General features: G+C 38.0%; 1 protein-coding gene across 1 annotated transcript; it reads left to right on the forward strand.

The window, feature by feature from the left end:
• The first annotated feature begins 22,285 nt into the window (after positions 1-22,285).
• On the forward strand, positions 22,286-90,470 carry LOC128660693 (ovalbumin-related protein X). The gene is made up of 9 exons (XM_053714649.1): positions 22,286-22,364; positions 23,750-23,928; positions 46,564-46,611; positions 59,900-59,938; positions 61,263-61,391; positions 69,172-69,289; positions 80,310-80,452; positions 82,310-82,462; positions 89,443-90,470. Exons 2-9 carry the CDS (start codon positions 23,764-23,766, stop codon positions 89,842-89,844), a joined length of 1,197 nt encoding a protein of 398 aa, XP_053570624.1. The 5' UTR covers positions 22,286-22,364; positions 23,750-23,763; the 3' UTR covers positions 89,845-90,470.
• Positions 90,471-144,179: the final 53,709 nt, after the last annotated feature.

Genomic DNA, 144,179 nt, shown 5'->3' on the forward strand with positions numbered 1-144,179 from the left:
TCCTTAAGCATTGAGAAATCCCTCCTAATAATGTTGCAGATTTGGTAAAATTGGTTACTATATTGGGTAACAAATGTAATACCAATATATTCTTACTCTCCTCTTTTCTGACTTTTATACTTAAGGAAATCTGACCTATCCTTATCATCTATATTGGCTCTGATTAAGTCAATATCCCTTTCTTTATATCCTCTTTCAAACAGTCTTTTTGTAAGATCTGTAGCATGTTTAACATAACTGTCTTTATTCGTACAGTTTCTTTTTAGCCGTATAAACTGGACTCTCATTACTGATTTAAATACTCTTCTAGGATGGTTGCTTTGGGCATGTAGTAGGGTCTTGCCTGAGATAGGCTTTCGAAATACTTCTATATCCACTTTCCCTATATTATCCCCTTTCAAAGTCACATCCAGGTAGTTTATACTTTCAGTGCTAAATTCAAAAGTAAATTTGATCCCAATATCATTTCTATTGAGACCATCCACAAATCTCTCTGCCTCAGAAGGACCCCAATGCCAGATAAAAAAAAGATTGTCTATATACCTTTGGTAATAGATTATATGTTCTTTATCGGGGAAATTACCTCCAAAGATGTGAGATAATTATAGAGAAAATATATTGGCACTGTGAATAATATGCTTAGGAAATAGAGATCTATGATCTCGGTGCTTCCCTTTGTATAACAATATAGAACAACTGGGATAGGGGGAAAGAGGGGACAAGAAATGGATTAACTAGCACTCATTCCTATTACCAAAATAACTAGGCTGAATAAATCAGCTCATAACTTGTATAGATTAAGTTCCTAAATATTAAACTTTAATATTAAAAATGTGATAATGGGTGAAAAAGAAAAGAACTACCCTTTAAGGCCACATACACCACTACCCATTACCTATAAAAATGATGATAATACTAGACTAGAACTGCTGCATACTATCTCCCTGTATTCCTGTCCGATAGCTGGAAACTTCGGCTTCAGTTGCCAGGGATAGTAAAGTCAGTGGTCTAGTTAAATATAAACACAAACGCGTTTCGGCCTTTGCTCAGGCCTTTCTCAATATGTATCAAGTGATAGTAAACAGACAAACCGATTACCAAAGACTTTGGGACTTATAATTTATGTATTGCTGAAATTAAACCAATCAAAAAGCAGGATTCAATTACGCCCCTCAAATTAACCTATCAGATTTCCTCTACCTACATGAGTCAGAGGTGTACTCGGTGTGAGGTTGATTGTATCCAATATAACGTGTTAAGCTATTTGGCCAGTCAATGCAAGCTAAAAAGACACGCCTATATGCTTCTTACCTTTCATTGGAAGCAATATTTATGGGCGGTTATTTTTATAGAATACAAGGTTTACTGGCAATATTGCTAATACAGCACATAACATTCATAATAAGTGCTTTGTGCATATGGTAAAATATGACATGCACTGTATATTGTATACGACTTGCCATGTATTTAGTCAGTCTATATTTAGATCACGTACCGATTTGCTTATGACAACTAGTAATTACTAAGGCAAGTTACATAATACAGAGACTGATTCTTATTATTGTAAGTCGTAACTATAGTGACATATTATCCTACTAGTAGGTCCACTTCATTCATGCAAAATTATAACATACTGAGTTAAGACTCATTATTTTGTTACTAATCATGCTTAGATATAGGTCATTGGACTATATATATATATATATATATATTGCACTATATTCCGGGTGCATATCATATTTTAAACTTGCCTGTAGTTTAACAGTATTATCTGACTGATCCAATGATCAATAAGGAGCACCAGGTATATACAATATAATAAAACATAACCTTTATTTAGCTTGTTGGCTTCCATAAAATAATACGATAGGACAGCACATTACATTACAGATTCATGCCTCTGTTAATTTAACAACATAACTTAAAGTAAGTATGATCAACTCTGGGGATTAATGATAACCAAGCCACATATCCGTTTGGGAAAAATAACATTTCTATTACTGGATTTGTACGGTCAGTACAGGGATTGCTCCAATTTCATTTATTATTCTACAGAAAGACCCAAAAATTGTTATTTTCGTTCATTCCATAAGGCATGACGGATTGTAGTTTGAAGATCCATCTCACTTCTTTCTTGAGATGTACTTGCTCAGTATTGCCCCCTCTAATTCCTGGTTTATAAGATTCTAGACCCCAGCATTTGAATGAACTTGTGTTGCCATTGTGTTTCAAAAGAAAATGTGTAGCTACACTAGTAATCTTTTTCTTAGATTCCACATCTTTTCGTGCAGTCCTGATATTACTTAAATGTTCTGTTATTCTAGTTCCCATACATCTGGTGGTCATGCCCACATAACATAGATTGCAACTGCATGATAAGCAGTATATTACATTAGCTGTTTTGCATGTGATATGACTATTTATTGTCCGTTTATGCGCAAATCTATCAATGATTGTCTTTTTCTTTACCATGTACTGGTATACCTTACAATTTCCACACCCTATGGAGCCTTTATATAAAGGTGGTCTTTTAGCGTTTCTATCAAAATGACTGGTCGTTAGACAATCGTTGAGATTATTAGCTTGTCTGTATGTGAATAGAGGCTTAATGAGAATCACTGATTGCAATTGTTCATCAGCTTGTAATACATGCCAATGTGTACGTAATATGTGGTTAATTTTTCACTCTGACTTGAAAATGAAGACATAAACCTGAGGGGGTTAGTATTAGTTGCTTGTTTAGGGGTTAGAAGCTCAGCTCTATTTTTGTTCAAAGCCTTGTGATATGCTCTAGCAAGTGATTCCTTAGAATAACCTCTTTGAAGAAGCCTATTTCTAAGTTCAAGTGCTGCTGCATTAAATGATTCCAAAGTCGTACAGTTTCTATGTAGCCTAAGATATTCAACTACTGGTAAACCTTTAATAGTATTAGGATGATGAAAGCTGCTAGCACATAGAATGTTGTTCGTGGCCGTGGGCTTTCTATATCTGTCAGTTACTAGGTGATTATCTTTTGTCTGAATGACTAGATCCAGAAATTCTATTTTGTGTTCATTAGTTGCCATTGTAAGAAATAGACCAAATCGGTTCACATTTTGCACTTTAATATATTCATGCAGAAGGTCAATGGGGCCATCCCAGACAAAGAAGATATCATCTATATATCTGGACCAGTAGGAGATACACTGAGTATAGTGCTTGAGGGTCTCATGAAACACAATTGTTTCCTCCCACCAGCCCAGATATATATTTGCATACGTTGGGGCACACAAAGTCCCCATGGCCGTACCACACCAAACGTGTGGTACGGCCATGGGGACTTTGTGTGCCCCAACGTATGCAAGTCTTCCATTATGAATATTCAAAGTTCTTTGTATTTTGAATATTACTGGACTAGGTAGGCCTCCAGTACACAACCCCAAAAATACATCTCCAAAGGAGGAGGACAAACATGTGGCTAGATACCCTTGTACACAGCAGCTAATAGTATGCTACAATTTTGACTTTAACTGAGTATGACCACAATAGAGCAGGAGTGGCAGGAGCAGCAGGCAGCAGACTTATTAAACTAGGTAGACCTCACAGTACATGAACCTCAAAAATATGCACTTTATAAATAAACAGTATATACATTTAAAAATAATTACACTTTATTTAACAACTATGCAACAAATCACACATTTAAAAATCAAAACAGGCTTCAGGCTCACCGGAAACACAAGTTATGAAGCAGCGGTCTAAAGACCGCTATGGTTGCTATGGTAACTCTATTTGTTTCGGCGGAAGTGTCTAATCGCCAGGCGTTTGTCTCATGATTGGAGTTAGTGTCAGGCAATAGTTTGTCACGGTGATATATCTTGATCCGATATACCTGAGTATATGTAGAAAAGCTTTATACTATGTTAGTGATTTTAGGTTACACAATGCTATCAAATATTGTTGTATATGTTTAGGGGGTCAAAGCATGCCCCTTCGTCATCTCATTATCATTTAAGCCGTGCTAGATTTCACCCCTTCGTATTGTTTAGTTATCACTTGAGCATTGTATTATACCCCTTTTGTGAGTATCCTCTACTTATGAGTTCAAGCATCTTCATGCCTTTATCTTTTATATTAAAAGTGCATTTTGCATATCGCTTATTCATGAAATCCTTGTATCTTTTTAATTTATTCGGAGGGATAATTTCCACATTCATTTTGTTCATTGCTAGTGATAATCTCTTATCATTGTGTCCTTATTGCAGAAATTATCATCATTTATTTGTATAGCACCACAAAATTCCGTTACACTGGGTACAAAGATAAAGGAATACAATGACAAGGATTTGTAATAAAATACAAAAAAAAAATAAACAAATCTAGTACAGGAGGAAGAGGGCCCTGCTCTGGAGAGCTCGCAGTCTATAGGTTGAGGGTGCAGACACAAAGTTTGTGGTAGCTTGTCACATGCATTGTAGTTGCAGCATTAATTCAGGCAGTTCAATCATTATTTTGGTTAGGATGAGAGATGGAGGAGAGATGGTAAGCCTCTCTTAATGGTTTTGTTTTCAAGGAGAGTCTGGAGTGGGGTAGAGAGTTCCAGAGGACAGGAGCAGCATGTGAGAAGTCTTGGTGATCGGAGTGGGACATAGAGATAACAGTAGTGGAGAGACATAGGTCAGATGTTGATCAAAGAGTATGGAATGGGGAATATTTGCAGATGAGAGAAGAAATATAGGGAAGAATTCTGGAAATGTTGCTTAGGTGTGCATGGCAGAATTTGGTGCTTATATATGTAGGTTGAATGTGAGTTCTGTGTCAAGTGTGACCTAAAGACAGCGGACCTGGGGGTGACGTGTTAAGAATAGAATCTCCAACCATCAGAAAAATGTCAGGTTTCAGATGCCTAAAGAGGGGGGAAATAAGAAGCATCTCAATTTTGGACAGATTGAGTTGGAGGTAGTGTGAAGACATCCAAGAGGAAATTGCAGAGAGGCAGTTGGAAATCTGGTTGAGTAAAGAGGGAGAGATATCAGGATAGGAAATATAGATTTGGTTATCATCAGCATATAAGTGGTACTGGAAGCCAAAGGAAACTGAAATAAGCAGTTTGAGAGATATGAAGCAAACCAGGAGAGGGCTGTGTCTCAGATGCAAAATGAATATAGGATTTTTAGGAGAAGAGGATGGTCAACTGTGTCAAAAGCAGCAGATAGGTCAAGAAGAATTAGTAAGGAGTAGTGGTCCTTTGCTTTAGCTGATAACAGGTCATTTGTTACTTTAGTAAGAGCCATTTCTGTTGAGTGTTTAGGACAGAAACCAGATTGTAGTGGATCAAGTAAAGAGTTAGTTGTGATAAAATGAGTTAGCCGATTATAGACCAGTCATTCCAATAATTTTTAAGCAAAGGGAAGTAAGGAGCCTGGTCGATAGTTAGAAGGGGTGGAGGGGTCAAAAGGGGGGCTTTTTTTAGAATTGGTGTGATTGACGCATGCTTGAATGTATCAGGAAATGTGCCAGCGGTGAGAGACTGGTTAAAGAGGTGAGTTAGGGTAGTGGTTAGTGAAGCAGAGAGAGAGAGAGAGGGAAGAAATTGTGAAGTAATAGGATCAACTGGGCAGGTTATGAGATGAGCCGAAGATAGGAGTACAGAGACTTCTTCCTCTGTTACAGGAGGAAAGTAGAAGAGAGTTTTGTTAATAGAAGGGGTGGCTAGGAGGGCTGGGTTTGAAGGGTGTGAGGTGTAGATATCTTCTCTAATGGTGTCAATATTATTTTTGAAGTGATCATCCATAATTGGAGCAGTGAGTTTGGTAGAGGGTGTAGATGCAGGTGGACGTAGAAGGGAGTTAAAGGTTGAGAACAGCTTTCAAGAGTTGGATGCGTGAAATGACACAAGGGAGGAGAAATACATTTTTTTTGGCCAGGCTGAGGGCAAAGTTGTATAACATAAGGATGAATTTATAATGCAGGAAATCAATATAGGTGTGTGATTTCCTCCACTGCCGTTCAGCAGGCTGTGAACATCGCTGAAGATATCTGGTCTGTTTGGTGTGCCATTGTTGTCACCGACTGATTGATGTACGGCGAACAGTGGAAGGTGCATCTTTGTCAAGTGTTTATTTTAGTGCCGAATCATACTGTAAGGCCACAAGGTTTGGGTAAGAAAGGGATGAAATGTTGGAGAGCAGAGGATTCAGTTAAGTGGAAAAGTCTGTGAGATCCCAGTCATTTAAGTTCCTGTAAGGTAGAAGTTTTTTGAGGGCTTGCAAAAATGCAGCAGTTAGAGTAAGAAAGTTAGTTGATAGTGGTCAGAGAGAGGAAAGGGGAAGTTACAGAAGTTGGAAATGGCACAGAGATTAGTGGAGACTAGGTCGATGGAGTTGCCTTCACAGAGGGTTGGAGATGTTGTCCACTGAGATAGGTCAAAAGAGGTAGTAAGGGATATAAGTTTAGAGGCAACAGGCATGTTAGCATTGTAAATAAGTATGTTGAAGTCCCCTAAGATGAGAGAAGGGACATTACAAGAGAGAAAGTGTGGAATCCAGGCTTCAAAGTGGTCCAGAAATTGTGATGCTGGGTCAGGGGGGCAATAGATAACAGCAATACGAAGAGCTACAGAGGAGAAGAAGCAGATAGCATGAAATTCAAAAGTTGAGGAAGAAAGAGGGGGGTGAATTAATGCAGTCTAATAATCAATTAGATGAGGGATACACCTTACTATAATATATGTAATACTTACAGTATACTAGTGACAGTATAGGTAACAGTTGTTCACTGTGTGCAATATATCCAGCCACTGAGAAATGATTCTTAGTTATTGTTAAATTGCAAAACAACAGATAAATGTATAAATGGCATTGTTACAACCACTTAACAAGTCATCCGTATTCCCAGTACAATAGAGCAGCTTCAAGGTGATATAATCACAATACACGTAATGGCATTCTGCTTGACTCCGTAGGGGGACCCACACGTATCACACTTTTAATAATAATATACCTCAAGAATAAAGCACTTCAGTAGACACTGCATATATTCGATAGCAGGATATACCCCATGTCAGACAGGGGCTGCAAACAGCAAAATACAAAATGTGAAGAGGTAGCACTATACAAGGAGATAACGTGTGTCCCAAAGTATATCAGTAGGATGAGGAAACAATCCAAGAGCTATCAGCTCATCACTCACCCAGTACCTGGAATAGGAGACCGTAGCATGCAGCTGATGTCTGTAAACAGGTAGCCTGGATACAGATTCAGAGTGTGAGGCGGATTTCCCTTGACTCAAAATCTCTGACGTATGGTCCGTGGCATACCACGTGGTTCAGCAGCATCCATCAAAAGGAAGAGCCGTCTCCTTTGCTCTATATGTTAGAAGAGGGCATCACCATACTTGCTGATGTGCCATTAGCTACAAACATGCTGCACATCACAGGGGTTGGCGTCCTCCAATCAGAATCAGAGCTTGAAATGGCTGTTAATTCGATTGATGTTGGTGGCTTAGCGTGAAAAACACTTGATTAGTGATAAATAAGTAATCCCAAACAGGCATAAAGCAACGTGTAAAGGAGTAGATGCCCCTCCATCCACGAATTTAAGCAAGAAAATATAAAGATATTCCAAACAAAGCTTTGTATAAACAAAATATTCTTCCACTTTATTCCATTTTAAAACCACACAGGATGCATGTAGGGTAGATTAAAGGTAACACACTGTCTGACTGGTTTCGGTCGTATTGACCGTAATCATAGACAGTATTTTTTTATTAGTTATTGTTATTGTTAAATATTTTACACCCAAAGCAAAGGTATGCTGCATAACTACTATGGTGCCATAGAGAACCTGTAGAAAATTTCCATGTACTCACGGTGCCCCCACTGCAATAACAAACATGGTTTCAATTAGACGAGCGGTACACCATACTAATGGCAATGTGTTTTGCGTAAAAAATGGCCTTGGAAATGTGCCAATAATTATAAAGCATTTGGATTTCGATTACCCAAAACAGGACTGAGTATTGTGCTACTTTTTAGCAAACGAATAATGAAGAAAAGAGCTTCCAATAACCAATTAATATATCTGATTGTTATCTTTTCAGCATCGAAAAGGGCTCATCTGTAGATTGTAACAGTCATATACCAAAAATAAGATAATTAAAAACTTAAATACCAATTTAAAATGCTTTAAATATCAATTAACAAGCATAAGAGTCAGAATTTCTTGTGAGCACCCTTACATGATAGAATTAGAGACAGTCGAGTCCAAAAAAAAAGTAATGATTCAAATAGGACATGTAATCTTAAAGTGATGGTAAACTCTCCCCTTTTAAAAATCAGATCTGGAATGTAAGCGCTATTTTAGATGGGGTTTTATTCATCATGTGCAATGAAGATGCGTTATAACTTAGTTATTAATATAGATATGAAATTCAAATCCCCCACGTTACACCATCCACTTCAAAAGTCAATTTTCCTGTCAGCTAAATGATTGAATTACTCTCCAATCAATGCTCTAGCTACAACAAAAGTGCCATATGGGGAGAGCACTGATTGGACAACAATTCAATCTGTTAGCTCACAGAAAAGTTTACTTTTGAAGTGGGCGGAGGAGCATGCAGTATTTGAATTTCATATCTATATTAATAACTAAGTTATACTGCATCTTCATTACAGCTAATGAATTAAACTTCATCTAAAATAGCGCTTACATTCCAGATCTGATTTTATAAAGGGGAGAGTTTACCATCACTTTAAACAACTTTCCAGTTTACTTTTATCACCAATTTTGCATTGTTGTCTTGGTATCTTTAGTTGAAAGCTAAACCTAGGTAGGCTCATATGCTAATTTCTTAGACCTGGAAGGCTGCCTCTAATCTGAATGCATTTGAACAGTTTTTCACCACTAGAGGGCGTTAGTTCATGTGAGTCATATAGATAACATTGAGCTCACACAAGTGAAGTTACCAAGGAGTCAGCACTGATTGGCTAAAATGCAAGTCTGTCAAAAGAACTGAAATAAGGGGGCAGTTTGCAGAGGCTTAGATACAAGGTAATTACAGAGGTAAAACAGATATTATTATAACTGTGTTGGTTATGCAAAACTGAGGAATGGGTAATAATGGGATTATCTATCTTTTTAAAAAACAAAAATTCTGGTGTTGACTATGCCTTTAAGGGATTTTAGTGGAACATTTCTGAAACATTTCAAATAAATTTTGATAGCTTTATTAAACTATGCTACATTGTTGTGAGTTCTTTACAAAATACTACTTTTAATAAGCCCAAAAATATATTTTTGATTTCTTTAACTTGAATCCACACCCTGTGAAGCAATAACTATGTTATCTTATAATGCAATTTAACTGTATGCACATGTACCTGCATGCAGCCAAACCTCTATAACTACATTCTTAAATTTCTTAATAAGATAACTTTATGCAAAATATAACCAAATACCTGTTAATACCTGTTAAAGAGCTGTATTGGAGTTGTAGGTGCTGCTCATATTTCAGCCCCACTGTTGGTAATTTTTAGTGAGAAACCCACATAATTTATATATATTGGGTTTTTTTCCAACTGACCCAGCTGATTAAAACTATATGTATATATCATAATGTGAAAAATTATACAACAAAAAGTGTGGAGAATGCATATTTTGTATTCATATTTTATTAGACAAGTTTGTAAGCAATAGTGTGTATGTTTTTTAAACTCAATTGCAAAAAGAGGAAGGGTTATGAAGAAATATAAAAGGCCCTTTGGGCATTTTTGTATAACTTTGGTCTACGCATAGGGGTGCCCATAAGCCTCAAATAAATGCACAATTATTCATGCCAGGTAATCATTATTACCTCAGTCATTAAGTAGATTGTAAAAGCTATATGGGGCAGTGCTTCCGAGCTTCAAATCTAGGGGTATTGTGGGTTTCTAGGCCTTTTTGATTTGTTGTTACATGGCCATAAAACTTCCCTTCCTACAAAATGTATGTTTTTCAATTTTGTTAAAAAATTTGCTTTAACTCTATGGGGCCCATTTATCAAAGGGCTTGCGGACCTGATCCGACACTGCGGATCAGGTCCGCAAAACCTCGCTAAATGCGGAGAGCAATACGCTCTCTGCATTTTACATTGCACCAGCAGCTCACAAGAGCTGCTGGTGCAACGCCGCCCCCTGCTGACTCGCAGCCAATTGGCCGCCAGCAGGGAGGTGTCAATCAACCCAATCGTATTCGATCGGGTTGAATTCCGGCGATTCCTGTCCGCCTGCTCAGAGCAGGCGGACAGGGTTATGAAGCAGCGGTCTTTAGACCGCTGCTTCATAAGTTGTGTTTCTGGCGAGTCTGAAGACTCGCCAGAAACACGGCCCTTCAAGCTCCGTACGGAGCTTGATAAATGGGCCTGTATACCTAAACATTACACACTGTTTAAATGACCAGGCAATTACCTTTCAAAAGATGGGTCTTTGGGGTTTTTAAGACTTAAAGGGACATAAGAGAATGGAGAAAACAAGAGGGGCGTCTCATGTGCATATAAGTATGCTATATAATTATAGAATGATAGTAAGTCAAATGGGTACTCACAATCAAATGAGTACACTTATGTTACTGGTAGGTGCAGGCTGGAAACTATGGTGTACCAGCTAACCCTTAGCAGTGTAGCAGAGTGTTCCCAAAATGGTGAAGTGGATCAGGCTGCTCTCCTCCTCATAGATAAATCCAGAGCTGTATAGAAATATAAGGAACAAGAGGGGCGCCTCATGTGTGCATCAGTATATCTATATATATACAAAAATAAAAAGAGCCAAGTGGGTACTCACAATAGACCCTAGTACACTTATGTACTAGTAGGAGCTGGCTGGAATATTCAGGTGTACCAGCAAAACCTTTCCAAATGCAGAGTGGATGGTGCAGGGGAATCCTGTCACAAACGATTGTTAATGGATGGTCAGAAGCAGTATATATAACTGCTATAGAAGGTAATGAACCAAATCTTGCATAAAACAAGTTCAGTTTATTAAAACAAATATTTGAATGTTAAAACCATAATAAAATATATTAAAATATTGCAATGCGTTTCTCAACCCAGCATAGGTTGCTTCATCAGTCATAATGGACCTTCTAACTGACAATCCATTTAAACAAAACTTGGACCAATAGCAAACAGGGGCACACCCTTAATGGGCATTCCTAGATACATTGTTAATTGGTATGCATTAACAACAAAGTTACTAACAATTTAATAGTATATATATATATATATATATATATATATATATATATATATATATATATATAAATATATATATATATATATACACACACACAGAGTGTATTAAGTAAATAATATCAATACCTATTGGTATTCACAAAATATATAATGTACAATTAATACACTTAGATAGATTGAAAAGTTGATTCTCATTTTAACCCAAAGCAAAGTGTAGTATTTAGTAATTGCACAGTACATGTGACAAAAAATGTCTATAAATTTCTACAGTTTCTAAAAACAATTCATATATAGTACAAGTGATCTGCTAATACAAATGGTCTAATCCATGCATAATTTCCATATAACAATTCATAATATCCAACTTCCGGTGTGCGGCGTTCTAAGATGGCCACTGATTCCTGAGGCTCAGCACAGCTTGCGGGAAAAAGTGTCTATATATCTCGCCATCCTACTATCCCTTGGCAATATCTGTGCCCGGGAACTCTCCTGGATCAAGGCAGAACACCCCTTGGCCGCCGAGAAGCAATTAAAATTGTCAAAGCCTTCTGGCACTGTGGCGCGTCTCCTACTGCCACGTTGTATATAGTTATACAAGTTAACTGGCGCTTCCTCCTGACCTGCTACAATGGATATACCAAGCACTAAAAGGTCTTTGTATGGATAATTATATTCTAGCTGAAATAAGGGACATATTCTTGCCTCGGCTAGATCAACTCCTTTCCTCCTGCACGGAGATAAGCGCAATATTGAAGCTAGCAGAGCAACCTCTCCGATTGCAGAAATCTGTCTCCAGTCCACGTGGCCTTGCTCTACATAGTACATTGTACTTACGGGAAGCAGATAACGGCTCCACTGATCCAGGTCCCGTAGCGACGAGAGGGGTAACATCGATGTGGCTGTCTAGAAAAATATCCCCCTGCTCATGCATGTCAGAGTCTGCCAGGGATATACTTTCAGAAACCCCTAACTCAGATGCGGACCTTGTAACAAGTGTTGGGGAGAAGACTGCCTACCATACCTTTAGTCTCGAGAAAACTGCAGGGGAATTTCTTGGCTTGCAATCTCTGCCTTACTTTACAGGCGGGGACCAGCAGGATCATTGTACAACGGGTGTGTTAGCTTCTGATCTTTCTGGCTTGCACCGCTACTTGCTAGGTTTGTCAGTGCCTGTGTCCGCGCCATGCGAAAGGAACTTTATGTACATCCAGGCTCATTTGTCTACTGGAGTGGGCTGAATTATATTGCACGTTTCTGGGCTGTGGACTGCTAGTTACCCTTTTGAGATGCGGGTATTGTAGATCTCCATATTGAAAGTGTATTAGCGCTTAACTTTGGCCCCGTTGGTCATCTGTTTTGTTTTAAAATTGTTTAGCACTGTTTTAGTTTGCCTACTTAATTTTACAGTTTTATTTTTATTATTATGACACTTGTCTGCAAAGCATGGAAGATACTCAGATATTCTCAACTCCCTTTACACAAGAATTTCCCAAGCAGGAGAAACTCTCAACAGAACTTTTGAATAATAGTATGCCGTTCTGAATAATATCGGCAACTGCCATGTTGAGCTGATCATTGTCGTTCCTGTGGCTCTGACAATGTTGTTCTGTTGACAAATTTGAATATATTTGTTATCTATGCCCATGTTGTTATAGGATTGCTTCTTTAGGTTACACAGGTAACTTACTACCATGTGTCCTCTTCACATGTACACTTTGGTCTAAACCTTTGCCACGCATGTTATCTAAGTGCTATATTTGAAGTGTATGCTACTAAACTTTGATCATTTTACTCCATAATCTATCCACAGGCTCCTGAGAACGCACTCATTTTTATTAGACTCTGTGACTCAGACCACTTTTTATTTGCCCTAACTGAAATTGATAATTCCTACTACCCCGTGGCCTGAGCTGGCTGAGCATCCCTATCACTATTCTCAAATGACCTAGCCGTTGTGTACAGTAATACTCCTGTAGTTTTCTCAACTTTGTTGTTTGCCTGCTTGTTCTTTTTAAAAAGGGGAAGGAAAACAAAAGGGGAAAAAGAAAAAAAAGAATTTGTGGAGTATCTAAAATTCAACTTCGTTAGCTACGACACTAGTTATACACCTTCAGACATGCTTAATGTTGGTATCAACCGGCAGTATTCTGACCCTACTGATAGATATAAACTGAAGGACTATGATCTATGGAATCAATGAAGCTGACGGTTGTTCCGCTCTTTTATAACATATCATGCTAATAAGTTGTGAGACTACTTTTACAAATACTCACCTAGACATACACACTAACTATTGGCTACTCTATGTGGCATTTTATCCTTAGGTATATTCCCTATTTCTCTTTAATTTACTGCAGGATAGAATCTTAAGCCTCAGACTGATAGTATTTTTCTTTCACGACTCTAACACTGCATTGAGGGCTAACTGTCAGAGCTTGGATTTGGTTGTTCTCCCGCTTTTTATGTGTTTTTTTTTTTCTGTTTTGTGTGTGTATTTGTTTGTTAATCTGATTAAATAGAAAATTAAGGAGCTCAGGTGACCCCACTATGGAATATATATGAACTTTAACTTGTTCTTACTCACTGAATATGTCCCATATCTACGTCTGCTTTTAGATTGCAAAATAATTTGTATGTGCTCTCTGTACTTTACTAATGTATACCCGACAGATTGGCTGTGTTATGCTATATCTTGTGATATTACCTATTTTGTCATGTACCTGAGTTCCTTGAATAAAAAAATAATTTAATTTAAATTAATTTAATTCATAATATCCATCTAGCAATTCATTAGTATTGGTGACAATAGTATACACGATTCCCAATTCATATATAGTTCAACTGTTCTGCTGATACAAATGGTCTAAACCATGCATAGTTCACATTTAGCAATTCATTAATGTTGGTAACACTAATACACACCTCCAAACAAATTTAGCTGAGGTGTTCAATGAATAGTTGGTTAGGATCACTCTCAGGTAGTTAGCAACCGTCTTTTCTTCTAATAGTTTATCCCACATTAGGAGTGACTTTTCTGAGTAAACTAATAAGCTATCAACAAACGTTTTTGGCATGTTGTGAACGAGTGATTAAGTGTTGTTCAAACTATGTGTATTATGTATTTAGCCCATATTGGACCAATCAGCTAGTGTGGATTCAGACACACCTTCTGTTGAGTCTATCAGTAGAGTTTGAACACTCCACACTAGCTGATTGGTCCAATATCGGCTAAATACATAATACACATAAGATGTAGGACTATTAGCATGAGGGTCTAATGACAAAGTTCAGCACATTAAGGAAAATATATGTTGAAAGCCCAATATCTATTGGGAAGGGATAACACTCTCAAGCAATTACCAAATGCTGCTGCGAATATAATATAAAAAAAACAGTGATAGAGTAGGGCCAAAATTCCCTCATGCATCAACATTAGTAAGGGTTAACCTGTCTATAAGACTGAGAGGCTCCTACTTCAAACAAGTTTATGTAGTTTAGTCCTAAGGTATAAACTCTCTATGCAAGAACCCCCGCGCAATAACATAAATTCTTCACCTCTTTCTTCTCATACTAGATTAAGTAACGATATGACCCATAAGAGAATTACAAAACTCAAATACAAATTGCAGTACATATATCACGCAGCCAAGCTCTGACAGCATACCACATTGTGCAGAGCAAGGAAGCATGTATAACAAGTGCTGATAGCAGCACAGTATCCCAGACATAGTGCAAAGTCGGCTCTTCTTAAATGTAAAAAATCTGTACTCCCAGCCATGCATGGCCATCTCACTGGAACGGCTAGGATTAATACATTTTTGTGTATGCATGTAGATGCCTGCACACTGAGAATCCCCATGTAGTACAGTCACTCCGTGTGCGACCAATTTTCTGGCGAAGAAGCCCCAGCATGTCATCCATGGTACCAGCGTCACCTGCATGGGAGCCGGCCGCACTCCCAAACACAGAGACCCGGTCAGCAGGGCAGGTGCCGGCACTATCTGTGGGTGCATAACACCCCTCACATCTGCATCTGTTCCCTCTGTAGTTAGGCTCTGCAGTGCGTTTCGGGTCAAGCCATCTCTCGACCGTGCAGCAGCAACAATTCTGTCTATTCTTGCACAAAACTGTCTCTCAAATTGTTCCATAAGCTCTTGGAATACTTTCCCCAACTCCTCCATAATTGCAAGAGTGAAACTAAAGGGATATTCCGCTTATATTCGGCTGCATCTACAAGGCCTACATTCACCGCTACCTTGTGGTTGTTGCAAACAGTTTAGGTCCGGATAAATGTCGTAGCAGATATGTAAAGTCTCATCGAATGGGTCTTTAGATAGGTTGCTCTTCCCATATGTGGGTATATATCAGAAACGTTGGTGAAATGTATTATTTATACCCCCAAATCAATTCGTTTTGCAGGAGCCCTTGAACTATACGTCTTGTCTCTTCTGCAGCTGGCTCTGCCCCCCAAAGGAAGATATTTTACCTCACAACTTCCTCAGCTCACCAGAGTAAGTTCTGTGTAAAAAGTTATACTTCAGCTGCTGTCCAGATACAGGTAAAAAAAAGAAAGAAAGAAATGAACAGCAGCCAATCAGCATCAACAGTGCTGAGGTCATGAACTCTTTTACTGTGATCTCATGAGATTTCACTTAACTCTCATGAGATTTCATAGTAAACTTCCTTAAACTGAATAAGGAAATAACATGAGTGTGCACGAGGCTCACTCCCTTGCCTGTCCCGGGACAGGCATACTGATTTGCTGCTTAAAGTCCTTTACAATGGGGTGTGAATACTTAGAACATTTTGAGGTAAAATATCTTTCTTTATTACATAGAGATGTTCAGGTGATATTTTCTAGTCAGCTTTTTACAGCTTTGCTGCATCACTTTCAAGTGCTTCAACATTTGTGTATCATGTCCCTTTAAGTGAGCTGAGAGGAGATTGAATACTTACCTCCTCCATACAACTCACTGAAGCCCTCTGTAGCAGCCTGGAACTTCTGGGTTTCTGAAAGTGCTTCCCTACCTATAGGATGATGACACATGTTTATTATCTGCACTAACATTGTGCAGATGATGACCATGAGTTATCATGAGCTGTAAAGGGGTTAAAGGAACATTAAACTGCCAGGTACAATTACTGTAGCATGGCTACTACTTACCATGTTATAATTTTTCTTCTATTACCTGCAGTTCTCTTTTAAGCTGTTCTGTTGTTTAAACTCTTTACAGGAGCCAGTTGATAAAGTTCTCCATTTTTACCTCAGGAGCCACCATCTTGGTAAGCACGTATTATTGCATCCTGTAAAAGAAGCAGTGCACTTTCACAGATCAGGGATGTTACCAGATTTTTCACAGCTGTACCTTGCACTTTCAATTTTAGAAAGCAGAGAAGTTACATTTTTGCAGTTTTTTACACTGTTTAAAGGTTACTTAATAAATTATATCCAAAAAGCACTCAGCAATAATATAGAGAAAAGCAGCCTCTGCAAAAGTGTAGAGTCCTGCTCTGTATTGTGCACGCTAAATACGGCTTGTTAAGAAGACAACAATATTACTGATCTGTAAATGTGCATCACTTCTGCCACAGAGTACAAAAATATTTATATTCCAAGACAGCAGTACCCAATGTAAAGAGGAAGCACTTCAGTAACCAGTACTTTTGAAGGGTTAAAATAAGATAATTATTCAGATATAGACACAAAAGTCTACAGACTAGATACGCCAAATGGTCTTGGATCAGTTAGTGTGTCCTCAGTCCAAACAATATATTGGAGTACTGATGCTGAGTGATCTTATAGCAATTCTCCAGCTGCCACCTCTTCACATTGATTTATGCAAACACAAACTGCTCAGTCTAAAACAAAAGAAAAAGGGCGCCCCTAATGGTGCAGTACTTCCAATAAATGTATAAGAAATAATGGTTAAATATACTCACTATGTAGTAAGCACTGGATTGTGCTATACAAATGATCTTGACTAAAAAAACCTTATTCAGACTAGAAAATAACTTATAAAAGTACATATAATTGGTATAAAGTTATAAACAAATACAAGTTAAATGAACATTTTAACTTGTCTATACCAATTGTATGTGCTTTTATAAGTTATTATCTTGTCTGAATAAGGTTTTTGGGTTGCTATATTACTCAAACGATTTGGTCCTTCAGTAGTAAGCAAAGTTTCTCTTTACACTGGAATGCTGCCCTGCAGCACCATATACCGGATATGTGAGGGTTGTACTTATGCACATTCACATACAGTGGTTGTTTGGAGCTTGACTGACTGGAATATTAGGAATCATATCTTCTACAAACCGATGTATACTGTATGCTTGCTGGACGGCATGAAATGGTCCAGATCAATTTTATAGCACAATCCAGTGCTTAATACATTATTTCTTATACAGTTATTGGAAGTACTGCTGCACCATTTGGGAGCGTCCTTTTTCTTTTGTTGTTAAAATAAGATAATTGCTTTGAAGGGAGATGCAGGTACAAGAAATACAATAGTATGATGAGTGGTAACCATGCTCCTGTAATTCTACCCAGCAGATATGATTATATTTAAAAGTGTTACTTTGGCATATAGCTCATTTTTATACACATTATAGGTATGTAATTTTAAATATAGGATGCAGGCTCACTTATTCTCTGATCAGTGTTATGATGCCACAGACTGTATACAAAATACAATCAGACTAAACAGCTAAGATTATGAGGTTTCTGAAAACTGGAACTGCGAAAAAATCAGAATTAAATTATAGGAGAAGGGATCAAAATAATAAATGGTAGTGAAGACTGTCAATAAAGAGCTTGGCTTTTAAAAGGATTTAGAAACAATGTTTCACAGTTGCTATACATTATCACATAGCATTAAGTGAACTTCTACCAACATTCCACACTATCAAGAAGGTATGGAGAAATTAACTTCCTCAATACACTGTACTTTATTATCCTAAACCAATATGACAATACCACATCCCCATACTCATGCAAGGATACCAAACACAATACACAGTGGGAAGTTTATATTTTTGCAGGTTTTATAGACAGTCATCTAAAACTTATATAGTGGTATAAATGTTTGGAGTGTGTTGATACTGCTGAGCAAATTCAGAGATATACACCTGGTGAAACCTGTTGGAATTTGCTTTCCTTGTCTACTTTGCAGTGGCCAATCAGAGAAGCTGCTCTAAGGTGAAATGTAATACTTACTGTAGCACTGACTTATTCACAGACAATGATCTGTATTCAATAAAACCTGTTTGTGAAACTAGCATCTCACTATAAAACTTGCCACAATATTAAAATTCAAAAATTGCAAAATTCAAAAAGAGTTGGAAATGTGCCCATGGCTAGTCACTTGTCTGCCTGTTTGAGTTTGCCAAGACCACCTAACCATAACACAACAGACATGAATATTTTACAATAACATACATGTACATAAACCTTTTGCAAGCACTGCTGTTATAATTCTTGTTTTTCAACTTTGCTAGCAGTTAGCATTTGATGTATGAGATATCATTTACTGGGAACATCATGCAACTATAAATAAATAAATGGTAGGAATGCCCACTAACCACTAACTGTGGAAAATGATGATCAATGAATTCGAGTCCCGCTCACACCTTTTCAACGAGGCCACAACATTTTCTATGAATCTTGCTCAATGTCATGTCAGAATTAGTATTAACTTTCGACTAAATTACGAGTTTTGCATTATGAGGGGTGCGGTGCTAACTTGCACGTTATTGTCACCGCTCACTTCCCTACAGCGCTGGTATTACAGGTTTAGCAGGCAAGAAGTGAGCGTAGAGCAAAATTGAGCTCCATACCACACTCCAATACCAGCGCTGCTATAAGCCGCATTGAGCTGGCTTTACGTGCTCGTGCACGATTTCCCTATAGACATCAATGGGGAGAGCCGGCTGAAAAAAAGTCTAACACCTGCAAAAAAGCAGTGTAAAGCTCATAACGCAGCCCCATTGATTCCTATGGGGAAACTAAATTTATGTTTACACCTAACACCCTAACATGAACCCCGAGTCTAAACACCCCTAATCTTACACTTATTAACCCCTAAACTGCCGCCCCGACATCGCCGACACCTACATTTTACACTATAATAAACATATTAACCCCTAAACCGCCACACTCCCGCACCTCAAACACTATTTAAATATTATTGACACCTAATCTGCCTCCCCTAACATCGCCGCCACCTACCTACATTTATTAACCCCTAATCTGCCACCCCCAACGTCGCCGCCACTATACTAAATTTATTAACCCCTAAACCTAAGTCTAAGCCTAACACCCCCTAATTTAAATATAATTAAAATAAATCTAAATAAAAATTACTATCATTACCTAAATAATTCCTATTTAAAATTAAATACTTACCTGTAAAATAAACCCTAAGCTAGCTACAATATAGCTAATAGTTACATTGTATCTATCTTAGGTTATTTTTATTTTAGAGTTTGCATTCTATTGGCTGTTCCAATCAGTTCAATTTATTTAATTGTAGTGTAAGGTTAGGTGTTAGTTTAACTTAGGTTAGGTTTTATTTTACAGGTAAGTTTGTATTTATTTTAGCTAGGTAGAATAGTTACTAAATAGTTATTAACTATTTACTAACTACCTAGCTAAAATAAATACAAATTTACCTGTAAAATAAAACCTAACCTAAGTTACACTAACACCTAACCTTACACTACAATTAAATAAATTGAACTGATTGGAACAGCCAATAGAATGCAAACTCAATCCTATTGGCTGATTGGATCAGCCAATAGGAATGAAGCTCAATCCTATTGGCTGATTGCATCAGTCAATAGGATTTTTTCACCTTTAATTCCGATTGGCTGATAAAATTCTATCAGCCAATCGGATTTCAAGGGACGCCATCTTGGATGAAGTCACTTAAAGGAACCTTCATTCTGGAAGAAGACTTTGACTGAAGAGGATGCTCCGCGCCGGATGTCTTGAAGATGGACCCGCTCCGCGCCGGATGGATGAAGATAGAAAATGCCATCTGGATGAAGACTTCTGCCCGTCTGGAGGACCACTTCTGCCGACTTCGATGAAGACTTCTCCCGGTTTCGTTGAGGACTTCTTGCCGCTTCGTTGAGGACTTCTCCCGGCTTCGTTTAGGATGGATGTCCGGTCTTTAAAACTGTAAGTGGATCTTTGGGGGTTAGTGTTAGGTTTTTTTAAGGGTTTATTGGGTGGGTTTTATTTTTAGATTAGGGTTTGGGCAATTGAAAAAGAGCAAAATGCTCTTTTAAGGGCAATGCCCATCCAAATGCCCTTTTCAGGGCAATGGGGAGCTTAGTTTTTACTGTTGGGGGTGTTTGTATTTTTTTACAGGTAAAAGAGCTGATTTCTTTGGGGCAATGCCCAGCAAAAGGCCTTTTTAAGGGCTAATAAGGTAGTTTAGTTTAGGCTAGGTTTTTTTATTTTTGGGGGGCTTTTTTATTTTGATAGGGCTATTAGATTAGGTGTAATTAGTTTATATCTGATAATTTCTTTTTTTTTATTTTGTGTAATTTGGTGTTTGTTTTTAATTTAGGTAATTGTATTTAATTTAGGTAATTTATTTAATTGTAGTGTAAAGTTAGGTGTTAGTGTAACTCAGGTTAGGTTTTATTTTACAGGTAAATTTGTATTTATTTTAGCTTGGTAGTTAGTAAATAGTTAATAACTATTTAGTAACTATTGTACCTAGTTAAAATAAATACAAACTTGCCTGTAAAATAAAAATAAACCCTGAGCTAGATACAATGTAACTAGTAGTTATATAGAAGTAGTAGGTCTTATTTAGATTTATTTTAATTATATTTAAGTTAGGGGGTGTTAGGGTTAGGGTTAGACTTAGGTTTAGGGGTTAATAAATTTAGTACAGTGGTGGCGACAATGGGGGCGGCAGATTAGGGGTTAATTAATGTTGGTAGGTGGCGGCGATGTTAGGGACAGCAGATTAGGGGTTAATAATATTTAACTAGTGTTTGCGAGGCGGGTGTGACGGTTTAGGGGTTAATATGTTTATTCTAGTGTCTGTGATGTCCGGAGCGGCAGATTAGGGGTTAATTAAAAAAAAATAATGTTTGCGATGTGGGAGGGCCTCGGTTTAGGGGTTAATAGGTAGTTTATGGGTGTTAGTGTACTTTTTAGCCCTTTAGTTAAGAGTTTTATGTTACAGCTTTGTAGCGAAAAACTCATAACTACTGACTTTCAGTTTACGGTATTGATCTTGGCGGTATAGGGTGTACCGCTCACTTTTTGGCCTCCCAGGCAGACTCGTAATACCAGCGCTGTGGAAGTCCCATTGAAAAAAGACTTTTACGCAAATTGCGTAAGTTAATTTGTGTTAAGGCCAAAAAAGTGTGCGGTGCCCCTAAACCTGCAAGACTCGTAACACCAGTGGTAGTGAAAAAACAGCGTTATGAGCCTTAACGCTGCTTTTTCACTCATACCGCAAAACTCGTAATCTAGCCGTTTATTTGTAATGCACAAAAGCTCCACACTACTATACAGGGGATACAATAAATAAAAACCAGTCAGGGAACAGGGAAGGCAGATTGGGATAGATGGAAATGGTTCTACTCCTAAGACAGGTAGGTTACAATATAAGTAAATTTTACTCCCTCTGAGAAGAAAAACATAATAAGCCTAATTATACATTGAATAGTGGATATTACTTTTTGCTTCTTTTCCCCTTAAACATCTGAAACAATAATCCAGGATTCAATGATACTAACATTTCTTAAAGCAAAATAAGTATTTTGAATGTGAAAAGTTTATCAAAATTAAAATCAATTAACAAAGCAGTTGTCTAAAAGTGGATTTATTTTAGTCAACTGAGCATAGCCACCTGCTTAAACAGTGTGAATACTTATTTAAATGTGAATATGCATCAATTCATTCTGTTACATGCTTAAAAGTTCTCACAATTGTGAAATGAATTATAATCACACATTACCTAAAGTAAGCAAATTATTAATAATGAAAGCTCTGAAGGCTATCACAAAGCAATGTGTTGCAATATCTCAAGGGTGTGTCTACTATTTTCAGATATAAAGCTTGTTCATCTCAACTGAGCTCTTTTCATCATAGCAAAATAACTGACACACTTATTTGAGGAAAAGAACAGGTATGTACATTTCCATATACTCCATAACTTTTCTAATAAAGGGCTCATTATATATAAAAGTGGTTTACATTTGTGGAAAGCACATCTAAAAATATTTTAATGTAGCTAAAAGTATTTGCTTAGTATTTCCGGGAGATATCTCTAAAATTTCGAGCAATAAATAAGCAAAATATGTTTTGGTCCTATCAGCAGCATTCAAGCTAAGATACACATATATTGATAAGATACAGATATATATTGATCTTTTTGTTTTATGTATTAGACAGCCCTTGTGTTTCCCCTATTAAAAAAAACTGTGGACTGTACAATAGTAATATTTTATATTAATTCCCAAAATACATATATTTTTACATGTAGATAAATACAAGAGCAATACTTAAATAGATGCCCAATTAAGTAAAAGCTGTTCAGTGCGGGATAATCATATACATTTATGTACTATAAAAACTAGTTTCGTAATAACACATCCTGTGGAGAATATTAGGAAAAAGTGTACTCTAAATTATACCTTGATTTGATAAATATAGTATTATGGCAAAATAAAGTGACGTAATTTAACTCCGTGTTAAGCCTTCCTCCAAAACTAACACCAATACACTGAATTTACTCAATGATCTCCAGTATATAAAGTGATGAATATATTGTATATAAATGGATGTCATAAATTTATTGTTTATATATAGATGCCTAAAAGAAAGTGTACAGATATAGGTTTTGGAATTTATATCACAAAATATCCACGTCAACATGATCATCTAGCAATTATTTAAAAATCCAGTGCTGGTAAATGTAGCATTATATTGCAATATACAACCGAAGCACAGCAGTTATACTTGCCTGATCTTGGTATATCTACATTAAAATGTTTTACCTCATGATTATTACTGCACCCATTGCCATAGTTTAATACAGCAGAACAAACACATTTTGATATCAAAATGTTAAATATGTTAAAGGTGTGGGCGCATTTTATACTCATAAAGTTGTCCAACTGGTTTTGTTACATGGTGCAACTCTACAAACCATTCAATTTACGTCTTAATCTGTGTATTGCAAATTCTTTTGTTCAGTGCATACATTCATATAGATTCTTTTTAGAATATTAGAAGATTCTTTTTAAATACAGAAATATTCATATTGATGTATATTTTACTTAGATAAAGTAAATAAAGAGCACCTTTGCACTGGCACATTTTAAACAAATACTATACAAGCAAGGCATGCACATAAACTAGATAACTTTTAAGAAAGATGTGTGTGCCTGGTTTTATTGTATTTACTGTCAACTAGATGTAAATAAATCACCTACACTACAGGACAATAAATAATAAATCCTCTTGCTTCAGAATCATTTAAACGTTTTTCCCCCCTTATTTCTACTGTAGTGAGAAAAATCACCATGGATGTACTGAGTGAATCAATAGTCAAATTTTCAATTGACCTTCACAAACAACTGGCCAAAAAAAATAAAGGGAACATATTAACTTCCCCATTAAGCATTGCTAATGCTGTCAGCATGTTGTTGTTGGGAGCAAATGGGAAATCGATAACTGCGATTAGAAAGGTTAGTAATCAACAGGCAAATTATTTATTTGATAAATCTGTGATGTATGATAATTTCTCTGTCTGTGTTATATAGAAAGATACAAATTTACACTTTGTGCAGCATAAAGATTGACTTTGATGATAAGTAAATTAGGGATTACAGAACATGCCAAGAATAGCAGACACTCCCACCTCCCACGCATATAAAAAACAGATAACACAAACATGACCCAGCAGTTGTCTGTAACCGCACATATAAATCTGACAGTGTAAGGCTTGGTAGGAGTCTGAAAATTATCCCAATGTTATTAAAAAAATAAGCAAAACTATCAATTGTTACAAAAACACACCCAGATAGGTTATATAAATTGATCATCTGCAAAGCATTTGTGCAAAGAAAAATGTTGTGTACAATGTCCCTTTAGGTAGGAAAAGACTTCTAGTAACTTTATATGACTTTATTGATTAATAAAAAAGGCAGGTACATTATTGGCCGCCTATACATAATAAACCAGAAATATACATATGCAGGCCCTATAAAATTCAACCATAATTTTGTTCGGCCTTGGAGTATAAAGTACTACAGTACAGATGACCCTCGGTTTACGACGGTCCAACTTGCGCCATTTCAGAATAATGCCCTTTTTTCAGTTATGTGACTGCTCTTGAAAAGCATTGAGAAGCAGTGCATTGATTAAAATAGCCAGTAGGTGGAGCTGTCCACTTGTGTTGCAGCAAAGATATGCAAGCCAAGCAAGCTGAAATTAAAGGGGCAGTAAACTCACATACTAATTATTATTATCAGGTATTTGTAGAGCGCCAACTGGTTCCGCAGCGCTAATATATATAGCGCTAATAACATAGTGCAGAATTATATAACATTAGCTTACCAGCACATTTATACTTTTAATTATTTCAGAGAAATTGTATGTAAAAACCTAATTTTCCCAGAACGTCGCTCCTTGCTCTACTGGTTTTTACATAGCGCATCGCGGCAACACTGTCTAGTCACAGTGTGCCCGGTCTCGCCATTAAAATGAATGTAGCTACATTCATTTTAATGGCCGCAATGCGCTGTGTAGAAAACAAGACCTGCTCAGTATATCAAGGAGTGGTGTTCTGGTAAAATGAGGTTTTTACATACAATTTCTCTGAAATAATTGAAAGTATAAATGTGCTGGTAAGCTAATGTTATATAATTCTATATTTTGTGCAGAATTATATGACATTAGTATGTAAGTTTACTGCCCCTTTAATCAGTGTTACCAGACCTGAGCTATCGTGCAGCTTTCAAAGGAACAAGATCTAGCAGCCACTTCCCTTTTATCTATAAATCAGTCCAGACTGGAATGAATAGAATAGTTGCAGACCCGATATTATCTAACATCCTAACAATGCAGAGAACTGTTTGCAGAAAAATGCAAGTAAAAAAATGTTTTTGTTCATTAAACTTAGTTTAATGATACAGTCTGTGTTGCGTGATTATTTTATTAGGTTTATAATGCTGTTTAGCAAATGTTTTTGTTCATTAAACTTAGTTTGATTATATATTCTGTGTTTTATGATTATTTTACTAGGTTTATAATGCTGTTTAGCATTTAAAGTCTTCATTTCAAAGCTTTAAAAATAATGTATTAGGTGTTACTTATGATAATTTTGAGAGGGGCCTGGAACCGAACTCCCTCACTTCCCATTGACTTACATTATAAACTGGGTTTCAATTTACAAGGGTTTCTATTTACATACATTCCTACTGGAACCTAACTCCGGCGTAAACTGAGGGCTACCTGTATTATAATAGTCCCTGACTGATAGGAGGGGACTACAAGTTAGGCCAAACCCTTCCTTTAGATAGGTTTAAAGATACCTCTTTGACTACTCAGTCCTTTTTGACTAGCAATAAAAAGAGGCTAATATCATTAAAACATTTAAACCTATAATAGGTATGGTAGGTTTGTGGTTACAAAATATACAACATTTTTTTTACCTGACTGTGCAAAATACAAAATACCTTGTCCATAATTGATTGCTTCTTAAATTATCCACAACTGAACTCTAAATAAACCTCTAGTGTTCCATGTACAGTAAGAATATCATACCATAATCCTTTATGGTTATTGTTAAGACCTTATCAACAAAAAACACCCAAAGTTCATGGATATTTCCACTTTACATATATATCACAGCTTAACAAAATCCTTTACATATCTAATGCAATGACTTTTACAGCAAACTATAACACTAAAGCATAAACAAGGCTAACCGATTACTTGAACAATTAAATGAAGCATATAAGAACCTTGACTGCACTTCAAATTCTAATAGAACTCAATACTACACACTAAAAAAGAAAAGGGACATCTTTTAACAACAGTAGCCTTCATTGCACATAGAAGTGTTGTATATATATATATATACTGTATATATATATATGTACTGTATATATATATATATATATATATATATATACACATACATATTCTCATACACACAGAGAAGTACACTCTCAGGAACGAACAACCAGGTTAATAACTTGTTAGCTTGTTTTATGGTGATTTAACAACCGGGTGCATTTTTTTTTAGCCCAGTAATGCTTTTTGCAGAGTATAACTTTCCTTTAGTATATCAGTCTGATCCTAACTAATAAGGTCAGTCCAGCACTGAAATACCAGGCAATTTCTCTCTGAACACGGAACACAGCAACCCCAGACAATCATTTGGGCCTTCATTGTGCCTCATCAGTGAGGTGCAGCCATATTTCTCTAAGCACACTGAGCAAGGAGTCCACGTCCGGTTGCCCTTTTTTCCCTTAGGCTGACATAATACACACAGAGAGAAGCAAACTCTCAGAAACAAGCAAACAGCTCAATAACTTGTTAGCTTGTCCTTTGGCAATTTACCACCTGGTTGCAGATTTGGCCCAATGAAGGCCGAAACAATTGTTTGGGGTTGCCGTCTTCTTTGTTCAGAGAGGAATCCAATCAACCATTAGAAAAAGCTTTTACTCTATTGGTTGATTGGACTAAGAATTAAAATAATCATTCAATAGAAATTCAAAGGAGGAATCTCGCATTCGCATTGTGCAGAAGTGACCGCATGAAGAGGACATCTGACAGAAGAAAAGAAGCATTGAATGGAAGATGGAAGAAGAGGAGCACTACCATGAAGATGAAGAGGACCGAAAGAGATGAAAATACTTTAGGGCAATGCAATACTTTTTTATTGGGCAAAAGTACTGTTAGAATTTAAGGCAAGCCCCTTCCTAATGCCCTTATTAGGGCAATGCCCAACAAAATGCTCTTCTTAGTGCATCCTTTTTAGAATAGGGTTTTAGTTAATTTAGGATTTATTTTAGAATAGGGCTTTTTTATAGGCAAAAGAGCTATGTTCACTTTAGGGCACTGCCCTACCAAATGCCCTTCTAATGGCAATGCCCAAACTAAATGCCCTTTTCAGGGCAATCTTTTTTTTGGATAGGGTTTGTCTAACTAAAGTTTTTTGTTTTTTAGGATAGTTTTTTTTAAAGAATATGGTTTCTTTTAACAGACAAAAGAGCTGAAATTACTTTAGGATAAAGCCTAACCAAATGCCCTTTTCAGGGCAATTTTTAAAGTAGTTTTTTTTTGGGGGGTGGGGTACTTTTATTGTAGAATAGGGTTCTATTTTTTAGAGCAAAATAGCTAAATCACTTTACGGCAATGCCCTACAAAAACCCCTTCCCAGGCTATTGCTATAGTAACTGTTAGTATAGGGTTTATAATTTTCAGTATTGCTGTTTTTTCTGCTTTTTTTTTTTTTTTGGTAATGTGTTTTTTGTTTTGTTTTTCATTAAAGGGACAGTCTACTCCAAAAATGTTATTGTTAACAGATAGATAATCCCTTTATTCTATTCCCCAGTTTTGCGCAGCCAACATGGTTATATTAAAGGGACAGTCTAGTCAGAATAAAATGTTCATGATTCAGATAGGGCATGTCATTTTAAACAACTTTCCAATTTACTTTTATCATCAAATTTGCTTTGCTCTCTTGGTATTCTTAGTTTAAATATAAACCTAGGTAGGCTCATATGCTAATTACTAAGCCCTTGAAGGTTGCCTCTTATCTGAATGAATTTAACAGTTTTTCACAGCTAGAGGGCATTAGTTTATGTGTGCAAATAGATCACATTGTCCTCATGGACGTGGAGTTACCTAGGAGTCAGCGCTGATTGGGTAAAATGCAAGTCTGTCAAAAGAACTGAAATAAGGGGGCAGTCGGCAGGGGCTTAGATACAAGGTAATCACAGAGGTAAAAAGTATATTAATATAACCATGTTGGTTATGCAAAACTGAGAAATGGGTAATAAAGGGATTATCTATCGTTTTAAACAATACAAATTCTAGAGTAGAATGTCCCTTAAATATAGTTTTTACCTCTGGGATTACCTTGTACCTAAGCCTCTTCTGACAGCCCCCTTATAAAAACATAATTTATGTAAGAATTTACCTGATAAATTAATTTCTTTCATATTGGCAAGAGTCCATGAGCTAGTGACGTATGGGATATACAATCCTACCAGGAGGGGCAAAGTTTCCCAAACCTCAAAATGCCTATAAATACACCCCTCACCACACTCACAATTCAGTTTAATGAATAGTCAAGTAGTGGGGTGATAGAAAAAGGAGTAAAACGCATCAAAAAAAGGAACTGGAAATATAATTGTGCTTTATATGTACAGTATATAGTATGGGATATTAATTCCCAAGATGTGGAAGTCCACAGAAGAATAACTAGAGAGGGAGGGATAAAAATAAAAACATCCATTTTCCGCTGAAAACACAGCAACCCCAGACAATCATTTGGGCCTTCATTGTGCCTCATCAGTGAGGTGCAGCCATATTTCTCTAAGCACACTGAAAAATAAAAACAGCCATTTTCCGCTGAAAAAAATTAAATCCACATCCAAAAAAATAAGTTTTTCTCATAGTTGAAAAGAAAAAACTTAAAACATAAGCAGAGGAATCAAACTGAAACAGATGCTTGAAGAACTTTTCTTCCAAAAACTGCTTCCAAAGAGGCAATTACACCAAAACGGTTTTGATCAACTGAAGCTTCATTCTTAAAAGCTCACGAAGTGGAAACTGATCTAGTAGAATGAGCTGTGATTCTCTGAGGCGGGGCCTGACCTGACTCCAAATAAGCCTGATGAATCAAAAGCTTTAACCAGGATGCAAAGGAAATGACAGAAGCTTTCTGACCTTTCCTAGGACCAGAAAAGACAACAAATAGACTAGAAGTCTTCCTGAAATCGTTAGTAGCTTCAACATAATATTTCAAAGCTCTTACAACATCCAGAGAATGTAAGAATCTTTCCAAAGAATTCTTAGGATTAGGACACAAAGAGGGAAAAACAATTTCCCTATTACTGTTGTTAGAATTCACAACTTTAGGTAAAAATGTAAATGAAGTCTGCAAAACTGCCTTATCCTGATAGAAAATCAGAAAAGGAGACTCACAAGAAAGAGAAGATAATTCGGAAACTCTTCTAGCAGAAGAGATGGTCAAAAGGAACAACACTTTCCAAGAAAGTAATTTAATATCCAAAGAATGCATAGGCTCAAAAGGAGGAGCCTGTAAAGCCTTCAAAACCAAATTAAGACTCCAAGGAGGAGAGATTGATTTAATGGCAGGCTTGATATGGACCAAAGCCTGCATAAAACAGTGAATATCAGGAAGCTTAGCAATCTTTCTGTGAAATAAAACAGATAGAGCAGAGATTTGTCCCTTCAAGGAACTTGCAGACAAACCTTTATCCAAACCATCCTGAAGGAACTGTAAAATTCTATGAATTCTAAAAGAATGCCAGGAGAATATATGAGAGGAACACCATGAAATATAAGTCTTCCATACTCGATAATAAATCTTCCTAGAAACAGATTTACGAGCCTGTAACGTAGTATTAATCACTGAGTCAGAGAAACCTCTATGATTAAGCACTAACCATTCAGTTTCCATACCTTCAAATTTAACGATTTGAGATCCTAATGGAAAAACGATCCTTGAGACAGAAGGTCTGGTCTTAAAGGAAGTGGCCAAGGTTGGCAACTGGACATCCGGACAAGATCCGCATACCAGAACCTGTGAGGCCATGCAGGTGCTACCAGAAACACAAACGATTGTTCCATGATTATCTTGGAGATCACTCTTGGAAGAAGAACTAGAGGTGGGAAGATATAAGCAGGTTGGTAAAACCAAGGAACTGCTGACGCATCCACGGACTCCGCCTGAGGATCCCTGGACCTGGACAAGTACCCGAGAAGTTTCTTGTTTAGATGGGATGCCATCAGATCTATTTCTGGAAGACCCCACATCTGAACAATCTGAAAAAACACATCTGTCTGACAGCTGATATAATCCGCTTCCCAATTGTCTACACCAGGGATATGTACCACAGAAGTTAGACAAGAGCTGGATTCCGCCCAAGAAAGTATCCGAGATACTTCTTTCATAGCTAGGGGACTGTGAGTCCCACCCTGATGATTGACATATGCAACAGTTGTGACATTGTCTGTCTGAAAACAAATGAATGGTTCTCTCTTCAACAGAGGCCAAACCTGAAAAGCCCTGAAAATAGCACAGAGTTCTAAATATTGATTGGTAACCTCGCCTCTTGAGGTTTCCAAACCCTTTGTGCTGTCAGAGATCCCCAGACAGCTCCCCAACCTGAAAGACTTGCATCTGTTGTGATTACAGTCCAGGTTAGACAAACAAAAGAGGCCCCTTGAACTATACGATGGTGGTCTAACCACCAAGTCAGAGATAGTCGAACATTTGGGATTTAAGGATAATAAATGTGATATCTTTGCATAATCTCTGCACCATTGTGTCAGCATCCAAAGCTGGAGAGGTCTCATATGAAAGCGAACAAAGGGGATCTCATCTGATGCTGCAGTCATAAGACCTAAAACTTCCATGCACATAGCCACTGAAGGGAATGATTGAGACTGAAGGTTCCAACAAGATGAAACCAATTTTATTCATCTCTTGTCTGTTAGAGACAGAGTCATGGATACTGAATGTATCTGGAAACCTAAAAAGGTGACCCTTGTCTGAGGAATCAAGGAACTTTTTGGTAAATTGATCCTCCAACCATGTCTTTGAAGAAACAACACTAGTTGATTTGTGTGAGATTCAGCAGAATGTAAAGATTAAGCTAGTACAAAGATATTGTCCAAATAAGGAAACACCGCAATGCCCTGTTCTCTGATTACAGAGTCAGAGAGTAGGGCACCAAGAACCTTTGAAAAAATTCTTGGAGCTGTAGCTAGGCCAAATGGAAGAGCGACAAATTGGTAATGCTTGTCTAGAAAAGAGAATCTCAGAAACCGATAGTGATCTGGATGAATCGGAATATGAAGATATGCATCCTGTAAGTCTATCGTGGACATATAATGACCTTGCTGAACAAAAGGCAGAATAGTCCTTATAGTCACCAATTTGAAAGTTGGCACTCTTACAAAACGATTCAAAATTTCCAGATCCAGAACTGGCCTGAATGAATTTTCTTTCTTTGGGACAATGAATAGATTTGAATAAAACCCCAGACCCTGTTCCTGAAACGGAACTGGTATGGTTACCCCTGAAAGTTCTAGATCTGAAACACACTTCAGAAAAGCCTGAGCCTTCACTGGATTTGCTGAAAAAATCTTCTCACAGGAGGTCTTACTCTGAATCCTACTCCATACCCTTGAGAGGCAATACTCTGAATCCAATGATTTTCAACAGAATCTGCCCAAATGTTTTGGAAAAATTTTAATCTGCCCCCCATCAGCTGAGCTGTAATGAGGGCCGCACCATCATGCAGACTTGAGGGCTGGCTTTGGTTTCTTAAAAGGCTTGGATTTATTCCAACTTGAAGAAGGTTTCCAATTGGAACCAGATTCTTTGGGGGAAGGATTTGGTTTCTGTTCCTTATTCTACCAAAAAGAATGGAAACGATTAAAAGCTTTAGATTTACTCTTAGATATTTTATCCTGAGGTAAAAAACTCCCTTCTCCCCAGTGACAGTTTAAATAATTGAGTCCAACTGAGAACCGAATAAATTGTTACCTTGGAAAGAAATAGATAGTAATCTAGACTTAGATACCATGTCTGCATTCCAATACTTGAGCCACAAAGCTCTTCTAGCTAAAATAGCTAAAGATATAGATTTAACATCAATTTTTATGATATAAAAAATAGCATCACAGATAAAATGATAAGCATGTTGAAGCAAACGAACAATGCTAGACAAATCAGGATCTGTTTCCTGCTGCGCTAAGCTTTCCAACCAGAAAGCTGATGCAGCTGCAACATCAGCCATAGAAATGGCAGGCCTTAAAAGATAGCCAGGGGGCGGAGCTAGCCATCAAGGGAGTAAGACGGAGCTAGCCATCAGAATTCTACAGAAGACTTAACACTCTGATCTGGACATAACCACGCGGCATCATACACCAATGTCTGGAGACCTAGGGGACAGTATGAATCTTATGCCGCAATAATCTTATGAAGAAGCAGCTATACCTCTATACACTACAACATTGCTCAGTATAACTGCCCATAACGATCATCATTTAGTGGGTCTGCCATACAATCGCAGAGCGAAGTCATGGTCAAAATGGCAGAGATCATTCTGCTCCTGCAGCGGCTGGGGGACAAGCTTAACTCTCAATTCCTCTCACTACAGGCGAAACTTGCCTCTGACTGGAGTTTAGCGAGAGAGGAGAGAGAACCCAGCATGAAGAGGTCGCAGTGTACGAATATGGAGCAACGACAGGCTAATACCCACCCGCAAGTTTATACCACAGAAAAGCCTTTGCAGGCGGCTGCCTTCTGGCCTGACATAATTCAACCGGAGGGAGGTCTGCAGCTCGTGACTCTTCAACTTTATCCCAGTCCTAAACCTACCTCAACACTGGTGCAGAGGCTGTCGCGCTTACACCGGCCCCTTGGTTGCGGAGGGGCAAACAACTTCCGTGGCTAGGATCTGCTGCCCTTTGATTTTCTGCCTTCCCGCGGAGGCCCTGTGACTGGATCACTGAGTGATAGCTCACTGCTTACAAGTCCTGCTTTGATTCTCCCGGCACCTGCCCCGGACAAGAGCCATCCTGATTTGCAACGTGATCCACAGATCCCTCTGTGTCAGTCATCAAGTTTCAAGACCGGAGTGGGGTAACTTTTTTGTTTCCAGCTGTCAGGATGTGCTAGAGTATAATTATCATATAACTGTACTTAGCCATAATGCCAATAACTTACAGCAGACTGCAGACGACTGTACCAGTAATGGACTAGATGATGGTTCTTAAGGGAACCTAAGAACACAGCCTGCAAATTCTGTAAAAGGAACTCAACTAACTTTGCTTATTTATAACGCTATCATATAGCCTGGTCAGTTTGCATCGTTCTTAGTTTATAACTTTACTTACTGGACCTTGAGAGTGATTGCTGAATATCTTCCCAAATCTTGAGGTCCAGTGATCCATAGACCACTTTTCCCAAAGTTTTTCTACTGATTTATTACTTATTGATTCTTTCTTGAACACCCTCCTTATTATTGATACTACCCCCTTCTTAGTTGAATTTTTTTAAAAGATGTTGTTATACAGTAGTTTATGTTTATATTAAGTGGAAGGCATTTATTCTACTTGCTGTTCTTTCCTACAGTACAAATAGCTCACATACAGGCCAATAATCCCAGAGGGGTTGTTTGCTTTAGTGTGTGTGACTGCTCCTATTCAGCATACTCTGTGAAAGGTTATATATGTCTAATATGTTTAACTTTACTTGTTATGTACATTTTCGAATGCTTCATGTACCTCCCTGTCCCTGCTGGTGAGAGCATGGGATAGACTATCTTTGTAATCTGCTCATTTACATATATTTAACCCTATATGACCACGTGCCTGATATATTAGCTAGATTATAAACAGGTTGATAAATATATATCAGATCTCCTTGCTAAGGTATAGAAAAGGGCCTTCAGTTACCAGGATGTTAATTTTACTCTATATAAGGGATATTTATCTCTCTGCTCTTGATGCTTAGCAAATTGCCCATCTACTATTTTACCCATGCCTGTTATGGTGTTTAATATCCCAGTGACTCTTCTTAGCGATACTCATAAAATATAAGCATAAGACCATTAACGTGAGAAGCATGTTGACCTCACTGTTCTTTCTGCTTTCTGTATTTATCCCTTTTGTGTTTCCTCACTCTCAGCCTGCTTCATGCTCAAGATAGTTTTGAAACTTAAGCCCATCAACTATGGGTTATGCTCATTTACTTACACTACATTGTGAATACCTAATGTACCCCTGTAAATGATAACTCTATTGTCTGGAAACCTCAGCATACTTATTCATGATCATAACTAGCATATAAATAGTGGACACTATATTATGAGCCTCTTTGCACCCACTGTATATGTTTAGACTAGCATCCTCAAAACCTCTAATAGAATGGTATACTTGAGGTCCTCCTCCATGCTATATATTTAGTTGTTATAACAGCATGTTGCTACTAAACATATGGTTTCAGAGCTTTCTATAATGTTTTTCTGGCATCTAACTTGCTTCCATATGCAAATATGGTCACATTTATTACTATATCTACTCAGATCAAAATAATATGCCTTTCAATTACTAAGTGGATAACTGTATATTTGCTGTTTTTGTTAAGAGTTGATCTCTGTCATCCTATAACTTGGATACTATACTATTACCTCGCTATACATTATACATCATTTTCTATACAACACTACCAACTCCATCTCCCTCTTACCTCCTAGTATTTGCATACTTACAGACAATTTGATCCATTTGCATTCCTAAGACCCCCACTACTACGGTCTAATGCTAGTTGAAATAAAACTCTAGGGAGACTACCATCCGACTAATAACCCCTCTATATATTTCCTACATTCTCCTACTTCCACACATATCACTGGCCCCACACCTGACTAAACATCTACACTAGGTTACCCACAGTGTACATTAATATATATTTTTTTATAAGTAACCTCTCTAGGGAATTACCCCAAAAGCTTAATACACCGGTACATTTAGAACCCCTGCACCCATCCCAGACTCGCAGCTTTCTAACCTCCGCCCCCCACATATTCTCCCCCCTTTAGAGCGGCTTTGGTCCGCTGAGTATCCCTTCCCCTGATAAAAATCAATATACCAACCCCTATATTACTCTAACTCATTAGAATACATACCTTGTTACTTTGCCATAGTAATATAGGGACCATTCACCATGCCTTTTTATTCAAAGGTTACAAAAGAGGTTTCATACTCATACGTCCTAGTCATTCTTCTCCCTCACATGCAAATTCATCATGTCACTCCTACCCTTTACAGTACACATTTATAGCTACATACTTGTACACATACTCCTTTATCCATCTCTAGATGTCATATCCCTCATGTCGATCTTGTCACCATATTAGGCTATAACCCTTATGTACTCATATACATAGAAGTGATGACACTTACCATGACAATTATCATTGCAATATCGCCTCCTTAGGCTCTCGACCAAACCTATTTCCTACAAGGGAGTTGTTAAGATGTACTCTTTATGTTTGACTTTATATAGACGTATTTACTATTTTGCTGTATTTGCTTATTACCTCAATAAAAAAATATTTAAAAAAAAAAAAAAAAAAGATAGCCAGAATATAAATAAGCTTTCCTTAGATAATATTCAAGTTTCCTATCTAAAGGATCCTTAAAGGAAGTACTATCTTCCATAGGAATAGTAGTACATTTGGCAAGAGTAGAAAAAGCCCCATCAACTTTCTGGATTTTTTCCCAAAACTCCAATCTGACTGCTGGCAAAGGATACAACTTTTTTAACCTAGAAGAAGGAATACAAGAAGTACCAGGCCTATTCAATTCCTTTGAAATCATATCAGAAATAGCATCAGGAACTGGAAAAACCTCTGGAGTAACCACAGGAGGTTTATAATCAGAATTTAAATGTTTGCTAGTTTTAGTATCAAGAGGACTAGTTTCCTCAATATCCAAAGTAATCAACACCGCTATTAACACGGAACAAATATACTCTATCTTAAAGAGATAAGTAGATTTGTCAGTGTCAATATCTGAGGTAGGATCTTCTGAATCAGATAGATCCTCATCAGAGGAGGATAATTCAGTATATTGTAGGTCATTTGAAATTTCATCAACTTTATGAGAAGTTTTATAAGACCTTTTAGAAGGTGGAATAGCAGACAAAGCCTTCTGAATCACATCAGCGATCAAATATTTTATATTCACAGGGATATCATGTACATTAGATGTTGAGGGAACAACAGACATTGTACTAGTACTGATGGATACATTCTCTGCATGTAAAAGCTTATCATGACAACTTTTACATACTACAGCTGGAGATATAATCTCTGCCAACTTACAACAGATATACTTATCTTTGGTAGAACTGCTATCAGGCAGCAGGGATCCAACAGTGGTTTCTGAGACAGGATCAGACTGAGACATCTTGCAAATGTAAGAGAAAAAACAACATATAAAGCAAAATTATCAATTTCCTTATATGGCAGGTTCAGGAATGGGAAAAAATGCAAAAAGCATAGCCCTCTGAGCATAGAAAAAGGCAAGAGGCATATCGGAAGTGGAGTTTAAAAAATTAAATTATTTGGCGCCAAGTATGACGCGCACTGCAAAATGAAATTTTTTTGGCGCTAACAACATCCGGAAATGACGCAACTCGCGTCATGGCAGATGCAAGGAGACTTGGCATCAACTAAAACTCCGGAAACTACGAGTTTGCATCACCGAACGTACCTTCATGCCAAAAAAATTCTCGCACCAAGAATGACGCAATAAATATCAACATTTTACAGCCTCGCAAGCCTAATTTTGCCCGCAAAAATTAATGAAAAACAGTCAATTTTGAAGAAAAGACTATACCCCAGGTAAGAAAAAATAACTTCCTAAATATGTTTTCCCAATTTTGAAATTGAAAGTCTGCAAAAGGAAATATACATAAACCTGACTCATGGCAAATATAAGTACAATACATATATTTAGAACTTTATATTAATACATAAAGTGCCAAACCATAGCTGAAAGTGTCTTAAGTATTGAAAATATACTTACCGAAAGACACCCATCCACATATAGCAGATAACCAAACCAGTACTGAAAAAGTTATCAGTTGAGGTAATGGAATATGAGAGTATATCGTGGAATATGAGAGTATATCGTCGGTATGAAAAGGGAGGTAGGAATCTCTACGACCGATAACAGAGAACTTATGAAATAGATCTCCCGTGAGGAAAACGATTGCATTCAATAGGTGATACTCCCTTTACATCCCTCTGACATTCACTGTACTCTGAGAGGAATCAGGCTTCAAAATGTCGAGAAACGCATATCAACGTAGAATCTAAGCACAAGCTTACTTCACCACCTCCATAGGAGGCAAAGTTTGTAAAAACTGAATTGTGGGTGTGGTGAGGGGTGTATTTATAGGAATTTTGAGGTTTGGGAAACTTTGCCCCTCCTGGTAGGATTGTATATCCCATACGTCGCTAGCTCATGGACTCTTGCCAATTACATGAAATAAATGGCTATTGATTTATTATCTATTGACTTGCATTTTAGCCAATTAGTGATGTGTCCTGTACAATGCGATGGTAGTGAGCACAATGTTATCTATATGGCACACATGAATTATCAGTCTCTTGTGAAAAGCTACTAAAAAAAAGCATGGGAAAAGAGGCTATCTGTAGTGGCTTAAAAATAGGAAGAGATGTAGAAGTTTAAATGTTATAAAGTATTTTAATATGGGGGGCGGAGCCTACAGCTGAAGCGGTAGGACGTGTTTCAGAGGAGCTCCTGGCTTTATTCTGGTTTTTCTCTCCAATTATAGCATTATTACTGTATGAAAAGCTGCTAAAACAGCGATAGTCTATCTCTAAGCCACTACAGCTGCAGAGGAACCGAAAAGTTTGGAAGTATCTCTCAGATCCACCTATCCCACCTATGCTCTTCAGTTAGGCCCAGCGGCTGTTGGTTACACACGGTGACTGGCGGTTAGTGAAAGCCGGGGCTGCCGCAAACCCCCCCCCCCCCCCAGGAGACTGGGGTAATGAGTAATGTAGACTTCTACCTTTCCACTATAGATCTACATCAGTACCGGTACGAATACTATTTGAAGGCCATATTGAGCAACTAGAAGCTATATAATCATGTTACTGCTGTACAACATTGTCAGAGCTAACCCTCTCTTAGCCTGCTTTGAGCCTGCTTCAGATATGGAAGACTCTCACATTCTGACAGCATTGTGCCAGCTCCTGGACAATACAGGCACCGCTATAATAAACACACTCAATGCCGCCTTTACCAGAGTGATTATAGATATGCCCATGATGATTGCCTATCCAGCGACCAGTCACGTCTGCAGTGTTGACTGGAAGCCCCAGTGCATGCCGTATATATCTCGAGGGGCCGTGAGCAAGAGGATGAGGACCTAGACATGACACGCACTGCAGCGGGTGAGACTGGTATGGGGTGCATCCTTGCAAACAGTATTGAACTGAACCAGTCTGGCAGAGAATCCTATCAGGAGGGCTGGGGACAATGGATGGGGCGCCCCGGTCCTACGGAGCAGTGTTTTGAATGGAGCTCTAACAAGGCTGGTCCTCTGAAGCGACGGAACTTATCCACACGCTCCCTAATGCAGGGATTTACAGCGGCCATTAAGCTAACTCCTCCACCTTTACAATTAGCGTGTTTTACTTACCTCGAGTCATCAGACTTGATTTACAAGCCCAGGCCACAGTCTCAACATGCCGGAAACACGGAGCGGAAAAAGGAGTACTTCATCCTGGAAAATTGGATTGCCATGTGGCAAGAGAATTCTCTCCAAACTGTACGTATTGACAGATCTGGAATAGGATAAATGGAGAGGTCATTTTTCTTTTTGGAGCCGTGACGATCCCTATAATTGACCTACTCTGTGAACATATTTGGGTTTTGAGGGACTGTTCGGATGGACACTTGAAGGTCTGATTTGTAAGGTTCTGGTTACTTAATACCTGTTATTATACCTGTGGGACAGTATGGACGCTAGTTTTCAAATATGGGGGGTCTAATAAAAAGGTTTGACTACCGTAGTTTGGGTTTTTGCTCATCTCTGCTCCTACTAAGAAATACCTTCTCTCTGCTGGTTGAATGTCTGTTTAAAGCTTTCATTCTCTCTGAACAAAGGAGGTTGATTTATACAAGCCTAAACTGTTATTTTTTCTATTGGTTTAAGGGATCATTATGTATAGCTATAGACACACCATGCTAAATTATCCCTAGATTCATTTACATGTTAACTCTGGTCGAGGCGTGTAGTACTTCCACTACCATTTGTTTGTGAGTTCCATAGCTGGGTATAGTTACCCTACCTTACTATCACAATTGTTATTTCCTGTCAATATGGTTCCCACTCTGCCCAGTAGTGTAGCTAACATAGCACAAACCCTTCATGGGTATTTATTTACTATATGGCACAGGTCTGAGAATATTCTCTTATTTATGAGGAGTAACACAGCTTGTATGTTTTCTTACATGACCACACAGTTTTCACCCACATAAGTTTGATGAGTTCTTATTTGCCCCAGTCTTTACCCATGTTGGGAAAGCTCCAGATCCTAAATAAGCGGAAACTGCCCACCCCACTAATGTCTCTGGCCCTACAGCTCCCACCTATATAGGCATAGGAATGGCCATCTTAGGTGTAATGGTTTGCCAATATAATAGAGGAAGGATGATATATATCAAAACTGACACTGGGGGTTTTTGGTGTTCTGTCTTATTTTGTATACGATCTAACAATGCTGTTATGTCTGACTATTTCTGGCATAAATTCCCTGGGCTACATTAATAATTGGTCTATAAAAGGTTATCTCCCTGTACCGGAAACACTTGTTATTGTACTGATGAGTTGTTGAGATATGTATTCACAATGATAAAGTTTACGTGTATACCAAAGTTTGTATAAAATATAAAACCAAGAGCTCTAAGAACAATCTGTAAGTACCATAAACTCTGTTGACACTTTAATTGTTCTGGACTGCTGCAAACAGATGCAACTTAGATACTTCTGCCTCTATTCTTATTGCAATTTGTTATATCAGAAACACGTAGATAATGTTATTGTTTTCTTTGTTTGATTGTCCTGTGTTTTGTTTGACTTGAATAAAGCTCTTTTTAAAAAAAAAAAAAAAAAAAAAAAATATTAATATAACAATGTTAGCTGTGCAAATCTGGGGAATCGGTAGTAAAGGCGTTGTCTATATTTTTTAAACAATAACAATTTTGGTGTAGACTGTCCCTTTAATTTTAGAGTATGTAATTATTTGTAACTTAGGGGTTGTTAGTTTAGAGGTTGTTAGGTAGTTACATAATGTAGGGGTAGCTTACGTTGGAGGTTGTGGCAGTTTAGGGGTTAATAGTTTGGGGTGGTTAGGCGAATAGGCGAATAGGTTATATTATAGGTTAATTGCTTAGTTTGCGATTGGCGGGCTGAAGGCAAATAAGGGGTTAATAGTTTAGTGTACCATTGCATTTATATAGAATGCTAAAATAATATGCTCTCTATCGCCCCCCCCCCCCCCCCCTGGTTATAGACCAGGTGATGAAACCAAGGAGGGGGGGGGGCGATAGAGAGCATCTCCTAAAAATTAGGGAGATGTTCTGGATCCACAAATTAGATTGCCTTATTCCCAAGGGTCTGAATAAAGACTTTGATTGGAGTCTGTTTTACTAAGAAAAATCATACATGGATAGACTAGGATTATATGCTTGGTTCACTTTTGGGTTGATTATGGGCACATAAAATAGCTTGTGGATAGCAGGTTGTTCTATAATGTTAGAATAAGAAGACAATGAATCAAGAAAAATAAAAAAAGTTTTTTTAAAAGAAAGATTTTCTCAATAAAAATACATTCTGCAAAGGAATACATTTTTGATTGATGTAAATATACTCTGTAGACTGTGTAGACATTGTGGATGTTTGGATTTTATGCTCCTCTTTTAATATTGTATATAGGTTTTTATGTTTATATTTTAAATGATATACATACACTATTCACCCATTCTATTGAAAAACAAAGAGACATCACAAAAAAAGAAGAGTGTACTATATATTATAACCACTAGATGTCACTGTTGCAATTGCAATAGTTGTGTTTTTCATGCAAGGGGTTAATGAACAGTAGATGAATAATAAACAGGTGAGGGTATAAAAAGCAGGAACCTGTATAATTAAGATGTACATGATTAAGAGCCATGTTGGCTTGAAACGTATGCTTGGACCCAGGATAAGACAATAAAGGTCTTTTAAATGAAGATGGTGGCTGGAGTTTTTTTTAAGTTAGTGTAGGTGTAGTTACAGTAAGTTCAGGCAAACATTTTTCAAGTGTTCTGACACAGTAACCGTGTTTGGTTTCCGTGAGCGCACTGTCTGCGCTGTGTAGGAACACTTCAAATACGTCTCTACCCACCCACAGAAAGTGGCAATGTCGTTGGAGTTTTGCAGATGCCGTGATCCCTATTATTTCCTATAGGAGACACATCAGCATTCATTGGCACTTTGCAAGGTCCACCCTTTTTTTTAATATATCAACAGACCAAGGGACTGTGAGGCTGACGAAGCAAGAAAGGCAGTTTTTCGCCGGTCTGTTGATTCTTTGAATATCGGGGCCACAGTGAGAAATACTATGAAGTCCTTTGCTAAGCTTTTCAGCATATGGGTTATACAGCAAACAATGGGTATATTTTTGACAATTCAAGGGAACACAGATTTTCTAAATGGCATAAAAACCATGTTTAAATTGTGGATATTCAAGGGAATGGTATTCACCAGAGTGCCGTGGTTCAGCCCAGATTGTGATGTCATCTGTAGGGGGAGCTTGGCAGCCATTTCAAAGTGGCCAAAAACAATATTCATTTTAAAATAACTTTTTTACCATTCCTGCTGCATGATATAGAAAGGGTTCAGGAGGCTATTATCTAATTTAAATTATGCAGCTTAATCTAAGGTAAAACCTTAATATGACTAAAGTGTAGACTGTCCCTTTAATAAAAAAAAATTAACATATATTTTTGAAATAATGGACTTACTGGCACACTACAATTTTCTAAAAAATTTAGCTATTAGTTAGTTCTAAACATTTCACATTAGCTTAGTTTTAACCATTTCACAAGAAGTAGATGTAGCCAACCACAGGAGATATTAATGCAACTTCTATAAATATCAAACAAATTAAGCATAACATAAAACCAGAGTTACTTCATCATTAATTCAAATACCTATGCACAAAGTCAGTGTAGATGCAAGTAGCAGTAAGGACCAGAAAGAAAGAGGAGAAAGAGAACAATTGTCAAGCTAATTATTGAAACAAATGTGTATAAAGCTACTCTAAATCTTATAGCTAAAAAATAAAATTATTAGTTTACTATTAAAATATTAAAGGACAAATCAGACTAAAAGACTAAAAATACTTCAATTTAAATAGTGGAGTAAGGAAAGTAAAAAGTGAATTAGCCTGTGCTCACTATATTAGAGCAGATGTGGGTGTTAAACTTAGTGGGAGATAGTCCTCCAAGAACATACCCCTTAGATAAGCAAAGAGTGGGGAACAGCAGCCAAACAGGCACAGGACCTAAGAGGCAGCCACCCACTCCGCATCAATAAATCTTGAGAGAAAATACTCCAGCCTTAGCAGATTAATATAAAAAGACCTTTATTGTGCCATGGTCCACAAGAAAAACAATGTTTCAGACCCTCATTAGGTCATGACTAAGGACCTAATGAGGGTCTGAAACGTTGTTTTTCTTGTGGACCATAGCACAATAAAGGTCTTTTTATTAATCTGCTAAGGATGAGGTATTTTCTCTCATGAACATACCCCTTGGGAGGACTATCTCCCACTTTTTAATAAGCTTGGGTTTAGCCTTAAAGGGATATGAAACCCATTTTTTTTTTTTTTTTAATGATTCAGATAGAGCAGGAAATTTTAAGCAACTTTCTAATTTACTCCTATTAACAATTTTTTTTTGTTCTCTGGATATGCTTTGTTCAATGAGCAGCAATGCACTTCTGGTTGCTGACTGAACACATGCATGAGCCAATGACAATCTGTATATATATATATATATATATATGCATCCACCAATCAGCAACTAGAACCTAGATTCTTTGCTGCTCATGTGTTTTCCTAGATAAACATTTCAGCAAAGGATAACAAGAGAAGAAAGCAAATTAAATAATAGAAGTAAATTGGAAAGTTGTTTAAAATTGTATTCTCTATCAGAATCATGTACCTTTAATTACTCTTATAATCAATCTGTTCGCTATCATTTTCTCAGTCATATCAGATACCTGTAGCCATAAATATTCTCCTGGATTGAAGGAGCTTTGTCTCAGAATAGAGTTGTTTGTATTTTTTTGAATATATATTTGATTACATGATAATGACCTTTCAATATAAAATCTATAGCGACTAAACTGAGGTTATTTTCTGGAAAATATATGTGTGAATGTTCGAACAGCTAATCTATTACCACTTTAATTTTAGCTATCTCAATGTGTTTTTAAATTATTTTTCGTTTGAGTGTGTTTGTAGATGCCAAAAGCGTTATATCTCATGATTTTAAGCAATCACAAGTAGGGATGGGCAAATGTGTTGCAACATTCCAAAAACCAAATGAATGTTAACACATTTGTTAGTTCATTTCGAATTTAAAATGTTTGTACAACATTCTAACATTCGTTTAATGCAATAGTATTTCTAATGCTTTCTTTAAATGTAATATTGGATTTGAATTTTCAAATAATTCGATTCAAATTATGCAATATTCGAATTTCGAAAAATTCTAATTAATATATTTGTAATAGTATTTCTAATGCTTTCTTTAAATGTAATATTCAAATTATGCAATATTCAAAATAGAAACATTAAAATTGATATCAATTTACTTAGGCCTAGATTTAGAGTTTGGCGGTAGCCGTGAAAACCAGCGTTAGAGGCTCCTAACGCTGGTTTTAGGCTACCTCCGGTATTTGGAGTCACTCAAAAAAGGGTCTAACGCTCACTTTTCAGCGGTGACTTTTCCATACCGCAGATCCCCTTACGTCAATTGCGTATCCTATCTTTTCAATGGGATTTTTCTAACTCCGGTATTTATAGTCGTGTCTGAGGTGAGCGTTAGAAATCTAACAACAAAACTCCAGCCGCAGAAAAAAGTCAGTAGTTAAGAGCTTTCTGGGCTAACGCTGGTTCATAAAGCTCTTAACTACTGTACTCTAAAGTACACTACCACCCATAAACTACCTATGTACCCCTAAACTGAGGTCCCCCCACATCGCCGCAACTCGATTAAATATTTTTAACCCCTAATCTGCCGACCGCCACCTACGTTATCCTTATGTACCCCTAATCTGCTGCCCCTAACACCGCCGACCCCTAAATTATATTTATTAACCCCTAATCTGCCCCCCACAACGTCGCCGCCAGCTACCTACACTTATTAACCCCTAATCTGCCGTCCGCACGCCGCCGCCAGCCGCCAGCTACATTATCCCTATGTACCCCTAATCTGCTGCCCTAACATCGCCGACCCCTATATTATATTTATTAACCCCTAATCTGCCCCCCACAACGTCGCCGCCACCTACCTACAATAATTAACCCCTAATCTGCCGACCGCAAAGAGCCGCAAGCTACATTATAGCTATGTACCCCTAATCTGCTGCCCCTAACAACGCCGACCCCTATATTATATTTATTAACCCCTAACCTGCCCTCCTTAACATCGCCGACACCGAACTTCAATTATTAACCCCTAATCTGCCGACCGAATCTCGCCGCAATTCTAATAAATGTATTAACCCCTAAAGCTAAGTCTAACCCTAACACTAACACCCCCCTAAATTAAATATAATTTTAATCTAACAAAATTAATTCACTCTTATTAAATAAATTATTCCTATTTAAAGCTAAATACTTACCTGTAAAATAAATCCTAATATAGCTACAACATAAATTATAATTATATAATAGCTATTTTAGGATTAATATTTATTTTACAGGTAACTTTGTATTTATTTTAACCAGGTACAATAGTTGTTAACTATTTAATAGCTAAAATAGTTAAAATAATTACAAATTTACCTGTAAAATAAATCCTAACCTAAGTTACAATTAAACCTAACACTACACTATCAATAAATTAATTAAATAAAATATCTACAATTACCTACAATTAAACCTAACACTACACTATCAATAAATAAATTAAATACAAAACCTACAAATAACTACAATGAAATAAACTAACTAAAGTACAAAAAATAAAAAAGAACTGTTACAAAAAATAAAAAAATATTTACAAACATAAGAAAAATATTACAACAATTTTAAACTAATTACACCTACTCTAAGCCCCCTAATAAAATAACAAAGCCCCCCAAAATAAAAAAATGCCCTACCCTATTCTAAATTGCTAAAGTTCAAAGCTCTTTTACCTTACCAGCCCTGAACAGGGCCCTTTGTGGGGCATGCCCCAAGAAGTTCAGCTCTTTTGCCTGTAGGTAATAAGTGTAGGCAGGTGGAGGCGACGTTGTGGGGGGCAGATTAGGGGTTAATAAATATAATATAGGGGTCGGCGATGTTAGGGCAGCAGATTAGGGGTACATAGGGATAATGTAAGTAGCGGCGGTTTACGGAGCTGCAGATTAGGGGTTAATAATAATATGCAGGGGTCAGCGATAGCGGGGGCGGCAGATTAGGGGTTAATAAGTGTAAGGCTAGGGGTGTTTAGACTCGGGGTACATGTTAGAGTGTTAGGTGCAGACGTGGGAAGTGTTTCTGCATAGCAAACAATGGGGCTGCGTTAGGAGCTGAACGCGGCTTTTTTGCAGGTGTTAGGTTTTTTTTTCAGCTCAAACAGACCCATTGTTTCCTATGGGGGAATCGTGCACGAGCACGTTTTTGAGGCTGGCCGCGTCCGTAAGCAACTCTGGTATCGAGAGTTAAAGCTGCGTTAAATATGCTCTACGCTCCTTTTTTGGAGCCTAACGCAGCCTTTATGTGGACTCTCAATACCAGAGTTATTTTTATGGTGCGGCCAGAAAAAAGCCGGCGTTAGCTACGCGGGTCCTTACCGACAAAACTCTAAATCTAGCCGCAAATTCCCTACCACATAAACTATTAAACTTCTGAATAGTATTTATTAAATCGAATGTCACATTACATTACAGTAATTTTGAATGCGGACATTCAATCTAATTATAAACATTCGAATTTGAAAGTGACAATCGAAAACTGTAAATAGTATTCAATTACAGAATTTTTAAGAATATTCGTTCTTATCAATATTCGCTTATGTAAATCGAACAATAACATTCGTTCCAACATTCAAATTCGAATATAAACACATTTGCCCATCCCTAATCACAAGTCAATAAAGGTTATGTTTTAAATATTTTATTTAAATAAACTACTATAAATAATAATTTAGTTTGTGTGCAAACTTACTTTAAGTTATAACCTTCAACTGAATGTATAAAAGTAATACTTCCTTCCTAAACAGAATTGTGCATTTCATTTCAGACACTTCATTTCCCTGAAGCTGAGAAATCCACGCCCTCATCCCAAAAAGTATGTATCTGATGTTTCCTCTTTTTAAAATAAATATTATTATTTTTAACCCCTTCAGTGTCATATTGCAGTCATGTCCTATATATTACATTTTTTTTTATACTTACTGCATTAACATATAATTTGTATTGGATTTTTTCTTTAAGATGTCCACATAAATCACGCCTTATTCTTGTTTTGTTCCCAACACACCAAGAATTTCTTAACCCCTTAATGACCAAGGACGTGCAGGGTACGTCCTCTTAAAAAAGTCACTTAACGACCAAGGACGTACCCTGCACGTCCTCGGTTTGGAAAGCAGCTGGAAGCGATCCTGATCACTTCCAGCTGATTTCCGGTTATTGCAGGATGCCTCGATATTGAGGCATCCTGCAATAACATTTTTTACCCCTCCGGTGCAGAGAGAGCCACTCTGTGGCCCTCTCTGCACCGGACATCGATGGCCGCATTCGTTGGTGGGTGGGAGCTGAAGTGGGAGGTGGGTGGGCGGCCATCGATGGCTTCTTAGTGAGAGAGGGGGGCGGGATCGGTTGCGGTATCGCCGGGGGCGCGCACGGGCGCGCGCGCGTGCACGGGGGGTGGCGGGCGGGCGCGTGCACGGGGCGGGAGCGGGTGGGAACCGCTACACTACAGAAAAAAGGTACAAGTTGATTGTAAAAAAATATATAATAAACTTATTTTTTTGAAAGCATCTAAGGGATCAGGAAGGGGTGGGGGGTTGGTATTGGGGGGGGGGGGGAGCTACACTACAGAAAAGGGACATTTTTTTAATATATAACAGCATATTTTTCACTAAAATGGGTACTGGCAGACAGCTGCCAGTACCCAAGATGGCGCACATTAAGTCAGAGGGGGAGGGTTAGAGAGCTGTTTGGTGGGGGATCAGTGAGGTTGGGGGCTAATGGGGATCCTACACATAAGCATATGTAAATATGCTAAAAAAAATGCACAAAAAAGCCAAAATTCTCCTTTTATTTTAGTACTGGCAGAGTTTCTGCCAGTACTTAAGATGGCGGGGACATTTGTGGGGTAGGGGAGGGAAGAGAGATGTTTGGGAGGGATCAGGGGGTCTGATGTTTCAGGTGGGAGGCTGATCTCTACACTAAAGCTAAAATTAACCCTGCAAGCTCCCTACAAGCTACCTAATTAACCCCTTCACTGCTAGCCATAATACACGTGTGATGCGCAGCGCCATTTAGCAGCATTCTAATTACCAAAAAGCAACGCCAAAGTCATATATGTCTGCTATTTCTGAACAAAGGGGATCCCAGAGAAGCATTTACAACCATTTGTGCCATAATTGCACAAGCTGTTTGTAAATGATTTCAGTGAGAAACCTAAAATTGTGAAAAATGTAACATTTTTTTTAATTTGATCGCATTTGGCGGTGAAATGGTGGCATGAAATATACCAAAATGGGCCTAGATCAATACTTGGGGTTGTCTACTACACTACACTAAAGCTAAAAATACCCCAAAAAGCTCCTTACATGCTTCCTAATTAACCCCTTCACTGCTGGGCATAATACACGTGTGGTGGGCAGTGGCATTTAGCGGCCTTCTAATTACCAAAAAGCAAAGCCAAAGCCATATATGTCTGCTATTTCTGAACAAAGGGGATCCCAGAGAAGAATTTACAACCATTTATGCCATAATTGCACAAGCAGTTTGTAAATAATTTCAGTGAGAAACTGAAAGTTTGTGAAAAAATTTGTGAAAAAGTGAACGATTTTTTGTATTTGATCGCATTTGGCGGTGAAATGGTGGCATGAAATATACCAAAATGGGCCTAGATCAATACTTTGGGATGTCTTCTAAAAAAAAATATATACATGTCAATGGATATTCAGGGATTCCTGAAAGATATCAGTGTCCCAATGTAACTAGCGCTAATTTTGAAAAAAAATGGTTTGAAAATAGCAAAGTGCTACTTGTATTTATGGCCCTATAAGTTACAAAAAAAGCAAAGAACTTGTAAACATTGGGTATTTCTAAACTCAGGACAAAATTTAGAAACTATTTAGCATGGGTGTTTTTTGGTGGTTGTAGATATGTAACAGATTTTGGGGTTCAAAGTTAGAAAAAGTGTGTTTTTTTCCATTTTTCCTCATATTTTATAAATTATTTTATAGTAAATGATAAGATATGATGAAAATAATGGTATTTTTAGAAAGTCCATTTAATGGCGAGAAAAACGGTATATAATATGTGTGGGTACAGTAAATGAGTAAGAGGAAAATTTCAGCTAAACACAAACACCGCAGAAATGTAAAAATAGCCTTGGTCCCAAACGGACAGAAAATGGAAAAGTGCTCTGGTCACTAAGGGGTTAAACTTACTTTTGTTTGCAGAAATTCCATAATATGGGAAAACTCTACAGAATGTACTGCATACATGCTAAAATAGCAGCAAATGAGTAATTAATTACTAAGAGCTAGATTGCAAGTTGAGCGAAAATAACGCTTCCACTCTCAACTGAACTTAGTAATACCAGCGCACGCAAATGCGCACTGGTATTACAAGTGAGGTGCAATGCAAATGCAACCTCACGTTCACATTGCACGGAAGCATTGTGATCATGAGAGCGTGCTTTCACAGGCTCCAAGGTGAGAAACGGCATGAGAACTAGCGCATCGAAGGGGGTAAGTCGCCAAGCGATGGGCAGCAATTTTAAATATTTATGTATATGAATATATACATATATATTTATGTGTTAATATGTGTATATGTGTATATGATGGGCCTCTAACAATGTATTTCAAAATTCACAGGCTTTGTAAATGAAAAAAATCACTGTTAATGTATCTGATAGTATTAGATTAACATTAAAAAGCCTTTATTTCTATATGTAAAATGCCCTTAGCCATACAAATAGAGATCATCTATTATGTATTCATCAGTGATTATGCAAATTGAAGCTTTGCAGACACAATATATTCTCTGAGCAGGCGCTGTATTTGAAGGCATGTTTGTAAGTCATATATACATATGCTCCAGTATACTACAGTAATGAAGTTTAACATTACTATTATTTCTGTGGGTAAATATATAAAAAAAAATATGACATCTTATAACAATGGTCAAAAATAAGTAATAAAAGTATAATCAACAAATGTTATCAACATTAAATGTAAAAAATGTTATTCTAATAGTGAGGGTATAACCGAAAATATATTTTTCCTCTTCTTCTACCACCCTTATATAAAATCAGTTCTATATAATAATTCTCATTTATTAAAACTCTAGATTTAGATACCATAAACATAAGCAACGTTTTGGGATACCATCCCTTAATCATGCTCCATGGATGGTATCCCAAAACGTTGCTTATGTTTATTGTATCTACTCCTAAGATGTTTTAATACATGAGAATTATTATTAAATGGTGCTGTGGATGTTGTTTGTGGCTATCTGAGGGATTTGCAGTCACCCTATTTCCACGTGCATCAGTTTGATCTAAGGCGCTGTACACTTTCGTTTGGATATAAAAAAATCAGTTAGTACCAGTTCATTAGGAGGGCCTGATGATCTAAAGTTCTCCGCTCTGGCGAGATGACCTAAGACATCTCGTCAGTACGGCGAGATCCATAAAATCATTTTAGAAAGCCTGGAATCTGTTTATCTTGCTATGCAGGATGCTACATGAAAAGAAAGCACACATACATTGCAATATAATGCTCAAACAAAGCCCCCAAAGATTTTGTGTGATCGCTCTCCATGCCTGTAAGTTTTCAATCATCAGCCCCGGGGACTTACTAGAAGAAACAATGCAATTATGTTTTCTCTTGTTTTCTTCTCATTATATTGCACTAAATTTTCTGCGGTAATAAAAAAACAATGTTCCAATATTTTTATTTATGAATGACTCATTTTGACATATTTGTTTATGTAATTGTAATTTTGTACTTCAAAATAATAAAAACTATTTCAGTAAAATAAATAGTATGAGCCAGATTACAGGTGTCGCGCCATTGAAAACATTAGCTTGCAAAATAATATTCCAAGTCCATGGTAAATCGCATTTACCAAGGAAGGGTTAGTGCAACCAACATTGTTCTAGCACAACCTACTGTACTTTTAATGGCCATGCTAAATTGTGCTCATAATTCAAGTTGAAAGTTATAGGCTGTGAAAGCAGAAACTGCGCTAGAATAGTTAAAAAAAAAAAAAAATCCAAAAAATATTAACATAAAGTATTACACTTATATAAAAAAATTTTTATAAGAAATATAAATTTAATCTTGATAATATATATATATATATATATATATATATATATATATATATATATATATATATAATTGTGTATTTATGTGTTTAAAGGCATAAATGTGTGTGCACATATACTATATATATATATATATATATATAGACTTCAAATTAGTGCACTCTCACTTGCCAACCCGGACACAGACCAGGGTGCTTAATGAAATAGACAATCTGATTAGGAATAAGCACTCTCTGGATTTTAAACAGCAAATATTTATTCGGCAGTGACGTTTCGGGGCATTCACCCCTTCCTCAGACAACCCAAAATGTGAAACAAGTAGTGTTAAATAATGACTCAATCCCCTCCCCCATCAAATTTCAGCCAATCAAAATACATCCAAAGCAACCAATAAGGGATGCATGTTAAACCAAAGAAAATTACATTTCTGTATAGTAACAAAAAAAGTGTATAATGTTAAAAAACATATTTGTGTAATATATCGATATATCATATCATGTACTAATCTATCAGTGACATTGTGGAAAAAAGGCTTTGGACTAGCATCAAACTATAAACCCTAGACTAAATCTGCCTATTTAAATCTTACAGTGCAATCTAAACATGAGGTATTCACTATGCTTAATATTACACTGAGGAGTGGCTCGATTATATCTCATATGATGTACACACAAACATGTTGATAACTTGGCTGAACTTACTGTTCGTGGGAAGTATTTTACTTTTAGCAGGTCATCATTGTGTATAAACAATTCGCCATTAGCTAACACGCTAACCGCCGCATGTGTTGAGGGGGCGTGTCTACATCCGGGTAAGCTACTTGGACCGCTCCCGGATCTGTATCGTCATCGTTGTTATGCGTTGTCATGGCAACCCACCACGGCGTAACAAAATATGCCAGAAAGAGGCGAAATTGCCTATGTCCGCTGTAAGTCACCATGGCAACCCACCAAACATATAAGGAGTGTGGAAATCAGACCATGAGCATCGCTAGTGTCACAATCTATTCGCACAGTACTTGCTTATCTGAAAGCTTGCTAATGTAACAACTGCTTATGTAATGGCTATAACCTGTTGCAAGTTAACTAGTGCTGGATCTGTCAACGACTATGATAGAAAAAGCTAATTGGTACACAATGTAATCAAACCAAATCACAAAAACTCAAATTTGGAGTGATAAACTGTAATAATAATTATTAGAAGGGATCATAGTGTCTAAGATAAAGAAGTATATGACTATGTTGTATTCATTCAGCATCCAACACCAATATCACTGATAATAAGTCTGTTACAGTGCTACTAAGCCAATAACTAGACTACTGATTGAACTATATCATGTATGTACAAAATGGCTGATTCCCTAGCTATTCTCAAATGGGAACATCACAGGCCCTGATAAGGATAGTTTAAATCCTGTGGTCCTTTCAAAGGGGTCTGTACATTGGTGAGGTAAATAGGACCCCACGTGAGTCTAAATGAACTTAGGGCTAAAGAGACCAAATGGGTACAAGCGAGGGATCATCTGGCATTATGTCGCTAAGATCCTACCTGAGACTGGGTCTTCGTAATTCCTGGAGTATGGTATTATCGGAAATCTTCAGTAGGTAAACTGCGTCTAGATACTTAATATATCCACCGGAATATTAGTAAAGTATACGTGGACTCTCATCACTAAATAGGATGTTTAAGAAACACCCTCCCAGTTATAGCTCAAGGATAGGTGCTATAAGAAGCAGTGCCAGTCCACATTTGTATTCAATCCACCTGGTTGTACAGTTCCAAGTCTATGGATCCACTTAGCCTCAACTTGTAGGAGCTTCTTCTTTCTATTGCCCCCCCGTGTCAGAGGTGGCACGTGATCGATGAGTATGAAGCGCAGGTCCTTCACAGTGTGGTTCATCTGTAAAAAATGGCGTGCCACTGGTTGTTCTGATGTGCCATCTTTTAGCGCAATCCTGATGGCACTACGATGGTTAGCCATCCTCTTCTTAATGTCATCATCCGTCTTGCCGACGTAATGCAACCCACATGTGCAATTCAACAGGTAGACCACAAATGAGGTAGAGCAAGTAAGATGATGTTGGATCTTAAAACTCTGATTCGTATGTGGATGATGGAAGGTTTTGCTCTGTATCATCGAATTACACGTTGTGCAACCAAGGCACTTGAAGCATCCCTGTCTCTTCGATTTTAGCCATGTTTCCTTGATGTAGGCATGTCTTGGATCAGTGATCATCAGCATATCTTGGAGGTTGCGACCTCGTTTGTATCCCATCCTTGGTGGGGAGAATTCTTTAAAAGGTAGTTGTTGGTCTGTGGTCAATAAGTCCCAATGGTCCTTCAATGAATTTGCTACGATCCCAATGTTTGGTGAGTATGTCATAGTACAAGTCATCCTTTTTTCAACTGGTTTCATTCCTCGTGCTTTCAGTAGGGTGCTCCTTTCTGTACCCTTGGCTATTCTATGGGCTTTTTGAATAGTTGTGTAGGTGTAGCCCCTCTGTAGAAATTTGGAGGACATTTCTTCTAGCTGTCTTTCGCCATTAATCTTTATAGAGTTGTTCCTCACTACTCGGTAGAGTTGTGCCAATGGGATGGCCCTGATGAGAGATCTCGGGTGACTGCTACTTGCCAACAAAAGGGAGTTCCTGTCTGTAGGTTTTTGGTACATGGTGGTTTCTAGTTGCCCATTCTCCTTAAGTATTCTCAAATCAAGGAAATCAATGGCTTCTTTGCTAGCCACCATCTTAAATTTCACCGGATGTGGTAGATCATTGAGGTCGTGTACCCACTTCTGTAGATGTTCTTCTGTGCCTCTCCACACCAGTAGCACGTCATCAATGTATCTCATATACTTAATGATTTCAGGAATCTCATAGACCTTCATGATGTTGGATTCGTAGTCTTCCATAAACAAGTTCGCATAAGATGGGGCCATGTTTGACCCCATGGCGGTCCCCGTGATCTGTTGGTAATACTTTAATTCAAATCGAAAGAAGTTAAGTGCTAAACATACTTCAAGGATCTTGGTAATGTATGTACTGCTAGGCCCGACGTAGGGATATCTTGAGAGAGCTTTGGTGACTGCCCTCATCCCCTCTTGATGTGGGATGATGGTATATAGACTTGTGACATCCATAGATACCAAGAAGTCATCTACAGTCAGATCTTGAACCTGTGAGAGATGTCCCATTACGTCTGTCGAATCTTTAATATATGATTTCATGTGTCCCACCAGTGGTTGAAGAAATGAGTCAATCCACTTTGCCAATGGACTCAGCAGGGATCCCCTTGCTGACACGATCGGGCGTCCCGGGGGTTTCTCCAGGCCCTTATGTACTTTGGGCAGGGTATACATAATGGGGCAAATGGGATATGTCACTCGCAGCCACTCATATGTATCTTTATTGATCCATCCTTCTGCTACACCTTCAAGCAGTACGTTATCAATTTTTTCTTGAAATAGATTGGTAGGGTCCTTCTTCAGGGGTAAGTATACCCGGTCATCATTTAGTTGTGAGAGTATCTCTTCTTTGTAATCCTTGTAGTTCAGGACTACTATGGCCCCACCTTTGTCCGCATTGCGGATCACGATATCCGGGTCCCGGGCCAAACTCTCAATTGCTGCACGTTCCTCTTTGGAGATATTGTGTCTGAATAGTTCCTTCGGCATTGTTGCAGCATCTTGTAAGACCAATCTAGTATAGGTATGTATACTGGCAGCTGTATGCTGAGGATCGAATGTGCTCTTCTTTCTGAAAGTGGTCCCCCATTCTTGCTGTTCCGTCATCTTGAAATGATCTTTGAGCTTCAGATTTCTTTTGAATTTTTGGATGTCCAACCAAGTGTCAAATTCATCTGGTCTATAGGTAGGGACAAACGTCAAACCTCTATTCAGGAGTGTTAATTCTGCTTTATTCAGCGAACGATCAGACAGATTCAGCACTATATTCTCCTGGTTCGTCCACGTCGTGGTGGTCTTCCAGTGAGTCCCACTCCGTCTTGGATGTGGTCTCCTTCCTTTTTTCGGTGGCTTGACCTTGTAGTCACCCCTAAAAAATGTGACTGAGAAGTTGAGGGGCTTGCATAGTCATGTAGTCCTGTAGTATCTGTATCAGAGCCTGAGCTTGTATCAACAGTGTTCAGTTGTCTCCTGGTATATACCCTCTGGCGGCGAGGTCGCCTAGGCCTGTAATTCTGCCTCTCTTCAGGGCTCAGGAGCCATTTGTATACCTGTTTCTCCCTGTAGTCTTCAATCACTTGTTGTAATTTCTTATTTTTAAAGGCTATCAGGGAGTCCTTGTATTCCTTGACTTGTTGTGTAAGTTTATTCAACCAATTGTCGCTCTGGTCCTGTATCAGGATGGGGCCTTTCATAGTGTCAAATGTCACAATTTCTTCCTTGGTTTTATTGAGTAGGACTCTGACTTCTTCCACCACCAACAATAATAGATCCAAGGAGCACTTATTTAGCACTGCACACCATTTTTTACAGAATTCACTGTTGTTTCTCCCTATGGTCGGTACGCTGTGTATCCTGAAGCCCTTTGGGATCATCTTCTTTTTGTAATATTCTGATAAGTAGACCCCGTGTAAATGTAAGTCTACCTCTTACAGGAGAATAAAGTGCTGAATCTGTCTGATCGTTCGCTGAATAAAGCAGAATTAACACTCCTGAATAGAGGTTTGACGTTTGTCCCTACCTATAGACCAGATGAATTTGACACTTGGTTGGACATCCAAAAATTCAAAAGAAATCTGAAGCTCAAAGATCATTTCAAGATGACGGAACAGCAAGAATGGGGGACCACTTTCAGAAAGAAGAGCACATTCGATCCTCAGCATACAGCTGCCAGTATACATACCTATACTAGATTGGTCTTACAAGATGCTGCAACAATGCCGAAGGAACTATTCAGACACAATATCTCCAAAGAGGAACGTGCAGCAATTGAGAGTTTGGCCCGGGACCCGGATATCGTGATCCGCAATGCGGACAAAGGTGGGGCCATAGTAGTCCTGAACTACAAGGATTACAAAGAAGAGATACTCTCACAACTAAATGATGACCGGGTATACTTACCCCTGAAGAAGGACCCTACCAATCTATTTCAAGAAAAAAATTGATAACGTACTGCTTGAAGGTGTAGCAGAAGGATGGATCAATAAAGATACATATGAGTGGCTGCGAGTGACATATCCCATTTGCCCCATTATGTATACCCTGCCCAAAGTACATAAGGGCCTGGAGAAACCCCCGGGACGCCCGATCGTGTCAGCAAGGGGATCCCTGCTGAGTCCATTGGCAAAGTGGATTGACTCATTTCTTCAACCACTGGTGGGACACATGAAATCATATATTAAAGATTCGACAGACGTAATGGGACATCTCTCACAGGTTCAAGATCTGACTGTAGATGACTTCTTGGTATCTATGGATGTCACAAGTCTATATACCATCATCCCACATCAAGAGGGGATGAGGGCAGTCACCAAAGCTCTCTCAAGATATCCCTACGTCGGGCCTAGCAGTACATACATTACCAAGATCCTTGAAGTATGTTTAACACTTAACTTCTTTCGATTTGAATTAAAGTATTACCAACAGATCACGGGGACCGCCATGGGGTCAAACATGGCCCCATCTTATGCGAACTTGTTTATGGAAGACTACGAATCCAACATCATGAAGGTCTATGAGATTCCTGAAATCATTAAGTATATGAGATACATTGATGACGTGCTACTGGTGTGGAGAGGCACAGAAGAACATCTACAGAAGTGGGTACACGACCTCAATGATCTACCACATCCGGTGAAATTTAAGATGGTGGCTAGCAAAGAAGCCATTGATTTCCTTGATTTGAGAATACTTAAGGAGAATGGGCAACTAGAAACCACCATGTACCAAAAACCTACAGACAGGAACTCGATTTTGTTGGCAAGTAGCAGTCACCCGAGATCTCTCATCAGGGCCATCCCATTGGCACAACTCTACCGAGTAGTGAGGAACAACTCTATAAAGATTAATGGCGAAAGACAGCTAGAAGAAATGTCCTCCAAATTTCTACAGAGGGGCTACACCTACACAACTATTCAAAAAGCCCATAGAATAGCCAAGGGTACAGAAAGGAGCACCCTACTGAAAGCACGAGGAATGAAACCAGTTGAAAAAAGGATGACTTGTACTATGACATACTCACCAAACATTGGGATCGTAGCAAATTCATTGAAGGACCATTGGGACTTATTGACCACAGACCAACAACTACCTTTTAAAGAATTCTCCCCACCAAGGATGGGATACAAACGAGGTCACAACCTCCAAGATATGCTGATGATCACTGATCCAAGACATGCCTACATCAAGGAAACATGGCTAAAATCGAAGAGACAGGGATGCTTCAAGTGCCTTGGTTGCACAAAGTGTAATTCGATGATACAGAGCAAAACCTTCCATCATCCACATACGAATCAGAGTTTTAAGATCCAACATCATCTTACTTGCTCTACCTCATTTGTGGTCTACCTGTTGAATTGCACATGTGGGTTGCATTACGTCGGCAAGACGGATGATGACATTAAGAAGAGGATGGCTAACCATCGTAGTGCCATCAGGATTGCGCTAAAAGATGGCACATCAGAACAACCAGTGGCACGCCATTTTTTACAGATGAACCACACTGTGAAGGACCTGCGCTTCATACTCATCGATCACGTGCCACCTCTGACACGGGGGGGCAATAGAAAGAAGAAGCTCCTACAAGTTGAGGCTAAGTGGATCCATAGACTTGGAACTGTACAACCAGGTGGATTGAATACAAATGTGGACTGGCACTGCTTCTTATAGCACCTATCCTTGAGCTATAACTGGGAGGGTGTTTCTTAAACATCCTATTTAGTGATGAGAGTCCACGTATACTTTACTAATATTCCGGTGGATATATTAAGTATCTAGACGCAGTTTACCTACTGAAGATTTCCGATAATACCATACTCCAGGAATTACGAAGACCCAGTCTCAGGTAGGATCTTAGCGACATAATGCCAGATGATCCCTCGCTTGTACCCATTTGGTCTCTTTAGCCCTAAGTTCATTTAGACTCACGTGGGGTCCTATTTACCTCACCAATGTACAGACCCCTTTGAAAGGACCACAGGATTTAAACTATCCTTATCAGGGCCTGTGATGTTCCCATTTGAGAATAGCTAGGGAATCAGCCATTTTGTACATACATGATATAGTTCAATCAGTAGTCTAGTTATTGGCTTAGTAGCACTGTAACAGACTTATTATCAGTGATATTGGTGTTGGATGCTGAATGAATACAACATAGTCATATACTTCTTTATCTTAGACACTATGATCCCTTCTAATAATTATTATTACAGTTTATCACTCCAAATTTGAGTTTTTGTGATTTGGTTTGATTACATTGTGTACCAATTAGCTTTTTCTATCATAGTCGTTGACAGATCCAGCACTAGTTAACTTGCAACAGGTTATAGCCATTACATAAGCAGTTGTTACATTAGCAAGCTTTCAGATAAGCAAGTACTGTGCGAATAGATTGTGACACTAGCGATGCTCATGGTCTGATTTCCACACTCCTTATATGTTTGGTGGGTTGCCATGGTGACTTACAGCGGACATAGGCAATTTCGCCTCTTTCTGGCATATTTTGTTACGCCGTGGTGGGTTGCCATGACAACGCATAACAACGATGACGATACAGATCCGGGAGCGGTCCAAGTAGCTTACCCGGATGTAGACACGCCCCCTCAACACATGCGGCGGTTAGCGTGTTAGCTAATGGCGAATTGTTTATACACAATGATGACCTGCTAAAAGTAAAATACTTCCCACGAACAGTAAGTTCAGCCAAGTTATCAACATGTTTGTGTGTACATCATATGAGATATAATCGAGCCACTCCTCAGTGTAATATTAAGCATAGTGAATACCTCATGTTTAGATTGCACTGTAAGATTTAAATAGGCAGATTTAGTCTAGGGTTTATAGTTTGATGCTAGTCCAAAGCCTTTTTTCCACAATGTCACTGATAGATTAGTACATGATATGATATATCGATATATTACACAAATATGTTTTTTAACATTATACACTTTTTTTGTTACTATACAGAAATGTAATTTTCTTTGGTTTAACATGCATCCCTTATTGGTTGCTTTGGATGTATTTTGATTGGCTGAAATTTGATGGGGGAGGGGATTGAGTCATTATTTAACACTACTTGTTTCACATTTTGGGTTGTCTGAGGAAGGGGTGAATGCCCCGAAACGTCACTGCCGAATAAATATTTGCTGTTTAAAATCCAGAGAGTGCTTATTCCTAATCAGATTATATATATATATATATATATATATACAGTATATATATATATATATATATATATATATATATATATATATATATATATATATATATACACACACACACAGACACCTGTATAAACATATATAGACATATATACACTTTGGAGCCCATTCCCATCAAATACCTTGGAACATGCAATATCATTTTTATAAATGTTATTCTTTTTTACATGTTTTAATGTAATATATATATATATATATATATATACACACACACACAAACACACCTGTATAAACATATAGAGACGTATATACACTTTGGAGCCCATTCCCATCAAATACCCTGAAACATGCAATATAATTTTTATTCATTTTATCCTTTTTTACATGTTTTAATGTGTTTTGAATAGAAATACTTTCAATTCCTATGTTGGATTAGCGCACAAGTGATAACTAATAAGGATTTCTTCAGCGCTCCCTTTAAAAGTCAATAGGTAAAAGGAGTCAGCATGGTCGTAATATACGAAAAAAATAGTCTGCCACTTGTAATCTGTGCCCTATGTTTATATTAATCTTTTAAGAATATTGCTTCCGAAAAAATACAATTAACACAATCAATACTTTGCTATTGAAATATTAAGGGACATCAGAAAACAATTTTATTAACATACTACTTGAAATGACATATCCTACTTTCTAAACATTATGATCTATCTCATTACAGACGTCTTTACCTGCAGGATGCGAAGCTGTAAAAACCAATGTATGTATGATTATCGTTTTATGTTGTGAAATTATTTCATATCTCCCTTATTTAAAGTTAACTCCTTTTGCTTTATGATAGGGGAGTTTTGGTAAGGTATTTAGCTATTTGTTTATTTACATTTTCATAAACAGAACTTTTTAAACAAACAGTAAGAACATTTACCACTCTACGTACAGAATCTATAACTGAGTGACAAATCCAGAAAAGGTATATTTAGTTGAAACTTTAGGTTTAAAGGGACAGTCTAGTCAAAATTAAACTTTTATGATTCAGACAGGGCATGCAATTTTAAACAACTTTCCCATTTACTTTTATCATCAAATTTACTTTGTTCCCTTGGTGGTATTTTTGAAAAGCTAAGCCTAGCTAGGCTCAAACTGATTTGTAAACCGTTGAAAACCGCCTCTTAGCTCAGAGCATTTTGAAAGTTTTTCACAGTAAGACAGTGCTAGTTCATGTGTGTCATATAGATAACATTGTGCTCACTCCCGTGGAGTTATTTAGGAGTCTGCACTGATTGGCTAAACTGCATGTCTGTCAAAAACACTGAGATAAGGGGACAGTCTGCAGAGGCTTATATACAGGTAATCACAGAGGTAAAACATATTAATATAACTGTGCTGGTTATGCAACACTGGAGAATAGGTAATAAATGGATTATCTGTCTTTTAAAAAATATAAAAATTCTGGTGTAGACTGTCCCTTTTACAACACAAAAGCAAATATGACTTCTGGAGTTAACCATTCACTTTGGAGCTTGGAGCATTAGTTCTCTGATATCCATATACTCTGTGTTCCATCATATTTAAGGGAAGTATTTCTCTCATCAGGGCAGCTTTTGGGAGGTACAATTATTGCAGTGAAAAGGTTGTCTTCTCCAAATTATTATAACTTCCCAGAACAAGATGTTGCTCTATTACTGTGAAGATTGGTGAGAATATTCTCTATCTCTACCAGAGGCAACATTGGTAATAGATAGAAAAATAAAGATTTGTTAGGTTGTGGGGTTTCCCTCCCATGTTGATTAAAGGGGCAGTAAACATAGAAAATAATGTTACATAATTCTCCACTAAAATGAAAAAAAAAAGTAACAGAATTAATTAAAAGTTCGAAAATTATAAACAACCCCATGGCAGGATATAAAATAAAATTATTTTTTTCGTAACTGACAATTGGTCTAAAACAAATGTTTTGTCTGTGCACGTTTATTTTTGTTGATTTTTTTCATCCTGCAAATTTGTAAAAAAAAAACTTTAGTTTAGAAAACTTTTAAATATACAACAGCAATCTGATGCTGACAAATCATTATTTTCTTTTTCAGGTTTGCCAAAACGATGTTGTGCTCCAGGCAATGAAAAAACTTCTTAATGAACTAAATCAACCTAGCACTATGTATGAATTGAGCGTAGCAAATCGAATGTATGTTAGGCAAGACTTTAAGTTAAAAGAAGTAAGTAATTATTATTTATAAACGTTATTATATTTTGTGTTTTGTGAAATATTACTTACTGAAACTAGTTATACAGGGAGATTTCATTAATTCACTCAAAAATAACTTAATGTCACAATTGAGTAGCCCATTAGAAATAGACACATTTGAATTAATAGAGACATTTTAATTAATTAAATGAATTAATAAGCTGCTTTTGAGACCTTGCGGGGCAGGCGCACTATGCGAGCCTGCTTTCCACATTGTAAGATGCAGCAGTCATCAGATCGCTGCTTTTTACACTCTTCGCCACCTCTGAGTTGACAGAGAGAAATCGATTGCTCTGGTTAATTTACAGGCGCTCTCACGCAATAGAAGGGGGCGGCATTACAAACTCACTTGAGTGTGTAATGGTACATACTAGCTGCAGACCTTGTTGTGAAGCTGTGCAGACAGGTTCTCAAGATGGGAACCTTGTCGGCACAGACATAATGGGGCACATTAGGTCTATGTGTTATCAAATAAAAACAAAGAATAAGTGGAGATAATTTGAAGCTTTGTTGAATAAACATCTGAAAAAAAAGGTAATTCAATATAAATTGATGTTTCTTTCATGTAATTAGCAAGAGTCCATGAGCTAGTGACGTATGGGATATACATTCCTACCAGGAGGGGCAAAGTTTCCCAAACCTTAAAATGCCTATAAATACACCCCTCACCACACCCACAAATCAGTTTTACAAACTTTGCCTCCTATGGAGGTGGTGAAGTAAGTTTGTGCTAGATTCTACGTTGATATGCGCTCCGCAGCAGGTTGGAGCCCGGTTTTCCTCTCAGCGTGCAGTGAATGTCAGAGGGATGTGAAGAAGTATTGTCTATTTGAATTCAATGATCTCCTTCTACGGGGTCTATTTCATAGGTTCTCTGTTATCGGTCGTAGAGATTCATCTCTTACCTCCCTTTTCAGATCGACGATATACTCTTATATATACCATTACCTCTACTGATTCTCGTTTCAGTACTGGTTTGGCTTTCTACTACATGTAGATGAGTGTCCTGGGGTAAGTAAGTCTTATTTTCTGTGACACTCTAAGCTATGGTTGGGCACTTTTGTATAAAGTTCTAAATATATGTATTCAAACATTTATTTGCCTTAACTCAGGATGTTCAACGTTCCTTATTTCAGACAGTCAGTTTCATATTTGGGATACTGCATTTGAATAAATCAATTTTTTTCTTACCTTAAAATTTGACTTTTTTTCCTGTGGGCTGTTAGGCTCGCGGGGGCTGAAAATGCTTCATTTTATTGCGTCATTCTTTGCGCTGACTTTTTTGGCGCAAAAAGTTTTTTCTGTTTCCGGCGTCATATGTGTCGCCGGAAGTTGCGTCATTTTTTACGTTTTTTTGCGCCAAAAGTGTCGGCGTTCCGGATGTGGCGTCATTTTTGGCGCCAAAAGCATTTAGGCGCCAAATAATGTGGGCGTCTTTTTTGGCGCTAAAAAATATGGGCGTCATTTTTGTCTCCACATTATTTAAGTCTCATAATTTATTGCTTCTGGTTGCTAGAAGCTTGTTCACTGGCATTTTTTCCCATTCCTGAAACTGTCATTTAAGGAATTTGATCAATTTTGCTTTATATGTTGTTTTCTCTATTACATATTGCAAGATGTCCCAGATTGACACTGAGTTAGAAGATACTTCTGGAAAAACGCTGCCTGGTGCTGGATCTACCAAAGTTAAGTGTATCTGTTGTAAACTTGTGGTATCTGTTCCTCCAGCTGTTGTTTGTAATGAATGTCATGACAAACTTGTTAATGCAGATAATATTTCCTTTAGTAATGTTACATTACCTGTTGTGGTTCCATCAACATCTAATGCTCAGAGTGTTCCTGTTAACATAAGAGATTTTGTTTCTAAATCTATTAAGAAGGCTATGTCTGTTATTCCCCCTTCTAGTAAACGTAAAAGGTCTTCTTCTCATTTTTCAGATGAATTTTTAAATGAACATCATCATTCTGATTCTGATAGTGGTTCCTCTGGTTCAGAGGATTCTGTTTCAGAGGTTGATGCTGATAAATCTTCATATTTATTCAAAATGGAATTTATTCGTTCTTTACTTAAAGAGGTCTTAATTGCATTAGAAATAGAGGATTCTGGTCCTCTTGATACTAAATCTAAACGTTTAAATAAGGTTTTTAAATCTCCTAAATCTCCTGTAGTTATTCCAGAAGTTTTTCCTGTCCCTGATGCTATTTCTGAAGTAATCTCCAGGGAATGGAATAATTTGGGTAATTCTTTTACTCCTTCGTTTTAAGCAATTATATCCTGTGCCGTCTGACAGATTAGAATTTTGGGACAAAATCCCTAAAGTTGATGGGGCTGTCTCTACTCTTGCTAAACGTACTACTATTCCTACGGCAGATAGTACTTCCTTTAAGGATCCTTTAGATAGGAAGATTGAATCCTTTCTAAGAAAAGCTTACTTATGTTCAGGTAATCTTCTTAGACCTGCTATATCTTTAGCGGATGTGGCTGCAGCTTCAACTTTTTGGTTAGAAGCTTTAGCGCAACAAGTATCAGATCATAACTCTCATAGCATTGTTAATCTTCTTCAACATGCTAATAACTTTATTTGTGATGCCATCTTTGATATCATTAGAGTTGATGTCAGGTATATGTCTCTAGCTATTCTAGCTAGAAGAGCTTTATGGCTTAAAACTTGGAATGCTGATATGTCTTCTAAGTCAACTTTGCTTTCCCTTTCTTTCCAGGGTAATAAATTATTTGGTTCTCAGTTGGATTCTATTATCTCAACTGTTACTGGAGGGAAAGGAACTTTTTTACCACAAGATAGAAAATCTAAAGGTAAATTTAGGTCTAATAATCGTTTTCGTTCCTTTCGTCACAATAAGGAACAAAAGCCTGATCCTTCGCCCTCAGGAGCGGTATCAGTTTGGAAACCATCTCCAGTCTGGAATAAGTCCAAGCCTTTTAGAAAAACAAAACCAGCTCCCAAGTCCACATGAAGGTGCGGCCCTCATTCCAGCCCAGCTGGTAGGGGGCAGATTACGTTTTTATAAACAAATTTGGATTAATTCAATTCACAATCTTTGGATTCAAAACATTGTTTCAGAAGGGTACAGAATTGGCTTCAAGATAAGGCCTCCTGCAAAGAGATTTTTTCTTTCCCGTGTCCCAGTAAATCCAGCAAAGGCTCAAGCATTTCTGAAATGTGTTTCAGATCTAGAGTTGGCTGGAGTAATTATGCCAGTTCCAGTTCTGGAACAGGGACTGGGGTTTTATTCAAATCTCTTCATTGTACCAAAGAAGGAGAATTCCTTCAGACCAGTTCTGGATCTAAAAATATTGAATCGTTATGTAAGGATACCAACATTCAAGATGGTAACTATAAGGACTATTCTGCCTTTTGTTCAGCAAGGGCATTATATGTCCACAATAGATTTACAGGATGCATATCTGCATATTCCGATTCATCCAGATCACTATCAGTTTCTGAGATTCTCTTTCCTAGACAAGCATTACCAGTTTGTGGCTCTGTCGTTTGGCCTAGCAACAGCTCCAAGGATTTTTACAAAGGTTCTCGGTGCCCTTCTGTCTGTAATCAGAGAACAGGGTATTGTGGTATTTCCTTATTTGGACGATATCTTGGTACTTGCTCAGTCTTCACATTTAGCAGAATCTCATACGAATCGACTTGTGTTGTTTCTTCAAGATCATGGTTGGAGGATCAATTTACCGAAAAGTTCATTAATTCCTCAGACAAGGATTACCTTTTTAGGTTTCCAGATAGATTCAGTGTCCATGACTCTGTCTCTGACAGACAAGAGACGTCTAAAATTGATCTCAGCTTGTCGAAACCTTCAATCACAATCATTCCCTTCGGTAGCCTTATGCATGGAAATTCTAGGTCTTATGACTGCTGCATCGGATGCGATCCCCTTTGCTCGTTTTCACATGCGTCCTCTTCAGCTCTGTATGCTGAACCAGTGGTGCAGGGATTACACAAAGATATCTCAATTAATATCTTTAAAACCGACTGTACGACACTCTCTGACGTGGTGGACAGATCACCATCGTTTAGTTCAGGGGGCTTCTTTTGTTCTTCCGACCTGGACTGTAATTTCAACAGATGCAAGTCTGACAGGTTGGGGAGCTGTTTGGGGGTCTCTGACAGCACAAGGGGTTTGGGAATCTCAGGAGGTGAGATTACCAATCAATATTTTGGAACTCCGTGCAATTTTCAGAGCTCTTCAGTTTTGGCCTCTTCTAAAGAGAGAATCGTTCATTTGTTTTCAGACAGACAATGTCACAACTGTGGCATACATCAATCATCAAGGAGGGACTCACAGTCCTCTGGCCATGAAAGAAGTATCTCAAATTCTGGTATGGGTGGAATCCAGCTCCTGTCTAGTTTCTGCGGTTCATATCCCAGGTATAGACAATTGGGAAGCGGATTATCTCAGTCGCCAAACGTTACATCCGGGCGAATGGTCTCTTCACCCAGAGGTATTTCTTCAGATTGTTCAAATGTGGGGACTTCCAGAAATAGATCTGATGGCTTCTCATCTAAACAAGAAGCTTCCCATGTATCTGTCCAGATCCAGGGATCCTCAAGCGGAAGCAGTGGATGCATTGTCACTTCCTTGGAAGTATCATCCTGCCTTTATCTTTCCGCCTCTAGTTCTTCTTCCAAGAGTAATCTCCAAGATTCTGAAGGAATGCTCGTTTGTTCTGCTGGTAGCTCCAGCATGGCCTCACAGGTTTTGGTATGCGGATCTTGTCTGGATGGCCTCTTGCCAACCGTGGACTCTTCCGTTAAGACCAGACCTTCTGTCGCAAGGTCCTTTTTTCCATCAGGATCTCAAATCCTTAAATTTAAAGGTATGGAGATTGAACGCTTGATTCTTAGTCAAAGAGGTTTCTCTGACTCTGTGATTAATACTATGTTACAGGCTCGTAAATCCGTATCTAGGGAGATATATTATAGAGTCTGGAAGACTTATATTTCTTGGTGTCTTTCTCATCATTTTTCCTGGCATTCTTTTAGAATTCCGAGAATTTTACAGTTCCTTCAGGATGGTTTGGATAAAGGTTTGTCTGCAAGTTCCTTGAAAGGACAAATCTCTGCTCTTTCTGTTCTTTTTCACAGAAAGATTGCTAATCTTCCTGATATTCATTGTTTTGTACAAGCTTTGGTTCGTATAAAACCTGTCATTAAGTCAATTTCTCCTCCTTGGAGTTTGATTTTGGTTCTGGGGGCTCTTCCAGCTCCTCCGTTTGAACCTATGCATTCACTGGACATTAAATTACTTTCTTGGAAAGTTTTGTTCCTTTTGGCCATCTCTTCTGCCAGAAGAGTTTCTGAATTATCTGCTCTTTCTTGTGAGTCTCCTTTTCTGATTTTTCATCAGGATAAGGCGGTGTTGCGAACTTCTTTTAAATTTTTACCTAAGGTTGTGAATTCTAACAACATTAGTAGAGAAATTGTGGTTCCTTCATTATGTCCTAATCCTAAGAATTCTAAGGAGAAATCTTTGCATTCTTTGGATGTGGTTAGAGCTTTGAAATATTATGTTGAAGCTACTAAGAATTTCCGAAAGACTTCTAGTCTATTTGTTATCTTTTCCGGTTCTAGGAAAGGTCAGAAGGCCTCTGCCATTTCTTTGGCATCTTGGTTGAAATCTTTAATTCATCATGCATATGTCGAGTCGGGTAAAACTCCGCCTCAAAGGATTACAGCTCATTCTACTAGGTCAGTTTCTACTTCCTGGGCGTTTAGGAATGAAGCTTCGGTTGATCAGATTTGCAAAGCAGTAACTTGGTCTTCTTTGCATACTTTTACTAAATTCTACCATTTTGATGTGTTTTCTTCTTCTGAAGCAGTTTTTGGTAGAAAAGTACTTCAGGCAGCAGTTTCAGTTTGATTCTTCTGCTTATAATTTCAGTTTTTTTCATTATAAGATTTAAACTTTAGTTTGGGTGTGGATTATTTTCAGCGGAATTGGCTGTCTTTATTTTATCCCTCCCTCTCTAGTGACTCTTGCGTGGAAGATCCACATCTTGGGTAGTCATTATCCCATACGTCACTAGCTCATGGACTCTTGCTAATTACATGAAAGAAAACATAATTTATGTAAGAACTTACCTGATAAATTCATTTCTTTCATATTAGCAAGAGTCCATGAGGCCCACCCTTTTTGTGGTGGTTATGATTTTTTTGTATAAAGCACAATTATTCCAATTCCTTATTTTTTATGCTTTCGCACTTTTTTCTTATCACCCCACTTCTTGGCTATGCGTTAAACTGATTTGTGGGTGTGGTGAGGGGTGTATTTATAGGCATTTTGAGGTTTGGGAAACTTTGCCCCTCCTGGTAGGAATGTATATCCCATACGTTACTAGCTCATGGACTCTTGCTAATATGAAAGAAATGAATTTATCAGGTAAGTTCTTACATAAATTATGTTATTCATGATATTATCTTGACCCAGATAAACAACCGTACAGGATTCTCTCCTACTTCATCAGACGTACAAATTCAGTGCTAGAAAGTATTATGGCTAGCCTTATGTCAAGGTATTGGAATATTCAATACTGGTTCAATAGTACTGGGCTTAAGCTGGATTTGCATTAAAGGAATTATATCTGTAATATCAGCATCACCAGTGTATTTTATTTTTCTCCATTTAAATCAACTTTTTGTTTTATGCTTGTGAGGTTTAGCCCACAACAGGGCTATGGAAATTATCTTTTTCATTTAGGGCAAGATTACGAGTGGAGCACAAATTCGAGCATTAATTGTGCTAGAAGTAAACTCTTTTTTTTGCGCTTGTCTGGTTGTGCTCATATAATGAGTTCAAAGTAAACTGTTTTTGTTCTTGTGGTAACCCAACTAGCACAAAAAGCTGAAGTTAGAATATTGTGTGTGCGTTCATGTATTCCCCCATAGAAGTCAATGGAGAAAAAAGTGGAAAAACACACCACTCTCGCGCAAACCCTATTGCATATTCTCATATGCGCTAACCCGACATGAAAATGAATGCTTCACATTTCAATGTTCTGCACATAGAATATGTTCGATTTATTAAAAAATACATATTTCTATATATAGCTGATGGTATTTTGGTACAATATATATCTATACCTACATATATAGATGATTATATATAGGTATAGATATTTACAGATATATATATAGGAATATATATGTGTGCAATATTTTTTTGAATAATTGTTATTAGATAGTGTTATTATGAGTGTAACTATTATTATTATTATTATTATTATTATTATTATTATTATTATTGGTTATTTGTAGAGCACCAACAGATTCCGCAGCGCTAATTATACTTTGTAATGTATTTTTTATGAGTTTTGTGCAAACTTTATGTTTCGCAAAACAATTAACCAGAGCTCTGGAGTCGCGATAATCATTCTAGATTAAATTGCAATTGCGCTCAAGCGTAATATGAGCTGTAAACCCTCGTTATAAACCCCTTATCGCTCATGCACAAACGTTTGCGCTCCATTCAGCAACTAAGTAATAAACGTGTAAATTTATTATTCAATGATCATTTAGGTAATATCTCTTTTGCTTCCAAGATCACCTGGAAGTCATAAAGTTGGGATGGTACATAAATCTTTTAGACAACAATGATTACTTGAAATTACAAAGCAAAAACATTTTTGTTATAATAATACACCTGTTCACATCAGAGAGTTTTCTAATAAAAATGTATTATTTAGCATAACCATAATATCTGAAATTTGTACATTACAGCAATTTAAACAGTGTACTGAAGAATTGTTGAACGCCAAGGCAGAAGCTGTAGATTTTCAAAAAGATCCTGAAAAAGCTAGAACTGAAATAAATGCTTGGGTTGAAAGAAAAACAAAAGGTTAGTAATCACATTCACAAACTACCACAAACATGCACAAACTTCCTTATACTATATTGCTAATTACCAGAAATTACCACAGACAATAATAAATACTCATAAAGTACATTTTTGTGCTCTGCTGTGTATAAACAGATCAGGTGATAGCACCAGTATCATGTATTATTTGCATTATATGACATTATACAGAAGTTAAATAATGGTTTATGTATCCCATGAAATATTATTGGTGGCCACTACCAATATAAATATAATTTATAACAGGATGCGTTGTTGCTGCTTTAAAAGAGCAATCTGCATTTTTGCTTTTTATACAATTTTTATCTTCAGATAAAATTACTTCAACGCTTTAACTTTGCAGGGAAAATCATTCCACACCCCAGTGAGAAGGCATAGTCATTCTTTACAGGGTTTTTTTGTAAGTTACCCACACAAATCATATCTTATTTTTTCAGCAGACTGAACAAGAAAAAATATCATTACTTTGCATAAAAATCTAAATATGGACTACACCCATCATTCTAAACAACATAACTCCTACTCTAGGATTGATTATTTGCTCTGTGACTCCTGGACTTTGGACCAATTCTGTGCCCCAGGTATAAGACCATGCCCCTGGTCTGACCATGACCTAGTTAGTGCTAGGTGCTCAGTGTTGTGCCCCCCCCGACAGCAGACCCTCCTGGAAACTACCAGACCAGTTCCTCTCAGAAGGGGAGATCCCTCAACTTGTTGAGACTATCTCAGATTTTCTGAGACATAATGATACGGGAGACACGAGCCAGGGAATCTTGTGGGCCTCACTTAAAGCCTACCTCAGGGGGCACTTTATTAAAAAAAGTGCACTGTTGAAAGCTAAGAGCAAAATCCCCCTCGCTAAATTATATGCTGAATTGAGGCAAATTGAAATGGGTAACAAAAATACCCCTACGCCCACCCTTGCCGATCGAGTAGGCACTATTAGAGATCAAATCAATAAGAGAGAGCAACTTTGTGTCCAAGCAAATATATTTAGGCTCAAGCAATTATACTTCTATAAAGGAAACAAAGCCGATAGATTGCTTGCCCGTAAGCTCAGGGACCGTGCGGCACAGGCTAGAATCCCTTTGATCTCTACAGCAACATGCGCAGTCCACTCGCCAAGAGATATAGGGAAGGCATTTGCTGACTATTATGCCTCGCTATATAACCTTAATAATGCATCTTTGGGAACCGATGCCCATAGAACAGCGACCCAGCAGTTTCTAGCCCCGCTCACCCTGGAGGAAATCAAGACAGCCATTATTGCCTTAAAGCCCCACAAGGCACCGGGTCCAGACGGCTTCACGAGTCTATTTTATCGTACCTTTGCCCACCTGCTATCACCTGTTTTGCTTTGCCTCTATGAGGAGGTTATGGAAACTGGAGTCTTCCTTCCCGAATTCCTAGAGGCTAGTATCCTGACCATACCCAAAGAGGGAAAGGACCCGACGCTCTGCGAGAGCTACCAGCCTATCTCACTAATTAATGTGGACGTGAAAGCCTATGCTAAGGTCCTGGCAACCAGACTTGGGAAACACTTACCCTCACTGGTCCATTTGGACCAAGTGGGATTTATCCAAGGTAGGCAGGGTATGGACAACACCCGCAGGCTGCTAAATATATTTATAGAAGCGGCGGATATGGGGCTACCCCTCCTCACCTTGTCTATGGATGCGGAAAAAGCGTTTGACAGGATGGGGTGGGAATATATGTTCTGCACCCTGGAGCGTTTTGGGATCCCTCGGGTGTTCCGTACAGCTGTTGCGGCCCTCTATACCTCTCCGACGGCCGTGGTCAAAGGTCTAGGCTTTTGTTCCCCTAAAATTACCATCAGTAATGGGACCAGGCAGGGATGTCCCCTGTCCCCACTCCTCTTCGCGTTGGTGATGGAACCGCTAGCGGAGGCAATTAGAGAAAATCCCAGGGTTCAGGGCCTTCAGATCCATGATACCCTCCAGATGTTAGCGCTCTTCGCTGACGACCTCACTCTCTTCCTAACAAACCCGTTAGAATCGCTCCCCCCTCTTGGAGACTATTGACACCTTCAGCAGAATATCGAATTATAAGATTAACGTCTCTAAAACAGAGGCCTACATGATCCACGTCGGGCAGACAGAACAGAGGTGTCTTAAGCGACTTTATTAGTTTAAGTGGTCAATTGTCAGGATCCGGCACTTGGGGGTCTACCTGTCTCATGTCAAAGACACAGTGATACAGAAAAATTATGCTGCTCTATTAAAGGGAATTGAGACCAGATTGAAATCTAAGAAATATGAGGAAATATCGTGGATGGGCAGAATTGCTGCTCTAAAAATGATGATCCTCCCTAAGTTAACCTATATTATGCGGTGTATCCCCATCCCAGTGCCGGAGAGGATCCTACGCGGCTTCCAAACATCATTTAACTCCTATGTTTGGGACAATAAGTGGCCGAGAGTGGCGGCAGCCACACTCCAGGCACCGGTTGACCGAGGTGGATTGGGTCTACCCAATGTCCAGCTAGCGGCTATGATCTCACACGTCTCAGCGTGGGGACAAGCCCTACCCCCCACAAGATGGAGGGAACTAGAACAGGCATCCCTACCAGCATACATTGATCTCTCGGATCTGCTGTGGGTTCCCCCGCACTTAGCTTTGTGAATACCTATCTCTAACCATCTCATCAAAAGCTGTCAATCAGCCTGGTTCCAATTGAGGCACAACCAACTGATAGCCCCGCACCCATCCCCCATTCACCCAGTCATGTCACTCTTGCAGGGGCTACCTAATGTCCGGCTTACCCCCTGGAAGACCCTTGAGATCAATTCTTTAAGTGACTTCTACTTAAATGAGAATCTTCTTCCAAGCCAAGATATGATAGCCAGGTTTGGCATCCCTCGTCATTTAGAGTTCGATTTTATGAGACTTAGATCCCTTATGAAAGCGTGGGGATTCCTGGTCGATAAGATCAGGGCTCCCACCATCTGGGAGGTCAGATGGAAAGCGAGCCTGCAACTATACAAGCCCCTTACTGCCCACTACAAATCCCTTTTAGGGCCTCCCACCCTTATAAAAACAAGACATATGACCTCCTGGGAAACCAAGTTGAGACTTACCTACACGTCCCTAGACTGGTCCAGGGCGATACAGTTGACTAAATCTGCACTTCATTGTGTCACAATGAACGAACTTTACTTTAAGATCATTACCAGATGGCACCTAGTGCCGACTAAGCTTTGGACTCTGTACCCTGGACACTCACCCTTATGTTGGAGAGAGTGTGGCGAGATAGGCACTCCGCTCCATTTGTGGTGGTCATGTGACAGACTCCGACCACTTTGGTCTAAAACTTGTGCGACCTCTACGGCCCTAGAACTCCCGATGCCAGATACCCCGGGCCTAGCCCTCCTGCATATTGGGGTAAAAAAGATACCGAAACACAAGAGATACTTATTGGCTTACCTGTTGACATCGGTCAAAATGTTGATAGCCAGGAACTGGAAGAAACAGCAGCCTCCAAGATGGCAGGCTGTGGTTGACTACCTACACTACATTAAATCAATGGAAGACTATGTCTTTTGGATGAAAAACCAACCAGACATCTTCAGCCAAATCTGGGGACCCTGGGAGGCTTACCTTAAACCGACCCCATAATTGCCTCTCCTCCTGAACACTGATTACCTGCCTTTGACTATGACCCTATCCGACCTTAGAAGAAGCACCTCACTGTGACTGAACTGAGGTGCCCACCAATATAATATCCTCTCCCCCCCCCCTCAGATGCCTTCCCTTCTTCCTCCTACATTCCCCCCTCCTCATGGGGGTATGGGTGAACGAATCTAACATCCTAATTTCCATGCATACATACTACGTATACTTATTATTTTCCCCTTCATAACTGTCAGGTCTACTACATTTATTGCCGTACTTCTCTTAAAATATAAAAGCTTAAATGTTTCCTTAGAATAACCAGTACATAACAACTGAAATGTGTAAGTACGCACCAGAGAATGATTAAATGTTATTTATGACCTCTATGCTAGGTTGATTAATCTCCCTTGAATGTCATTCCTCTTTTTCATAAACGTGTGTATTGCCGCTCCTAACTATGTCAAGAGATAATTGTGTTGTTACGTGGTTTCTGTAATATATTTATCAATAAAAATCTATTTAAAAAAAAAAAAAAAAAAATCTAAATATGGGGAAAAACCACAATATAATATTCATAAAAGTATATTTTTTTTTATACTGTGGGGTAAACAAAAGCTTGTGAGTTATTTTAGATTTACATTTTATGGTTCCACATTTACTACTAGTTTACCCTACCAAAAAATCCAAATGTTGGATTTTGTAACTACAACACTACAAAAAAAACCATACTAAATGAAAATTACTGCAATGTATGCAGAAAACGAGTAGGCATTAAATATCTAACCATAACCATATTAGACCCATGTCTAAACTCACTTAATATAGCAAAACATCTTTGAATGTAAACCACCATACCAAAGTATTATACAAAATTCATCCTTTACAGAATGACAAAATATTTTTTTACACTACTATTTATCTGGACGCCTGCAATATTGTATTAGCTTGGATTAACTAGGATCTAGAACCCCTGACATCAATAGCACAGCAAAATGAGCCTAGTGGTTGCTGATAGATGAGTTATATATATATATATATATATATATAATATCCAAACTACATTGTTGCCCTCCAATGGTCATCCACCTGTGTGCATAAATGTTGTAAATATTCCTCAAAGCAAATACACTCCCAGGTCTTTTAGTAAAGAAAAATCACAAATTTATTGGAACGTTTTCAAAATGCAATATTCTAGAGAATGCATTGACTTTCTGGATGTCAGACTGTTTAAAGACACACAAAAACTGCACTCCACTCTCTTCCTTAAGGAAACAGACAGAAATGTGCTGCTACATTACACATCATGCCATCCCCCAGCACTTAAGAGCGCCCTACCGAAATCCCAATTACAGCGGGTCATACGGAACAACACAATGGAATCAAATAAAGAAATACAACTACTTGAAATGGAAAACAGGTTAACGCAAAGAGGCTACCCCCCAAAACTCCTTAAGAATCAGAGACAAATACTGGCTATAACACAGGATGCCACCAAGAGGATACAAGGGGAAGAAAGGATGACCTTTGTGACCACTTACACAGGTGATAAGCAACGAATCAACAAACACTTACATGACAATTGGCATGTCATTTCCACGGATCCAGCGTTACCCTTCAAACAGATGGCCCCTCCAAGAATTGGGTTCAGAAGGTCAAGATCTCTGGTTAAGACTGACCCGATTAGGAGCTACAATAAGGGGACTTGGCTTCATCTGGAAAAGAAAGGGGTTTTCCACTGCATAGGCTGCACCACTTGTAATGGCCTCATGCCAGGCCAATACTTCACTCACCCACATAAACGACAGAGGTGTTTCCACAAATACAGACTGACATGCACCACCACTTATATTGTCTATCTACTACACTGTATTTGTGGGCTTTTCTACGTGGGATAAACTTCAGACGACTTACGCACAAGGATGGCTAACCAACGGTCTGCCATCAGAACAGCCCTTAAGAAATGAACCTCAGATCAACCGGTGGCACGTCACTTTTTGGACAACAACCACACGGTTAAAGACTTAAAGTACACAATTATTGATCATGTACCACCACTGACTAGGGGCGGTGACAGAAATCTCCAATTACTGAGGAAAGAGGTACGTTGGACCTTTTGTCTTGGACACTCTTATCCCCAAGGGACTAAATACCCACCTCGATTGGCAGGTGTGTTTATAAATTAGCATTCCCTGCCTTACCACTGTTTCTATGTTTTAGTTCAACCAGGTTTAACCTAACCTATCTCATCTTATATTTGATTTGTATTCAATCATGTATTCTGTTTTATGCTGCTCTGTAACACTAAGACTTGTTTATTTGGTTAGGTGCCCCTCTGTTTGGCCCCTTACTAGATATTGGACATAATGTATCCCTATGTTAGACTCTACTCTTTTTACATTGCCCTTTTACAACAAATACACTGTTGTTCCATGTTCTATATTAGGCTTTGAGCTACACTTGGTCTGGCCCCCTCACGGTCCATGCTAGTAGTTTGGCCCCCATATCTGGGACTGACATACCAGGTTATTTGCTAAACTCTGTTTGAGGGTCCTACTTATGTTTAAATTTGTGGCTTGCTCCTTAATCGATAGTTAGAAAAGGCCTCACCCTTGAACAGGCACTTTCTTATCCACCCGGCATTCCCCTATACACTTCTTATGCTTGCAACTGCACATTTCTTTAATACATTATCGCCAGACAATATACTTTGATTGACTTTTGCCACCAATTAGCAAGTGCAACCCAAGTGCTGAACCAAAAATGGGCCGGCTCCCAAGCTTTGCATTTCTTTTTTTTAAATAAAGATAACAAGAGAATGAAGAAATTTTAATAATAGGAGTAAATTAGAAAGTTTCTTCAAATTGCATGTTCTATCTGAATCATTGAAGAAAAAAAATTGGGTTTAGTATCCCTTTAACAAAAGAACAAAATAAATTCTAAATCTCTAACTAAAGTTGTATGGCTTTTCCACACAACTGCAAAATTACAAATCGATTTCAAACTTCACAGTCCTAGAACCTCTAGATGTCAGCACAACCTGAACTGGATTCCTCACCTGCAATTCTCTACCGCATCCAAACTGAGGAGTGGATTACCGGCCTGAAATATACAATAACATAATATACTTTCTATACCACCAACAGCATTACATAATTTGTGGGGAAACATATACAGTATATTCCATCGTACACAATCCCCTTAGTTCTGTCACAGTATATATACAAACTCGCACACACATATACATACATAGATACACACTCACAGACATACACATATATATATATATATATATATATATATATATATATATATATATATGTTTTTTATTATTATTATTATTTTTTTTTTTTTTAAAGACTCAGTACTCATAATTTGCTCATAATTTCATATGTTGTTACACATGCCAAACATAGTGTACCCAACGTTTCGGCCCTCATTGTGGTCTTTTTCAAGGTAATACATTATAATAAATTCAGCATTTAAATATAATTTGAATTAACATCTGCTTACTCTGACACTTCATAACTCTGATTCAAAGCAAGCCCATTATTTCAACACCATCTACTGGCCACACGCTATATAGCATCCTTTGCTTCAAATAGGTGGATTCTGCTTGCTGTAACAGAGGAATAAAGATTTCAAAAATAAGTTACAAATCAAATATTTTATTATACAATTAAAACAAAGTAATATGTATGTGAAATACACACACATCTTAATGTATCTATATGCAATACATTCTCATATAAAGCTAGAATATGACTGATTGGTATTTAAACCTTTTGGGTATAGGGTATCTAGTTCCACTATCCAAATTGTTTCTTTTTGTGATAATAGTGTTTTTCGATCGCCCCCCCCCCCCCCCTTAATTTTGCAGATTTGATCTATAGGACAACATCTTAGGGTAGATAACGATGTCTGTGGTCCAAAAAATGTTGAGCCACTGGTTGATCCGGTTTACCTTCCTTAAACCCTTAGTAACTAGACCATTTTTCAATTTTCTTACCTTTAAGGACCAGGGTTGTTTTTACATTTCTGCTGTGTTTGTGTTTAGCTGTAATTTTCCTCTTACACATTTACTGTACCCACACATATTATATACTGTTCTTCTCACCATTAAATAGGCTTTCTAAAGATACCATTATTTTCATTATACTATATCATTTACTTTAAAAAAAAAATGAAAGTCCTTTAGAAAGGGATAAGAAGGCACCAATAGGATAATATCGTCAGGTAAGAACAAACATACAGAATGGACAATGTTGCACTCACAAACAAAGCGGCACTTGGAAATGCCAGAACTCGCAAGCTGGGACACAGGTAGCAATGGCCGCCAGCCGGTCACGTGGGATCAAGCCAACACCAACGCCTTCCTATGGGAAATCCAATCAGCAGTGCAGAGAAACGCATTGCTGAATTTTATACGTTTTAATAAAAAAAATTAAGTTCTTATCCCTGCTGGAGTTGATTTCCTCCTTATCCTGCACTTATATTGTTATTTGGACACTTGCTGAAGGAAGCGAGTGGTCCGGGCAATAACAGGGTGTCTTTAATTTACACACCCCCTGCACTGCTAGCGGTGATTGGATTTCCCATAGGAAGGCATTGGTGTTGGCTTGATCTCGATTGGCGGAAGGTCCCCACGTGACCGGCTGGCGGCTATTTCTAACTGTGTCTGTCGGGTGACTGAGAGGTCCCGGCTTGCGAGTTCTGGCATTTCCAAGTGCCGCTTTGTTTGTGAGTGCAACATTGTCCATTCTGTATGTTTGTTCTTACCTGACGATATTCTATAGGACTTTCATCTGACACTTCTACTTTGGGAGAGCTGCCTGTGAATCAATCGATGTATCTGGATTTCATATCTAATACCCATAGCGCATTTCCATAGGGTGTTAATATCCCTATATCTACTATAAAAAAAATATAAAATATGATGAAAAATTTTTAAAAAACTATTTTTTTTCTAACTTTGACCCCCAAAATCTGTTCCTCATCTACAACCACCAAAAAACACCCATGCTAAATAGTTTAAAAATTTTGTCCTGAATTTAGAAATACCCAATGTTTACCCCCTTAAAGGACCGGGCATTTCAGACTAAAACTTCCCCAAAAGACCAGAGAATTTTTTAACATTTTTGCTATCACAACTTTAGGTTTCTCACTAAAAATATTTACAAACAGCTTGTGCAATGATGACACAAATGGTTGTAAATGCTTCTCTGGGATCCCCTTTGTTCAGAAATAGCAGACATATATGGCTTTGGCATTGCTTTTTGGTAATTAGAAGGCCTCTAATTGCAGCTGTGCACCACACTTGTATTATGCCCAGCAGTGAAGGGGTTAATTAGGTAATTTGTAAGGTTAATTTTAGCTTTAGTGATCAGATTACCCTCCAATCTGACACATCCACCCCTTGATCCCTCTAAAACAGCTCTCTTCCCTTCCCCACCCTCCAAAGTTCACCCCTATCTTAAAGTGAGTGAAGGTAAACTTTGGTGAATAAAAGTCCATTTTTTAAAATTACTATTAAAAACAGGGGCACTTTCATTCATCAAAGTTTACAAAGCAGTTATTTTGTTAAAAAAATTACCTTTTTTTCTTTTCACTGCTACAGCAGCTTCCCCCACATAGAGATCCTCTATTCACACGTCAGCAATGACTAATCCAGCTTCCTCCAATCACAGCATGGCCTCAGGCAATGACTACCCTGGGGGGAAAGCTGTGATTGGAGGAAGCAGGATTAGTCATTGCTGACTTGTGAATAGAGGATCTCTATGTGGGGGAAGCTGCTGTAGCAGTGAAAAGAAAAAAAAGGTAATTTTTTTAACAAAACGGCTGCTTTGTAAACTTTGATGAATGAAAGTGCCCCTGTTTTTAATAGTATTTTTTTAAAATGAGCTTTCATTCACCAAAGTTTACCTTCACTTTAAGTAATGACACAAAAGTCTGCCAGTATGAAAAAAAAAAAGTTTTGGTTTTTGTTTAATATTTTTTAAATATATTTTCTGCAGTGTAGGATCCCCCCTTACCCCCCAACCTCCCAAAACTGCTCTCTAACCCTCCTCTCTCTACCTATTAGCTGCCATCTTAGGTACTGGCAGTACCCAGTTTGCCATAATTTTTACTTATTTAAAAAAATAAATATTCTGTAGTGTATCTGCCCCCCTTCATTACCCTACCCCCTTCCAGATCGCTTCCCCACCCCTTTCCAAGATTAAAAGCCCCCTCTCCCTCTTTCCCCCTCCTCCTCCCTCCCTCCTTCTCCCTCACTGAAGCTCTATTTTTTTTTCTGTAGCGTAGTAGTCCCAACAGCTCCCGCCCCCCTACAGTGATGGTCTGCCCACCCATCTCCCTCCTAGCCCTCCCACACCACCAACGATCGGCACCATCATTGCCCGATGCAGCGTGCCATCGTTTACTCACCGGCAGGTATTGCACAATACCTCAATATTGAGGCATCGCTGCAATACCCTTAGAACAGCTGGAAGCAATTGCTTCCAGCGCTCATTTTTACTAAGGACGTGTTAGGTACGTCTGCGGTCGTTAAGGAATGTTTTTTGTAGGACGTACCTAGCACATCCTTGGTCCTTAAGTGGTTAAAATGTCTGTCATATAGTCTGTTATAAAAAGCAGTCTGCCATGTGTAGTTTTATGTGTATTACCTTGCTGACTAAGGGCCAGATTAAGAGTAGAGCACAAACGTTGCATGCAGGTTAATTTGCACTGGTATTAGTAGTTGAAAGTAAATGAGATCGCTTGAGCACAGCTGTGCAGTTCAAGTTAACGCTCATCAGGTTAGTGCGTTCTCAGAGCTGTGGTTAACTGTTTCACAAAACAAAAAACTGTCACAAAACATATCAAAAATACATTAAAAAGTACAATTACATTCATAATAACACCAGCTAATAAAATGTTTTTTTTTTGTTTTTTTTAAATATAGCAAGTTATAGGGACTCAAAGATATGAGGTCTCAGCTGTTAGAAAAAAAAGCAGTCAAGGGGCTTTAATATTGAGATACATACATATACATGCCTAAACATGTATATGTATGTATATATAAATGTCTATATATATGTACGTATGTGTTTATGTATTTATGTGTGGGTATATATGTAGTTACAGACATATATACACGTACAAACACATAAATACATATGTACACATATATAGACACACACACACACACACATATATATATATATATATATATATATATATATATATATATATATATATATATAATTTACCTATAGTTTTGAAACTCTATTAGATTTACATGTTGTATGAAGATTTTTTTCTTGTTTGTTTCACAGAGTGGAAAGTATAAACATACCGAACAAATCCATATCTATATTTTTTGTCTTGCCAGATAAAATCAAGGAATTGTTTGCTGCAAAAACCATTGGTGTTGATACTGCATTAGTCTTGGTAAATGCAGTGTACTTTAAGGGAAAATGGATGAAACTATTTGATAAAGAATCAACAAGAGACGCACCTTTCCATCTGAAAAAGGTTTGTTCTACTGAATTGTTATCAGAAAGTTAATAATAGTTTGTGTGAACTAATATATTATATATAAAAAGCTATACGTTAAACAAAATTGGATGGAAAAAACTAATTTCACAGATTTGCATTTCTTGCTGAAAGTTAAAAGACACAAAACTCCATAAACCAAGCAGTAATAGCTGCTGGCATTTGAGGCTCGCCTGAAATGATAGTTAAGTAGCTGCAGTCTAAGACCGATGCTGCTTAACCTGTCCGCCACTTAGTTGGTGATTTGCAACCATCCCAATCTGATCGGGGTGATTGACAGCCCCTGCTTGCGGCCAATTTGCTGTCAGCGAGCAGGGGCCGGAATTGCACAAGCATTGCTCGTGCAAGGCTTGTACAATGTTAGATGCGGACAGTAGTGTATGCTGTCTGCTTGCAGCAAGGTCCATTGAACATGATTCTCGGTAGCAAATAATTTCCGCCCAACCTATAAACGGAGCCCATAGAATGTAGAATAAAATGTCAATATGTTTATTATTATTATTATTTTTATCATTTAACCATTTTAGTACAACCTTGGTCTAAAACAGGTGTGTCCAAAGATTTCACAGAAGGGACACACTGAATTTTCCCAATTAAACTAATTCAATATAAATGCATTTTAAAATAAACAAATATTTAGCAAGCTGTTTAATAAACTCTTATATATACACATGTATCCAGAAACAAGTACAATAGATCCAGAAAAAAGAAGACAACATTCTGAGTGCTGAAAATGGTTAGAGAGTGAAAGAGTTTTAAAAAAAAAAAAAAGAGCACTAAAATAGCTAATACCCATTGGAGATAAGTATAGAATTGTCTGTAACGAATAAGTTTCTTATTAAAACAATAATTTTATTAGTTGTATCAACTTTTAGTAGTAGTGACGTGTTTCTAACTGTCTTATGCAGACTACACTCAATATGTAAAAAGAGTTTTGATGTTACACAAATATGTTTGAGATGTAAACCATATATCATAAAACATAGAAATTAAAAATTAAAAATACAGTAAGTTGGCCAACCTATATACGCTAATAACAAATACAATTACAATGTAAAATCGGAATTGGGCTAAAAAAACAAAAGATCAACAGCAATCAAAAAGTGAGTGTCCTTTCCAAAATAAAAGATCATAAATAGTTCATATAAAAATTCATATGAGGAACAAAAAAATGAAAAATAAAAGGGATATAATATATTTGAGGCGATGGCTGTTGCCTTAAGTATTGTCAATTGAGATACAGCTATAGGGAGCCTGTGTTAACAGTAAAAAGTTAGTAAGGTATACCTATCTGACCTTTTTACCCCTTCGGTAGGTCGGTGGAAATGGTGAGACGCAGTGGCGGTTCTATTTTGCACCCCTATTGGGCTGAGGTGGAGAGTGGAGAGCTTTAGATCACAGGTCCATAGTCTCCAAACGCTCTCCTTGACAGCTTCTTTGCTGTACTTCTCTCAAACCCTATCATTGCCTTCTAGTACTTGTACCTACATGTTTTCTACTTGTTGCTCTTGTCCTATGGAATTATTTTGTAGCTCTGTCAAACATTCCATCAGTTTAAGTATAAAACTAATTTATTAGAGATGTTTGCACTCTTACACCCAAACCTTTTTCACATCTGCCTGTAACCACAACCATGGTCATCCACTGTACAATCCCTTCATATTGTTGATTCTAATGATCACCAGTTGTATTGTTACAAATTACTTCAGATAGTAGAAGCCTAAAGGCCATAAATATCTGACATGACACAAAACAGAAACAAAAAAACACAAAATGAAAACAGAATAAGCATAAAGTAAAGAAATGTGCTGATACCTAATATTATTGTTCTTTTAGAATGAAAATAAAACCGTGAAGATGATGTATAAATCTGACAAGTTTTATCTTGGTTCTCTGCCTGATCTGAAATGCAAGATGCTGGAGCTTGTTTATGAAGGAAACTTTAGCATGTACATAGTATTGCCAGATGAGATTGAGGGACTGGAAAAGGTAATAACACCCTCTGCCTTGTAAATGTTTCTGTTTCTCATAAAAGTACAGTAATTAAAAAAAAATGTTGTGGTCTTTTAATAGATTAACATAGATCAATATATCAGTAGAGTCTAACATTATTAGAACAAATTAACACCTTGTTTTACTGCAGTTGTTTTTTTAATGGTCATCTCAACCCACAATTTTCCTTTTTAGAGGAGACAATCTAGACTTAATCAAACAGGATACAGCAAAGGTTGTGCTAATAGTGTGTGAAACCATCTGCCACAAGTATAGCAATAACATTGTGTGATGCCTCCCATAGAAAGTAACAGAATTCATTGGATGGGAAGCATTGCTGGGGAGAGCAAAATTAGCAGGAGTAGGGGGAGGATATTGGCAAAATGAAATCCTGCAGCCAGTACAAATCAGATTGCCCTGTTTTCAGTCTATATTATCTTACAATTGCCTCTATTTTCATATGCATGTGTTTCTCTATAAGGGTAATAAGTATTTTGCATATCTAACTACCTTTCAGTTTTCAAGATAAAGCAGAACAATTTGCAGGGGAAAATGTTTACAGAATATGCAGAGACCTTGCAGAGAATTTGTAGCTGCGCCCATTTGTTGCTCCAGTTTATCCCACCAGCCTAGGCAGGAAATCTATTTTTACAATAAAGAATTTCACAACATTTTTCATGTGCATTGTAGTTTTATCATAATTTTCACTCTGTGCATTAAAAAGGGATATAAAACCCAAATTTGTTCTTTCATGATTCAGATAGAGCATGTGATTTTAAATAACTCCAATTTGCTTCTATTATCTATTTTTCTTCATTCTCTTGCAATCCTTTGTTGAAAACGAAAGCAGCAAAGTACTACTGAGAGCTAGCTGCTGATTAGTGGCTGCTCATATATGACTCATGTCATTTGCTCACCTTATGTGTACAGCTATCTCACAGTAATGCATTGCTGCTCCTTTAACAAAGGATACCAAGAGAACAAAACAAATGTGAAATAGAAGTACATTGAAAAGTTGTTCTATCTAAATCATGAAAGAAAATCTTTGAGTTTCATGTCCCTTTAAATATATATTATTTTTTTGCATTTTTTTTTAAATATATATAGAATCCACTGTTGCACACTATTTAGAGAACTCCAGCAGATGCTTCATAGTACTGGCTAGATTTATTAGATAATTCCAGAGACCATAGAGGTCTAAGAGAAAGTCCAGATATCTTTAGATAATTGTATCCTTAGGACCCACAAACTTGCTGGCAGGGAGAGAAATCATGAAAATTATTTTTTAGCACTATATTGTAATGTATGTGTCTTCCCTTCACATCCAGAAACCTGCATAGTGAGATGACCCACTCTCAAGCTAAAATGTGCCACTATTATTTGAGGCATCTTGCAGTACTGACAACACTAGATAATCTCACCAGATCAGAGAGCTTTAGAGAATTAATCCTTTAGAATAAAAAACAAAACACAAACACGGTATAAACTATTTTTTGTTTTCACAAAGAGCAGCCTGCCTCTATGAGTGGGATTTAGAGACATATAAGAAAGATCAAAAACACACATAAAAAGAATAAACAACCCTTTATGGTTTTTAACAATTATTATAATATCATGTGTAGCTGTAGTTTGCTCTCGTATTTGCATGTTAAAACCGTTAAAAGTAATTTGTTTGCACTCAGAGATTAGTAAAATGCTCTTGAAATTACAATGTTACAGTAAAAAGTAGACAATCACGGTTATTTAAAAGTGCAACATAAGAAGATAATATTGCATATTTCATAATCCAATGTTCTGCACATAGCAGAATATGTTTTATTTATATATGCATTTATATATATACTAGTCCTAAAGCCCGTTCACACGGGCCATCTTTTGCAGTACACTGGCCCCACCCCTTGCGCTCTCTCCCTCCCCCTCTCTTTTGCTCTCTCTCCTCCCTCTCTTTTGCGCTCTTTCTCTTCCCCCTCTCTTTTGCGCTCTCTCTCCCCTCTCTTTTGCGCTCTCTCTCTCCCCCTCTCTTTTGCGCTCTCTCTCTCCCCCTCTCTTTTTGAGCTCTCTCCCCCCTTCTTTTGCGCTCTCTCTCCCCCCTTTCTTTTGCGCTCTCTCCCCCCCTCTTTTGCGCTCTCTCCCCCTCTTTTATGCTCTCTCCCCCTCTCTTTTGTGCTCTCTCTCTCCCCCTCTCTTTTGCACTCTCTTTCTCCCCCCTCTCTTTTGCGCTCTCTCCCCTCTCTTTTGCGCTCTCTCCCCTCTCTTTTGAGCTCTCTCTCTCCCCCCCCTCTCTTTTGCGCTCTCTCCCCCCTCTCTTTTGAGCTCTCCCCCCCCTCTCTTTTGCACTCTCTCTCCCCCCTTTCTTTTGCGCTCTCTCTCCCCCTCTCTTTTGCGCCCTCTCCCCCCCTCTCTTTTGCGCTCTCTCGCCCCTCTCTTTTGCGCTCTCTCCCTCCCTCTCTTTTGCGCTCTCTCCCCCCTCTCTTTTGCGCTCTCTCCCCCCTCTCTTTTGCGCTTTCTCCCCCCTCTTTTGCGCTCTCCCCCCCTCTCTTTTGTGCTCTCTCTCTCCCCCTCTCTTTTGTACTCTTCCCCCCTCTGTTTTGCGCTCTCTTTCTCCCCCCACTCTTTTGCGCTCTCTCCCCCCTCTCTTTTGCACTCTCTCCCCCCTCTTTTGCTCTCTCTCCCCCCTCTCTTTTGTGCTCTCTCTCTCCCCCTCTCTTTTGCGCTCTCTCTCCCCCCTTTCTTTTGCGCTCTCTCTCCATCCTCTCTTTTACGCTCTCTCCCCCCTCTCTTTTGCTCTCTCTCCCTCTCTTTTGTGCTCTTCCCCCCTCTGTTTTGTGCTCTCTTTCTTTTTTTTTGGGCTCTCTCCCCCTCTCTTTTGAGCTCTCTCTCTCCCCCTCTCTTTTGTGCTCTCTCCTCCCTCTCTTTTGTGCTCTCTCTCCCCCCTTTCTTTTGCGCTCTCTCCCTCCTCTTTTGTGCTCTCTCCCCCCTCTATTCCACTCTCTTCCCCTCTCTTTTGTGCTCTCTCTCTCCCCCTCTCTTTTGCGCTCTCTTTCTCCCCCCCTCTCTTTTGCGCTCTCTCCCCTCTCTTTTGTGCTCTCTCCCCCTCTCTTTTGAGCTCTCTCTCTCCCCCCCTCTCTTTTGCACTCTCTCCCCCCTCTATTTTGTGCTCTCTCTCCCCCTCTCTTTTGCGCTCTCTCCCCCCTCTTTTGCTCTCTCTCCCCCTCTCTTTTGTGCTCTCTCCCCCTCTCTTTTGCGCTCTCTCTCCCCCCTTTCTTTTGCGCTCTCTCTCCATCCTCTCTTTTACGCTCTCTCCCCCCTCTCTTTTGCTCTCTCTCCCTCTCTTTTGTGCTCTTCCCCCCTCTGTTTTGTGCTCTCTTTCTCCCCCCCTCTCTTTTGCGCTCTCTCCCTCCTCTCTTTTGCGCTCTCTCCCCCTCTCTTTTGAGCTCTCTCTCTCCCCCCTCTCTTTTGCGCTCTCTCTCTCACCACTCTTTTGCGCTCTCTCTCCCCCTCTCTTTTGTGCTTTCCCCCCCCTCTTTTGCGCTCTCTCCCCTCTCTTTTGTGCTCTCTCTCTCCCCCTCTCTTTTGCGCTTTCTCTTTCCCCCCCTCTCTTTTGCGCTCTCTCTCTCTCCCCTCTCTTTTGTGCTCTCCCCGCTCTCTTTTGTGCTCTCTCCCCCCTCTCTTTTGTGCTCACTCCTCCCCTCTCTTTTGTGCTCTCTCCCCCCCTCTCTTTTGTGCTCTCCCCCCCTCTCTTTTGTGCTCTCCCCCCCCTCTCTTTTGTGCTCTCTCCCCCCTCTCTTTTGTGCTCTCTCCCCCCTCTCTTTTGTGCTCTCTCCCCCCCTCTCTTTTGTGCTCTCTAGCCCTCTCTTTTGTGCTCTCTCCCCCCGTCTCTTTTGTGCTCTCTCCCACCCCTCTTTTGAGCTCTCTCCCCCCCCTCTCTTTTGTGCTCTCTCCCCCCCCCTAACTTTTGTGCTCTCTCCACCCCTCTCTTTTGTGCTCTTTCCCCCCTCTCTTTTGTGCTCTCTCCCCCCCTCTCTTTTGTGCTCTCTCCCCTCTCTTTAGTGCTCTCTCCCCCCCCTCTTTTGTGCTCTCTCTCCCCCCTCTCTTTTGTGCTCTCTCCCCCCCCTCTCTTTTGTGCTCTCTCCCCCCCCTCTCTTTTGTGCTCTCTCCCCCCCTCTCTTTTGTGCTCTCCCCCCCTCTCTTTTGTGCTCTCTCCCCCCCTCTCTTTTGTGCTCTCTCTCCCCCTATCCCCTCTATCTTGCGTGAGCGACTGCGCCCGGCCACGCCCCATTTACACCCGGCCACGCCCCTTTCACTGCACTTTGCGTCCGGTCATGCCTACTTCACGTCCGGCCATGCCCACTTCTGCCGCAGATCAGGTAGGGACTCAAAGGCCAGGTGTGTTTGTCCTCGTGCTGTTTCTACTGTGCATGACAGCTTCGGACAAACACACTTGGCCTTTATATATATATATACATACACACACATGATTATATATATAGGTATAGATATATACAGATTTATATATATATATATATATATATATATATATATATATATATATATATATATATATATATTAAATTACATTGAACATATTCTGTGCAGAACAATGGAATGTTGAAATATTTACAGTAAATGCATACTATGGGGCCTATCTATCAAGCAGTTATGAAGCAGTGGAAACAAAGACCGCTGCTCCATAACCTGTCCGCCTGCTCTGAGCAGATGGACAGACATCACCGGAAATCCACCCGATCGAGTATGATAGGGTTGATTGACACCCCCCTGCTGGCGGCCCATTGGCCGCAAGTCTGCAGGGGGCGGCGTTGCACCAGCAGCTCTTGTGAGCTGCTGGTGCAATGCTGAACACGGAGAGCGTATTCCTCTCCGTATTCAGCAAGGTCTGGCGGACCTGATCCGCATTGTCGGATCAGGTCCGCCAGACTTTCTTAAATAGAGGCCAATAACACTTTACTAAATGTGAATATTGCATAAATATCTTTTTTCATAGTTTTATCTACTTGACTGCAAATGGCTCCAATGCACACACATATATATATATATATATATATATATATATATATGTGTGTGTGTCTATATATGTATGTATATGTTTATATGTGTACATATGTCTTTAAAAACAAAAATACACATCTAAATACATATGTACACACACATACACACACATATATATATATATATATATATATATATAGCCACACACATACATATATATCTTTAGACATGTGTATGTATGTACTGTATGTATCTCAATGTTAAAGCCATTTGCAGTCCTTTTTTTTTGCTAACACCTCAAACCTAATATCTTCGAGCCCTTATAGCTTTTTATTGCATTTTTTTAACCAGTTTTTTTAGATACTTTTATTAGATAGTGTAAATTAAAAGAGAGAAGTGCTCAACCTGGGAATGAACAATAGCATAATAGCTTGTTCTATGGCCAGTTACCACCCTAGGAGCAGACTCTTTTTGTCAACATGCCTGTAGTTTATCAGTATGACCCTGACTAAACAGTGTAGTTCAGTCCCGAAATACCATGGAATCCCTCTCTGAACAAGAGAAACGGCAAGACCCAAGACGTACATTTCGGCCTAGTGTGGTCTCGTCAGTGAGGTGCAGCCATATCCCTCTAGGCACACTGAGCAACTGGTCCACATCTTGTTACCTGCTTCATCCTTAGGGAAACTTCCCTCGTGTTCATAATTTACATAAATAAAAAGAGCAAAGCGCTCAACCCGCGAATGAACAATAGCACCATAGCTTGTTCTATGGCTAGTTACCCCCCAAGCAGCCTCTTTTTGTTATTATGAGTGTAACCATAGTTTTAAATGTATTTTTAATGCGTTTTGTGACACTTTTTTTACTTGCATAGCAGTTAACCAGAGCTCTGAGGTTGCGATAATCATTCTAGCATAAATCGAGATTGCGCTGACATGTTAGCATTTACTTTCAACTTGTAATAAGAAGAATTTAACTTGCGGTTAAATAGCCTCGAAAACCCAATATCGCTTGTACGCAAACAATAGCGCTCCACTCTTAATCCTTTTTAAAGTGCAATCCTAGGGGAGCTTGCGCATGTCCTTAACTTTCCGGCAGCAGTGTTTGCAACAATGTTTATAACAATGTTATACATAATTGCAAATATTGATGCCATAGACTGCTAAAGAAACGTACACACTCTTAAAGTATCAGTAAACCTAAAAAATAATGCTATATAATTCTGCACATAGTGCAGAATTATATAACATTATTTTAGTGCTATCGTTATAAAAGCTTTTCTTCCATTTGAATTTTTTAAAAATATGCTGGTTTTACAGACCCGCTCTCTGCTCTCTGCTGAGCGGGTCTGTTTTTTTTACTCAGCGCATCGGGCCAGCTATATAGTCACAGCCCGGCCCGACCGCGCCATAACATTAAGTGCAGCTCGCTCCTGCTGTCAGACAGAGCAGGAGCGAGCTGCACTTAGTCTTATGGCGCGGTCGGGCCGGGCTGTGACTATATAGCTGGCCCGATGCGCTATGTAAAAAAACAGACCCGCTCAGCAGAGAGCAGGGAGCGGGTCTGTAAACCGGCATATTTTAAAAAAAATTAAAATGGAAAAAAAGCTTTTATAACGATAGCACTAAAATAATGTTATATAATTCTGCACTATGTGCAGAATTATATAACATTATTTTTTAGGTTTACTGTCCCTTTAAGCTCAACCAACCTAGCTTTACTTTTCAACAAAGGATAGAAAAAGAACAAAGACAATTTGATAATATAAGTAAATTGAAAGGTTGTTTAAAATTGCATGTTCTGTCTGAATCATGAACAATTAATTTGACTTTGCTGTCCCTTTAAGAAGTCATATAACGGAAAGGTCTTTTATAAAAACATCTGATTTGTTAAATAGTTTTTTGACATTCTATAATATTTTTGAACAGGACACTAATGTATTTTTTGTTGTGACTGGGTTTGTTTTTCAGCTTGAAAAGGACATGACGCATGACAAATTAACAAGCATCTTAAAATCTACAAATATGAGAGAGCAAAAAGTTGAGGTGCAAATTCCAAAATTCAAAGTTGAGGAGACCTATGACCTTAAGGAAACACTTTCTGCCATGGGAATGGCGGATCTTTTTACTTCAAATGCAGATTTAAGCAACATTTCCTCACAGAAAAACCTGCAGGTGTCAAAGGTTGTTCACAAGACCTACGCAGATGTAAATGAAGAGGGAACCGAAGCTGCGGCCGCAACTGGGATTGGAATAGCTTTGACCAGTATGCCAATGCGCATTGAATTTACTGCAGATCATCCTTTCCTGTTTTTTATAAACCATAAACCCACTAAAACCATAATGTTTTATGGAAGAGTCAATTCCCCTTGAAATAAAAAATAACTTAATGTTACACTGCTTAAAGGGACATGTAACCCAAAATTTTTCTTTCATGGTTTAGCTAGAACATACAATTTTAAACAAATTTCTAATTTACTTCTATTTACAAATGTGCTTCATTCTCTTGGTATCATTTGTTGAAGGAGCAGCAATGCACTATTGATTTCTAACTGAACAAATTGGTGAGCCAATGACAATCGGTTTACATATTTAGTCACCAATCAGCAGCTATAACCTAGGTTCTTTGCTGCTCCTGAGTCTTCATAGATAAACATTTCAGCAAAGGATAACAAGAGAATAAAGCAAATGAAATAATAGAAGTAAATTGGAAAGTTGTTTAAAATTGTATTATCTATCTAAATCATGAAATACATGTTTGGGGTTGCATGTCCCTTTAAGTTTAGTAAGCATTATTTACTTCTTTTTATATTATCGTCTTTGGATTTTTTCAGCAACATATACATTTATATGCTTTGCTTTACAACTATGAAAGTCTGCTACAATATATCACAATCTACCAGTAGATAGTTCTCTTCTATCCGTGAAAGATGCAGAAAACAAAACTTTTACAGCAGAACTGAATAATGTAACATTTAATAAAGCACTTATGGAAAGTTGTTTTTCTTGTACACGTATATTAATTCATTACACAAATGGTATGATGCATATTTTCAGGGCTGTTTTAAGGGATGGGGCAACCAGGCAACTGCCCGGGCACTAGCTTCCTTTAGGACTGGTGGTTATACAACAATTTTTCTCTTCATTCTCTTGCTATCTTTATTTGAAAAAGCAGGAATGTAAGCATAGGAGCCAGCCCATTTTATATTCCTGCTTTTCAAATAAAGATAGCAAGAGAACAAAGAAAATGTGTTAATAGGAGCAAATTAGAAAGTTGCTTAAAATTGCATGCTTTATCTGAAATTTGGGTTTCATATCTCTTTAATGAACTGAATCAACCTAGCAATAAGTTAAAAGAAGTCATATTACTCGAAGCTAGCAATACAGGGAGATTTAATTAATTCACTCAAAAATAACTTAAAGGGATAGTAAAACACAAAAAATGTTATTGTTTAAAAAGATAGATAATCCCTTTATTTACTATACCCCAGTTTTGCATAACCAATACTGTTATATTAATATACTTTTTACCTCTGTTATTAACATGAATCTAAGCTTCTGCTGACTGCCTCCTTATCTCAGATCTTTTGACAGACTTGAATCATGAAAGTTTAATTTGGACTTTAATATCCCTTTAAGAGTAACCAACTAGGAATACAGCTATAACGGGTACAGAGCTTTCCAGTTAGTCAGAATAATATTAAACATATACAGGTTTGTTGAAGATCATTGAGTTAATAGGTATCAAACCATGGTTTAAAGTCAGTTTCCAATGGCAAGGGTCAAATCAAAAAGTTACATTTTAATTAATTAATTAATTAATTAATTAATTAATGGGACTATTTAAAATACATATATTGGGCTCAATCTATCAAACTGCGTAAGCTGCTTTTGAGGCCTTGCAGGGGAGGCGCACTATGCGAGCCTGCATCCCGTATTGTAAGGTGCAGCAGTCAGAGAAATTGCTTGCTCGGGGTGATTGATAGGCACACAAGAGAAGGGGGCGGCATTAGAAACTCACTTGTGTGTGTAATGGTACAAATGGGCTGCGGACCATGTTGTGAAGCCATGCAGACAGGTTCTCAAGAACCTTGCCCGCACAGCCATTAATACATGGGGTGCATTAGGTCTATGTATTATCAAAACACAGAGGATAAGTGGGGAATGCTTGAAGCCTTGTTGAATACACTTTGGAATGGAGTATGGGAATAAAAAAAGGTAATTCAATGCAAATTGTCTGGGTCTGGATAAAATAATGGACACATCAAAGACAAAACAACCATACAGGATCTTCTCCTAGTTTATCAGAAGTACACATTCAGTGCTAAAAGAGTTATGGCTATGCTTAGGTCAAAGTAGTGAAACATTCCAACCTGGTTCAATGGTACTGGGCTTAAGTTGGACAGGTTTGCTTTACATGAATTATATCTATTATCAGCAACACTAGTGCATTTTTTTATTTTATACTTGTGAGGTTTGGCCACCAACAGAGCTGTGGGAATTATCCTGCAATTGAGTAATAGATGTGCAGATTTAATATGCAATGATCATTTAGGTAATATCTCTTTTGCTTCCAAGATCACCTGGCAGTCATACATGGTACATAAATCTTTTAGACAATAGGGATTACTTGAAATTACAAAAGCAAACATTTTTTATCTGTGTTCTAAAGAACTGTTGAATGCCAAGGCAGAAGCTATAGATTTTCAGCAAGATCATGAAAAAGCTAAAACTGAAATAAAAGCTTGGGTTGAAAGTCAAACAAAAGGTTAGTAATCACACACTGTAAGGTTTTGATTTCAGGTACTGTGACATTAAATGGATCTTAATTGCAGATTTGTAAGTTTTAAGAAATTTTACATATGAACCACAAGGAGTCAGTGTATCTCAACAAAGAATGGAATATAGGACTTTTACACAACATAAATATTTTTGAGATGTTGCAGAGCTGAATAGCAAATGATGAAAGATGTTAGAATCACTGCACATAGATCTGCTTTAATATTAACATGTAGTTAAGAGTTTACTAACCTCTAAGAAACATGGGGCGAGATTACATATGCAGTGTCAGGCTCAAAACCCGGTGTTGCGAAATTTTAGTCAGATCTAGCGATCACATATACAGCACCACATACAAGTTACGTGCATATATTTTCACTGTTGGCCACAGTTTGTATAAGCTAACAGAACCAGCGTGGCAAGTCGGTATCACATATTCAGCGCAAGGTTTTAAGTGCAGAGAATGGATACATTTTACTCCATATTCACCTCGCAACACATGAGTATGAAACTACCATAACTCCCTAGAAACCTTAACAAACACCTAACACATGCGCAATATCCACCCCAATCAACCATCTCCCCACTGCAATAACTAATAAAATGTATTAACCTCTAAACCGCCATTCCCCCACAATGCAATCTACCTATTAAAATGATTAGTCCCTTATCCGCCAACCCCCACATCGCAAACTACGTAATAAACATATTAACATCTAAACCACCAACCCCCCACAATGCAAAGTATCTAATTACACTATTAACCTCTAAGCAGACTCTGTTCCGCGCCACCGGGATTAAGATTAAAGATGGTCCCACGCTGGATGAAGATGGAGTAACCTGGAAGAAGACCTTCGCTGCCTTCAGTAATGGTGAGTACCTATTTTGGGGTAAGTGTTATTTTTTTGTTATTTTTTGGGGGTTTTTTTGTAAAGATTAGTTTTTATTTTTATGGGCAGTAAAAGAGCTTGATTGCCCTTTTAAGGGCAATGTCCATGCAAATGCCCTTTTAGGGGCAATGGGTAGATTAGTTTTTTTAGTTAGACGTTTTTTATTTTGGGCCGTTGGGTGGGTTGGTTGGGTTGGTTGGCTTGACTTGTTGTAATTTTAGAGGGGACTTTGTATCTATTTTGGTAAAAACAAAATTTATGCTTACCTGATAAATTTATTTCTCTTGTGGTGTATCCAGTCCACGGATCATCCATTACTTGTGGGATATTCTCCTTCCCAACAGGAAGCTGCAAGAGGAACACCCACAGCAGAGCTGTCTATATAGCTCCTCCCCTAACTGCCACTACCAGTCATTCGACCGAAGACAAGCAAGAGAAAGGAGAAACTATAGGGTGCAGTGGTGACTGTAGTTTAAAAATAAAAAACACCTGCCTTAAGATGACAGGGCGGCCCGTGGACTGGATACACCACAAGAGAAATAAATTTATCAGGTAAGCATAAATTTTGTTTTCTCTTGTAAGGTGTATCCAGTCCACGGATCATCCATTACTTGTGGGATACCAATACCAAAGCTATAGGACACGGATGAAGGGAGGGACAAGGCAGGTGCTTAAACAGAAGGCACCACTGCCTGCAAGACCTTTCTCCAAAAAATAGCCTTCGAAGAAGCAAAAGTATCAAATTTATAGAATTTTGAAAAAGTATGAAGCGAAGACCAAGTTGCCGCCTTACAAATCTGTTCAACAGAAGCCTCATTTTTAAAAGCCCATGTGGAAGCTACCGCTCTAGTAGAATGAGCTGTAATCCTTTCAGGAGGCTGCTGGCCAGCAGACTCATAAACTAAGCGTATTATACTCCTTAGCCAAAAAGAAAGAGAGGTTGCCAAAGCCTTTTGACCTCTCCTCTGTCCAGAGTAGACAACAAACAATGCAGATGTTTGACGAAAATCTTTAGTAGCTTGAAAATAAAACTTTAACGCAAGAACCACATCAAGATTGTGTAAAAGACGTTCCTTCTTTGAAGAAGGATTAGGACACAGTGACGATACAACAATCTCCTGATTGATATTTTTATTAGATACCACCTTAGGTAAAAAACCAGGTTTGGTACGTAACACTACCTTATCTGCATGAAAAATGAGATAAGGGGAATCACATTGTAAAGCAGATAACTCCGAAACTCTTCGAGCCGAGGAGATAGCTACTAAAAACAGAACCTTCCAGGATAAGAGCTTAATATCTATGGAATGCAAAGGTTCAAACGGAACCCCTTGAAGAACCTTAAGAACTAAATTTAAACTCCAAGGCAGAGCAACAGGTTTAAACACAGGCTTGATTTTGACTAAAGCCTGACAAAACGCCTGCACGTCTGGAACCTCATCCAGACGTTTGTGCAAAAGAATAGACAGAGCAGAAATCTGTCCCTTTAAGGAACTAGCTGACAAACCCTTCTCCAATCCTTCTTGGAGAAAATATAATATCCTAGGAATCCTGACCTTACTCCATGAGTAACCCTTGGATTCACACCAATGAAGATATTTACACCATATCTTATGATAGATTTTCCTGGTGACAGGCTTTCGCGCCTGTATTAAGGTATCAATGACCGACTTGGAGAAACCACGCTTTGATAAAATCAAGCGTTCAATCTCCAAGCAGTCAGCCACAGAGAAACTAGATTTGGATGGTTGAAAGGACCCTGAAGTAGAAGGTCCTGTCTCAGAGGCAGAGTCCATGGTGGAAAGGATGACACGTCCACCAGATCTGCATACCAAGTCCTGCGTGGCCACGCAGGTGCTATCAAAATTACAGATGCTCTCTCCTGTTTGATCTTGGCAATCAGATGAGGGAGCAGAGGAAACAGTGGAAACCCATAAGCCAGGTTGAAGGACCAAGGCGCTGCTAGAGCATCTATCAGCGCTGCCTTGGGATCCCTGGACCTGGATCCGTAACAAGGAAGCTTGGCGTTCTGGTGAGACGCCATGAGAACCAGTTCTGGTTTGCCCCAACGTTGAATCAACTGTTCAAACACCTCCGGATGGAGCTCCCACTCCCCCGGATGAAAAGTCTGTCGACTTAGAAAATCTGCCTCCCAGTTCTCTACTCCTGGGATATGGATAGCTGATAGATGGCAAGAGTGAATCTCTGCCCATCGAATTATCTTTGAAACCTCCAACATCGCTAGGGAACTCCTTGTTCCCCCTTGATGGTTGATGTAAGCTACAGTCATGATGTTGTCCGACTGAAATCTGATGAACCTCACTGCCGCTAGCTGAGGCCAAGCCTGAAGAGCATTGAATATCGCTCTTAGTTCCAGAATCTTTATTGAAAGGAGTGCCTCCTCCTGAGTCTACGACCCCTGAGCCTTCAGAGAGTTCCAGACGCACCCCAGCCCAGAAGGCTGGTATCTGTTGTTACTATTGTCCAATCTGGAAAAAAAAGGGGGGATACTAATGGCACTGCTTAAATTTACAACTTAGGGTAGCCTAGTGATTTCTGGTTCTGGTAATATGGTATAAATATCCAACCAGATTGGTAGTGTTACCTAAAAAATTGGCTGAGGTGCTGTGTACTTGTTTTGTCAAACAAAAATTATCAATCCTTGGATTGATGGAGTGTTCACCTATATAGCACTCATTCCCTAATTGATAGTGACAAAAATTGGACAAGAGCTGTGTCTCCTTGGAGGAGAGTGTGCGTGGGGATGTTTATTAAAATGTAACCTTTATTGGTAATCTTTTAAAAATATACGGCAACAAACACAATTGACATACAAACTTTGTTAAAAACACAGGTTTGGGTCTTAATAGATTATTATCCGTTATTCACGGAGTACATTACGTGGTTGTGGTGTGTTTCAGAAATTACTTGGGTTGGAAGTCAGGTTAATCCCAGTGATTATATAGTGATTTATTATACTTTGAGCTTATATTTGAGAAGGCTGTGGTATTGTGATATTTACTCTATTGTTATATGAGTGATCTGTGACTCATCTTTCAAATCAAATTTTGATATTAAAGGTATTAGCGTAAATATCCCATGTTATCACTAATATTTATTATTAATGCTTGTAAAATTGCATTTCATATGTATCTTGGTGAGACACTGCTTAATTTCCTAGTAGTTGTCTTCTTATTTCAGTATGATATTGTGGGAAATATATGTATACTGCTGTTTTAAGTAGCCTCCTAACTATATAGATACTGAAAGTACTTTCTGTGTATAGTATAGTAATACTGGTCGGTAAGTTAATGTATTAACCCCTGTGATATCTTGGATCGTGTATTTATCAATACTTAAGTATGCACAAGCATTGTGCTTAAATCACAAGCATTGTGCTTGATATCTTAGATCGTATATTTATCAATACTTAAGTATGCACAAACATTGTGCTTGAATCATTACACAGAAATTGTATTTTTTAAATTTCTTGGAATTTTTAAAGTTGATAGTGTGTACTATACTTGTTATAACAGTAGCATATTTAAGTAATTTAGTAGCTCTATTGGATCTTAGCGTTAGGATCTTACGATGTAAGAGTTATAATATTCTTGTGAGTATACTTTAATGTTACAAGAAAGTAGCTGTTCTGGTATAATAATTATGCTCTTAGTATGTATCAACTATTACTTAGTGGTCTTAAATAATTAAAGCATGTTGTCCTCTTAGGCCTTAGGAGTTGTTAGCGGTATTGTGGTGTGAGTTTGCTGAATATTGGCGTTTTTTTCTGTGTATTTAAATATTCGTACTCCTAACCGCTTGCTGAATGCATGCTTTTGATACTGGTTGTTTTTTAAAGTAATTCGCTAAGTACTTGCATTATTATATATAGGCTTAATGTGTCGCCTATATAACTGTTTGCAATATTTGCAATACTTGCGATATTGTATCTATGTTGGTGTATAACAATATTAACCGCTTACAAAATCCAGGCTTAATGTATCACATGTATCTAAGCTTAATGTATCACATATATAGCTACTTGCAATATTTGCAATCCTTGTGATACCGTATCTATATCAGATTTTTAATAATGTTAACCGCTAACTAAATCCTGGGCTATACCTGTCAATTTGGCGTGGGGTGCTTCGCTAAATATTGACAGTGTTGTATGTATCTTTTAGAGCTCCATAAATCTGGCCGTTGGCCAGTTCTAGGCTTCTAATATCAAATGCTCATGCTACTGAATAAACTCCGTTTACAAGTAAATTTACTTAATATTGTGCACAACCACAATAGTTATATATAATATAAAGACCTCTGTTCCTGCTAATTAAAAAATGCTAACTGGCATTCTACAAACAATTCCCTAACATGTTTCGCCACTAACGTGGCTTTTTCAAAGGGTACGGCGCGGCCATGCTGATGTCTATTTATTGGCTGGCACTACTACTCCTATTGGACGTTAAGAACCAATCAGATTGTTCCTGACGAGGAACCAATCATTGAATGTGGGACAGCCTGTGCGTGTTAAAGACGGAATATTATTGGCTAAGGCTGTTCCTTCATTCATTGTGTGATATAAAGATTCCGGATCTCAATGTAGTTTTGCAGTAAGAAAAATCTGCACATCTTATTCCAATGAAAGGGGGAACAAAACCCCCGGGAGAACATTGGGAAGGCAAAGATCTTCTGAAATTTCTTAAATTATTCTTTAAATAAACGTTCTCAAAAACTGTTTTTTGTGATTGTGGTCTATGTTTTTTATGATTTTGAATATGCCAATGACAGATTCTATTACTGGCAGGTTATTCATGATCAATGTTAATCTTGTAATATAAAGATGGGTACAGATAAACTGGCAGAGAAGATTTTTGATTATTCATAATATAATGGGTTATACTGAAAACTCTTTAACTTGAAAGGGAAATGTAGATATCTGGCTGGATTAAGATGAGAAATATCTAGAAAAAACACACTGACAGCAGTATAATTGGAGAATAATACTAATAATGTGTAAAATGAGAAATGATAAATACTGACAATAACACTATTAAATGATTTTAAACATTTATAATAGTCTCCATTCGGCTAGTTCTTACATTTACTTTTATGTTTCCATTGTTGGTGATTCCTTGAGGTTGGTAATGTAAGGGAAAATAATGGTGACTTTGGTCAGGAGTTGTTCTACTGCCTACTTGTAGTTTGATATGAAACGTGCTGTCAAATGTTTCTCATATTGCACGGTGTTATGTTAACTGAGGAAAAGTACTTTGAGATAAAAGTCTTATTATGTTGACTAAATGTGAATCCAAGAGGTGATGGTGTTAACTTGAACTGAGATACGTCCCTTAAACATAAGAGATTATAAAAATGAGAATTCTAATAGAGTAACTATTTATTTCAATAAAGTGATACAGTGCCATGTGAGGTATGAGTGAAAGTGGGTGTGATGTGAGCACAAAACAGTGCTGGTACTATCGTGATATTGATACAAAAAAGAAAAAAAGAAATTAAATAATTGTGAATAATAGATAATTAAATATCTGCTTGGTAGTGGTCATAAAGGCAGATAACGAATGTTAGGTGTCCGTGAAGAGTGATGGATATATAATCCATGTTGAGTGACTGATGCATTTATAGTCTGTATGATAATTACAATATGCTTTTTCCAAAGTTATTTATAAGTTGTTTTCTCGGTTACTGGTATTTGTCATCTTGTTTATATCTACAGGTATGAAAAGTAATTGTTATGTTCATTTAACCCATTAGGTTGTATGGAGTTAAGCAGATAAATCCATCTGCTTTCATATTGTAATAAACTTGTTTCTTTATCTCCACCTCTAATTCCTAGGTTGGTTTTATGTATACCAAAGCATAGTAGCCCTTCTGCCTTTCCTTGATGGAATTTGTAAAAATGTTGTGCTACTGATGAGATGGCCTTTTTGTTCTTTAAGTCTTTAGCTGCATTCCTGATATTGCGCACATGTTCTTGTAATCTTGTTCGTAATTTACGTGTCGTCATCCCTACATACTTTTTGGGACACTTACATTGTAAAACATAAATTACGCCGGTAGTGTTGCAATTGATGAAAGATTTGATTGGATGTTTTTTATCAAATCTGTCTGTAACTGATGTTGTTTTTTTCAGGAATTTGCAGCTGATACAATTCCCACATGGGTATGATCCATTTTGTATGCCACTGGCAGTAGTTTTCTTTTTACGAGTGTAATGGCTGGGGCTCACTAAATCTTTCAGATTTTTTGTGCGTCGATAACTGATGTCAACTTTGGATCCTAGGAATTGGTTCAAGGTATTATCTGCTTGCAAGATATGCCAGTGTTTATTGATTATTTGAATTATATCTTTGCTCTGTGTGTTATAAGTTAACACTAATCTGGTTTTGTTGTCACTAGTGCGAATCTTAGGTTTCAATAGATTCTGACGTTCTATTTTTGTTGCTCTATCCTTTGCTTTTTTAATGAGAGATTTACTGTACCCCCTCTGGCTAAGGCGATCTGATGTTTCTTGTGCTCTTATTTTATATAAGTCTGGTTCTAAACAGTTTCTTTTGACTCGTAGAAATTCTCCTGTTGGAAGTGATTTAACTGTGCATGGTGCATGTGCACTTGTATTGTACAGGATAGTATTGGTGGCCGTTTTCTTTCTGTATAAATCTGTCCCCACCATGCTATTACTTTTTTAAAAAATTCTCAAGTCCAAAAAGGATATCTCTGTCTGACTGTATTCATAGGTTAGTTTAATGTTTAACCTGTTTACATTTAGGGTCTTTAGAAATATGTTCAACTTATCCTTAGGTCCTTCCCAGATAAAAAGAATGTCATCTATGTACCTTAGCCAGAGGGGGATATGTTTAGTAAATTCATCATTGTCGTCAATGAAGACAGTGTTGTGCTCCCACCAACCTAAAAATAGGTTGGCGTATGTGGGTGCACACGCTGTCCCCATGGCTGTCCCCCTTGTTTGCAGATAGAATTGGTCGTTAAAAACGAAGTAATTCTTTTTGAGTACAAATTCAAGTAATTTTAACACAAATTTATTGTGATTGTCATCTTCTTCTGTTTGTAAATTAAGGTAGTATCGAACTGCTTCCAGCCCTAATTCATGTTGGATACTGGTGTAGAGAGCCTCCACATCTGCAGTGACAAGCCAAGATGTGGGTCCTAATTGGATACCTTGTAAATGCTGAAGTGTCTCCATAGTGTCTTTTATATATGAAGGGATTTCTGTTAGAAATTCTCTTAATCGCTGGTCGATATATTTGCTTGCTTTTTCTGTCAAGTTTCCATTACCAGACACTATGGGGCGACCCGGAGGATGTTTGGCATTTTTGTGTACCTTGGGGATCAAATAAAAGGTGGCTGTTTTCGGATGGTTTACAGTCAGGAATTTCTTCTCTTTTTCACTGATGATGTTATTCATTTTGGCTTGAGCGATGAGATCCTTATACTGTGTTAAAAATTGTTCCGTAGGGTTGCTCCACAGTTTTTTGTAACAGGTCTCATTGGTTAATTGTGAATTGGCTTCTTTTAGATACATCTCTCTAGGCCAGAGAACGATATTACCACCTTTGTCCGCTTGGCGGACTATAATGTCATCCCACTTTTGAATTTCGGCTAGAGCACGTTTTTCACCTTTGGTTAAATTTGTTGGAGGAGATTTGACTTGTAAATTGGATATCTCTTTACAAACGATGTTGTTGAAAATTTGTACACTTGGGCTTATGGAGGATTTAGGTATATATTTGGATTTATTGATTAGGTTATTACGCCAATTTGTACTGCCCTCTGTTTCATTTTCCTTCAGTAGATCTTCTAAATCCTGTAGTACTGTTAAATCCTCTATGGTCCATTGATTCTCTATATTTGGTTCTTGTTGATTTTTTATATCTGCATATTGTTTACGTAGTAGTAGTTTTCGCAAGAATAATTGTATATCCTTGATATTGTCAAACTTATCAAGTGATGTGCTTGGGCAAAAGAATAACCCTTTGGATAGTAGAGATAGATGGTCTTCTGACAACATTTTATTGGATAGGTTTAACACTTTCATTGTTTCAGTTTGATTTTGGAGAAAGGACTGGGGCTCCTTTTGTAAGGTTTGTTGCTGTGTCTGGTGTCTCTGACACTTCTGGTTCTTGTTGCTTTTTTGTTTGCCCCCCCTACCTCTTCTGGTGGATCTGGGTTTATGTTGATACCTTCCTCTAAAAAACCTTTCCTTTTTCTGTTTTCTGACTGAGTTGGGGCAGATTTGATAGGTCGTTCTGGGGTTGCTTCCTCTATAGGGTTATCTGATTCTTCACCCTCTGTCTCTGTGTCGCTTTGTATAATTGTTACTCTTTGGCGATTTGTAGAGATGTTAGAATTGAATTTTCTTTTCCATCTGTATACCCTGTTGTTTTGGAAGTCTTCCACATCTCTGTTTAGTTTTCCCATTTTGGTTTGTTTAATTTCTGCCTCATATCTGTCAAGTTCTTTTTGGTATTTTTTATAGGAGGTTTCAAATTCTTTAAGTGTCTCAAATTGTTTCAGTTGTTCATTTTGTATTTTTATCAACTCTTCTAATCTCTCATATTCTGCAGTATCGTGTTTGATAAGGATATTCATTAATTTATTAGAGCACTCAGACAAAGCTTCTTCCCACTCTATAGTTAGTTCTTTTTGTTTGAATTCAAAGGCAGGGAAGAGTTGTATTCTGAGGCCTCTGGGAATTAATTTTCGTTCGATGTACTTATCAAAAAAGTGATGGTTCCACCATACTTTATCTTGCTTATAGAGATTTTTATGGAGTTCACGTAATATTTGATCCAATCTGTCTGCTGTTGGCTCTGTATTAAGAGATTGTGGTTCATTGAAAATCTCTTGGAAATCTATTAATCGTTTGTTATTTCTGGTTATTCTGTCTTGTTCCAATTTGTTAGTCATATTGTTAATACTGTCTGTTTAGACTAGCGTGCTCTATTAGTTGGACCTAGCGTGCTAGGTAAAGAATTCAACAAAGAAAAAAAAGGGGGGATACTAATGGCACTGCTTAAATTTACAACTTAGGGTAGCCTAGTGATTTCTGGTTCTGGTAATATGGTATAAATATCCAACCAGATTGGTAGTGTTACCTAAAAAATTGGCTGAGGTGCTGTGTACTTGTTTTGTCAAACGAAAATTATCAATCCTTGGATTGATGGAGTGTACACCTATATAGCATTCATTCCCTAATTGATAGTGACAAAAATTGGACAAGAGCTGTGTCTCCTTGGAGGAGAGTGTGCGTGGGGATGTTTATTAAAATATAACCTTTATTGGTGGGGGGGCGGAGCCAACAGCCGAGGAAGGAAGAAGCATTTTTCTTTAGCTCCTAGGCCTTGAATTATAAATACAATTATATTCAACAAAAATCTCATTTAAGTCTAATTGTAGAATACCTCTAAATGGTAGGCAACTAGGGGATCATCGATATAAGAAGTATTTAATCCTCCAGGAGGGAGCCATCGCGCTGCAAGCGGCTGAATTGGCAGGCCTACTATCATCACTGCTAGTCTAAAGCTCTACAAGAAGACTCTTGAAGCTACCCCTAAAATGAAGGAAGACCACGAGCTTTTATATACCATGCTGCAGAAGCTCAATCGTAAAATGGACTACTATTACTCTGATCTCTCGCATTCCTTAGAAATGATATCAAGAGGAATGTCCTGCAACGCATTAATTGGCAAGCTGCCTGGAGATACGCAGTTTGAGATGCCGCCGGAAAACCTGCTGTTAACACTGCCACAACAACAACAGCCTACACTGACTCCCATAATAAATAATGGCCATCGCAACCAGCTCCTTGAGGATCATACAGAGATCGTCTTGAGTACCGCGTCATCACCAGAACAGTCTCTACAGATCACTGAGTTCCGTTGTATATATGAGCCCCAGCCTTGCCTCATAGCGATGGAGTCGCATGACGGGCCTTCTGACAGCGGTGGACGGATCGACTTGAGAGATGGTGACATAGCTCTTGCACTTACGGAACTCCCTCAGGGCTTGATACGGAAACCTGGGGTGTTGTTTCTACTAAGCTCTGTACCTGCTAGCGAGATGCAGATCCCGGTCTGTGCTTGTTCAATGAGGAAGCCTTGTTGTCCTCAGCCAGCAGGCTTTGATTATTCTAACCTGGACATTAGCAAGTCAATTCTGACAACCAATCATCCACCTAACTGCTCTATAACAACAATACGATCCTGGGTCAGCTTGTATTTCCAGAGGAGGTCATGGCTCAAAGACAGAACGGGGGTAGGGTAGCTTATTCCAGGCATCAGTTGAGTGATAGGTTAACTGTTACGCATTAATATTCCATATACATTTTGAGACATTGGACTTTATTCTCAGTGGGAACATATCTACTCCATTTTCAGGAATTTGCAGTGCCCTTGATGAAGGCTGACAGGCTGGAAACTAGGGTGTGACAATCTATACCATAACTGAGTTCTGTTTAGTGTTAGTTCTATCCCACAGGTTACAATAAGTTGGGTAACTACATCCCACCTATATTATCTAGCTATATAGCTCTTCTTGTTAAGTTTTTCTCTCATATATATATTCACTTAATGTAATGTTTGACTTAAACTTCCTTATATTATCAAGTTTAACATTTAGTGCTGGAAAGATAAGTATTGTTGATAGCTGGTTGTATCATCTATTTATCTAATGCTTACACAACTGCAAATGATACCTAATATGTCATTCTTATACTTTAACTAGCAGAGTTGCAGCTTACTAAAGTTATGTAGAACCTACGCAGGAAGTCAGCATAATATGCCCAATAAGCCTAATTTAAAGATTACATTTAAATGCACTTCAATAGGGCTACTATTCCATAACATAAGCTTGCTCCAGATAGGTAACCTTCTCTTAGTATATCATTGACATTTGTCAAGATTATACTTTCTAAACATTCTAAGTTGGTAAGTTTGCATTAGACACCCTAATTGTGAGTCAGGATGTAACAGTATACATGGATAATGTATGTTTACTTAGAAGGGTTCAGTATACCAATCTAGGCTTGTTCTGCTGGTTGCGGCCGGGCCAGTGGAATTGGCATTATACGTAACTAATACAGAAGTGACTCCTCTCCTCCCTTTCCCGTCGGTACTTGTTGCCTACGGGTCATACCCCTACTCCCTTTTCCCTTGTCGCCGGTAGATGGCACCTCCCCAGGAGAGGAGTCACTCTAGAAGCCCATTATATCTCGTTTTATACTATGTTTCATATTATCTACCTCATATTTCATGTTACATACATCCTGATACTTTGCTATGAGAATAATTGTTCTAGAATGTAATCTGACCCGTATTATACACAAAAACCCAGGATATTTGAACAGGTCTCTACGTAAGAGCATATATAGAGTTCAGCTTTAATGATGACAGCCTGGTAAGTTTGTAAACTATAATTGAATCTATAACTCCGTCCCCCCCGCTCCCATAGCTATAATCCACTCTTATAGCCATTAATGCAGATCTTAGCTGGTCATTGGCCTGCAGCTCAAAGTGATTTTTGGGTGATCTCACCTAGAATTAAGGATCTTCCTTCTCTTTTGGATGTACACATCTCCCCCCCCCCCCCCCCTCTCCCTACTTCAATTTTAAGAGGCACTTCACTAATGTTGAATGTAGAGCTCCAAGGTGGTAAAACCTACTTAGTTATTTCATATCTATACATTCACTTCCGGGAGGGGGTGACTCTATATTATTTCATTATTGTTCACCCAATATGGTGAATTCTATTGCGGTATTAATCCGCTACCTTCCATATATTTAAGCCAATTTTCCTCTTATGTGCCATGAATATGAATAGGTTCTAGAGTAACCTTATATGTTAAGTGAAGAAACATGGTTTATGGTGTTAACTATATTGTGTATTTTATCTCTTCATTATTACTACTATACTTTAATTAGTATTTTGCACCCTACGGGGTAAAAATGTATCTCTCATTTATAATCTTTATTCTACATATAACAGTTGAAAATATCATACTAACGGGCAGAATGCTTTGCTAATGAGGTACTATAGTACTATTATGTAAAAAAATAAAAATATAAGGTATCACGGTAAATCTTACAATATATATATCCGAAATATACTGGTGATATAGTAGGATATGCATGTTCTTAATATGTCTAACATGATTTACTATTGATATTAGCCATGTTCATTTTGTAATAACTTGTTTTATTGTCAATATGTGGCTCTTGTGTGTTTTACTAATTACCTTAATAAAAATCTTTGATTTAAAAAAAAAAATATAACCTTTATTGGTAATCTTTTAAAAATATACGGCAACAAACACAATTGACATACAAACTTTGTTAAAAACACAGGTTTGGGTCTTAATAGATTATTATCCGTTATTCACGGAGTACATTACGTGGTTGTGGTGTGTTTCAGAAATTACTTGGGTTGGAAGTCAGGTTAATCCCAGTGATTATATAGTGATTTATTATACTTTGAGCTTATATTTGAGAAGGCTGTGGTATTGTGATATTTACTCTATTGTTATATGAGTGATCTGTGACTCATCTTTCAAATCAAATTTTGATATTAAAGGTATTAGCGTAAATATCCCATGTTATCACTAATATTTATTATTAATGCTTGTAAAATTGCATTTCATATGTATCTTGGTGAGACACTGCTTAATTTCCTAGTAGTTGTCTTCTTATTTCAGTATGATATTGTGGGAAATATATGTATACTGCTGTTTTAAGTAGCCTCCTAACTATATAGATACTGAAAGTACTTTCTGTGTATAGTATAGTAATACTGGTCGGTAAGTTAATGTATTAACCCCTGTGATATCTTGGATCGTGTATTTATCAATACTTAAGTATGCACAAGCATTGTGCTTAAATCACAAGCATTGTGCTTGATATCTTAGATCGTATATTTATCAATACTTAAGTATGCACAAACATTGTGCTTGAATCATTACACAGAAATTGTATTTTTTAAATTTCTTGGAATTTTTAAAGTTGATAGTGTGTACTATACTTGTTATAACAGTAGCATATTTAAGTAATTTAGTAGCTCTATTGGATCTTAGCGTTAGGATCTTACGATGTAAGAGTTATAATATTCTTGTGAGTATACTTTAATGTTACAAGAAAGTAGCTGTTCTGGTATAATAATTATGCTCTTAGTATGTATCAACTATTACTTAGTGGTCTTAAATAATTAAAGCATGTTGTCCTCTTAGGCCTTAGGAGTTGTTAGCGGTATTGTGGTGTGAGTTTGCTGAATATTGGCGGTTTTTTCTGTGTATTTAAATATTCGTACTCCTAACCGCTTGCTGAATGCATGCTTTTGATACTGGTTGTTTTTTAAAGTAATTCGCTAAGTACTTGCATTATTATATCTAGGCTTAATGTGTCGCCTATATAACTGTTTGCAATATTTGCAATACTTGCGATATTGTATCTATGTTGGTGTATAACAATATTAACCGCTTACAAAATCCAGGCTTAATGTATCACATGTATCTAAGCTTAATGTATCACATATATAGCTACTTGCAATATTTGCAATCCTTGTGATACCGTATCTATATCAGATTTTTAATAATGTTAACCGCTAACTAAATCCTGGGCTATACCTGTCAATTTGGCGTGGGGTGCTTCGCTAAATATTGACAGTGTTGTATGTATCTTTTAGAGCTCCATAAATCTGGCCGTTGGCTAAGGTACATAGATGACATTCTTTTTATCTGGGAAGGACCTAAGGATAAGTTGAACATATTTCTAAAGACCCTAAATGTAAACAGGTTAAACATTAAACTAACCTATGAATACAGTCAGACAGAGATATCCTTTTTGGACTTGAGAATTTTTAAAAAAAGTAATAGCATGGTGGGGACAGATTTATACAGAAAGAAAACGGCCACCAATACTATCCTGTACAATACAAGTGCACATGCACCATGCACAGTTAAATCACTTCCAACAGGAGAATTTCTACGAGTCAAAAGAAACTGTTCAGAACCAGACTTATATAAAATAAGAGCACAAGAAACATCAGATCGCCTTAGCCAGAGGGGGTACAGTAAATCTCTCATTAAAAAAGCAAAGGATAGAGCAACAAAAATAGAACGTCAGAATCTATTGAAACCTAAGATTCGCACTAGTGACAACAAAACCAGATTAGTGTTAACTTATAACACACAGAGCAAAGATATAATTCAAATAATCAATAAACACTGGCATATCTTGCAAGCAGATAATACCTTGAACCAATTCCTAGGATCCAAAGTTGACATCAGTTATCAACGCACAAAAAATCTGAAAGATTTAGTGAGCCCCAGCCATTACACTCGTAAAAAGAAAACTACTGCCAGTGGCATACAAAATGGATCATACCCATGTGGGAATTGTATCAGCTGCAAATTCCTGAAAAAAACAACATCAGTTACAGACAGATTTGATAAAAAACATCCAATCAAATCTTTCATCAATTGCAACACTACCGGCGTAATTTATGTTTTACAATGTAAGTGTCCCAAAAAGTATGTAGGGATGACGACACGTAAATTACGAACAAGATTACAAGAACATGTGCGCAATATCAGGAATGCAGCTAAAGACTTAAAGAACAAAAAGGCCATCTCATCAGTAGCACAACATTTTTACAAATTCCATCAAGGAAAGGCAGAAGGGCTACTATGCTTTGGTATACATAAAACCAACCTAGGAATTAGAGGTGGAGATAAAGAAACAAGTTTATTACAATATGAAAGCAGATGGATTTATCTGCTTAACTCCATACAACCTAATGGGTTAAATGAACATAACAATTACTTTTCATACCTGTAGATATAAACAAGATGACAAATACCAGTAACCGAGAAAACAACTTATAAATAACTTTGGAAAAAGCATATTGTAATTATCATACAGACTATAAATGCATCAGTCACTCAACATGGATTATATATCCATCACTCTTCACGGACACCTAACATTCGTTATCTGCCTTTATGACCACTACCAAGCAGATATTTAATTATCTATTATTCACAATTATTTAATTTCTTTTTTTCTTTTTTGTATCAATATCACGATAGTACCAGCACTGTTTTGTGCTCACATCACACCCACTTTCACTCATACCTCACATGGCACTGTATCACTTTATTGAAATAAATAGTTACTCTATTAGAATTCTCATTTTTATAATCTCTTATGTTTAAGGGACGTATCTCAGTTCAAGTTAACACCATCACCTCTTGGATTCACATTTAGTCAACATAATAAGACTTTTATCTCAAAGTACTTTTCCTCAGTTAACATAACACCGTGCAATATGAGAAACATTTGACAGCACGTTTCATATCAAACTACAAGTAGGCAGTAGAACAACTCCTGACCAAAGTCACCATTATTTTCCCTTACATTACCAACCTCAAGGAATCACCAACAATGGAAACATAAAAGTAAATGTAAGAACTAGCCGAATGGAGACTATTATAAATGTTTAAAATCATTTAATAGTGTTATTGTCAGTATTTATCATTTCTCATTTTACACATTATTAGTATTATTCTCCAATTATACTGCTGTCAGTGTGTTTTTTCTAGATATTTCTCATCTTAATCCAGCCAGATATCTACATTTCCCTTTCAAGTTAAAGAGTTTTCAGTATAACCCATTATATTATGAATAATCAAAAATCTTCTCTGCCAGTTTATCTGTACCCATCTTTATATTACAAGATTAACATTGATCATGAATAACCTGCCAGTAATAGAATCTGTCATTGGCATATTCAAAATCATAAAAAACATAGACCACAATCACAAAAAACAGTTTTTGAGAACGTTTATTTAAAGAATAATTTAAGAAATTTCAGAAGATCTTTGCCTTCCCAATGTTCTCCCGGGGGTTTTGTTCCCCCTTTCATTGGAATAAGATGTGCAGATTTTTCTTACTGCAAAACTACATTGAGATCCGGAATCTTTATATCACACAATGAATGAAGGAACAGCCTTACCCAATAATATTCCGTCTTTAACACACACAGGCTGTCCCACATTCAATGATTGGTTCCTCGTCAGGAACAATCTGATTGGTTCTTAACGTCCAATAGGAGGAGTAGTGCCAGCCAATAAATAGACATCAGCATGGCCGCGCCGTACCCTTTGAAAAAGCCACGTTAGTGGCGAAACATGTTAGGGAATTGTTTGTAGAATGCCAGTTAGCATTTTTTAATTAGCAGGAACAGAGGTCTTTATATTATATATAACTATTGTGGTTGTGCACAATATTAAGTAAATTTACTTGTAAACGGAGTTTATTCAGTAGCATGAGCATTTGATATTAGAAGCCTAGAACTGGCCAACGGCCAGATTTATGGAGCTCTAAAAGATACATACAACACTGTCAATATTTAGCGAAGCACCCCACGCCAAATTGACAGGTATAGCCCAGGATTTAGTTAGCGGTTAACATTATTAAAAATCTGATATAGATACGGTATCACAAGGATTGCAAATATTGCAAGTAGCTATATATGTGATACATTAAGCTTAGATACATGTGATACATTAAGCCTGGATTTTGTAAGCGGTTAATATTGTTATACACCAACATAGATACAATATCGCAAGTATTGCAAATATTGCAAACAGTTATATAGGCGACACATTAAGCCTAGATATAATAATGCAAGTACTTAGCGAATTACTTTAAAAAACAACCAGTATCAAAAGCATGCATTCAGCAAGCGGTTAGGAGTACGAATATTTAAATACACAGAAAAAAACGCCAATATTCAGCAAACTCACACCACAATACCGCTAACAACTCCTAAGGCCTAAGAGGACAACATGCTTTAATTATTTAAGACCACTAAGTAATAGTTGATACATACTAAGAGCATAATTATTATACCAGAACAGCTACTTTCTTGTAACATTAAAGTATACTCACAAGAATATTATAACTCTTACATCGTAAGATCCTAACGCTAAGATCCAATAGAGCTACTAAATTACTTAAATATGCTACTGTTATAACAAGTATAGTACACACTATCAACTTTAAAAATTCCAAGAAATTTAAAAAATACAATTTCTGTGTAATGATTCAAGCACAATGTTTGTGCATACTTAAGTATTGATAAATATACGATCTAAGATATCAAGCACAATGCTTGTGATTTAAGCACAATGCTTGTGCATACTTAAGTATTGATAAATACACGATCCAAGATATCACAGGGGTTAATACATTAACTTACCGACCAGTATTACTATACTATACACAGAAAGTACTTTCAGTATCTATATAGTTAGGAGGCTACTTAAAACAGCAGTATACATATATTTCCCACAATATCATACTGAAATAAGAAGACAACTACTAGGAAATTAAGCAGTGTCTCACCAAGATACATATGAAATGCAATTTTACAAGCATTAATAATAAATATTAGTGATAACATGGGATATTTACGCTAATACCTTTAATATCAAAATTTGATTTGAAAGATGAGTCACAGATCACTCATATAACAATAGAGTAAATATCACAATACCACAGCCTTCTCAAATATAAGCTCAAAGTATAATAAATCACTATATAATCACTGGGATTAACCTGACTTCCAACCCAAGTAATTTCTGAAACACACCACAACCACGTAATGTACTCCGTGAATAACGGATAATAATCTATTAAGACCCAAACCTGTGTTTTTAACAAAGTTTGTATGTCAATTGTGTTTGTTGCCGTATATTTTTAAAAGATTACCAATAAAGGTTATATTTTAATAAACATCCCCACGCACACTCTCCTCCAAGGAGACACAGCTCTTGTCCAATTTTTGTCACTATCAATTAGGGAATGAGTGCTATATAGGTGTACACTCCATCAATCCAAGGATTGATAATTTTCGTTTGACAAAACAAGTACACAGCACCTCAGCCAATTTTTTAGGTAACACTACCAATCTGGTTGGATATTTATACCATATTACCAGAACCAGAAATCACTAGGCTACCCTAAGTTGTAAATTTAAGCAGTGCCATTAGTATCCCCCCTTTTTTTTCTTTGTTGAATTCTTTACCTAGCACGCTAGGTCCAACTAATAGAGCACGCTAGTCTAAACAGACAGTATTAACAATATGACTAACAAATTGGAACAAGACAGAATAACCAGAAATAACAAACGATTAATAGATTTCCAAGAGGTTTTCAATGAACCACAATCTCTTAATACAGAGCCAACAGCAGACAGATTGGATCAAATATTACGTGAACTCCATAAAAATCTCTATAAGCAAGATAAAGTATGGTGGAACCATCACTTTTTTGATAAGTACATCGAACGAAAATTAATTCCCAGAGGCCTCAGAATACAACTCTTCCCTGCCTTTGAATTCAAACAAAAAGAACTAACTATAGAGTGGGAAGAAGCTTTGTCTGAGTGCTCTAATAAATTAATGAATATCCTTATCAAACACGATACTGCAGAATATGAGAGATTAGAAGAGTTGATAAAAATACAAAATGAACAACTGAAACAATTTGAGACACTTAAAGAATTTGAAACCTCCTATAAAAAATACCAAAAAGAACTTGACAGATATGAGGCAGAAATTAAACAAACCAAAATGGGAAAACTAAACAGAGATGTGGAAGACTTCCAAAACAACAGGGTATACAGATGGAAAAGAAAATTCAATTCTAACATCTCTACAAATCCCCAAAGAGTAACTATTATACAAAGCGACACAGAGACAGAGGGTGAAGAATCAGATAACCCTATAGAGGAAGCAACCCCAGAACGACCTATCAAATCTGCCCCAACTCAGTCAGAAAACAGAAAAAGGAAAGGATTTTTAGAGGAAGGTATCAACATAAACCCAGATCCACCAGAAGAGGTAGGGGGGGCAAACAAAAAAGCAACAAGAACCAGAAGTGTCAGAGACACCAGACACAGCAACAAACCTTACAAAAGGAGCCCCAGTCCTTTCTCCAAAATCAAACTGAAACAATGAAAGTGTTAAACCTATCCAATAAAATGTTGTCAGAAGACCATCTATCTCTACTATCCAAAGGGTTATCCTTTTGCCCAAGCACATCACTTGATAAGTTTGACAATATCAAGGATATACAATTATTCTTGCGAAAACTACTACTACGTAAACAATATGCAGATATAAAAAATCAACAAGAACCAAATATAGAGAATCAATGGACCATAGAGGATTTAACAGTACTACAGGATTTAGAAGATCTACTGAAGGAAAATGAAACAGAGGGCAGTACAAATTGGCGTAATAACCTAATCAATAAATCCAAATATATACCTAAATCCTCCATAAGCCCAAGTGTACAAATTTTCAACAACATCGTTTGTAAAGAGATATCCAATTTACAAGTCAAATCTCCTCCAACAAATTTAACCAAAGGTGAAAAACGTGCTCTAGCCGAAATTCAAAAGTGGGATGACATTATAGTCCGCCAAGCGGACAAAGGTGGTAATATCGTTCTCTGGCCTAGAGAGATGTATCTAAAAGAAGCCAATTCACAATTAACCAATGAGACTTGTTACAAAAAACTGTGGAGCAACCCTACGGAACAATTTTTAACACAGTATAAGGATCTCATCGCTCAAGCCAAAATGAATAACATCATCAGTGAAAAAGAGAAGAAATTCCTGACTGTAAACCATCCGAAAACAGCCACCTTTTATTTGATCCCCAAGGTACACAAAAATGCCAAACATCCTCCGGGTCGCCCCATAGTGTCTGGTAATGGAAACTTGACAGAAAAAGCAAGCAAATATATCGACCAGCGATTAAGAGAATTTCTAACAGAAATCCCTTCATATATAAAAGACACTATGGAGACACTTCAGCATTTACAAGGTATCCAATTAGGACCCACATCTTGGCTTGTCACTGCAGATGTGGAGGCTCTCTACACCAGTATCCAACATGAATTAGGGCTGGAAGCAGTTCGATACTACCTTAATTTACAAACAGAAGAAGATGACAATCACAATAAATTTGTGTTAAAATTACTTGAATTTGTACTCAAAAAGAATTACTTCGTTTTTAACGACCAATTCTATCTGCAAACAAGGGGGACAGCCATGGGGACAGCGTGTGCACCCACATACGCCAACCTATTTTTAGGTTGGTGGGAGCACAACACTGTCTTCATTGACGACAATGATGAATTTACTAAACATATCCCCCTCTGGCTAAGGTACATAGATGACATTCTTTTTATCTGGGAAGGACCTAAGGATAAGTTGAACATATTTCTAAAGACCCTAAATGTAAACAGGTTAAACATTAAACTAACCTATGAATACAGTCAGACAGAGATATCCTTTTTGGACTTGAGAATTTTTTAAAAAAGTAATAGCATGGTGGGGACAGATTTATACAGAAAGAAAACGGCCACCAATACTATCCTGTACAATACAAGTGCACATGCACCATGCACAGTTAAATCACTTCCAAAAGGAGAATTTCTACGAGTCAAAAGAAAGTGTTCAGAACCAGACTTATATAAAATAAGAGCACAAGAAACATCAGATCGCCTTAGCCAGAGGGGGTACAGTAAATCTCTCATTAAAAAAGCAAAGGATAGAGCAACAAAAATAGAACGTCAGAATCTATTGAAACCTAAGATTCGCACTAGTGACAACAAAACCAGATTAGTGTTAACTTATAACACACAGAGCAAAGATATAATTCAAATAATCAATAAACACTGGCATATCTTGCAAGCAGATAATACCTTGAACCAATTCCTAGGATCCAAAGTTGACATCAGTTATCGACGCACAAAAAATCTGAAAGATTTAGTGAGCCCCAGCCATTACACTCGTAAAAAGTATCAGCTGCAAATTCCTGAAAAAAACAACATCAGTTACAGACAGATTTGATAAAAAACATCCAATCAAATCTTTCATCAATTGCAACACTACCGGCGTAATTTATGTTTTACAATGTAAGTGTCCCAAAAAGTATGTAGGGATGACGACACGTAAATTACGAACAAGATTACAAGAACATGTGCGCAATATCAGGAATGCAGCTAAAGACTTAAAGAACAAAAAGGCCATCTCATCAGTAGCACAACATTTTTACAAATTCCATCAAGGAAAGGCAGAAGGGCTACTATGCTTTGGTATACATAAAACCAACCTAGGAATTAGAGGTGGAGATAAAGAAACAAGTTTATTACAATATGAAAGCAGATGGATTTATCTGCTTAACTCCATACAACCTAATGGGTTAAATGAACATAACAATTACTTTTCATACCTGTAGATATAAACAAGATGACAAATACCAGTAACCGAGAAAACAACTTATAAATAACTTTGGAAAAAGCATATTGTAATTATCATACAGACTATAAATGCATCAGTCACTCAACATGGATTATATATCCATCACTCTTCACGGACACCTAACATTCGTTATCTGCCTTTATGACCACTACCAAGCAGATATTTAATTATCTATTATTCACAATTATTTAATTTCTTTTTTTCTTTTTTGTATCAATATCACGATAGTACCAGCACTGTTTTGTGCTCACATCACACCCACTTTCACTCATACCTCACATGGCACTGTATCACTTTATTGAAATAAATAGTTACTCTATTAGAATTCTCATTTTTATAATCTCTTATGTTTAAGGGACGTATCTCAGTTCAAGTTAACACCATCACCTCTTGGATTCACATTTAGTCAACATAATAAGACTTTTATCTCAAAGTACTTTTCCTCAGTTAACATAACACCGTGCAATATGAGAAACATTTGACAGCACGTTTCATATCAAACTACAAGTAGGCAGTAGAACAACTCCTGACCAAAGTCACCATTATTTTCCCTTACATTACCAACCTCAAGGAATCACCAACAATGGAAACATAAAAGTAAATGTAAGAACTAGCCGAATGGAGACTATTATAAATGTTTAAAATCATTTAATAGTGTTATTGTCAGTATTTATCATTTCTCATTTTACACATTATTAGTATTATTCTCCAATTATACTGCTGTCAGTGTGTTTTTTCTAGATATTTCTCATCTTAATCCAGCCAGATATCTACATTTCCCTTTCAAGTTAAAGAGTTTTCAGTATAACCCATTATATTATGAATAATCAAAAATCTTCTCTGCCAGTTTATCTGTACCCATCTTTATATTACAAGATTAACATTGATCATGAATAACCTGCCAGTAATAGAATCTGTCATTGGCATATTCAAAATCATAAAAAACATAGACCACAATCACAAAAAACAGTTTTTGAGAACGTTTATTTAAAGAATAATTTAAGAAATTTCAGAAGATCTTTGCCTTCCCAATGTTCTCCCGGGGGTTTTGTTCCCCCTTTCATTGGAATAAGATGTGCAGATTTTTCTTACTGCAAAACTACATTGAGATCCGGAATCTTTATATCACACAATGAATGAAGGAACAGCCTTACCCAATAATATTCCGTCTTTAACACACACAGGCTGTCCCACATTCAATGATTGGTTCCTCGTCAGGAACAATCTGATTGGTTCTTAACGTCCAATAGGAGGAGTAGTGCCAGCCAATAAATAGACATCAGCATGGCCGCGCCGTACCCTTTGAAAAAGCCACGTTAGTGGCGAAACATGTTAGGGAATTGTTTGTAGAATGCCAGTTAGCATTTTTTAATTAGCAGGAACAGAGGTCTTTATATTATATATAACTATTGTGGTTGTGCACAATATTAAGTAAATTTACTTGTAAACGGAGTTTATTCAGTAGCATGAGCATTTGATATTAGAAGCCTAGAACTGGCCAACGGCCAGATTTATGGAGCTCTAAAAGATACATACAACACTGTCAATATTTAGCGAAGCACCCCACGCCAAATTGACAGGTATAGCCCAGGATTTAGTTAGCGGTTAACATTATTAAAAATCTGATATAGATACGGTATCACAAGGATTGCAAATATTGCAAGTAGCTATATATGTGATACATTAAGCTTAGATACATGTGATACATTAAGCCTGGATTTTGTAAGCGGTTAATATTGTTATACACCAACATAGATACAATATCGCAAGTATTGCAAATATTGCAAACAGTTATATAGGCGACACATTAAGCCTAGATATAATAATGCAAGTACTTAGCGAATTACTTTAAAAAACAACCAGTATCAAAAGCATGCATTCAGCAAGCGGTTAGGAGTACGAATATTTAAATACACAGAAAAAAACGCCAATATTCAGCAAACTCACACCACAATACCGCTAACAACTCCTAAGGCCTAAGAGGACAACATGCTTTAATTATTTAAGACCACTAAGTAATAGTTGATACATACTAAGAGCATAATTATTATACCAGAACAGCTACTTTCTTGTAACATTAAAGTATACTCACAAGAATATTATAACTCTTACATCGTAAGATCCTAACGCTAAGATCCAATAGAGCTACTAAATTACTTAAATATGCTACTGTTATAACAAGTATAGTACACACTATCAACTTTAAAAATTCCAAGAAATTTAAAAAATACAATTTCTGTGTAATGATTCAAGCACAATGTTTGTGCATACTTAAGTATTGATAAATATACGATCTAAGATATCAAGCACAATGCTTGTGATTTAAGCACAATGCTTGTGCATACTTAAGTATTGATAAATACACGATCCAAGATATCACAGGGGTTAATACATTAACTTACCGACCAGTATTACTATACTATACACAGAAAGTACTTTCAGTATCTATATAGTTAGGAGGCTACTTAAAACAGCAGTATACATATATTTCCCACAATATCATACTGAAATAAGAAGACAACTACTAGGAAATTAAGCAGTGTCTCACCAAGATACATATGAAATGCAATTTTACAAGCATTAATAATAAATATTAGTGATAACATGGGATATTTACGCTAATACCTTTAATATCAAAATTTGATTTGAAAGATGAGTCACAGATCACTCATATAACAATAGAGTAAATATCACAATACCACAGCCTTCTCAAATATAAGCTCAAAGTATAATAAATCACTATATAATCACTGGGATTAACCTGACTTCCAACCCAAGTAATTTCTGAAACACACCACAACCACGTAATGTACTCCGTGAATAACGGATAATAATCTATTAAGACCCAAACCTGTGTTTTTAACAAAGTTTGTATGTCAATTGTGTTTGTTGCCGTATATTTTTAAAAGATTACCAATAAAGGTTATATTTTAATAAACATCCCCACGCACACTCTCCTCCAAGGAGACACAGCTCTTGTCCAATTTTTGTCACTATCAATTAGGGAATGAGTGCTATATAGGTGTACACTCCATCAATCCAAGGATTGATAATTTTTATTGTCCAATCTGGCCTGCGGAAGGTCATACCTTTGGACAGATGGACCCGAGATAGCCACCAGAGAAGAGAATCCCTTGTCTCTTGATCCAGATTTAGTAGAGGGGACAAATCTGTGTAATCCCCATTCCACTGACTGAGCATGCAGAGTTGCAGCGGTCTGAGATGTAGGCGGGCAAACGGAACTATGTCCATTGCCGCTACCATTAAGCCGATTACTTCCATACACTTAGCCACCGAATGGCGAGAAGTATAATAAAGAACACGGCAGGAATTTAGAAGTTTTGACAACCTGTCCTCTGTCAGGTAAATCCTCATTTCTACAGAATCTATCAGAGTTCCCAGGAAGGAAACTATTGTGAGAGGGGATAGAGAACTCTTTTTTTCGTTCACTTTCCACCCATGAGACCTCAGGAATGCCAGAACAATGTCCGTATGGGACTTGGCAATTTGGAAATTCGACGCCTGTATCAGAATGTCATCTAAGTAAGGGGCTACTGCTATGCCCCGCGGTCTTAGGACCACCAGAAGTGACCCCAGAACCTTTGTAAAGATTCTTGGTGCCGTAGCTAACCCAAAGGGAAGAGCCACAAACTGGTAATGCCTGTCTAGGAAGGCGAACCTGAGAAACCGATGATGATCTTTGTGTATCGGAATGTGAAGATAAGCATCCTTTAAGTCCATGGTAGTCATGTATTGACCCTCCTGGATCATAGGTAGGATGGTTCGAATAGTCTCCATCTTGAAAGATGGGACCCTGAGAAATTTGTTTAGGATCTTGAGTTCTAAGATTGGTCTGAAGGTTCCCTCTTTCTTGGGAACCACAAAGAGATTTGAATAGAAGCCTTGCCCCTGTTCCTCCTTTGGAACTGGGTGGATCACTCCCATAACTAGTCTTGAACACAATGTAAGAATGCCTCTCTCTTTATCTGGTCTGCAGATAATTGTGAGAGGTGAAATCTTCCTTTGTGGGAAGAAGCTTTGAAGTCCAGAAGATATCCCTGGGACACAATTTCCAACGCCCAGGGATCCTAGACATCTCTTGCCCAAGCCTGGGTGAAGAGAGAAAGTCTGCCCCCTACTAGATCCATTACCAGATCGGGGGCTGATCTTTCATGCTGTCTTAGAGGCAGCAGCAGGCTTCTTGGCCTGCTTACCTTTGTTCCAGGCCTGGTTAGGTCTCCAGACTACCTTGGACTGGGCAAATTTTCCCTCTTGTTTTGCATTAGAGGAAGTTGATGCCGCGCTCGTCTTAAAGTTTCAAAAGTCACGAAAATTAGTTTGTTTGGTCCTTAATTTATTAGGCCTATCCTGAGGAAGGGCATGACCTTTTCCTCCAGTAATATCAAAAATGATCTCCTTCAGTCCAGGCCTGAATAGGGTCTGCCCCTTGAAGGGAATGTTGAGAAGCTTAGACTTTGAAGTAACGTCAGCTGACCAGTATTTAAGCCATAGCGCCCTACGCGCCTGAATAGCAAAACCTGAGTTCTTAGCCGTTAGTTTGGTTAAATGAATAACAGCATCAGAAACAAATGAATTGGCTAGCTTAAGCGCTTTAAGCTTGTCAAGTATATCATTCAATGGAGTTTCTACCTGTAAGGCCTCTTCCAGAGACTCAAACCAGAAGGCTGCAGCAGCAGTTACCGGGGCAATGCATGCAAGAGGCTGGAGAATAAAACCTTGTTGAATAAACATTTTCTTAAGGTAACCCTCTAACTTTTTATCCATTGGATCTAGGAAAGCACAACTGTCCTCGACGGGGATAGTTGTACGCTTAGCTAGGGTAGAAACTGCTCCCTCCACCTTAGGGACCGTTTGCCATAAGTCAAGTGTAGCGGCATCTATTGGAAACATTTTCTTAAAAATAGGAGGGGGAGAGAACGGTACACCTGGTCTATCCCATTCCTTAGTAATAATTTCTGAAAACTTTTTAGGTATTGGAAAAACAGTGTAAACAGGCACTGCATAGTATTTATCCAATCTACACAATTTCTCTGGCACTATAATGGTGTCACAGTCATCCAGAGTAGCTAAAACCTCCCTGAGCAACACGCGGAGGTGTTCAAGCTTAAATTTAAATGTAGACATATCAGAATCAGGTTGAAACATCTTCCCTGAGTCAGAAAAAACACCCAAAGAAAGAAGCTCTCCTGCCTCAGCTTCTGCATATTGTGAGGGGATATCAGACATAGCTACTAAAGCGTCAGAGTGCTCTGTATTTTTTCTAGTCCCAGAGCTGTCTCGCTTTCCTTGTAACCCTGGTAGTTTGGACAATACCGCTGTAAGGGTATGATCCATAACTGCCGCCATGTCTTGTAAAGTAAACGCCATGGGCGTGCTAGATGTCCTTGGTGCCTCTTGAGCGGGAGTCCCTTGAGCGGGAGTCAAAGGTTCTGACACGTGGGGCGAGTTAGTCGGCATAACTTCCCCCTTGTCAGTTTCCTCTGGTGATAAATCTTTTAAAGTAAAATCAGTACATTTGTTACACATTCTAAGAGGGGGTTCCACAATGGCTTCTAAACATAATGAACAAGGAGTTTCCTCTATGTCAGACATGTTTAAACAGACTAGCAATGAGACCAGCAAGCTTGGAAAACACTTTGATAAATGTAAACAAGCAAAAAATAAAAACGGTACTGTGCTTTAAGAGAAACAAATTTTGTCAGAAATTGAAAAACAGTGATAAAAAGCAGTAAATCTTACGAAATTTTTACAGTGTGTATAATAGACTAACAGAGCATTGCACCCACTTGCAAATGGATGATTAACCCCTTAGTTTCAAAACCGGATAAAAAAAACGATATAAACGTTTTTTAACAGTCACAACAAACTGCCACAGCTTTGCTGTGGCCCTACCTGCCCATACAACGCCTTTGGAAGGCACAAAACCCCTTTGGAGAGGTCCTAAATGTTCAGGGGACTCCTTCAGGGAAGCTGGATGTCTCAAACTGCAAAAACTAATGCACAATTTAGGCCGAAAATATGCCCCTCCCAACCTGTATTCACAGTGAGAGGGCCAAACAAAACTATCCCTAGGCAAAATCTAGCCAGCCATGTGGAAAAAACTGGGCCCCAATAAAGTTTTATCACCAAAATGTAGAAAAAAACGTTTAAACACTTCCAGCAAACGTTATCTTATTTTTCAGTAATGTGAGAAAGTAATAAGAATATTACCTTTTACAGCAAGCATGATACCAGTCGTTATTAAATCACTGTAATCAGGCTTAGCTTAAATAACTCCGGTATTAACAGCATTTTCTAGCATATTCATTTCTCTAGAAAAATTTAAACTGCACATACCTCATAGCAGGAGACCCTGCACGCCATTCCCCCAGCTGAAGTTACCTCATCTCTTCAATTATGTGTGAGAACGGCAATGGATCTTAGTTACAACCTGCTAAGATCATCAAAAACCACAGGCAGACTCTTCTTCAACTTTCTGCCTGAGGCTAAAACAGTACAACTCCGGTACCATTTGAAAATAACAAACTTTTGATTGAAGATAAACTAAATAAATTCACCACATCTCTCTAGCTACTTCCTTACTTGTCGAGAGCTGCAAGAGAATGACTGGTAGTGGCAGTTAGGGGAGGAGCTATATAGACAGCTCTGCTGTGGGTGTTCCTCTTGCAGCTTCCTGTTGGGAAGTAGAATATCCCACAAGTAATGGATGATCCGTGGACTGGATACACCTTACAAGAGAAAGAGCTGTTAAATTTAGCAAAATGCCCTACAAAAGCCCCTGTAAGGGCTATTGGTAGTTTATTCTTAGATTAGTTTTTTTTTTGGGGTGGCTTTTTTGTTTTTAAGATGGTATTAGATTAGGAATAACCTTTTTTTATTTTGGATAATGTAGTTTGTTTTATTCTGTAATGTTAGCTTTTTTATTTTTTGTAATCTTAGCTTTTTTTATTTTAATGTAATTTTAGGTTGTTTTTTTATGTGATGTTAGGATTTTTTATTTTTCTGTATTGTAAGGATTTTTTTATTTTGTGTAATGTTAGGTTTTTGGTTAAGCAATTTTTTTTATTTCTTGTAATTGTAATTTAATTGGGGATAATTTAGGGGGTGTTAGGTTAGGGGGCTTAGTTATTAGATTAATACTTCCCATTGTGGGGGTTTGGCCGGTTAGGTGTTAATAGGATAAATATGTAGTTTGCGTTGTGGGTGGTTGGCGGTTTAGGGATTAATAGGTTTATATAGTGGATTGCGATGAGGGGGTATGGAGGATTAGGGGTTTAGAATGGCGTTTCGACGTGCCGGTTTAATATTTAAAGGCGGTTTAGATATTTATGGGTGATTTCAATTTTTTTAATTATTTTGTTATATGCTGCAAGATGATTTACTGAGGTAAATTGCTGACGACTCCAGAAATCTGTAGTTGCACACATATCTGAAACTCGCCAGTTTGATCGACTTATGGCAGTATATTGTCTGTCCGTGCTGTTTATGTGATTCACCGATGTGCAAGGTGAATTTATGGGCGACATGGATTTCAGCAGTTACACTGAAACTTGCTACGCATATGTAATCTCGCCTAGATGTATGAGTTTATTGACCCATGAAAGAGCAGGTATAGTTAAAGTTGCTTTTGGCAGTTTTTCACCACTAGAGGGCATTAGTTCATATGTGTCATAAAGATAACATTGACCTCACGCATGTGAAGTTACCTAGGAGTCAGCACTGATTGGCTAAAATGCAAGTCTGTCAAAAGAACTGAAATAAGGGGACAGTTTGCAGAGGCTTAGATACAAGGTAATTACAGAGGTAAAACATGTATTATTATAACTTTGTTAGTTATGCAAAACTGTGGAATAGGTAATAAAGGGATTATCTATCCTTTTAAACAACAACAATTCTGGTGTTGACTATCCCTTTAATAGGCTATGGTAGCAGAGAGAGCAGTTCAGCTGACTGTGTGAACATGTTGCAGGTGAGAGGCTGTGCTGAAGTAGTGTGAAATCCAGAGAGACAGCTGAACACAGGAAGGAAGCAAATTGCAGCAAGGATCAGTCCAGATTAGCAGTACCAGGATTCTAATTTAGAGCAACAAACAGAGGCCTAGACTTGGAGTTTGGCGGTAGCCGTGAAAACCAGCGTTAGAGGCTCCTAACGCTGGTTTTAGGCTACCACCGGTATTTGGAGTCAGTCAGGAAAGGGTCTAACGCTCACTTTTCAGCCGCGACTTTTCCATACCGCAGATCCCCTTACGTCAATTGCGTATCCTATCTTTTCAATGGGATCTTCCTAACTCCGGTATTTAGAGTCATGTCTGAAGTGAGCGTTAGAAATCTAACGACCAAACTCCAGCCGCAGAAAAAAGTCAGTAGTTAAGAGCTTTCTGGGCTAACGCCGGTTCATAAAGCTCTTAACTACTGTGCTCTAAAGTACACTAACACCCATAAACTACCTATGTACCCCTAAACCGAGGTCCCCCCACATCGCCGCCACTCGATTAATATTTTTAACCCCTAATCTGCCGACCGCCACCTACGTTATACTTATGTACCCCTAATCTGCTGCCCCTAACACCGCCGACCCCTATATTATATTTATTAACCCCTAATCTGCCCCCCTCAACGTCGCCTCCACCTGCCTACACTTATTAACCCCTAATCTGCCGAGCGGATCTCACCGCTACTATAATAAAGTTATTAACCCCTAATCCGCCTCACTCCCGCCTCACTAACCCTATAATACATAGTATTAACCCCTAATCTGCCCTCCCTAACATCGCCGACACCTAACTTCAATTATTAACCCCTAATCTGCCGACCGGACCTCACTGCTACTCTATTAAATTTATTAACCCCTAAAGCTAATTCTAACCCTAACCCTAACACCCCCCTAAATTAAATATAATTTTATTCTAACGAAATAAATTAACTCTTATTAAATAACTTATTCCTATTTAAAGCTAAATACTTACCTGTAAAATAAACCCTAATATAGCTACAATATAAATTATAATTACATTATAGCTATTTTAGGATTAATATTTATTTTACAGGCAACTTTTTAATTATTTTAACCAGGTACAATAGCTATTAAATAGTTAAGAACTATTTAATAGTTACCTAGTTAAAATAATAACAAAATTACCTGTAAAATAAATCCTAACCTAAGTTACAATTAAACCTAACACTATACTATCATTAAATTAATTAAATAAAATACCTACAATTATCTACAATTAAACCTAACACTACACTATCAATAAATAAATTAAATACAATCCCTACAAATAACTACAATTAAATAAACTAACTAAAGTACAAAAAATAAAAAAGAACTAAGTTACAAAAAATAAAAAAATATTTACAAACATTAGAAAAAATAACAACAATTTTAAACTAATTACACCTACTCTAAGCCCCCTAATAAAATAACAAAGACCTCCAAAATAAAAAAATGCCCTACCCTATTCTAAATTACAAAAGTTCAAAGCTCTTTTACCTTACCAGCCCTGAACAGGGCCCTTTGCGGGGCATGCCCCAAGAAATTCAGCTCTTTTGCCTGTAAAAAAACACATACAATACCCCCCTCCCCAACATTACAACCCACCACCCACATACCCCTAATCTAACCCAAACCCCCCTTAAATAAACCTAACACTAAGCCCCTGAAGATCTTCCTACCTTATCTTCACCTCACCGGGTATCACCGATCGGTCCTGGCTCCAAAATCTTCATCCAACCCAAGCGGGGGCTAGACATCCATCATCCGGCGGCTGAAGAGGTCCAGAAGAGGCTCCAAAGTCTTCATCCTATCCGGGAAGAAGAGGCGATCAGGACCGGCAACCATCTTTATCCAAGCGGCATCTTCTATCTTCATCCGATGACGACCGGCTCCATCTTGAAGACCTCCACCGCGGATCCGTCCTCTTCTTCCGACGACTTCCCGACGAATGACGGTTCCTTTAAGGGACGTCATCCAAGATGGCGTCCCTCGAATTCCGATTGGCTGATAGGATTCTATCAGCCAATCGGAATTAAGGTAGGAAAATTCTGATTGGCTGATGGAATCAGCCAATCAGAATCAAGTTCAATCCGATTGGCCGATCCGATCAGCCAATCAGATTGAGCTCGCATTCTATTGGCTGATCAGAACAGCCAATAGAATGCAAGCTCAATCTGATTGGATGATCGGATCAGCCAATCGGATTGAACTTGATTCTGATTGGCTGATTCCATCAGCCAATCAGAATTTTCCTACCTTAATTCTGATTGGCTGATAGAATTCTATCAGCCAATCGGAATTCGAGGGACGCCATCTTGGATGACGTCCCTTAAAGGAGCCTTCATTCGTCGGTAGTCCGTCGGGCCAGCAGGATGTTCCGCGTCGGAGGTCTGCAAGATGGATCCGGAAGAAAGAAGATTGAAGATGCCGTTGATAGAAGACTTCAGCCAGATCATGGACCTCTTCAGCTCCCGCTTGGATGATGACTTCAGCCGGATCATGGACATCTTCAGCCCCCCGCTTGGGCTTGGATCAGGACATCGGAGGAGCTCTTCTGGATCAATCGGTGAACCTGGTATGGTGAAGATAAGGTAGGAAGATCTTCAGGGGCTTAGTGTTAGGTTTATTTAAGGGGGGTTTGGGTTAGATTAGGGGTATGTGGGTGGTGGGTTGTAATGTTGGGGGGGGGTATTGTATGTGGGGGTTTTTACAGGCAAAAGAGCTGAATTCTTTGGGGCATGCCCCGCAAAGGGCCCTGTTCAGGGCTGGTAAGGTAAAAGAGCTATGAACTTTAGTAATTTAGAATAGGGTAGGGCATTTTATTATTTTGGGGGTCTTTGTTATTTTATTAGGGGGCTTAGAGTAGGTGTAATTAGTTTAAAATTGTTGTAATATTTTTCTGATGTTTGTAAATATTTTTTTATTTTTTGTAACTTAGTTCTTTTTTATTTTTTGTACTTTAGTTAGTTTATTTCATTGTATTTATTTGTAGATATTGTATTTAATTAATTTATTGATAGTGTAGTGTTAGGTTTAATTGTAGGTAATTGTAGGTATTTTATTTAATTAATTTATTGATAGTGTAGTGTTAGGTTTAATTGTAACTTAGGTTAGGATTTATTTTACAGGTAATTTTGTAATTATTTTAACTATTTTAGCTATTGTACCTGGTTAAAATAAATACAAAGTTACCTGTAAAATAAATATAAATCCTAAAATAGCTATAATATAAATATAATTTATATTGTAGCTATATTAGGATTTATTTTACAGGTAAGTATTTAGCTTTAAATAGGAATAATTTATTTAATAAGAGTTAATTTATTTAGTTAGATTTAAATTATATTTAACTTAGGGGGGTGTTAGTGTTAGGGTTAGACTTAGCTTTAGGGGTTAATACATTTATTAGAATAGCGGTGAGCTCCAGTCGGCAGATTAGGGGTTAATGTTTGAAGTTAGGTGTTGGCGATGTTAGGGAGGGCAGATTAGGGGTTAATACTATTTATTATAGGGTTAGTGAGGCGGATTAGGGGTTAATAACTTTATTATAATAGCGGCGCGGTCCGGTCGGCAGATTAGGGGTTAATAAGTGTAGGCAGGTGGAGGCGACATTGTGGGGGCAGATTAGGGGTTAATAAATATAATATAGGGGTCGGCGGTGTTAGGGGCAGCAGATTAGGGGTACATAGGGATAATGTAAGTAGTGGCGGTTTACGGAGCGGCAGATTAGGGGTTAAAAATAATATGCAGGGGTCAGCGATAGCGGGGGCGGCAGAATAGGTGTTAATAAGTGTAAGGTTAGGGGTGTTTAGACTCAGGGTACATGTTAGGGTGTTAGGTGCAGACGTAGGAAGTGTTTCCCCATAGACAACAATGGGGCTGCGTTAGGAGCTGAACGCGGCTTTTTTGCAGGTGTTAGGTTTTTTTTTCAGCTCAAACAGCCCCATTGTTTTCTATGTGGGAATCGTGCACGAGCACGTTTTTGAGGCTGGCCGCGTCCGTAAGCAACTCTGGTATCGAGAGTTGCAGTGGCGTTAAATATGCCTGTACGCTCCCTTTTTGGAGCCTAACGCAGCCATTCTGTGGACTCTCAATACCAGAGTTATTTTAAAGGTGCGGCCAGAAAAAAGCCAGCGTTAGCTACGCGGGTCGTTACCGACAAAACTCTAAATCTAGCCGTAAGTAAGAATGTTACAAACACATAAACTACCACAAACTACCTTATACTATATTGCCGTGTAAAAACAGATCAGGTGATTGCATCAGTTTCATGAATTATTTGCATTTTATGAAATTATACAGAAGTTAAATAATGGTTGATGTTAGAGATGGGTGAGTGCTGAAAGTGTAATTTGTTTGGCAGAACAAATAGTCCTGTGTAAGAATGAAAATCCATTAACATTTGGTAATCAAATGTTATTTCTTATTTTCGAATGTTACTTTTGTTTTCGAATGTTCATAATTAGATCGAATATCCACATTCAAAATTTTTAAATGTAACACTTGATTTAAGAAATACTATTCAGAAGTTCAATAGTTTATGTGTTAGGGGAATTTAGTAAATTGATACACATATATAAATTTGAATGTTTTTTTTCCCGAATTATGCACATTTAAAGAGAGCATTAGAAATACTATTACACATATATCTATTCGACTTTTTCAAATTCGAATGTTGCATAATTCAAGTTTAATTATTAAACAAATTCAAATTGAATATTACATTTAAAGAAATCATTGAAAATACTATTACATCAAATGAATGTTAGAATGTTGTAGAAACATTCAAAATTTGAAATGAATAAATGAATGTGTTAAAGTTTGTTTAATTTTTCGAATGTTGCAAAACATTCACCCATCCATAGTAGAAAAGGAATCGACTGCGCATCAGAGGATCCAATAAAAACAAAAATACTTTATTAAGTCACATAAAAATAGCACATACAAGCATGGAGCAAACCAGCAGTCTGACACGTTTCGCCCATCCATATTTTATGTATCGCATAAAATTTGATTGGTGGCCACTACCAATATAAATATATAAGGAGTCATTTTCATTTTTTTATACCATTTTTCTCTTCAATTAAATTACTTTAAAGGGACAGTCTACCATAGAATTTTCATTGTTTTAAAAGATAGATAATCCCTTTATTACCCATTCCCCAGTTTTGCATAACCAACACAGTTATATGAATATACTTTTTACCTTTGTGATTACCTTGTATCTAGGAACCTTCTTCCAGCCCCCTGATCACATGACTGTGACTGTTTATTATCTATTGTCTTACATTTAGCATTGTTTTGTGCTAAATCTTAAATAACCCCCTGTGCCTGAACACAGTGTTATCTATATGGTCCACGTGTACTTTCTGTCTCTTTGTGTTGATAAGAGGCAGCCCTCAAAGGCTTTGAAATTAGCATATGAGCCTACCTAGGTTTAGGTTAAACTAACAATACCAAGAGAAAAAAGCAAATTTGATGATAAAAGTAAATTGGAAAGTTGATTAAAATTAAAAGTCCTATCTGAATAATTAAAGTTTAATTTATACTAGACTGTCCCTTTAAACCTTTATACCTTCAGTGCAAAGTCATTCCACACCCTAGTGAGAAAGCAAAGTCCCATTTTAGTTGTTGTTTTTAAGGTACCCACACATATCATATCTTTTTTTTTCCAGAAGACAGAGCAAGAAAAAAAATAATTGCTTTGCAGAAAAATCTACAGAATCTGACAAAATGTCATCTATCTTGCACTACTATTTATCTGGATTATATTAGCCTGGAGAAACAAGGATCTAGGACACCTGACATCAATAGTATAACAAAATGAGGCTAGTGGTTACTGCTAGCTGATTATTATTATTAGGACTTGGTACCCATATTTGAATCAGAAGACTCCATCTTCAAATGAGAGGATAACCCTCCCACATGATTCTGTTTCATATACCTATAGATTTATCAAGTTATCCACTATTTCCATGGTAAATACTTGGTAGCCACCTAAGTGTGTGAACCGCCCAGTCAAAAGAGATGACTTGGCACATTTTAGGCCTAGATTACATATGGAATACAAAAATATTAAACTTAAATCAATTGTGGTTTAATTTATGCGCTCATATTAAGTTGAATGTAAAAAGTTATCTCTCAAAAAACATCTTGTCGGTATATATGAGGTTTCAAAATTATTATTTATTATTATCTTAGCAATAACCTCCAAGAAAATGTTGGTGTAATTATTTCAGCAGTTGCCAACCAATAAAATGTATATTAATTAAAAATGTATATTTATTCCTTTGTTTTAGATTAGTTAAATTTATAAACACCTTGAATTATATTTATGTATTAGTATTATTATTATTATTATCAGGTATTTGTAGAGCGCCAACAGGTTCCGCAGCACTATGAACATAGGTGGTATATAAAAATGATTACAGGGATCAAAGGGGAGAGAGGGTCCTGCCGAGAGTTGCAATGTTGTAGTCGGCTCTTATGAAGGTGAACTACAAACAGCTGACTTACATGCTATGGGGTTTTAGGGGAGAGCAGTGGAGATAGGAAGGTTAGTGTAGGTTGTAAGCATCCCTGAATAGTAGAGTCTTCAGGGAGCACTTGAAGCTTTTAAAACTAGGGGAGATTTTTGTGGAGCGAGGAAGAGAGTTCCATAAGATGGGAGCCAATCTGGAGAAATCTTGTAGACGTGAATGTGAGGAGGTAACAAGAGAGGAGGAGAGTAGGATATCATGAGCAGATCGAAGGGGACGGGAGGGAGAGTATCTAGAGACAAGGTCTGAGATGTAGGGGGGAGCAGTGCAATTGAGGGCTTTGTGTGTCAGAGTGAGAATTTTTTGTTTAATCCTGGAGGCAAGAGGAAGCCAGTGAAGGGATTGGCAGAGAGGTGTGGCAGATGAAGAGCGACAAGCAAGGAAGATGAGCCTGGCAGAGGCATTCATTATGGATTGTAAAGGAGCTAGGCGGCAGCTAGGGAGACCAGAGAGGATAGAGTTACAGTAGTCGAGGCAGGAAAGGATGAGACCATGGATTAAAATCTTTGTTGTGTCTTGTTTAAGGTGGAAGCGACAGGCTTTAGCCAAGGACTGAATGTGAGGAGTGAAAGAAAGATCTGAGTCCAGTGGGACCCCAAGACATCAGGCATGTGATGTTGGGGTAATGATGGAGTCATCAACAGTTATAGAGACATGGGGGGTACAGATTTTGGAAGAAGGGCGGAAAATAAGGAGCTCAGTTTTTGAGAGATTTAGCTTGAGGTAGTGAGAGGACATCCAAGATGAGATATCAGAGAGACAGTTAGTGACACGGGTTAGCAAGGAAGGAGATAGTTCTGGTGCAGAGAGGTAGATTTGGGTATCGTTGGCATACAAATGATAATGAAACCCATGGGACTTTATTAAGGAACCTAGTGAGGACATGTAGAGTGAGAAGAGAAGGGGAGTAGGGAATAAATGTTGCTTATATAGATTAAGGGCAGAATAGTAAGCGTTCAAGATGAACTTATAGTGAAGAAAGTCAGCAGAACTCTGAGATTTCCTCCAGTGTCGCTCAGCAGTACGGGAACATCTGCATAGGTACCGTGTCAGAGGAGTATGCCAGAGCTGAGGGTGAGTGTATGTTTTCCGAGTTATGGTAGGTGAGGCCAGGTTATCAAGGACCGATGTAAGGGTGGAGTTATAGTGGCAGATGGATTCATCAGGACAGGAAAAACGAGGGGATGGAAGAGAGAAGAGGTTTGAGAGAGCTACCGAGCTGTTGCTGATCTAATGACTTGATTCTTCTGTGAAGTTTAGTGTGAGGGGTAGAAGGAGGAATAGTTGTAGGGAGGGAGGTGATGGTACAAGTGAGGAGGTGGTGGTCAGAAAGAGGAAAAGGTGAGTTTGTGAAGTTTGAGATAGTGCATCGATAACTGAAAATCAGATCAAGGGAGTGACCATCTTTGTGAGTGGGAGATTCAGTTCATTGTGATAAGCTGAAAGAGGAAGTGAGTTGCAGAAGTTGTTTTGCAGAGGAGGCAGTGGGATTATCAACAGGGAGGTTGAAGTCACAGAGAATGAGGGCAGTGGTATCCGAGGAAAGGAAGTATGGTAGCCAGGCAGCAAAGTGATTTAGAAATAGAGTTGCGGAGCAAGGGGGGCGGTATATGACTGCAACACATATAGAGAGGGGAGAGAATAAGCGAATCATGTCTTTTTCGAATGAAGAAAATGTGAGGGAAGAGAAGGGCTGTATATGTTGAAAGGTGCAATGAGAGGAAAGTAAAATACCAACACCACCTCCTTGTCTATTGTCAGACCTAGGAGTGTGGCTGAAGTGGAGACCCCCATGTGACAGTGCAGCAGAGGAAGCAGTGTCTGAAGGAGAGAGCCATGTTTCTGTGAGAGCCAGAAGATTGAGAGAGTGGGAGATAAAGAGGTCATGGATAGAAGTGTTTGTTGCAAACAGAGTGAGAGTGACATGAGATGAGATGCGGATTTGCAGTTGTGAGACTGTTTTTGTGATGAGTTGCAAGGGGGAGAGAGAGTCGTTAGGAATGTGTGAAGTTCATGAATACAAAAGTAAGGTGAGGTTAAGAGAGATGGGCTAATGAGCAGTTCAGGTGGTGAGGGGTAAGGAGTAATTGAGTAAAGTAGTTTGTTAAACAGACAAAAGGTGGCAAAAAGGAATATGAAGATATTTAGCATTTTTACAAAATAGTCAGTGTATAAAACTCAGTATTAAAACAGAACTTGCCTTATCCCTTGTTTAATCCCTGTATAATTCTTGTATAATTCGTTGTGCCTCACTTATAAATGTTCACTTAAGAGATGTGAACAGATGAGCTTACAATATTGCTATCTAACCTACATTGCTAACCCCTGCATTGCTTTCCCCATAGCAGTAGTACATTTATAGACCACAGTATTCAGTGAATGCAATAAATTAGGTAATGGCCTGATCAAAGTGTAAAGAAAGAAAAGTAGAAGCGCTGAAAGAAAAAAATAAAATAAAAAAAAATAAAGGGATCCTGCTAAACTAGTGTGTTCCCCTCAAAGAAAACAAAAAAATACGAATTAGGTGTAAAAGACAGAGTTAGCGCTGAAAGCACGGATCTGATTATGTAAAAATAGTAAAAGAATATAATGCTGGTGATATAAATGTATAAATAAAATCCTATGGAGGAGAATATAAAATGATTCAATTTTACAAAATATATACGGTATGTATAAATAAAAACTAGTGATATATATGTATAAATAAAAGTTGTAAAATAAAATAATGCTGGTGATATATATGTATAAATAAAAGCCTATGTAGATTCCAGTGAAATCCTATGTGATGAGAAGAGAAAGAATTTTTGTAATATTACCTTTGTAGGCCGATCTAATGGCTGATTTCCACTTTGGCGTTACCGACCGTTATCTGTAGGAGGCTTTTAATTACAGACTCATGTGATCCTTCTGACATCACTGTTGTGGAACTTGAAGTTGCTTAATATAGCAATAGAAAAGCAACACCTGTTGCAATCGTGTCAACAAGATCAATGGCTAGCAATGTAAAGACACTATGTGTCGCAAGAGATCCCAATAGAATTAGGTGTTTGGATACTTTAGATTACGTATCCTCAGTCCATGTCCCCTATTTCCTAACAGCAGAAGGAAGTCATGGGGATCGATGTAAATTAGATTGGCAGTCACTTGCAGTGACTAAACAATCTTCAGTCACTTATAATGACTCAGTGAACTTAGCAGTTGCTTGCACTAGTGGGGGGCACTAGGTGGTTTCCCCCGGTAGCTTTTTAGGCTTGGCGGTCGCTGGAAGCGACTGGATAATTACTTGTAGTACCTGAATAGGACTTTTAAGCAGCTTCCGTTTGCAGAAGGTGGGTCCTCAGGTCAGAATAGATCCTTATTGTATGCACAATAAGACAGGATACATAGGTGACAAAGAATGTCAAGGTCAACGCGTTTCACCCTTAGTCTTTATCAAGACTGTCTAGCAAAGAAATACCAGGCATATCTCCTTTGAACAAGGGAAAACAACAAATCCCAAACATACATTTTGGCCTCTATGGTCGTTGTCAGTGAGGTGCAGTTGTTTTCCCTTATTCAAAGGAGATTTGCCTGGTATTTTGACGCTGGAATGTCCTTTGGCAGGGTCAGACTGATATGCTACAGGAATTTTTACCTTTGTGAAAGGCATAGTATGCAGAAAGAGATTGTACCCTGGGAGTAAGGAGGGACTAAGCATGGAAGTTTTTCCAGCTTGCTGTTCTAAGCCCAGTTGAGTGCATCTCTCTGTTTTTCTGTGTGTGTGCAAATGCTCTTAGGTCTCCCTAAGAGTAAAAGGAGCAACCAGACGTGGCCTTCTTGTACACATGCCTTAGAGGGATGCAACTGCACCTCACTGATGAGCCCCATAGAGGCCGAAGCATACATCTGGGGTTTGTTGTTTTCACTTGATCAAAGGAGATTTGCCTGGCATTTCGGTGCTGGACTGTCCTTTGGCAGGGTCAGACTGATATGCTACAGGAAATTTTACCTTTGTGAAACGCAAAGTGTGCACAAAGAGATTGTACCCTGGGAGTAAGGAGGGACTAAGAAAGGAAGTTTTTCCAGCTTCTGTTCTAAGCCCAGTTAAGTGCATCTCTCTGTTTTCTTTTACCTGCCTCAGTCCAGTTTGCCCTTGCACTTGCGGACATAGAATATAGTATATAGCGGCAAAAGGTGGCACACAAACTTACTAAAAATAAACGATCACCTAACAGGATCGTTAGAGAAAGTAGTGGAGAGGTGTAAGGAGCGCCTAGTGAGGTGTGTGTGCATGCAATATGATTTTATTCCACAGAGACTTTAAAACTATAAATTAGTTTAATATTTTAAAGTCTCTGTGTAATAAAATCCTATTGCATGTACAATTAAGTCTCACTAGGCGCTCCTTACACTTCTCCACTGCCTTTGCCCTTATGTTGTCTCTGATCTCTGTGTGAGTTCTGCTCTCTGTGTATAACCTGGCTTGTTTTTCGTCCCTTCTGGTTCTTGTTCCCTGGCTAGTTCCTGACTTTGCTGATAATTGTATTCCTGACTTTGACTTGTCTACTCACTTTGGTTCCTCTCTGCTTGTCTGACTATCTGCTCTGGCTTTGACTCCTGGATTGTCATTTGGCTTTTGGTTTCATTTTAATGTTATTTTTTTAATGAAGGTGTGATTAACCCCTTAATGACAATGGACGTACCAGGTACATCACTCAAAAATTGTCGCTTAATGACAATGGACGTACCTGGTACCTGGTAATCGCTTCCAGCTGCTTTCCGGTTATTGCAGTGATGCCTCGATATTGAGGCATCCTGCAATAACCATTTTGACCCCTCCGATGCAGAGAGAGCCACTCTGTGGCCCTCTCTGCACCGGACATCGATGGCCGCATTCGTTGGTGGGAGCTAAAGTGGGAGGCGGGTGAGCGGCCATCAATGGGTTCTGCATCTGAGAGGGGGGCAAGATCGGGAGCGGGGTTTTGGGGGTGTGCACAGACGCGCGCACGTTCACGGGGGCAGTGGGCGGGCGTATGCACAGGGAGGGAGCGGGTGGGAACCGCTACACTGCAGAAAAAAAAGTATAAGTGGGAAAAAGGGGGGAGGGAATACCCCAAAAAAATAATCTAAGGGGGTGGGGGTTGGTCTTGGGGTGGGGGGAAGCTACACTACAGAAAAAAAAATAAAAAATAAAAAAATATATACATTTCTTATATTGTAAACTGGGTACTGACAGACAGCTGCCATTACCCAAGATGGCTCCCAAAAAGGTAGAGGGGGAGGTTAGAGAGCTGTTTGGGGGGGGGGGGGGGGTCAGGAAGGTTTGGGGCTAAGGTGGATCCTACAGAGCAGCATATGTAAATATGCTTTTTTTTAAATAAAATAAAAAAAATCAGAGATAGCTTTTATTTTAGTACTGGCAGACTTTCTGCCAGTACTTAAGATGGCGGGACAATTGTGGGGTGGGGGAGGTAAGAGAGCTGTTTGGGAGGGATCAGGAGGTGTGTGTCAGGTGGGAGGCTGGTCTCTACACTAAAGCTAAAATTTACCCTGAAAGCTCCCTACAAGCTACCTAATTAACTCCTTCACTGCTAGCCATAATACACGTGTGATGCGCAGCAGCATTTAGCGGCCTTCTAAATACCAAAAAGAAACGCCAAAGCCATATATGTCTGCTATTTTTGAACAAAGGCGATCCCAGATAAGCATTTACAACCATGTGTGCCATAATTGCACTAGCTGTTTGTAAATAATTTCTGTGAGAAACCTAAACTTTGTGAAAAAGTTGACTATTTTTTTTTTTATTTGATCGCATTTGGTGGTGAAATGGTGGCATGAAATATACCAAAATGGGCCTAGATCAATACTTGGGGTTGTCTACTACACTACACTAAAGCTAAAATTAACCCTACAAGCCCCCTAATTAACCCCTGCACTGCTGGGCATAATACACGTGTGGTGCACAGCGGCATTTTGCGGCCTTCTAATTACCAAAAAGCAACTCCAAAGCCATATATGTCTGCTATTTCTGAACAAAGAGGATACTAGAGAAGCATTTACAACCATTTGTGCCATAATTGCATAAGTTGTTTGTAAATGATTTCAGTGAGAAATCTAAAATTTGGAAAAATGTAACGTTTTTTTTTTAATTTGATCGCATTTGGCGGTGAAATGGTGGCATGAAATATACTAAAATGGGCCTAGATCAATACTTTGGGTTGTCTACTACACTACACTAAAGCTAAAATTACCCCAAAAAGCTCCCTACATGCTCCCTAATTAACCCCTTCACTGCTGGGCATATTACACGTGTGGTGCGCAGTGGCATTTAGTGGCCTTCTAATAACCAAAAAGCAACGCCAAAGCCATATATGTCTGCTATTTCTGAACAATGGGGATCCCAGAGAAAAATGTACAACCATTTATGCCATAATTACACAAGCTGTTTGTAAATAATTTCAGTGAGAATCCTAAAGTTTGTGAAAAAAATTGTAAAAAAGGGAACGATTGTTTTTTATTTGATCGCATTTGGTGGTGAAATGGTGGCATGAAATATACCAAATTGGCCTAGATCAATACTTTGGGTTGTCTTCTAAAAAAATTATACACATGTCAAGAGATATTCAGTGATTCCTGAAATATATCAGTGTTCCAATGTAACTAGCGCTAATTTTGGAAATAGCAAAGTGCTACTTGTATTTATGGCTCTATAACTTGAAAAAAAAGCAAAGAACATGTAAACATTGGGTATTTCTAAACTCAGGACAAAATTTAGAAACTATTTAGCATGGGTGTTTTTTTATTGTTGTAGATGTTCAACAGATTTTGGGGGTCAAAGTTAGAAAAAGTGTGTTTTTTTCAATTTTTTTCCTCATATTTTATATTTCTTTTATAGTAAATTAAATGATATGATGAAAATAATGGTATCTTTAGAAAGTCCATTTAATGGCGAGAAAAATGGTATATAATATGTGTGGGTACAGTAAATGAGTAAGAGGAAAATTACAGCTAAACACAAACACGGCAAAAATGTAAAAATAGCCTTGGTCCCAAACGGACAGAAAATGGAAAAACATAATTTATGTAAGAACTTACCTGATAAATTCATTTCTTTCATATTAGCAAGAGTCCATGAGCTAGTGACGTATGGGATATACATTCCTACCAGGAGGGGCAAAGTTTGCCAAACCTTAAAATGCCTATAAATACACCCCTCACCACACCCACAATTCAGTTTAACGAATAGCCAAGAAGTGGGGTGATAAAAAAGTGCGAAAGCATATAAAATAAGGAATTGGAATAATTGTGCTTTATACAAAAAAATCATAACCACCACAAAAAGGGTGGGCCTCATGGACTCTTGCTAATATGAAAGAAATGAATTTATCAGGTAAGTTCTTACATAAATTATGTTTTCTTTCATGTAATTAGCAAGAGTCCATGAGCTAGTGACGTATGGGATAATGATTACCCAAGATGTGGATCTTTCCACACAAGAGTCACTAGAGAGGGAGGGATAAAATAAAGACAGCCAATTCCTGCTGAAAATAATCCACACCCAAAATAAAGTTTAATAAAAAACATAAGCAGAAGATTCAGACTGAAACCGCTGCCTGAAGTACTTTTCTACCAAAAATTGCTTCAGAAGAAGAAAATACATCAAAAAGGTAGAATTTAAAAAGTATGCAAAGAGGACCAAGTTGCTGCTTTGCAAATCTGATCAACCGAAGCTTCATTCCTAAACGCCCAGGAAGTAGAAACTGACCTGGTAGAATGAGCTGTAATCCTCTGAGGCGGAGTTTTACCCGACTCAACATAGGCAAGATGAATTAAAGATTTCAACCAAGATGCCAAAGAAATGGCAGAAGCTTTCTGGCCTTTTCTAGAACCGGAAAAGATAACAAATAGACTAGAAGTCTTTCGGAAAGACTTAGTAGCTTCAACATAATATTTCAAAGCTCTAACAACATGCAAAGAATGCAATGCTTTCTCCTTAGAATTCTTAAGATTAGGACATAATGAAGGAACCACAATTTCTCTACTAATGTTGTTGGAAATCACAACTTTAGGTAAAATTTCAAAAGAAGTTCGCAACACCGCCTTATCCTGATGAAAAATCAGAAAAGGAGACTCACAAGAAAAGAGCAGATAATTCAGAAATTCTTCTGGCAGAAGAGATGGCCAAAAGGAACAAAACTTCCCAAGAAAGTAATTTAATGACCAATGAATGCATAGGTTCAAAGGGAGGAGCTTGAAGAGCTCCCAGAACCAAAATCAAACTCCAAGGAGGAGAAATTGACTTAATGACAGGTTTTATACGAACCAAAGCTTGTACAAAACAATGAATATCAGGAAGAATAGCAATCTTTCTGTGAAAAAGAACAGAAAGAGCAGAGATTTGTCCTTTCAAGGAACTTGCAGACAAACCCTTATCTAAACCATCCTGAAGAAACTGAAAAAAATTCTCGGCATTCTAAAAGAATGCCAAGAAAAATGATGAGAAAGACACCAAAAAATATAAGTCTTCCAGACTCTATAATATATCTCTCTAGATACAGATTTACGAGCCTGTAACATAGTATTAATCACAGAGTCAGAGAAATCTCTTTGACCAAGAATCAAGCGTTCAATCTCCATACCTATAAATTTAAGGATTTCAGATCCTGATGGAAAAAAGGACCTTGCGACAGAAAGTCTGGTCTAACGGAAGAGTCCATGGTTGGCAAGAGGCCATCCGGACAAGATCCGCATACCAAACCTGTGAGGCCATGCCGGAGCTACCAGCAGAACAAACGAGCATTCCTTCAGTATCTTGGAGATTACTCTTGGAAGAAGAACTAGAGGCGGAAAGATATAGGCAGGATGATACTTCCACGGAAGTGAAAATGCATCCACTGCCTCCGCCTGAGGATCCCGGGATCTGGACAGATATCTGGGAAGTTTCTTGTTTAGATGAGACGCCATCAGATCTATTTCTGGAAGTTCCCACATTTGAACAATCTGAAGAAATACCCCTGGGTGAAGAGACCATTCGCCCGGATGGAACATTTGGCGGCTGAGATAATCCGCTTCCCAATTGTCTACACCTGGGATATAAACCGCAGAGATTAGACAGGAGCTGGATTCCGCCCAAACCAAAAAAATTCGAGATACTTCTTTCATAGCCAGAGGACTGTGAGTCCCTCCTTGATGATTGATGTATGCCACAGTTGTGACATTGTCTGTCTGAAAACAAATGAACGATTCTCTCTACAGAAGAGGCCAAAACTGAAGAGCTCTGAAAATTGCACGGAGTTCCAAAATATTGATCGGTAATCTCACCTCCTGAGATTCCCAAACTCCTTGTGCCGTCAGAGATCCCCACACAGCTCCCCAACCTGTGAGACTTGTATCTGTTGAAATTACAGTCCAGGTCGGAAGCACAAAAAGAAGCCCCCTAAATTAAACGATGGTGATCTGTCCACCACGTTAGAGAGTGTCGAACAATCGGTTTTTAAAGATATAAATTGAGATATCTTTGTGTAATCCTTGCACCATTGATTCAGCATACAGAGCTGAAGAGGTCGCATGTGAAAACGAGCAAAGGGGATCGCGTCCGATGCAGCAGTCATAAGACCTAGAATTTCCATGCATAAGGTTACCGAAGGGAATGATTGTGACTGAAGGTTTCGACAAGCTGAAATCAATTTTAGACATCTTTTGTCTGTTAAAGACAGAGTCATGGACACTGAATCTATCTGGAAACCCAGAAAGGTTACCCTTGACTGAGGAATCAATGAACTTTTTGGTAAATTGATCCTCCAACCATGATCTTGAAGAAACAACACAAATCGATTCGCATGAGATTCTTCGAATGAGAAGACTGAGCAAATACCAAGATAATCGTCCAAATAAGGAAATACCAAAACCCCGTTCTCTGAATACAGAAAGAAGGGCACCGAGAATCTTTGAAAAAAATTCTTGGAACTGAGGCTAGGCCAAACGGTAGAGCCACAAAACTGGTAATGCTTGTCTAAAAAGAGAATCTCAGACACTAAAAATGATCTGGATGAATTGGAATATGCAGATACACATCCTGTAAATCTATTGTAGACATATAATGCCCTTACTAAACAAAAGGCAGAATAGTCCTACAGTAACCATCTTGAATGTAGGTATCCTTACATAACGATTCAATATTGATAGATCCGGAACTGGTCTGAAGGAATTGACCTTCTTTGGTACAATGAAGAGATAAAATAAAACCCTAGTCCCTGTTCCAGAACTGGAACTGGCATAATTACTCCAGCCAACTCTAGATCTGAAACACATTTCAGAAATGCTGAGCCTTGCTGTGTTAACTGGGACACGGGAAAGAAAAAAATCTCTTAGCAGGAGGCCTTAACTTGAAGCCAATTCTGTACCTTTCTGAAACAATGTTCTGAAACCAGAGATTGAGAACGGAATTGATCCAAATTCCTTTGAAGAAAACGTAATCTGCCCCATACCAGCTGAACTGGAAAAAAGGGCCGCACCTTCATGGGTACTTAGGAGCTGACTATAGGTTTCTATAAGGCTTGGATATATTCCAAACTGGAAAAAGTTTCCAAACTGATACCGCTCCTGAGGATGAAGGATCAGGCTTTTGTTCCTTATTATGAAAAAAAGAACGAAAAAATGATTATTACCCTGGACAGAAAGGGAAAACAAAGTTGACTTAGAAGACATATCAGCATTCCAAGTTTAATCCATAAAGCTTTTCTAGCTAAAATAGCTAGAGACATATACCTGACATCAACACTAATGATATCAAAAGATGGTATCACCAATAAAATTATTAGCATGTTATAGAATAATAATAATGCTATAAAATTATGATCTGTTACTTGTTGTGCTAAAACTTCTAACCAAAAAGTTGAAGCTGCAGCAACATCCGGTAAAAATATAGCAGGTCTAAGAGGATTACCTGAACATAAGTAAACTTTTCTTAGAAAGGATTCAATTTTCTTATCTAAAGGATCCTTAAATTTAGTACTATCTGCCGTAGAAATAGTAGTACATTTTAGCAGGAATAGAGACAGCCCCAAACCTTAGGGATTTTGTCCCAAAAAACTCTAATCTGTCAGATGGCACAGGATATAATTGCTTAAACGTTTAGAAGGAGTAAAAGAATTACCCAAATTATTCCATTCCCTGGAAATTACTTCAGAAAAAACATCAGGGAGATTAAACACTTCTGGAATAACTACAGGAGATTTAAAAACCCTATTTAAACGTTTGGATTCAGTATCAAGAGGACCAGAATCCTCTATATCTAAAGCAATTAATACTTCTTTAAAATAAAGAACGAATAAATTCCATCTTGAACAAATACAAAGATTTATCAGCATCAACCTCTGAGACAGAAACCTCTGAACCAGAAGAACCATTATCAGTATCAGAATGATGATGTTCATTTAAAAATTCATCTGAAAAAAAGAGAAGTTTTAAAGGACTTTTATGTAAACTAGAAGGAGAAATAACAGACATAGCCTTCTAAATGGATTTAAAAAATAAAATCTCTTATGTTTATCAGGAACACTCTGAAATTTAGATGTTGACGGAACAGCAACAGGTAATATAACAGTACTAAAGGAAATTTTATCTGCATTAATAAGTTTGTCATGACATGCAATACAAACAACAGCTGGAGAAACAGATACCAAAAATTTATAGCAGATACACTTAGCTTGGTAGCTCCAGCCCCGGCAGTGATTTTCCTAAAGTATCTTCTGACTCAGTTGCAACGTGGAACATCTTGCAATATGTAATAGAAAAAACAACATATAAAGCAAAATTGAACAAAATCCTTAAATGACAGTTTCAGGAATGGGAAAAAAATGCCAGTGAACAAGCTTCTAGCAACCAGAAGCAATAAATAATGAGACTTAAATAATGTGGAGACAAAAGCGACGCCCATATTTTTTTAGCGCCAAACAAGACGCCCACATTATTTGGCGCCTAAATGCTTTTTGGCGCCAAAATGACGCCACATCCGGAACGCCGACATTTTTGGCGCAAAATAACGTCAAAAAAATGACGCAACTTCCGGCGACACGTATGACGCCGGAAACGGAAACGAATTTTTTGCGCCAAAAAAGTCCGCGCCAAGAATGACGCAATAAAATGAAGCATTTTCAGCCCCCGCGAGCCTAACAGCCCACAGGGAAGAGTCAAATTTTTGAAGGTAAGAAAAAATGATTAAATCAAATGCATTATCCCAAATATGAAACTGACTGTCTGAAAATAAGGAAAGTTGAACATTCTGAGTCAAGGCAAATAAATGTTTGAATACATATATTTAGAACTTTATAAATAAAGTGCCCAACCATAGCTTAGAGTGTCACAGAAAATAAGATTTACTTACCCCAGGACACTCATCTACATGTTTGTAGAAAGCCAAACCAGTACTGAAACGAGAATCAGCAGAGGTAATGGTATATATAAGAGTATATCGTCGATCTGAAAAGGGAGGTAAGAGATGAATCTCTATGACCGATAACAGATAACCTATGAAATAGACCCCGTAGAAGGAGATCACTGCATTCAAATAGGCAATACTCTCCTCACATCCCTCTGACATTCACTGCACGCTGAGAGGAAAACCGGGCTCCAACTTGCTGCGGAGCGCATATCAACGTAGAATCTAGCACAAACTTACTTCACCACCTCCATCGGAGGCAAAGTTTGTAAAACTGAATTGTGGGTGTGGTGAGGGGTGTATTTATAGGCATTTTAAGGTTTGGGAAACTTTGCCCCTCCTGGTAGGAATGTATATCCCATACGTCACTAGCTCATGGACTCTTGCTAATTACATGAAAGAAAGTGCTGTTGTCATTAAGGGGTTAATTTAGCATTTTACATTTCTGTCTGGTTCCTGGTACACTGACAGTTAGGTAATCCTTGTATATGTGGGTACCTTGCATTTCTATTGGCTGATTTAAATCTTCAAATTTAAATCAGCCAATAGAATGAAAGGAAAAAGCTTTCATTCTATTGGCTGATTTGAATGTTAAGATTAATGCAAGGGTATCCCATGTAAAAGGGGTACCTTGCATTCACTATTCAGTGTGCGGCTGGAGACTGTATGAAGAGGACCTCTGTGTTGAAACTTGCATGATGAGGACAACTGCTGCCGCCACAGCCTGGATGAAGAAGATGGACCGCCGCCTGGATAAAGATGGAGTGATGCCTGGATGAAGAAGATGGACCGCCGCCTGGATAAAGATGGAGTGATGCCTGGATGAAGAAGATGGACCGCCGCCTGGATAAAGATGGAGTGATGCCTGGATGAAGAAGATGGGCCGCGGCCTGGATGAGGAAAATGTAGTACCACCATCATCATTATCGGTGAGTACCTTTATGGGGTTAGTGTTAGTTTTTTTTTATTTTTGAGGTTATTTTTTAATTGATTTGGTTGTTTGTTTTTTTGGGGCAGCAAAAGAGTAGGGCAATTGGTAATTTATTTATTTTTTTAGGTTTTTTATTTTGGGGGTTGGAGGTGGGGTGGGTTGTAATGTTAGAAGGGGTTATTGTTTTTTTTTTAAAAAAAAAGAGCTGATCGCTTTAGGGCAATGCCCTACAAAAGGCCCTTTTAAGGGCAATTGGTAGTTTAATTTTATGATAGGGCTTTTTTATTTGGGGTGGGTTTTTTATGGGGGTATTAGAATTAGGATTACATTTTTTTATGGTAATTACTTATTTTATTTTCTGTAATGTTAGACTTTTTATTTTCTATAATGTTACGTTTTTTTTGTTTTTTTTTGTAATGTGAGTTTTTTTTCTGTAATGTTAGTTTTTTATTTTTGGTAATGTTAGTTTTTTTATTTTTAAAGGTAAGCTCAGGTTTTTATTTAATTTTACAGGTATTTTTGTTTAAGGTAGTAAGGATTTTTTTTTGTAAATTTAGGGGAATTTTACTTTGGGTTAAATTAGGGGGTGTTAGGTTAGAGGGTTTAGATAATAGTTTATTATTTTGCATTGTGGAGGGATGTTGGTTTAGGGGTTAATAGTTTATTTAGATAGTTTGCAATGTGGGGGGGTGTCGGTTTAGGGGTTAATAGTTAAGTTTAGTGTTTGCAATGTGGGGGATGGCGGTTTAGGGTTTAATAGTTAAGTTTAGTGTTTTCTATATAGGGGGAGTGGAGGTTTAGGGGTTAATAGTTCTATTTAGTGTTTGTGATATGGGAGGATGGCGGTTTGGGGGTTAATAGTTTATTTATGAGTGTAACTGTACTTTGTAATGTATTTTTGATGTGTTTCCTGCAACTTTTTTAGTTTTGCAAAACAGTTAACCACAGCTCTGAGATTGCAGTAAGGATTGAAGCAATTGTGTTTTTGCTCAACTTGTAATATCAGCGCAATGAAAATGGCTTGTGCTAGCGCAAAACCAAGCCCTGATTTGTTAAATTCTTTTTAGCATTCTATAATATTTTTGAACAGGACACATTAATGTATTTTTGAAGTAACTGTTTTTTTTTTTTCAGCCTGAAAATGACATGAATGACGCATGACAAATTAACAAGCATCTTGAAATCTACAAATATGAGAGAACAACAAGTGTAGGTGCAACTTCCAAAATTCAAAATTGAGGAGACAGCCGGCCTGATCGCGCTATTAAACTCAATGTAGCTCGCTCCCGCTACCAAACCAGAGCGGGAGCGAGCTACAGTGAGTTTAACAGCGCTATCGGCACGACGTGACTAGACAGCGTGCCCGCGATGCGCTTAGAAGAAGAAAACAGACTGCACAGTAGAGCCAGGAGCGGCGTTTTGTTTTCATTGTAAAATATCTCTCTAACCCTTTGCTTTACAAAGCTGGCGCTAAACTAATGTGCAGAATTATATAACATTATTTGCTAGGTTTACTGCCCCTTTAAGGAAACACTTTCTGCCATGGGAATGGCGGATCTTTTTACTTCAAATGCAGATTTAAGCAACATTTCCTTACAGAAAAACCTGCAGGTGTCAAAGGTTGTTCACAAGACCTACGCAGATGTAAATGAAGAAGGAACCGAAGCTGCGGCCGCAACTGGGATTGGAATAGTTTTGACCAGTATGCCAATGCGCCTTAAATTTACTGCAGATCATCCTTTCCTGTTTTTTATAAACCATAAACCCCC

The sequence above is a fragment of the Bombina bombina genome, chromosome 5, assembly GCF_027579735.1.
Source record: "Bombina bombina isolate aBomBom1 chromosome 5, aBomBom1.pri, whole genome shotgun sequence".
Classification (NCBI taxonomy): domain Eukaryota; kingdom Metazoa; phylum Chordata; class Amphibia; order Anura; family Bombinatoridae; genus Bombina; species Bombina bombina.

What these genes read in the sequence shown, in the direction of transcription:
- LOC128660693 (XM_053714649.1), top strand. Translation starts at nt 23,764, where the DNA reads ATGGATGTACTGAGTGAATCAATAGTCAAATTTTCAATTGACCTTCAC. An exon ending in AAGACTTTAAGTTAAAAGAA is followed by an intron (nt 61,392 to 69,171) that starts GTAAGTAATTAT and finishes TGTACATTACAG; the next exon opens with CAATTTAAACAGTGTACTGA. An exon ending in GGTTGAAAGAAAAACAAAAG is followed by an intron (nt 69,290 to 80,309) that starts GTTAGTAATCAC and finishes TTGTCTTGCCAG; the next exon opens with ATAAAATCAAGGAATTGTTT.